The 144,179-nt window shown below is 36.2% G+C and overlaps 5 protein-coding genes across 11 annotated transcripts in view; 2 read left to right on the top strand and 3 right to left on the bottom strand.

The window, feature by feature from the left end:
• The first annotated feature begins 34,058 nt into the window (after positions 1 to 34,058).
• Positions 34,059 to 62,017, top strand: CALB1 (calbindin 1). Its single transcript, XM_026705994.2, has 11 exons — positions 34,059 to 34,298; positions 34,905 to 34,981; positions 44,379 to 44,453; positions 48,247 to 48,330; positions 48,435 to 48,491; positions 50,941 to 51,018; positions 56,027 to 56,082; positions 56,965 to 57,004; positions 57,094 to 57,147; positions 57,279 to 57,350; positions 59,089 to 62,017. Exons 1-11 carry the CDS (start codon positions 34,217 to 34,219, stop codon positions 59,200 to 59,202), a joined length of 789 nt encoding a protein of 262 aa, XP_026561779.2. The 5' UTR covers positions 34,059 to 34,216; the 3' UTR covers positions 59,203 to 62,017.
• A 2,031-nt stretch (positions 62,018 to 64,048) lies between these two features.
• Positions 64,049 to 88,281, bottom strand: DECR1 (2,4-dienoyl-CoA reductase 1). Its single transcript, XM_026705993.2, has 10 exons — positions 87,687 to 88,281; positions 70,591 to 70,790; positions 70,003 to 70,060; positions 69,790 to 69,876; positions 67,756 to 67,903; positions 65,822 to 65,921; positions 65,529 to 65,601; positions 64,993 to 65,139; positions 64,607 to 64,669; positions 64,049 to 64,189 (listed from the first exon to the last, which is right to left on the bottom strand). The coding sequence occupies exons 1-10, from the start codon at positions 87,870 to 87,872 to the stop codon at positions 64,130 to 64,132; spliced, it is 1,122 nt and encodes a 373-aa protein (XP_026561778.2). The 5' UTR covers positions 87,873 to 88,281; the 3' UTR covers positions 64,049 to 64,129.
• A 58-nt stretch (positions 88,282 to 88,339) lies between these two features.
• Positions 88,340 to 118,176, top strand: NBN (nibrin). Its single transcript, XM_026705996.2, has 16 exons — positions 88,340 to 88,668; positions 93,644 to 93,777; positions 96,143 to 96,291; positions 98,710 to 98,869; positions 100,587 to 100,690; positions 104,036 to 104,153; positions 104,659 to 104,852; positions 105,823 to 105,920; positions 107,596 to 107,734; positions 108,699 to 108,953; positions 109,278 to 109,737; positions 111,278 to 111,346; positions 112,343 to 112,495; positions 114,242 to 114,355; positions 115,576 to 115,625; positions 116,910 to 118,176. Exons 1-16 carry the CDS (start codon positions 88,632 to 88,634, stop codon positions 116,935 to 116,937), a joined length of 2,262 nt encoding a protein of 753 aa, XP_026561781.1. The 5' UTR covers positions 88,340 to 88,631; the 3' UTR covers positions 116,938 to 118,176.
• Positions 118,177 to 124,569: 6,393 nt separating this feature from the next.
• OSGIN2 (oxidative stress induced growth inhibitor family member 2) lies at positions 124,570 to 134,980 on the bottom strand. The gene is made up of 6 exons (XM_026705999.2): positions 134,823 to 134,980; positions 133,800 to 133,954; positions 130,522 to 130,658; positions 127,866 to 128,057; positions 127,026 to 127,117; positions 124,570 to 126,759 (listed from the first exon to the last, which is right to left on the bottom strand). Exons 1-6 carry the CDS (start codon positions 134,864 to 134,866, stop codon positions 125,745 to 125,747), a joined length of 1,635 nt encoding a protein of 544 aa, XP_026561784.1. The 5' UTR covers positions 134,867 to 134,980; the 3' UTR covers positions 124,570 to 125,744.
• Positions 134,981 to 143,257: 8,277 nt separating this feature from the next.
• Positions 143,258 to 144,179, bottom strand: part of LOC113439926 (Y+L amino acid transporter 2-like) — a 23,421-nt gene continuing 22,499 nt past the window's right edge. For all 7 annotated transcript variants that reach the window (XM_087931490.1, XM_026706003.2, XM_087931488.1 and 4 more), the window contains one exon: positions 143,258 to 144,179. This exon is cut by the window's right edge and continues 103 nt beyond it. The gene's annotated coding sequence lies outside the window, so the exon portion shown is untranslated.

Below are 144,179 nucleotides of genomic sequence, written 5' to 3'. Positions count from 1 at the left end.
AGGGGAACCTTTACCTTTACCTTATCATTAGACAATGTGAGATGATTCCTCAGGCAGTTAATTTTTTGTTGTTATGGAAAGGATCAAATTATTGGCTATTTATTATTAGTTTTTTAAATTGTAGAGATGTCAACCTATGAGTTTATGGCATATCAAAATAACTTGGCTTCCCAAAATAACTTCCCCTTGCAGCAACCAATGTGCTTGCCTGCAGCGAGCCTCATTTCCTATTCAGTCTATGTCAGAAAATACCTTGAGCTGGCCCTGCATCAAATTGATCAACATGACAATGATATATGTTGTGTCACCAGGTAAGAGATAATAGAGAAAAGTTCACAATTCCATATTTATGTTATTGTGCCCTGTTGGCTGCCAGAAGAGCTAGCAGCAGAGTCAGACAAGGAATTGGTTGAGGGAGAGCCTGGGCCAGCTTTGGAGCCTTTAGAAGGCTCTGATAAGGAAACAGCATCAGAGACAGAGGTAGAGCCAGGGCCTTCTGTCCTCCTCCAAGTGGAGAGGCAGCTGTCTTCAGGGCCTGAGCTGAGTGAGGGGGAGGAACAGATGTGGCCCATTCCAGATGCGCGTATGTGCAGAGAGGAAAGGAGAGGAGAGCAAAGGAAAGCAATAAGCCAGCTCTCAGGGAAAAACAGATATAGATGCCAGCCAGCCTGGCTGGGAAATAAATAGTAGGGGTGTGGGAGTGGGCAGTTGTCACAGACAACCGTTCGCTTTTAGGATGTAGCAAGCAATTTGATTTCTTGGCCAGGTCTGTTGGGACTAATTATGTTTGATTTTTGTTTATCCATATAAATAATGTTTGAAAAGGAGTTTGTTTTTACTCACAAGTAAGCAGCTTATCATTACATGCTAAGGCTGGATCAGAACATATGTATAGCAAGATGTCCTATGTATTCTTCAGATTAATGCTTCAAATCAAAAAAGTCTTCCTATCAGGCCTCTACCTTCAGTTACATTCCTAGGGCAAGGTTGTTGTACAAGAAAAATCAGAATATATCCAGAAACTCTCCCAAATATGAAGACTTAATGATACAGCTAATGATACACATCATTTGGATAAGGGTTTGCAAATGGCATGTAACTTATCAGTTTATTTTTCTTCTTTTCTCCTCGAATCTATTAGTTAAAAGTCAAGTTGATTACCCTTCAGGATTATAATTAAATTATAAGCTAGCCAATCTATCCATGATACTTTATATGTTTCAATAAGGTGACACCCTTAACTCTTTGAAGCTGAAGAATTCTTACAAGTATCCAGCAGGCAGAGCTTTATATTCTTTTCCTCAACATTATGTTGAATTATGTTCCCATAGACAAATTTTGACTCATACTGTAAATGGGTAAGGAATACTTACCTAACTTTAAAATAAATACACTAGCAGAAGAATGTTTGATTAATCTGCTCTTCGTTAATTTGCATGGAAATCATCAACATCAGACCCAGCTGCATTTTATTGAATCGAGAGTTGTGACAACATTTAATTATCCTCTTACAAATGCTCCTTGTTTGTTTATATTTACCCACCTACTTTAGGCCAAACATGATAATTGCTATACATATGTGCAGTCCTTAGAGAATGTGCAACTTGATGAAAAGAGCTTGCCAAAGCTAAAGCCAAGATTAATACCGTAGTTATTGGGTGAAAGTTGAAAGTTTGACCAACTTCACAATATAAAACAAGCATCTGACTTTATGGATATCTCTCTATTATAATGGAGATGCAGAAAGTTGGGAATAGCCCCAGCTTCACAACCAATAGAGAATGTTCAGAATGAAACCAAAAACAGATAAAACCAAGTTTTGATGGGTCAGTGTTACTGAAACCCCTAAGAAGTCAAACTGTAGAATGTGTGTGCTGAATAATTTTTACAAGAGGAATTTATTATTTCAAATCCATTTGATTTACTTCTGGATAATTAACAGTTCAAAATCTAGAATTTAATAATCGAAAGTTTTAAATTTTTCTCTGGGGCTAGAAATTTTCTTTGATTCACCTCCAACTAGATAGAATTCCTACTGGAAAGGTTAACAATTAATTTATCTCTATTTGGAACCAGCTTTTTCTAGAGTTTATGACAGCTGTCCTAAATTTGAAGTTCATTAGATTTGTGGACTACACTTCACAAAATTTCCAGTCGGTAGAAGCAAGTTGAAAGTAATGATCCAGTACATCTGAAAGGAAACAGATTGGGAAAGGCTGCTTTATGTACTATGGGCAGATACACACACACACACACACACACACACACACACACACACAAAAACACCCATACCGAGAGAGAGAGAGAGAGAGAGAGAGAATATGCGTGTATGTGTATGTATGTATCAGGTTGGATATAAATAATTTAGTTTTCTGAATCAAATTGTTAAATAAATGTTGAACTGGATCAGGAAAAAAAACCTTTCTAAAGATATATGTGTGTAAAAATGATTGAATCATTGGCTTGATTTATAAGCTAATTAAGTCTGTCTAAACCAATTATATGCTTAAGGAAGTCAACTAATTTTGGAGATTTCTGCACACTTCTTTTGAATCAAATGCCCTAGTAACTATCATCAAACTATTCCAGCAAAAGCAACAGAGAAATGTGTGGTTTCTTAAATATACACCAAAATTTATTCCCCAAATGGATAAACTCTGAAATGTTTCCACTTTCTAAGAAGTTTATTAAAAAAAAAGAATTCATGTATTTCACACAAATTTCACTGTATATTAAATGCAAACTCAGATCATTATTTATTTCTATGTATGTGCCAATAAGTGTGCTCATATGTGTGATATGCTCAATGATAAACTTATCTGATGGAGGTTCGAATTAATTCATATGAACTATAAAGCTATTCCTATGGATTACAAGTATTCATATTAGACAGGTTATATGGGCCACACAATGCAGCTAAAACTGAGCATTTTAAAGTGCAGCAATAGTGATAATGGTGTCAGTCTAATATTTCACTCAGAGCTCAAAATATATATTGCATATGGGTAAAGAATTTGTTATTGGGGTTCTAGTAGTGTTTAGAAAGAAAGAGGCCTCAAGTGTTTAGTTTTACAATTTGAGCTCATATTCTAGGCAGATTCATTTTGCATCAAACCTGTTCTGATCTGTTTCCATTGTTCGACTCTGAAAAACTTGTTTTACTTCTGAATTCAATGAGGTCTGGAAAGTTCTGAACAACCAAGGCTCAATTAAATCATTCCGAAACATCCGGATACAACTGAATTAAAAGAAAAATGTTTCATCAGTTGAACTTAAAGTTTGTGACATGAATGAGTTCATACCCATGCTTTATGCAAACTTTAGTTCTGAGGCTAATTAAGAATGAGCTTTGTGCTATGTGCATACACAGGCACTCAAATTATTCTGTTCAGAGCTGCTATACTTGCTATGAGACCAGCAAGAGATAAGGAAGCTTATGAGTTTATGAGGAAGACCGAAATTGCTGGATTGAATTGGTAGCTTATACATAAAATGCAATTCTAGCAACCCATATACAAACTGCTATTTCGTGGAGCAGGTAGCAACGGTTTCTCTTATGATGTAGCTCAGAAACATGCACAAATGAAGAGTTTCCATAGCAATGCCCTGTAGAGTGTGGCATTAAGCTCCATGTGCCAATCATGTTTATTACTGGCAAGCCAAATGTTGCAAATGCAGGACTCTTGCACAAATGGCAGAAATAATGTTTTGATATATTATCCTACTGAGGCTGTGTCCTAAATCGCAGGTGAAATAATATAAAATCAGATGATACTATACTGCTACCACTGTGAGTACCTGCAACAAGTAAATAAAATAGATGAATTTTGTACCAGTCTACATATGCGCGCGTGCGCGCGCGCGCACACACACACACAGCATGCACAGATGCATACATTTGCTAAACCCAGCTGAATGGTGTGCTTTAATTATCATCTAATCTTTCAAAGCTAGGTGGCTTTATGGTAGACACTACCTAGGACTATGGCAATAAAAATTGCATCTCTGTATGGTTTGCCAATTGCACAATGGTAGACAGGACAGCATTCCAGAGGACTAACTTCATTGCCCAGAAGATCATGGGTTGCTCTTTCCCTTCTCTGGAAGAGCTTTATAGCTCCCAGTGCCTTAAGAAAGTTCAAACCATTCTCAAAGGTCCATCTCATCCTGGGAACCCTTTTTTTGAACTATTACCATCTGGCTGACAGTACAGAGTAATAAAAACACGGACAAATAGGCTGAAAAACAGCTTCTATCCCAGGGCAGTAGCTCTGTTGAATTCTACTGAATAGTGCAATGTTGATGTGGTGTTAGGGTTTTCAATTCAATGTGTGGAGTGTGAAGGATATGTGCTTGTGTTTATTTTCATGGTCATGGTCATGATGTGCACTGAAGATGGTGTGTGATTTCATTGTATGAGGTGCAATGACAATAAAGTAAAGTAGTCCCATGGTATGGTTAGAGATTCTACTGAGCATTTTGCAAAATAAAATAATACAAGGGCTGCTTCCCAATATACCAAGAGGGCAAATTTTGTTAAAAATATTAAGAAACTTGCATTTTCCCTTTACTCCTAATTAGTGGCCCTTTTTTTGGCAGTGCCAGGATGCATGGATTACTATGTTGGAATAAAAATATTGGATGTCCATAAATATTGCTATTGTATGATTTGTTGGATTTTTGTATATTAGATATATGAATCAACCATTGTGGGTTTGTAAACTATGGCTCTTGGCTTGGTGTGATGCAGAACCAGGCCACGATGGCTTGCCCCATAAATTAGGGTTAACAGAAGCATGAATTAGGATAGTGGTGGGAACTGTTTTAGCTATCAGAAGGCACATTCACCTGTACAATCTAGAAGGCTCTCTTAAGGCTGCCAAATGCAAAATGGAAATAGAGGCCATATTTGCCTCATGGCATGCAAGTTGCCCATCCCTTGGAAAGTGTGGTATCCAAACTTTGGTTTTCATCAAATCTTCTACTTATTCCAAGGCCAAACATGTCAAACAAAGTAGCAATCTAATACATTCAAACTATCTATCTTCTCTCTGAAAAATACTACAATTAACTCATTTAATTTAGAGAAGTAGTTTCATCTTTTATTTATTATAAGGACAAGATCCTTACATATACTCTGAAGATTGTCAATGTCTCTTTTGTAACATATATCATATTCTAATGAGGAGTAACTCTTTAAGATCCTGTGAAGGAGAAAGGTTTATCCACAGTGAACTTTGAAACTATGTCACATGGAAAGTGATCCTTCAAGATCCTTATCTGCAAATGATGGGATATTTTTCCATTGTGCGTCATAAGGATAAAACCAATCTAAAGTTTCAAGTTACCCATTGGCATAGGATAAAACCTATAAAGTTGAGGAAAGAGTTTATTGGGTCATAAAAAATAAACAAGGATGCCATTCCCCGCTAGTTAGAGCAGGAAAATGCTTTTAAATGAAAACTGATAGACAGGTTAAAATCTACCTAATGTACTTTAGTTCTTTTAACATAAGCACTACTTGATATCAGGCACTGGTGCATTATGTATCATCAACATTCACATGATATATATTAAAAAGTATTTCAACTAAATTCAATTTTCTCTGTGAGGTACATAAATTAACTTTATTTAATTTTAATTAAATGTAAATTAAATGTGATATAGTAAAACATCTTGAAGCTACATATTTATTCTCATTTTGCACTCACAAGAACAGCTATGGTTTAACTCAGAAAGATTAAAGATGTCCCAAACATGCCAATAGTTGGTCTACAAAAACTGAATCAGAAGGTCAGAAATGTAATTGGGCCAATGTTACCATATGCATATGTTCTTGATCATAATGACATCAAAATGGCAAAATGTACATTGTGACATCACATTGCAAACTCCAGCCTTTCATACCTATATGAGAATGGCATACATAAGGTGAAATATTTGTGTTGCCTACATTTTATCACTCCCTCCAGCCCATGGCTACAAGCTTTCAACTCCCTCAAAGGACAAACTGAATTCCATTCACTAGAATTCGTAAGACTGTCACGACTGGGGTAAAACTAGGCTCATCAGCTAAATTTGACCCGTAGCCAGAAATGATGAGATTGTTACCATGAATCAATAATCCAGGCCTAATGAAGATAAGGCATGATCCAGAGGGCATCCATGGACTGTATTAACTATCCTATTACAATCTGCAGTTCAACATTCATTTGATAATTCAGCTGCAGACCTAAAGCAATATTCAGCCTTGCCAGTGAATATGATTGGCCTTCAGAATAAAATTAATTCTCCCTGTGTTGATAGGAAAGAATTAATTTTGCCTTACAAAGGAAAGAGACAAGGTGTAACTATATGGAGAGCCACCAGTGCTCTCTGTGACAATTTTTTGCTTAAAAGTTCAGAATTATAATGAGATGGTGATGGTCGTTTTTTTTTTGTTGTTGTTCCTTCTGTTCAGTTGTGTCCATTTCTGGGAGACAAGTTCCTCCAGTTTTCTTGGAAAATTTTTCAGAAGTGGTTTGTTATTACCTGTTTCCTGGGACTGAGAGAGACTGACTGACTCAAGGTCATCCAGCTAGCTTTGTGTCTAAGGCAGGACTAGAATTCACAGTTTCCCAGTTTCTATCTTGATGCTTTAAACACTATATCCAAATGGCTATCTAAAATGAAAATAAGCATGCATAAATTTTGTACATTTAATATGAAGTGTGATAACATCTTATACCACAATGATTTACAGTGAAACAGATGCACTTGCAAAACATTGCTATGAGGGTAATAGGTTGAAATTTTGCTTGATGGGGATAACCCTAATCATAATAGGAATGCATATTTAGATTTCATGCTTGAATAATTTGTAGGCAGTGAAGAGCAACTGGTGTTAACCAGCCTGCTGGTATATTGCCTACAGGACTACTAACTTGTTAATCAAGAGTTAAAAATAGATCTTGCACAGTAAGTGAAGTGAACTGTATCTGATCTGGCTAGCTAGATCCATTTATTTTTGCTTTTAATACAAAATAGCACAGAATGCTGCAGATGGTCTCAGTTTGATTAAAAAGGAATAATTTCATGCAGATATGGAAAGAGAGATAGAAACACAGAACACATGTATTTTATTTATTTATACTTCTCTGCTGCTCCAGGCCATCAGAATTATAGCTGAAAGTGATTCTGGAGATAATTTAGCCTGGCTTCCCAGCTTCACATAATGTGAAGGTTGATAACTTGAATTAGTATATATTTGCATAGACCCCCCCATAGAAACCCTCAAGTATGGGTCTCAAAAGCTTTTTGCTATCAAATTGTAATTTTAGTTAACAGGGAAATATTACTTGCACAGCTGGAAAGTAAACAACTTTGTTATATTTAATCCAGCATAAATGAAATCAATCAGTTTAAATGTTTTGTCCCAACCTCACTACCATTTTGGGGGGAAGTGGTCTGCAGTACATCCTAAAAAGATATGTGCAGCATTCAGTTCAGAAAAAATGTTTGCCCTATGAATAATCATATTCTTGTAGAAAAGTGAATTTGTCCTGGAAAATTTCAGTACAAGATTGGTAATTCTTCATAAATTAGCCTGTAGAATTTGCAACTCACCAATTCAGAGAAATAACTACAGCCCATCATTTGTGGCATTGGTGGCCCATCATTTGCTTTTGTGGTCTCAGGCAAGTATCAAGAGTGACATTTGCTGGATTTTAGATTACATTATGATGCTTGTTGTCTGATTTGGTTAAAAGATTGGATAACTTAAAAAAAATCAAGGTTGTTAGACCTCAATGGTTCTGATTTGAGATTTTGGGTGGCATACCTATTTGTGGCATGACAAAGTAAAAATTAACCCTGGTTTTAAAATTCACACTATTAGGCAATCAGTTGGGTATGTATGGTGGAAGTACAAAAGTACCACTGTGATTATCATCTCATGAAGCACTACATAGAACAAAGATGGTATTGCAATGTAAATGGATGACATATCTGGACTTATTGATAGTTGAAAAAGAGGGATTCACGATAAAGACAAGAGAACAATTAGTAAATGAAGGCTTTGTTTATGATGGGTTTAATTATTATTGAATTTTTGAAAGATTTAAATTTGATAAAAAAGTTTTATTTTCTCAGGAACTACAACTGAACAGGATGTTCTGGAGATGACCACTTGATTGCTAAAGTATATAAAATGTTACCCAAGATGAATCTGGAAGACAAATATGTCACAGATTGTATGGTAGAATCAGAAAAATACTTTGGGTATAACATAATGCTAAATAAGTGGGAGAATGTATGGATTAATGGACTAAAATTTATATTGAATTATATCTTGAAATAAAATTTCTATAAATTGATGTATCATTGATATCTGATCCCAGATAGACTACTGAAACAATATAAAGGGACTTCAAATAAATGCTGGCAATGTAACCAAAATCCAGGTTCATTTTATCATATGTGTGAAACATATAATAATATAATATGTTTATCATATGCCTTGAAAATGTGTGAAAACATTCTGTATAAATATAATAATGATAACACAGAAAATATTTAAGATAGAAATATTAATAAAACCGGAATCTTTTCTTTTAGGTATTGTCCAATTGAAAAATAATTCCTTCACATGGTAACTGCTTGCGAGGATTGTACTTGCACCGAAAAGAAAAGAAATGTTAATTGTTGAAGAGGGGTTTTAAATTGACTGAATTATCAGAGATAGTAAAATGAACTGCTTTGATCAGACATAATAGACTCATAACAGTTTTACATGAGACTGGAAGCTGTTTGTGGACTTTCCACGTGTTAAAAACAGTAACAGATGGTTAATAGAGGGATTTGAAGATTTGTGTAATATTTACTTTAACCTGTTGACTGTTCTATATATATAGTAATAGTGAACAATATATATATATGTGTGTGTGTGTGTGTGTGTGTGTGTGTGTGTGTGCGTGTATGTATGTATGTATGTATGTATGTATGTATGTATGAATGTTTTCTGAGGTTCTCGCGGGTATTTGTATGTGGATCTTTGGTTATTCAGGTTTTCTCCCGTGTAAAATTGGAAGTATTTAGGCAACGTTGCCTAAATACTTCCAATTTTACACGGGAGAAAACCTGAATAACCAAAGATCCATATATGTGTGTGTGTATATATGTATATGTATGTATGTATGTATGTATGTATGTGTATGTGTATATCTATATCTATATCTATATCTATATCTATATCTATATCTATATCTATATCTATATCTATATCTATATCTATATCTATCTATCTATCTATCTATCTATCTATCTATCTATCTATCTATCTATCTATCTATATATATATATTCAAAGGGAGGAAAATTTATTGTTTTTCTTCTTTTCAGCACCCAGACATGGTGGATTCTATATGGTTAATGTTAAATTAATTTATTTGATTTGATATTTGGATCACCTTTTCTCTTTTTTTGTACACCAATCTTCTTCCTTTTTTGTTGTTAGTGCTAGGTGTATGTTTTTTGTTTGTTTGTTTTTCTGTTTTGTATTTTATCTTTTATGATAAAACAAAATAAATATATTTAAACAAGAGTGAAGTTTATTGGCATTGTACTGAGTATTTCCCATGTACAGTCGGTGGACTACATTTAGCTAGTAAGAAGAAATGGTGATTATATCTGCATTAAAGAAATGAAATACTATAATCTTTGGGGGAATTATTCATAAAATATGCTGTGCTAGTTTAATAACCTGCATCTGTCTGTGTATGGATGTCTGCAAAACTACAATAAATTTAAATTAAAAACCAGCTGTCTGAAATATAGCATTTCTATTGCACACTTGCACAATCTGTGGCCTACCAAGCTTCAGGTAGTGTTGTCTTAAGGTTAACAAAGATAACGTGTTTGATCTTCCCCTCAGTGTCCAGGTTTTCAAACTTTTTCAGATAAAAGAATTTATTAGTTAAAATTAAAAAATAAAAATCTCAGAACCTTGATCAAGAGGCTGTCTTCAAAATTTAAAAATCTATTTAATCATAATATTCTTCAGCAGAACTCATCAAGCTCTTGTGAAACACTAGATTTTCATAGAACATAGTTTAAAAATCCACGACCCAGCTTACATAGTGATTTTTTAAAAATATATAAGTTATAAATGATCATGATTTTTTAAATTTTTTACTCCTGCATGATTTCTATTTTTCGTGCTTGCAGAGTGAAACCTAGAGGTATTTATTAAATTGTAACCCAGGAGCCCTTGATGTCAATGTATCAGGAATTACATGGAAATATTTGATAAAAGACTATTAAGTGCATAAACATACCTACTGTTTAAACTCATCCTCTCTTATGTTGGCTTGATTATAAACCAGTTTAAGAAAATGTGGCTGAAAGTGAGACATTTTAGCAACAGTATGCAAGGTTTGCAATCTGCCCAGAAGGCTCTAGTATCCTATCAGAGAACAACAACCTTGGTTCTGTGCCTTTCTACTTTTCAATCTATTTTTATGGAAAGTGATAAAATATAATATCAGTGGATTTAAATTTGCACACAAGCATACACATAGGGAAAAGTGAAAATCTCAGGGAAAGAAAAATAGTATTTTTTAAAAAAACTGGTCAACTTTTCAAAAGAACAATATTTATTTGCAAAGAAAGTGATTATTGGGACACTGGGTATCATACCAAAAAGTCTTGGACAGCACTTATAAAATGTGAGCATTAATGAAATCTCCATTTTTTGATTACAAAACTGCTTGGATTCACACATATACTACACCAGCATATTATGACAACCTAGGGTCTTGGGAGGAACCTGATGCACATGAGAATCGACACCAGCTAAAGAAGTGGCAATTGGGATTTCACATTGCTGTACTGTAAATAATAATGATCATGATCATGATCATGATCATGATCATAATCATAATCATTGTTGTTATAATAATTGTTGTTATTATTATTGTTGTTGTTATTTATCAGACTTGAATACCCTGATTCTACAAAAAAACACCCTATTTAGAACAGCTTATATCCTCCGACGCTATCTTAACAGTTCCTAGGTCCTTGGTTAGGACTCAAGCTGTTAAGTTACCAACCAGCCCCAAAGGCTGTGAATCTCACCAAATATTAACATCAACAACAATAATAGTAATACAACAAAATAAAAGACCTACAAATAGAAATAGAACAACTACGGCAAAGACAAGCAAGGGTAGCACCAATAGTAATAGGCACGTTGGGTGCAGTCCCAAAACAATTGGAATACCACTTGAACACCATAGGCATTGACAAATTTGCCATCAGTCAATTGCAGAAGGCAGCTTTACTTGGAACAGCTTCCATCCTGCGGCGATATCTGTAAACACCATCAAACATCCAGATTTGCCTATTTCCAGCTCTTCGGTAAGGACTTGATATGTAAACAAAAATGCCAAACATTTTTGTCTGAACATCTGGCCAATTGTGCGATGAATAATAACAATAACAACAACAACAACTTAATAGGTGGATAGAAATGCCATTCTGTCTAAATATCTGGTTGATTGTGCAACCAGCAACAACAACAATCATAATACCAAAGAGATAAAATTGGACTACCAAAAAGAACAAATGAAGAATGGAAATGAGACACGGTAAGGCAAAGAATTACATGGCCAAAAATAGCAAGCAAAGCAGATAAGAACAAGACTTGGCAATGGTTAAGAGCAGAAAAAATGATAAATAAACAGAGGGACTAATTTTGGCTGCACAAAACTAAGCCTTAAGAGCAAATGCATACAGAGCCAGAACTGGGAAGACAGAAGCAGGCAGCAAATACAAGAAATACCATGGCCTGCAAGCATGTAGTGGTAGGTAACAGAAAATGAAGAAACCAAAGTGCCCTGGACTTTGGAATTCAAGCAGACAAGCACTTGCCAGACTTCACATTTGTTGATAAGAAAGATAAAATAATCTGGATAGTGGATGTTGCATTACCTAGAGACAACAGAAAAAAATGAGAAAGAATGGAAGAAAACCACAAAATACAAAGACTTGCAAATCAAAGTAGACCGATTGTGGCAAAAGAAAAGAAAGATAATACCAACGGTAATAGGCACCTTGGCTACAATCATGAAACATCTTGAACACCATTGGCACTGACATAATTCCCATCAATTAATTGCAAAATGCAGCTTTACCTGGAACAACTTTCATCCAGCGATGATTTCTTTAACACCATCAAACAACACCATTTCCCAGGTCCTTAGGAAGGATTGGATAGGTGGATAAAAATGTCAAGTACACTCTAAACATCTGGCTGACTGTGCAACAAAGCAGAATAATAATAATAATGTACTTTGGAAGTGGGGCAGAAAAATATATCCTGAGATGTGGGGTTTCGTAGTGGCAGGGGGATTAAAAGCGGGTCACACTATCTGTTTCTGTTCTGCAGAAATGGTTGTCTGTCTGTTCTACTGATGGGGCAACACTGCAGTGCAGATAAGTTTTATTTTTTATTTATTTTGATTTGTCAATCGCTTACAAGATAATGGGTATAAATATAAACATAAGTAAGAATACAGGAAATAGGTAGAAATAAATGGGGACAATAGGACAGGGCGGGATGACTTAGTCATTTCTTTGCCTGGGAAATGATATGAAACCGCAGATCATTTCTGTTTATTTCTCATTTTTAGTGTTACCTCTTGGTAACACTGTACATTGTTCTAATATTTTTCCTAATGCTTATAACTGTTTATTTTTTTATTTTTTTTGTAAATTTTATCTGAGTTTTCACAAAGAGAAAAAAAATACAAATAAAACATCTTTTTTGAAATCAGCATAATCCCGGGTTACATTTCTTCGTACAGACACAAATTCAGGTTCATGCTCATTTTTATATTCTATTCCATATCTTATTACTATTTTACATTTTCTGCATAGCTTCTCCCCTCTTTTAATTTTCTCAATTTTATTTTAATTATCTCATCTCAATTCAAATGATTGTATTTATATTTTTTGTCTGTCCTGTTTCAATTATCTATTATCTTTTCTCATTAAACAAAATTTCTCCTGTAGTTACTGATTGGAGTATGACACCTTTATATCTTTTCCCTAAAGTTGTAACATTCAATACAATACATAACTTCCATTCGGATTCTGCTTGGTACATTCTTAAAATACACACTGTATTCTTAAAAAAAGAAAAAAATTATAAATGTATATAATTAAAACAACATTCCATTCCAATTCAATTCTATCATTAATATTAATATTCATTAAAGTCTTAACATCTTTAACATTACTTTTCAATTAAATATCATACTTCTATGGGAACAATTATAAGCTTTCCATAGTTAATTCCCCCTTCACTTATATTTTATAAAACATTAACTAATTAAAATGTTCCCGTTCCTTCCTAATTCAATTTTCTCATTTATTTTATTTCACTTATTTTATTCACAAACATTTCACTAAATTACACTATTTTATCCCTCATTTTAATCATACATTATTTCCAATTTTCTAAAGTTATTTCTATTACTAATATAACAATACAATCTTATGTACCTTTACACAATCCCTTTTTCAGTTAGATTTTCACCCATTATCTCTAAATAGGTCCTGTTTCTCTATATCTTGCTCCGGTCCTTTGTAACTTCTTTTCCTTTCCTTCTTCCCTCTCTTCTTCTCTCTCCCCTTTTTACCCCTTGTCTCTCTACCTCTATTTCTCTCTTCTGTATTCCCCCTTTCTGTTGCTTTCCAGTATTATACTTATTTTTCAAATTATTTTTCTTTTCTTTGGTTGTTTTTTTAAGTCTTAAATTCTCCATTCTCTTTTCCCCCTTTCCTTTTTCTTCCCCACATAAAATTACTTGTTCATTAAAGATGGCTTCTTCTTTGTTCCAGTCTTCTTGTTTTACAGTCTTTTCTTGTTATTTCTCATAGTTCCAAATCTCCATTTCTAAGAATTGAAAAACGAAGCCAGAAGAACCCTTCCCTTCTTGTGCATCTTCTTTGTACTTTTTAAGTTCCATTTTCAATTCATCCAGAAGTGGTGCCATTGAATAAATTTTTAAACAACCACCCGATTGATTTTAGTCATTCAAATATAATAACCAAAAATCCAAAGATCACCAAATAATCCAAATCCACATAAGCTATTTCTTTTTTGCTCTTTTTTTTTTCACTTTCTCTTCCTGGGGTTACTATTTAGTTGCAAAGTTTCAGTTAAAATGTATCTTTTAGAAGTCTTGTTGAAGTTTTACTTTAGATTCTTTTTAATTCCAGGCAGTCTTCTCCCTCTTCCAGATCCTGCCCTTATTCTTTTTCTCTCACTTCCTGCTTATGAAAAAGAAAAAATTTTAATGTCCAGAAATATTTATTATCCTTTGGCATTTTGTTTTATTTTCAGCCTAATTGCCTATTGATATCAAAGCAGATTTTTCCGATTTCTTATTTAAGTCTCTTAGTTGTCAGTATAGGGAAGGAGAGAGAAGAAAAAAAAGCCAAACCTTTCCCTTTTCACTTTCCTTCGCTGCTTCCGACTCTTCTTTAGGAGCGATGTTATTTTTTGTAAGTTTAAATTCCAGGCTACCTTGGTTGTTGCTTTTACAATTTAACCCAGTCAGCCAAAACTTTCACTTCTTATCTTCCTCCTGCACATTCTTTTCCGGTCGAGTTCTTCTTTGTGGTAGTCATTTCTGACTACCGCTGCAACCGCCTTTGGGAAAGGGAGTAATGGCCAGCTGAGGAGGAGAGATGCAGCTCTCCTCGACCCTGCTGGCAGTCTCCCCCCTCTTCACCACCTCTATGGGGTGGCTTAGCCCCAAAACCAGCTGGCTTGGGGCACTCCAGTGGCGAGCCCAGACAGAAACTACGCACGATCATGGATTTCTGTCTGTTGCCAAAGCCCTTCAAACTGGAAGTCCCCAATTACTGTTTATTTTATTGATGTTAGTATCTTCTAATTAATTTAAGTTTGAATCCACCCAGATAACTGTTTATTGGATGGATTAAGACTACAATAAATAAGTAAATCATAGAGTGATTTGAATATATCTTCATTTAATTAAAACTTAATACATAAATCCAAGTCCATAACTTGTGAAAATCAGCTGCTGGAGGATAAACAACAGAGGAGGTAGATTTCTTGGAGAAGAGTTCCTGTAGTTTTTTTAAAGAGTGTAACAGAACTATTTGTTAATTATAGCCGCAATCCCCTTTCTTGGTGGACCGGCAACAGGGAGAGGGGAGAGAGGATGGTTTGGGGCGACCAGCAGGTGCCTGCATGAGCATATGCAACTCCATTTGCACCAATGGCGGACACAGGCAATGTTTCCAAATGGGTCATGACCCAGTGGTGGGCCACGGCCTGGGGGTTGGGGACCCCTGGTTTATAGATTGTCCTTTTATAGACATTTTCAGATATAGGCTGGATGATTATCTATAATGTCTATAGAGATTATGCAACTGGGATTACATTATAATGATTCTTTCATGTCTCTGAAGAGAGTAGCTGAGAAACCTTCCAGAACTGTGATTGTATTACAGGTAGTCCTTGACTTGCAACAGTTCATTTAGTGACCATTCAAAATTATAACAGCACTGAAAAATGCAGCTTATGATCATTTTTCACAGTTATGATGATTGTAGCATCCCCCTGGTCACCTGATCAAAATTCAGGTGCTTGGCATTTATGTCCCAAGGCAGAGATGGTATTCATCAGGTTCTGACCAGTTCTGGAGAACCGGTAGCGGACATTTTGAGTAGTTCAGAGAACCAGCAAATACCACCTCTAACAGGCCCTGCCCCCATCTATTTTCTGCCTCCTGAGTCCCAGCTGATTGGCTGGGTCTTCTTTTGTTGCCCTGCACAGGAAAACGGAGCTGGAAAGCAGGTTAGTCTGGTGGGGAGGGAATGGGATTTTGCAGTAACTTTCCCCCAGGAGTGGGCAGGGAGTGGGGATTTTGCAGTATCCTTCCCCTGCCACACCCACCAAGCCATGCCCACCAAGCCACACCACGGCCACCAAGCCATGCCCACAGAACTGGTTGTAAAAAATTTTTAACCCCACCACTGTTCCACGGTCATGTGATCACCTTTTGCAACCTTTTGACAAGCAAAGTCAATGGGGAAGCCAGATTCACTTAACAACTGTGTTACTAGCATAACAATTGTAGTGATTCACTTAACAACGGTGGCAAGAAAGATAATAAAATCAGGCAAAATTCACTGAACAACTGTTTTACTTAGCAACAGAAATTTGGGGCTCAATTGTGGTTGTGAGTCAAAGACTTTCTGAATTTGTTTGGATTCCTGCTATTGAAAATGAAACATGACTTGTTCTATTTTCTTAGAAACTTTTTCTATCATTTTGAATGTTCTCCTCTCTCCGTGTAATACCCTCCCCTTCTTTAAATAAGCTTAGAGTTTAGACTCTGATTTAATTAATGTACCTCAAGCTTTATGAAATAGGGTGAGATCTGCACACAATGTTTTAAGACTGATTATGAGATATTGCCCCATACCTGGCACCAGCTTTTTGGTAGATTGAAGCAAGGAAGTACGCACGTATGTAGATGGAACCATGCCTGAAACATTCCCATTCCATAATTCAAAATACTGTACCAATAAGTGCAGGGCAATTAACTCTGAGCCACGACGAATATAAGGACTTTAAATGCTGCACTATATGTATCCTGATATAATGAACAATAAAGATAACTTTCTTTATGACTCCTGAATATTGAGTCTAAGATATTACAGCAGGATAAAGATAATAACTGCACACTGTAACGTTGCAAAAAAATACTAGATCCTCTTGTTCTAACGTGTTGAAATTTTCTGTGTCAATAATGTTTGTACACAGCATTTATTTCCATTACTGCACTGGATGCATCCTGATATTTGCTTGCAAAGAGTTCATTTCTGCCATTCATTTCCTCCCCTTTATTTCATATACATATTGGGGATGGGTACTTAATTTATCTGCTCCAAGAAACACATTAAACTTTGGAGCAAAGTATCAAAAAGATTAACCAGTTCAGATTGGAAAATGAAATGAATATATTGTAATCTTTACAGTCCCATTGTACAGCTATATCTATGAAGAAATAAATTCTTTGGAATAAAATTGTCCTTTTTTCTGGTATAATGTAATAATTTAAACAACCACTGCATGAGACTACCAGAAAAGCAAATATGATAAATACGATAAATTTTAATATGATAAATGCAATAGAATATAAGCAACTTTTGGGGGGAAATCAATTATTTGCATATTTGTCTTAATAATAGTAAATAGAATTACAATCAGGTTAATATTAGATTCATCATTTGCTGTTGATGTCATATTCTTGGAGGGTCTGGATGGACAACAGCATGGTTCTACTGAACCCTGGCAAGACTGATTGGCTTTGGTTTTTAGAGTCCCACAAATCTGGGGCTTTACTATCTTTGGTACTGGTTGGAATGGCACTACCCTAAACAGACCTAGTGCACAACTTGGAGGTCTTCTTGGAGTCATGGCTCCTGCTTGAAAAGCAGGTAGCGATCATGGCCAAGGGGGCCTTTGCATAACTTTATGTTGTGTAATAGTTGAACCTATTCTTGGATTGTGAGGCTCTACTCACAGTTACTCATGCCGAGATCATCTCCCCAATGGATTATAATGCACTCTACATGGGCCTGCCCTTGAAGAATATCCAGAAGTTCCAGATGGTACAAAATGCAGTGGCCTAGGCAATTATCTGTGCATCTTCAAGGACACATGTTACATTTCTGTTCCAGGGCCTGCATTGTTTACCACTTGCTTCCATGTCTAATTCAAGCTTAAAGCACTGCATGGCATGGGGGCAGGTTATCTGAAGGACCACCTTGTCAGCTATGGAATTCATTCCTGCCACATAGTTGGAGAAAGTGGGAGGGGGGTGATATTTATTGAGTAGCTCTTAGTAGACAAAATATATTATTTTGATAGTTCAAGATTACAGAGTGTGGCACAGAAAGAATTAGAACTGTGATGTGGTGATGAGGGAAAAGGGATGGTTTGTAGGTTGGGACTTTGTGGGGAAGCCGGGAAGATTTAGTTCCAGTTTTCCACGGTATGTGCCAGGTACTATTCTAATAAAAGTACTTTGAGATGACATGTGTCTTGGAGTTATTGACAGGAATGGATTTTCCCTGGAACGCTTGACACACCTCTCCCCAATTACATCTGTTTAACCCATCAGGTCTTGGAAGATAGGCATGTTGCAGGTCCCAACCACTAAAGAATTTGGTTTGACAAGACCCAGCAGACAAATCTTTTCTGCTGCAACACCTGTCCTTTAGAACATTATCACCCCTCCTCCCCAAGATGAGATTATTCCAACCCTTATGATCTTCTAGAAAGCTCTCAAAACATGTTTTTTTCATCAGGCCTGGGGATTACCTGATAGCAAGGAGCTGTACAGTGGCTGCATCGTGCTTAATGTTCTAATTTTGCCCGCCTCATCAACTTGGTTTTAATAATTAATTTCTTGGGTTATATAATATGTGTACATTTTGGTTTTGTGATATGCCACGCATAAGCACCTTATCTGAGATGGACAGTAATCTGAATTTGATTAAACAAATAAATACCTTATATCATCATATTTTCTTATCTGCAAGTTACTAAACTAATCAGTTGATTAGTTTGTCAAATAATCTAAGCCATTAACTATGTTTTACAAGCCCCAATATCTTGATTCACATAATTTAAAACTAAATAGCAACATCATAATTTAACAGAATGGGCAAACCCAGCCTGGATCAATCATCTTTGTGTGGCATTCTATCAATATTTTATGCAAAAATTATCATCATGCAGGTCAAAAAAAAAAAAAAAAAGAAATGTGTCATTAATAATGCTGTAAGATTTGGGAAGAGATCAAACAGTACAATAAAATATTTTTCAGTTGTGTGATTCTGTGGGGTAGAATTAAATGTTAGATTGTGAAAGATAAATCTTAATAAAATGTGAATACATTGTCCAAAATGACAGTGGGCAGAAAGTATTTTACAAAGAAATACATTATAGAGAACAAGCCAAATCTTTCTATTCATTTCCGCTGTTTTGGAGTCACAATGTTATGTTTATAACATGTTTTTGACATTTGACAACTTTAAGATGTGTGAACTTCAACTCTTAGACATAAATTGATGTACCTGACATGAATCATTATGAAGGATACAAAATTTTAGATATAGCTGCTTCATACAGATTACTTCAGATAATCATCTGATTGCTTATTGAATCAAGTTTTCACCTTATTTGTAATGCAAATAAAATAAATTACACTCAGCCTACAGAAAATTACTGATCTTTGGAGCAAAGAGTATGTAATGTATAACATAAATAATAATAATGTCTCATATTAAAGAGTTTGCATCATTTGTAGCAAACCCAGATCCTTTGCTTTCAAAAACTGTTGGTACTGATGATCACATAATGGTAGTAGCAGAGAATATCAGTACCTTAGGTTTTTTCCATCGGTAGTTTGTGGTAACAGCTAATCAGATTTGGATGGAAGAGAACAAATAATGTCCAGTGAGAATGGATCAAGAGGCCCAGATATTGCCCATAAATATGAATAAGCAGGTCTTCTGCTTCTCTGACATGAGTCTTCTCCCCAGTGGAATGAAATAGTTACCTCTCTCTTTCAAAAACAAAGCTATCTGTAGGATTGGGAGGCAAAAATAGGAAATTATGAAATAATAACCAACTCATATAGAGAGAAATTGAACATTTTTCTCTCTGTGTATATGTTGATACCAATACTGTTTTTTTCTAGGAGACCATACAGTTGAAAATACATATAAAATAGAATTCTGCAATAATATAATTCTAAGGCAGTGCACAATTGATAAAAAGGAGTAAAACCTGGGAGCAACAAATTACTGCTTTCCAAAAATATTAGATTACAATTTCCATCATATCCTGGCAGATTGGCTGAAGGCATCTCCCTAGTTACCATCAATTAAATGTCAGGAAGGAGCTGAAGATCTTGATCCATGTCAAAGCACAGCCTTTCATGTACCTGGACCAAGGTGACACAGAGGGATTTAAAACAAGCCTCGCAGGGGATTTATGCCTTGAAATGGAGTATCAGCTTTTGCTGCTATTTCAAATCCAGGAAGATGAAGCATTCTTTAAAGTATTTATATGTTTTCTGTTCTAATATTCCAAGATGACTGAAAATAAAATTTAAAACTAAACTATCAGAATACAAGAAGCCATTAACACAGAATTAAAAACCTCTTTTCCATTCTTTGAAAACAGAGCATTCAGCCAATGAGCTTTAAAATACCATCTGAACATGATGCCTGAAAATTCAATTTTCTTAAGGATGGTTCCACTTATTAACTGAGCAACTACCTTGTGAACTGATTGAAGTGTTTGAAAAATCTTCAAAGCGACGTCATATAGCAGATGGTATTAATCTAATCTGCAGGATACCAAGGCAGATACGAAAGTGATCAAATCATTTCTGCCTAACAAGAGGGAGTATTCAGTCTTGGTACCTTTCCAGAAATATACAGGTAGTCCTCGGCTTAAGACCACAATTGAGCCCAAACTGAGGCATTTGTTAAGTGAATTTTGTCACATTTTATGAACCATTGACACAATTGTTAAGTGAATCATTGCAGTTGTTCAGTTACTAACATGGTTGTTAAGTGAACCTGGCTTCCCCATTGATTTTGCTTGTCAGAAAGTCGCAAAAACTGATCATGTAACTCTTGGAACACTGCAATCGTCATACATATGAACCAGTTGCCAAGGATCCAAATTTTGATCATATGACCAAAGAGATGCTGCAACAGTTGTTAGTATGAAAAACGGTCATAAGTCCTTTTTTTAGTGCTGTTGTAACATTAAACAGTCACTAAATGAACTGTTGTAAATCAAGGATTATCTGTATTTTGGATTGCAAATTTTAAAAAGGGATGATTGTATTTAGGGGAACTCATTATGTTCTCCTTTTCATCACTTCAGATGCAAATTGTTTTTTTGCTCTCAATCACTGATGCGTTCTCCTTGATTGTTAGGAATGGGGAGAAGAAAGATGATTAAATTCCATCCACCATTTGAAAGACATTAGGAGCCGTAGTGGTGCAGTGCCTAGAATGTAGTATTGCAGGCTAATTCAGTTAATTGCCAAGAGTTCAATCCTCACTGGCTCAAGGTTGACTCAGCCTTCCATCTTTCCAAGGTCAATAAAATGAGGACCCAGATTGTTGGGAGCAATATGCTGACTCTGTAAACTGCTTGGAGAGGGCTGTAAAGCATTGTAAAGTGGTATATAAGCTTAAGTGCTATTGCTATTACTGTTGAGACAATGATCACATTTTTCTGACAGCTTTTAGGCCTTAAGCACTATTGTTCCAAGACAATTTACAGAAATGTAGAGTCAAGAATTCAGGTCAAGATTGTGGAAACATCTTGACCAGCCCCTGAACCTGTAACTATGTCAATGCCCCTAAGCTGAGTTTTCTAAATATATTTTTAAACATTCAAATAAAAAAGTACCTTATCCCTGTAAATCTTTGCCCAACTGACTGCTTAAATGCCTCACAACTTTATAAAGGGTGCTTTAAAGCAATCATATAAATTTCCATCTCTACAAGTAATCCAGTTTTGCTGAGAATTTGCACTTTGTGTAACAAGAGATTTTTATTATACCAGCACTTACGACATTGTGCTGAATAAGAGGTAAGTTCAGTGAGTGTTACAAGATAAACCTATTCACCCATGCAGTCTGTTTGCTATAGTTATTGGTTTTTCCATATTATGCTTTATTCAGACTTTAGTCAGGTAATTATGTTGTTTTTATGTCACACAAGTTGACCTGTAATAAAAGTATTTGGCTGAAATAATACACTTTTTCCATTATTCTACCGGGGGTGGGAAATATCTATTAAAATATCTCAGCATACTCTATAATTCTACTTGAATGGATGACTTCTCAGTCAATGTAGTAATAAAGTAGATTCTTACAGTGTAGATTGTCCTGGACTGTACTGGCAAGAGTACAAAAAAAAAAAAAGGATAAAATTCAATAGGTTACAACTGTTACAATGGAAACATATTTATAAGGTAATAAATTTTATTTTATTACTCTGTAGCAACAGTCTTACGTTATTGATAAATTTTATTCCTGGGAAGTGATAATCATTAGTATTAGCTAAGACAATTCGATACATATTTTCTAAGTCTGGTTTTAATCAATCTGCCATCTAGAATTCTCTGTGTAGACTACATATTCTTCTTTACAGTTAAGTTCCACCGTGATCAGTGGGATTTATGCTCTAGTAAGTGAGTTTAATAGTTTTACTAGAATATATATGTTCCATTGCCATACAAAAAACCCAACAGCTTCCAGGTGTTAGCATATGTCAAACTCAATTGTATCATGGGACAGATCGTGGTGTATCGTGACATTTTTTGCCTTTGCAGAACTGGGATGGGTGTGGCCTGTGCACGACATGTCCGGTCGACAGGATAAGCCTAGATACCATAGCTTGATTTTTTTTAGAAGCTGAAGTTACATGGCCATTTTTTCAAATATGCAGATTTGATATAAGGGAAGCCCAAATTGAGTGGCTGCTATAAACTGTTAAAAAGAATTTCAGAAAGGCGTAGAAAGACAGTCAACCTGCAATACCTCATGAAAAAAGAACAATGGTTAGATATTTGTGTATTGCTCACACTGACATTAAAATGCTATTGATTCATGAGCAGCTTTAGCTTTAGCTTTTAGCTCCCCTGGTTACAGATATTTTATTCTTAAACTGGTCTTAGGTTGCATATCTCTGTTTGGAGAATTGGACATCCCTCATCTGCAGTTGCAGCTCATCTAGATGTTTTGTAATGAAAGAGGCGGAAAACCTTCATGTAACAGGATATCTTAGAAGATGTTTGTAAAAGGGTGAGGAAGCTGATTGGCCCATCTCCATTTTGAAATTTCACATTGACCACATTAATCTAATATAGCTGTTCAGTAGAATTAACTGTGTCCCTTCCAGTTTGCGCTGGCTGGAAAATAACACTCAATCAATACACTCTAGAAGTCTTTATTTATTAATTTATAGGACTCATAAATCTGAGTGCTCTCTCCCCAGATGAGGAACACTCAAATGTCCACATATACAAAGCAATTATAAATCATTACAGTAGGTAGGATTCAGATTTTTGAAACTCTAGCAGATTTTCACCCAAAGAATACTCTTCCTAATTTTGTCCTGAGATTCTGTGTTCAGAGAAGGTGCTTTAAACTTCAGGTATAATTATGTATGTACTGATAGTGTATTAGCAAATATACCTTCAGTTCAATTTGATCCTTGGTCACAGCTACCCAGTTTTCTTGGAAACAGTATAGAAGTAATTTTCCATTGTTGCCTCTGGAAATTGTTTTAAGCTTTTGATAAAAACCTTGGAATGTCATATGATCTCCCATTCAAGTACATTCAAGGCCTCATCCTACTTACCTTATAACACCAGGTAGCCTTTTTAGAATACAGAATATCAGTTGGAAGGGACTTGGGAGGTCCTCTAATCCAGCCCCTTACTCAAGCAGGAGACCCTATGTCATTCTGGACAAATGGCTATCCAAACTCTTCTTTAAAGCCTCCAGTGATGGAACAACTTATGGAGACAAGCTATTCCACTGTTCTCATTGTTAGGAAATTTTTCCTTAGTTCTAGGTTGCATCTCTTCTTGTTTAGTTTCCATCTGTTATTTCTTATCAAGCCTCTCTTCTCTATGACAGCCACTCAAATATTGAAGGTTGCTATCATTCCATTCTTAGTCCATCTCTTTGTTCCTCTTTGTCTCTAGACAGTTCCTGCAACTGTTCATCATACATGTTAGCCTCCAGACTCCTAATTATCTTTGTTGCCCAGCAGGCTCCTTTGAGCACTGTAGTCCTAGTGGTTCTAAAAGCATACATATTTATCTACATGCTAGGTACCACTTCGGTGGGAAAGTAACAGTTCCGTGTTCCATGCACCTTGACATATAGTCTATGACTACGGAAATGTCTTCGGTCAATTCTGGTTCCCTCAGCTATGCAACAGAGATGAGCACTGCCACTTAGAGATGTACACAACTGGATTACCTTTACCTTTAGGTTGGACTATACTGGCATACTATATAGCAAATCATTTGGCCTTTTTATACGTCTTGTTAACCAAATGTATACAGATAGTTCGCTACTTACAACTGTTTGTTCAGTGACTGTTCGAAGTTAAAACGGCACTGAAAAAAGTGACTTGTGATCATTTTTCACATTTCTGACCATTGCAGCATGGCTATGGTCATGTGATTTACATACAGAGGCTTGACAACTGGTTCATATTTATGATGGCTGCAGTGCCTCGGGGTCATGTGATCACTTTTTGCAACCTTCTGACAAGCAAACTCAATGGGGAACCCAGATTTACTTAACAATCATGTTACTAATTTAATAACTGTAGTGATTCACTTAACAAATATGGCAAGAAAAGTGGTGAAATAGGGCAAAACTCACTCAACAACTTTCCCATTTAGTTTAGTTTAGTTTACTTTATTGTCATTGCACCTCAGGGGATGAAATCAAATACTGTCTTCAGTGCACACCATAACCATGACCATGAAAATAAACACAAACACACATCCTTTACTCTCCACACATTGAACTGAAAACCCCCTATCCCACACCAACACTGCACTATACAGTAGAATTCAACAGAGCTACTGCCCTGGGATAGAAGCTGTTTTTCAGCCTATTTGTCCTTGTTTTTATTATTCTGTACCATCTGCCAGATGGTAACAGTTCAAAAAAAGAGTGCCCAGGATGAGATGGAACTTTGAGAATGTTTTGAGCTTTCTTAAGGCAGTGGGAGCTATAAAGCTCTTCCAAAGAGAGGAGAGGACAACCCATGATCTTCTGGGCTATGACGTTAACCCTCTGGAGTGCTTTCCTATCTGCCACTGTGCAATTGGCAAACCATAAATAATAGCAACATAACTGTTGGGCTCAATTGTGGTCATAAGTCGAGGACTACCTGTAAATATGCTTACATAGAAAATCATTGCTCAAATAAAAGGAAATATGAATCAGAAATAATGACTAGCTTATTTTTCTTTATGTATTCCACATAGAAATGTTGGCTGTATTCATGAATCAAAGGAACCTTGAAGGTACCCACGGAGGAAATAAAAATGCAGATTAAAAATGCATCTATTATTTCTGCCTTTAGTAGATGAGTGTCAGGGCAGAGTTATCTGAAAAGAAGAGCTTGTATGGAGCACTTTGATGGATTTTTGTCTGAGCTGGGACTCGCATTTGGGATTCCTAATTAGAATTCTTATTTAGAATTCTTAATTCTTATTTAGCAAAAGCATTTTATAGTTATGCTCACCAGATCTCTACTATACTAAAGCAGAATGATCAACAGTCCTTCCTCTTCTTTCCCCTTTCTTATATGTAACCATTCCTGAATCTATGGAAACTTAACCTATGTGTTAATTTTCTAGTATATGAGTTTAAAAAGGAAAGTTAACTTTGGCTATTGCCGAGACTGAATTTAGAATGCCAAGTGAAATATATGTCCCTAAAGATCAGTTTTCTTGCTGGGGAAATATAGGAGTTAAAGTCCACGCATCTTAATATGGCCAAGTTTTAGAAATACTGGTCTAGAGATTACTGAACTATATTTCCCAGACATTCCAATTGCCATAATCACTGATAAGGAATGCTGGGAAATGAAGTTCAGTAATATCATTAATGCCACGGGGGTAATTTGTGGGAAAAAATAGGTAAATGGGTTAAGAATACTAACTAGTGTTTTTTTATTTAAAAAAATTCTCTGTTTTCAAACCATAGGATGATATGACAGACATATATCCCCCACAATAGCTTTGCTGGCTGGGGAATTCTGGGAGTTGAAGTCCTCCAGGCTTAAAGTTGCCAAGGTTGGAGACCCCTGCCCCACAACACTCCTGAGATAAAATTAGGCTAAAGAATTCTGTATGCCCCCTAGTCATCTGGCAAGACTGATGGCTCTCCATGCTTTGTAGTTTGGGTCTCTAAAATCTGTGCTTCGTATTTTAACCCTAATGCCACACACTCTTCATTTTATTTTAACCACAGAATAACCTCAAAGATGGAACAGAAAGATAATACAATTTCCCCAGAAGGGATCTCTGATTTGTTACTGTTGTCTTAAAAGGAAAAGCATTGTTGCAGCTGCAATGCAAAACTCACAAGAGACTAGCAGAATCATGGAAGTGGGTTAATCTATCCCCTATTTTGTTTCACAGAGGGCCTTTTAGCTGCTTTTGGAAAGTTCACTTGTAGGGCACTGTGCTCTCCAGCAACTGATGCTGCAGGGCTTTTAATCCTAGATACAGAATAGCCTTCCTTTCATATCCAACATCTTTAAAAAAAAGTGCATTTTAATCCAAGGTAGGACAAGAAATAGCATCTGTGTAAAAACAGAACCATGTATATTGAAGATCCAGACTTCTGACACAGAAGCTGTGACATCTGTTACTGCTGTGGGATGTTTTATCTCAGATAAACATTCCTATGCCGATTTGCAACAAAACAATAGATGTATATGCTAATATTGGAAAAGAAATGAAAATTAGTATCAGGTCAGTCAACAGCTTTATCTCAGGTAGTCATATTCTTGGTATACTTCAAGTCCAGTCTGCACTCCTCTTTAATCCCCAGAAGAAAAGCCAAGCTACAGTTGCCTGGCAACCACAGGATAGATTCCTGTTCATTTATTAGAAACTTTATTGTACAGATGAAATGCCTTCTCCCCAAAAATACAAATAGCAATCTTTTTATCAAAAATTTATTATAGCTCCCCTTCGTCTGATATCCCCCAAATGCGTTAGACCAAAAGTAAAGTTAATGATGTCCGGATGATTTCTTGGATTTGTTATATGCATGTGTTTTTCTTGGCAAGACTATAGAAGAGAATTTTTATTGTCTTCTAAAATGTTTTTAGAATATTTCTTGTGTAGCCTATAGCCAGTTCAACCCCTGATCAAACTGAACCCTGTTTAGCTTTTTGAGATCAGTCATGATCAGCCAAGATCTGCTGTGGCTACTACTTCCATAAATTGACCATGAATTATAAAAATTGCAATTTAACATTTCAGGAAGACATTACATAAGATCAGTATGTTGCATTTAGTAACGTCAAGAGATTCATGGAAGTGAATGCATGGAATTGAAAAACAGAAAAAATGTAAATAGTTGTATAGTACACTTCTCCACTGAAATGAATCACAGTGTTATGTAAATTCTTCATATTCATGCACTAGTATGGGTTGAAATTATTTCAAGAAAACCAACTTTTTTGCCAAATCAGGTGATGATATTTCTCTTTGCATTTCAAAACTTATTTCAAGATTTATTGGAAAACTTACAGCACAAGTAATTTATTTATTCCAGAGAGTTTATTCTGGAAAATTTATTCCCGCAGGTAGCTTTGAAACCAAACTTCAGTTCTACAGATGTTTTATGTACATGTTCAACTTCAATTTCTTTTTAAAAAAATCTAGAATAAAATCAATAAAGCTATTCAAAGAAAAAAAATCAAGCTTTGATGAAAATTAACGTCTTTTCCCTCATGTCCTTGAAATTTACTACCCAATTTAAAAATAAAAAATACCTGAATAACTTCTGAAATATTTTCTATAATCAATTCTATGCCTCCCTAAGTATATTTATATGATCCCTATACTACGAAATTGGAACCAATTATATATATTTATTTTAAATAAAGATATCCTGCTACTTTAATGTTGCATAATATGTTACCCTACAGAGGTTAAGGTAACCTGCACACAGAAATTAAGGTTCACTGCACACAGAAATTTGCCTCTAGTATATGGAAAAAAAGGGATATAGAGTAACCCATAACTGAACCATTAATAGTTCTGCAAAAATTTGGTGTATGTTAATTGTTTTCTAAAAATAGATTTGCTGCTTTCTGATAATCCTTGCTCTCAGGGACAGATCTCGTGTTTTTAGATGCCAAAAGAGATATTTTTAACATGAATTCTAATTACTTTTTCCATTGTGAAAGGTAGGTATGATTACCTAGAAATATCTATATCTTCATATTAAATATCCATATCTATATATTAAAACTCTGAGTTTAATTAGTTATTTGCTGAAATTCAGTTTGTTAATAAAATGTTTAAGGAATGATTTTCAGTCCTCAGAAGTTTTCTTTGCAAGAAAGGTTATTAAGTTTATATAAACCTTGCTGAATGCTCTAAGCTAACAGTGGGCATTTTTCTATCTCATGTTTAAAAAGTCCAGTTTCTGATAGCATGGGCAATTTCAGAGAGGGAAGGATCTGTGATCTACAACTTCTAAAGGATTTCAGAGTGCCAAACCTTGCACTGAGTTTCAATTAATAATGGAATACTCGAATACAGTTCATCAGTCTGGAACCCACATTACGTATCTGATATTAACACAGTTGAGGAAGTCCAGAAATATTTCACAAGAAGAGTTCTCCACTCTACTTGTTGCAGAATACTTTATGCCACCAGACTCGAAATTCTAGACCTAGAAAACCTAGAACTACGCCGCCTTTGGTCCGATCTAAGTATAGTATATAAAATCATACATTGCACTGTCCTACCTGTCAATGAATACTTCAGCTTTAACCATAACAACACAAGAGCAAACAATAGATACAAACTCAAGGTTAATCACACTAAACTTGATTTCAGGAAATACGACTTCAGCAACAGAGTGGTCAATGTCTGGAATACTCTACCTAACTCTGTGGTTTTTTTCCCCAAACCCCCAAAACTTTAACTGCTTAAACTACTTTAACTACTATTGACCTCACCCCTTTCCTAAGAGGTCTGTAGGGGGTGTGCATAGTGCACCAACATGCCTACCGTCCCCATCCTATTGTTTCTTTTATTTTTTTATTTTTCTTATATGTATCCATGTATTCATAACTATGTTTTTACTTATACCTATTATCTTGTAAGCAATTGACAAAAATAAATAAATAAATAAAATTCTAAAGCTTATTATGTGTTGTGCAAAGATATACTTGTCACCTGTTGTCCTTATATTAATAGTACTTATTTTTGTTGGATGAGTCCTTGCCCCAAGTTGTAGAGTTATCTAATGTAAGCCTATGCTGACATTAGATAATAGCCACAATGTTGCCTTTTTATCAGCTTCACTGGGCATTTATAAACAGCCAGTAGACTGAAAAATATGATGGAATTTGTGGTTTCATTTATTTGCTATTATCAATTATGCTGATTTTATAGATATCCAGTCTTTCATGTTTTAGTCTTTGCTACTGTAATCTTATTATTATTATTTGCCTGGGAAAATATTTTGTTGAAGGGTGGAGTGCAGTGTGGAGACAATAAAAAATTGTCATACAATTGACCTCAAAGTATGATAAATTGGTTGCACAATTAAGTTATAGAAACAAAGTAATATAACAGGGTTTTCAATCTGTATTGAATAATAGGTCTTTTTTGGCTCTATGTGCGAAGTTTTGAACATTGATACGTTTTGTTAAAAACAAAATAATATGACAGATCATTCCTATGAACATTGAATCAACAGCTGTGAGTTATCAGGATGAGATATTTGTGGGCATCTCTACATGAGAAATTTTGTTTGATTAACTCTTTCTGATAATATTCTATTATTTTGCAAAGAGATATAACTACTGGCATAACTAAGATTTGTGGGAAGGCAGCTTGCATAGTTCTTTGTTTTTTTTAAATTGTTTTAGGATGGATAGTATAATGGACAGGGTTGAAGTGTGGTGTTGATTGTGTTGCTTTTGTTGAAATTTTGTATTTTTGGTCAACTGGAAACTAAAGATAGCTGACTATGAAGAACTATGTTCTTAACATTTTGAGAGTGGCAGGAAAAAAACATTATGACTATGATCAGTGCCAGTTATTTTGGAGTGACTGGGAGATAGAAATCATAGTAACAGGAAGTGCCATTGATACTAATGTAATTACACATTGGCCATGTATATGCATTAAACTTTCTTTAGCCAGCTTTCCCTCAAAGTGGAACACTAGCTGCGAAATACAAAAATGAGATGGAATTGGAAATAGGTTAATGGTTGGCACAAACATGAAGGAAATCTATGTGAAGACAATATGAAATATAATGTTATGGATTATTTCTCCTCACTGGTATTGTTCTAAAGTGTTTGTTCTCCTTCTCTCAATCAATCACATTTTTGAGGGATTTTGAAGAACACCTTTATCAAGTGCTTGCAAATTTTTCCTGGATAGTTTGGATGCTTGGATGTTCAATGGTCATAATGAAAGTGGAACCATTCTCCATGGAAACATGACTATAGATTAGTTTAGTCCATGGAAACAGATAACACTGAGCTTTTGCTATTCGTAGAGGATAATTATTTCACTGTATGGTACTTTGCTCTCTCTCTTGCTAGCTAGAAAATGAATGAAAGATTGTTACTGAAAAGAGGAATAAACAAGCTCAAGAAGGTACACTATTCAATTATAGATCATACACGAAGAAATATACCACCCCTCAGCGATTTATTCTAGATTCAATGATGAAGAATAATTGCTACATCCATGTTCCAAATTTATGATTCCTAATGAAGCTTAAAGTAACACAACCAACTTCTAATATATAGTTTTTCCTATAAAAATAGTAATGATATGGAAATAATAACCAATGATGCTTTATCTTTCTGTTTGCCCTCTATTGCTCATAAATCTTTTATGCCTAATGTGATTTCTTTTGGGGAAGTCGCGTATAAGAAAAGATTTAGCCATGTCTTAATCCTGTTCCATACTGGAGCTTACATTTTGTTCCTTTTTGTCCTCATGTTTGCAGCAATTGTGTTTAAACATTAAGATTTAGTTTGTTCTCAGAATATTTGAAATCAGTTCATTTTGGGATCTGTCCATATATGTTTTTATTTATCTTTCATGCTTGCTTAATGTGCTTACTCCTAAAATACAGTACAAGTTAAATTTGCAGCTTTCCAAATAATATGGTTTCTCTCTAAGGATATTAAAAGTTATTTCAATGGTGATTTGGAACTCAAATAATCATTTCTCCCGTGTAACTGTCTGGTTCCTTTATGTCCATGAACAAAATTAGTTTTAATAGACCAACATAACCTGGTTCATCTCTTTATATGGCTCTACAAGGAACATAAACTTGATTTATTTACACAGCAATGAGAGTGTGCCCTGTACAGAAGAGTTCAAGAGTTGTGGTTCCTACAATATAAGAGAACTGGTATAAATTCATTTTCATATGCATAAATGCAGACATTTGCTGCATCATTATCCCTAACACCCCAGATGGATTAAGTGTAATTTGTATTTCCCACACAGAACTTTTCAAGGTACAAATGAGCTGTAGTCAAACTCATATGTAGATGGTTTGTTCGGTCAGACTGATATACAATTTGATTTTCATAGCTGCAACACTTCTGTTTTAGTTTATTACACAGGACATTCCATAAATGAATATGTCTATTTTTGTGGAAAATACCCAACTATTTTAAACTGTTAATGCTGAACTGTTAATAAAAAATTAATTCAGAGAAGCTGTCTTAATATATTATTTTCCATTTCTTCCTGTACTTTCATGATAGAAATAAAATAATTAAAAAAATAAACAAAAGCCTAAATCTATTAGCATTTACCAATAAACATTGGGCTCAACAGGCTAATTGACTATAATTTGGGCTGATTAATGTAACAATTAAACTAAGAGTTCTACTGCAGATCAATCAAGTACATAAACTGTAAAACTGCATTTTATTCACACATGAAAGGGAAAAGAACACTAAAATACGTGAATTCTGTGGGAAACACTACCACAGTTAGTTATTACCTATAACAAATTATCTCATTCTGAAAAGGGTTCACTGTTCAGTATAGGTATAATTAAGAATAATTGATCTGAACTCATCCAGCTTTCCCTGAATAAAGGATCAGAGAGAGACCAATGGAAGACAATGCATGCCCTGTGTTCACCCTGCACTGCCGGTAGCTACTACCAATATCAACAAAAGGAAGATGACAATGGAAACTGATTCAGCCTTGAATTTCTACTAAGATTGCTGCTACAAGATGAACGTTTGCACTGCACTAAGAAGTTTAACTTACTTGACAGATATAAAAGGTCGTCATACTGGAAAGGTCCTCATCATCCAGTACCATCTTTTAGCCCTCTAACTTTCTCTTTCAGGCACATTGATTGGTCTCAGAAAGCCTTCTGACAAACATCTTTTCATTATCCACTGAGAGTACTTCTCTCTTAGGCATTGCTGCCTCAACTGGCAGCTAATTCCCTGCCATTTCTGTGCCTCTGTGGGAACCAATATGCCTTTTAATCAGCAAAAACATGTTGAAAAGTTTTTAAAAGTGTCTATGGATTTAAACATTTGTTGGCCATCAATTTCCTTTGCTTTTTCTTAATCAGGTATCAGAAATTCTCCTGGGAAAGTTTCTATGTTGGGAAAAGTGTTGGGATGTATGAAAATACCTATTTAGTAGCACTCTGCACAGCTGGGATGATTGTTAAATATAACACAAATAGATTTACTTGATGGTTTTTGAAGATTTCAACTCAGAATGATTTCCAATTACTTCTTTTAATCATACGTGGCAAATGTTGTGGAATACATATGTGTCAGCCGTAAATTCCTATGGTTTGTAAATTATCTGAGACTGCACAAACATCTTCATGCCATTTATTCTGAATTCATCACTGTGGAATAATTATTTCTTCCTGCTTTCTCACAATGAATTAGTGTTTTACAAATAATGATTTGGAAGGACAAGGTCAGAAAAAGGTTTTTTTCTTTTTCTTTTAATGAGCTATAAGTAATCCTTATTTACCAACCATTTGTTTAGCGTCCATTTGAAGTTTGAACTGTGCTGTACTGTACTGTACTGAAAAATTTGTGATCTGTCATCCAGTTTCTGACTGTCACAGCATCGCCAAACTCATGTGATGTTAATTCAGGTGCTTGGCAACCATCATACATTTATGATGGTCACAGCATCCTGCAGTTATGTGATCACCATTTGCAACCAGCAAAATCAATGGGGAAGCTGGAGGATAGGAACAAGGCCAGCAAGGACACTGAGCTGGCCAAGGATAATGGCAGCTGAAATCCAACTCATTTGGATAACACCTGATTGGGAATAAGATAAATGACATAACTCTTAAAGAGAAATATATCCACAGTTATTACCAAATTATTTGGTGGGAAACTCCATTTTAAATTCTTGGCTCACTGAAGCTGGAATAAACAAGGTTTATATTTTCTTATTGCCAGACAAATAAATTGTCCTGTGTTTTCATTTGGTTTGCAGAAAAAGAATCTGCTTTAGATTGTATTTCAAAGAAGCAGAAAATTTTGGGAAAAAACTTCACGGGTGGAAGGTAGAGTTCTTTATGTGGCTAAGCATGTGTGATATTGCAAATTAAATACTGAGGAACAATGTCCTGATGGAACTTCTTGTCTTTTTCAGTTACAACGTTGTTATCACCTCTAGTGGAAAATTCTGCAATCAAGACAACTTGCTAGAGGAATTATTTTACTCTTGGTGGAAAATACTCAGATAAATTGCCTGCTGAATTCCTCTATCCACTCAATTCCCTCTGTCCACTGCCTGGGTGAAAAACTTTAACAGACCTGTTATTCCAGAAGCATGGTCAATGGGTGTATTTGAATGCACCCCAAGCTGCCCACAGACATGGAGGTCACATTCTCTCACATTTGGAGAGCACCAAGTTGAAGAAATGTTGGGCCACATGGACCTTTGGACTGTTTTCATTTATTTAAGGTGAAAAATGTGGTTCTGTAGGGAGGAAGGTGGAAAGACTCCTAAATTGGGAATCTTCATTACTTTTTTTTTTTATAGCAGTAAAGATGTACCTGCTGTGGTTGAACCTTTTGGATTAGCTGGGGAGAGAGGGGAGAGAGAGAGAGAGAGAGAGAGGGGGGAGAGACGGGGGGGAAGGGAGGAGTGCTCCAAGGGCGGAGCTCGAAGGCAAAGAAGTGGATAAATAGGGAGTCCTCGGCTGAGAACGAGGAGAACTTCTCCGGGCAGAGAGCCGGTCAGCACCGCGGACAGAGGCACCCAGCAACCGCGCCATTGACCTCCCTGCTTCGCTTGCGCCCGCCGCTTGCCCAAGACTCGCGCCATGACCGCGGAGGCTTACCTGCAAGAAGCGATGGTCTCGGCAAGCCAGTTTTTCGCGATCTGGCGCCATTACGACGCTGATGGTGATTAATTGCAGCATTGTCCCATTCTCCTAACTCCGTCAAGCTCGGAACTGAAGGGGGAGGGAGAGAAAGAGGGGCGTGGGTGGGGGGGTGGGGGGTGGGGTGAAAACACTCAACTTCAAAGCTCGGCGAGGGACTTGGCGACGGCGTCCTCCTCCTCCTCCTCCTCGTTGCTCTACCTGTAAGCAGGAAACTTTGTCGGGCGCAAGTTGCAACTTTTACTTCTTTCCATCTGAAACGAGGGGACGTTTGAGAAAACCGACATTTTCGGAAGGACGAGGGGCGGACCAGCCTCCGAGCGGTCGGTCGCTCCGATGGCGTTAGGACTTCTAGCTCTTTACCCTTCGTTCGGCAGCTGAAAGCCTCTAAAAGTCCGAAGCGCCTCCGGTTAAAACACAGTCGCGTAATCTAGAAGGAAACGGGGCGTTCTTCTTGGGGAGGCTGAAACCAAGACTGCAACCCGTAATAAGTATTTCCCGAAGTCTGGTTGCACTCAGTGGGACTTTTGATCTAAACACGGGATTGCTCTGTTAATTTGCACGCAGGGAGGAAAGAGAGAAACCACTTAGAGCTGTAACCATTGTGTTCTCTCTCTTGGTGTTACAGGCAATGGATACATGGATGGAAACGAACTGCAAGGTTTTATCCAAGAACTGCAGCAGGCACGACAGAAAGCTGGCTTGGTAGGTTAAGATGGGCCTTTTCTTCTTCTTCTTCTTTTGTAAATGTTATAGGAATAGGAAAATGCCCGGAGTAGCTGGGAGTTAGGTGGCATATAAATTTAATAAAAATAAAAATAATATTTAATTCCAATAACCATGCTCCAGTAATGGATGACGATGACCATGTACATAGTTTGGTCATGCACATATCAGCTTAAATGCAATTGGATAAAAGGAGAAGTTGTGGCTGGGAAATATGGAATCCAGATAAAAAGCAAAACCTTGTGAATCAACCTCTCAACTGGATCATTCCAACTCTGGGTTAATATTAAACAGCATTTGAAAAGGAAGACAGAGAGACTTTATTCCAGTTATTGCCAATAAAAAGACAATCAATGAAATGAACAAGACAATGCTATTCCCCTAACAACAAAAACCATTAGCAACCATTTGTAGGTAAACCTTATACATATTTTTGCAACTTGAGAAAGAAGTTTATTATTTAACATGTATGCAGATAAAAGCTATCAGAATCCCTTGCAATTTGAATAAAACAGGTGTGATCAACTTTCTGTGAACATCCCTGTAGAACTGGCACTATAGAAGAACATGGGCTGTGGTTTCTATAGCACCCACATCACAGGACCAATATTGGGTTTCATATGGTTTTCCTATACTTCTCTTGCAGGATAGCTGTGGGGAGAATATTAAATGGAGCTAAGGATAAAACCATTCTAAATTGGAGAGCTGTGATATGATATAAATATGAAACTGGTTAATATTTGAATTTCCAGTTATGTTGTGAGAAAAAGACCTTCTGCATCTAAGATCCTTGGCTTTAGTATTGACCTGGCTTGATCTAACTTTAGGATGGCATCACTGGAGAACCATAGAGGCTCACCTAAAGGTGCTTTTTCAGGAGGCAACTGGACTTTCTTGGTTTTTTTCTTTTCTTTTGAAGATGTTTCGCTTCTCATCCAAGAAGCTCCTTCAGCCCTGACAGGATAGTGGGGAATGGAAGGATTTATATTTCTTGTAGACAGCTGGTAATTTGCATCCTTTTAGAGGGTTATTGAAGCACTTGGAGGTTTATCTGGTATGTCCGAGCTGAAGAAACTTCCTGGATGAGAAGCGAAACATCTTCAAAAGAAAAAACAAGAAAGCCCAGTTGCCTCTTGAAAAAACACCTATGGGACAACCATGACTTGGATGACCGAGAATCTCTACAGACCCATAGAAGCTTCCTTTGGGTCGCTATTTCTCAGGAATATATGTAATTGTCTGTCAATATTAAATGGGTCAGTATGCTAGAATGGTGAAGTATCTTCAATCAGTAGGTAAAGATATTTATCCAGAGATTAGCTTTGAATTTATTGACTCCTGCTTCCTGTCGAAGTGCTGCATTTGAAATGCAGCAGGTAACCTGGAAGATGCTTCTTAGAAATTTTGTTTGAATCTTTCCTAATGATCATACTGTTCTGTGGTCTTAATTGAGCCCTGTATAGCAATTGTGCTTGGGCTTTAGCTTCAAAAACTTAATTGCAGCAGAAATAAACTGTGGTCCTCTGGAAAAATAATAAGTTGATGCACAACTCTGTCCATTGTGGGAAATATAATCCAGGTGATCATTTCTGCTTCCTGAGGCTTGAAAATTAAATTGGTATTAATTAATTAATTTAATGGGCATAAATTAATTAAATTGGCATAAATTTAAAAAACTACCACAAATGACAAATGTCTATTCCTGCTGATCATCAAAATGCGTGAGAAAACTGATAAGACTGATGGTTAAATGCAGTAATAGATATCTAAAAATCTTAACCACCTCAATGGATTGCCCACCTTAACCTGCTCAATGGATTGCTTCTCTATTTTGGGCATTTAGAGAAAGTAAGGATCTTGGTCTTAGCATAATTTATTATTAGTTCCTCCTCAGTGCAGTGATGATAAGTGATCTCGGAGCTCTTTTAAGGCCAATGGAGGTTAATAACAGGATTATCACATCATTGGCATACAAAAGTAAACTGGTATGTCTTTGGGCTAATTTAGGGGAATGGAAGGTAGGGCTACTTAGGTGAACCATTAATGAGTTTACATAATAGCTGAATAAATCTGGAACCAATACACAGTCTGGTCTATTTCCCCTCCTTACAGGTATTTCTTTTGTGACGCATCCTGTATTACTACACTTGACCATCAGTCTGATCAGTTTTCTCATGCATTTGGATGAGCAGCAAGAATAGACATTTGTCATTTGTGGTAGTTTTTAAATTAATGCCAATTTAATTAATTAATGCCAATTTAATTAACTAATGCCAATTTAATTAATTAATGCCAATTTAATTAATTAATTAATGCCAATTTAATTAATGCCAATTTAATTAATTAATTAATGTCAATTTAATTAATGCCAATTTAATTAATTAATTAAACTCCATATATTAATCTAAACTAAATCTAGATAGATCTAAACTGACCTGAAATCAATAAATGCTGAATCGATAAAGGGCTGTCTTGAGTTGTGCTATTGCAGCACCGGCTCTAATGTTGAGTGTCCTGTTCTAAACCCAGCCTCTTCATCCCTAAGGATATTCTTAGAATCAAGTCCGTCAATTAGTTTTGCCTCCTGCAGATATTTGTCATACATTTTGCTAATCTGTCTTAGCAAACTGATTGGGCGGTAGTTAGCTGGATCATCCCTTTTGCCCTTCTTGGTATTATACTAGTCAAGCCCCAATCCTTTGGTATCATGGCCAAATGACCTACTGCTGTGAAAAGTGAAGCTAGCACTGGCATCCATCATTCCAAGTTATTTTTTTTATTATTCATACATAATAAATTCTGAACCTGGAGCCTTTTATACCTAGTTTAATATTTCTGATCTCTGAATATGTGGTGGGCTCAGTGGGAAAAGAGAGGTCATACCCAAGTCCATCAGGGAATTCTGTTTTCCCACATAGGGCAACAACATGGTATGCAATGAATAGATATTAAGTTATTGGAAAAGGATGGAATTACCATTCCCCAAAAGATGGCAGGATTTTTTTTTGCACTGGCAACCACAATCAAAAGTTATCAAATACTCACATTGCATTCCCCTCTTTTTTTAATACATCAACAGTACTGCTGTATTTTTAATTTCACTAGGTCAATTTTGTTTGTTTCAAAATAATTTTAGGTGACAATTTAGAAAATTGCAACCTTGGATCATGCCTAACTGCAATAAGTTGGGGGAGGGCAGTTAACAATGATTGAAATAATTTTGTTAGGTTATTGAAGCTAGCCAGAACAATTACAGTTAACTTGCTATCCACTATGGCTGAGTAAAGAGATTTGGTTGACTTCCCTCAAAGAAAGTTGGTGATTAATGCTGCATGCTGAGGTGTCCATTCATCATGAATAGAGCAAAGGTCATGGGCCACACTTGCATTTGGTAAAAGGGTAAAAACAACCTGTCAAAAAATTTCAGGTGCAAAGTAACAAAGATAGATAGGGAATTAAGCTTTGGAACATCCAGCATAGTCTAATAGGAAAGTATTGCTACAGGACCAGTGGGTAAACATAACTGGATAATCATCACTGGTGGTTCCGTTTAATACTACCAGATGGTTTTGTAAAAGTTTGAAATGAGACAAAATCCTCTACGGTCACTGAATACAATACATCCTTAGATTGGCAGAGTAAAATAGATGTTATTCCAGGAAACAATGGCTGGCAATGGAGTTTAGCAAAGAGTGATTTATTGTTGGCTCCAGTTCTTGCGTTAAAGTCATCACTAGTATTAAGTGATACTAGTGGGAATGCAATCCTTAAATCTCCCACATACGTATATATTTTATCCCTTGTTTCATCTGTAATCATATTTGCCGGGGTGGAATATACTCATTAATGACTGAGGAGTTGGCTCTTCCTGAATTGCAGGAAAGCTGCCAATGCATATCGGTCTGCTAGTTGTAAACTAGTTATTTGAGCTTGTAATGAGGCAGATGTTAGAATGCCTAAGCCCCCACAAAGCCTTCCATGTCTTATGCTAGGCACAGCTTCCAATGTAATTGTCTTAAGCCCTTTGACTAACAGTTTAGCCACATACAATGTTTCCTGGAAAAAAAATTATGTCATAACTAGAGATATATGCCAGAAAAGATGGGTCTCTACTCCTGGATTTCCATCCTGTGATGTTCCAGGAAATAAAAGACAGGGGACTAAATATTAGTTGGATGTCATTCAGTTGGGCTAGGAAAAGTTATTGATGTAGGCATTTCCTGAGAAACACTGAGATAGGGAGTTATATATCCCACGATTCCTGCACTGTCAACTGCAGCATTGGAGCAGTATATATCCGATATCCAGGTGCCCTTTAATGAGGCTGAGAAACCTGTAAGTGCTGATCTGCAAATTCAGATATATGTGGGTCTATGTTTGCAGCTCCTGGTGGTATGTTGGGGTTCTTCAATGACACAAGCTAGTTGTTTGTCTCTCTTTGATGAACATTGGAGATAAGTTCATATTAATAGCACTTTTGAACCTTCTGCATGGGGCAAGAAACCAAATCAATGGGGCAATTGTCTTGTCCGCTGTGGATTAAGTTTGTGTAAGGTCCTCTAACTTCTCTACTAAGTCCTCCTCTTTGTAACCTGGAAAAGTTCCAAAGGTTTCAATTATTTCTGCTTCCAGAGGTTCAGCTGCAATTTGTCCTTCTCTCTCTGCCTGAAGTTACTTATCTAAATAAGCTTCTCCCAAGAATAGGGCTGGTTTGTTATCTTTGTAACTGGGGCAACAACATCCATTCCTGATTTCTCAAAATTAAAGTATGGTAGTATCTTGATGTAATCACTCAATGAATGAGTAGATATGTGCCTCAAAAAGATTTAGTGGAAATATGAGGAAAGTGGTCAGCATGGATTTAATTTTGAAAAGCATACTTGGGATTATAGACTGCTTGAATGTCAGCAAAATTTGTTGCTAGGCAGCCATTTCGCCCTATATAAATCAATCACACAATTATGACATAGAAGTAGCTGACTTAGGGAGTAATGTATTGCTTTCTTCAATCTCACCATCTACTGCTGAGACTATTAAAGCTGATTTGTAAGTAAATCTGATTAGTTTGCAACATGAGGTTGTTTTGATCTTGATCCTCAGCCTTCCTATGCCTCAAAGTTTGGAGGGCAGATTTATTTGGCGTTTGTTCCCTTTTCTCCATCAGTTCATGGTATAAAGTTTGTATTTAGGGTTACAGTCACTTGAGCATTTTTGGATTACAGTTTCCTGCTTCAACAAGGTGAGTCAATTTATTGCGGAAGGTTTGGGAAAATGCATCAAGGGACTCTTTCAGTGAATCCACGTTCAATTTTGTTTCTGTTAAATAGTAAAAAATTAGTACTGCGGTCTGTGCAATCGATGAACTTTGCTTAGATATGAGTTCTGTAGTCTCATTTTTAGAAATCTCTTCCTGGAAGTCTTTTTTTAAAAAAAATAGGAGATGCTGCAGTTGAGCATGAAGCTGCCTCAGGAGAATAGACTGTTATATCTAAAAGGTCTAGGGAACTTGGTTCCCCCATGTTAGAAGTCCTCTGCACTATCATCTTGTTAAGTACCAATTCATATCTGTTTGAAGTATGTCCAGGGGTTTAGTGATAATGCTGTTGTAGGTGCTGTCATTACTTACATTTTGGTTTTCAGGCACCTGCTTTTAAAATTCCATTATGTCATCTGTTTTGCTGCTTAGATGATTTGAGCAATATCTGTGAGACAGAATTCATTCTTTGTCATTTCTTCCTCCTTCCCATGCGTTAATCTCTTGGTGGTAATGTGTACACAGTTCTTCTCAGCTAGTTGTTTGGAGATTAGTCAAATATGGTTATGGTTCCGGAACCAGTAATTTAAAAAGTGGATTAGCCTGATATTATAAGATAAAAATAGAAAATTACCGTGCACTCTGATCGCTAGATGCTTTTACTTCACCATCTTGGTTTTTTCCTCTATTGAAATGTTTAATTGCACTGTGGATTTTTTTAGTGTGAATAAAGGAATTTCTTTTAGAGTAAGAACATAACCTTGCTATATAGGTTGAAATATGTTTCTGCCCCTTTGTGGCCACGAAACAGCTCTGCACGCAGTATACAAAAATACACAGATTCAAAAACGCACACTCTCACACACTGAATGGTGGACAATTAGAAATTAATTAGGAATTAATTAATTTCATTAGGAATTAATGTGTCTAACGTAGATGTTTGAAAATGCTTTCTTGAAAGAAAAATAAAATAGAAATAAATTGATGTGTGACTTGACATTTTTAAAAGTTGTTGAAGTTGTTGGCACTCATAGCATACAATACATATTTTTTCTGAATATTGATGAGAACTATTTTTTACTGGTTTCTGGGCAAGGCTTATCTGCAACAGCTGTCTTCATACTCAGACATTCTAGATATGATTTAGGACTACAACTGGTAGGATGAATATCTTAGCTGGCATATTTTTTTTGTTCACTGTCATCTAGTTAGATGACGTTAGTTTAAGGAAGATGACTTATTGAGCGTTTGATTTCTGTTGAATTTTATATCTAATTAATAAGTGCCCAGTAAAATGATCACAGTATGAACATAGCTTGGTACTAACATTTAATCATTAGCTAGTTGCACAGCCACATTTAGTTGCAGAGTCAATTTCATTCATGCCACAGTTAATTGCCTTAAGTTCTGGATGCTTTTGTCCCATTTCAGATTTGCTTTAATTATAGGGAGAATGGAAAAAAATCTCCCTTCACCTCTTTTTCTTTTTGTTTGATTTTCCAATACAAGGTTTGCCAAAAAAGCTAAGTCTCTGATAATTCCAGGTGCTCACCATTGCATTGATAAATAATTATAAGTGATTATACTTGTTATGCCTTCCAATAGTTTCTCTTCAGGATCTATGAGAATCCTATGTCATTATTCTACATGTCACATTGAAACCATGATACTTTAGTTTTAATGAGTATGGATTGTTGATTGAAAAGTTAATAATTGTATTATTTTTATTTATTGGCTGTCTTATGTATTTCTGCATAGGACTGTAAACAGTTTACAGATAAGAAGCGCAATAAAAACAGTGACATAATATGGTAACATGCACCAAACAACATAAAATAATAATAACAGATTTAACAATTGTTGAGAAGAAGAAAAATGTGTGGATACAGGACATTGAAGAATCTGAAGACAGCAGAATAGAAAAGAGTGAACTGGAGAAAACTACAAAATAAAAGATATGCAGCTAGGAGTAAAATAACTATGGTAAAAGACAGCAAAGATTGTACCAATCATAATAGATGCCTTGTTGGGTATGATACCAAAAGAACTGGTGCATCACTTGACACCATGGGCATTGACAAAATACCCATCAGTCAATTGCAAAAGATAGCTATTTGAAACAGCTTACATACCATTAAACATCATTTGCCTATCCCAGGTCATTAGATGGATAAATGCAGACTAAACATCTGGTTATGAGATCAAGTATAATAATAACAATAATGTTAGAAGTGAAGGCATCATTTGACTGAAAAAGATCATAAGATCCAAACAATACTATCAAGGCAATTAACACCTGTTTAATTCCAGTCATTAGATATACATCTGGAATGTGTATCTATTCCAATATTTGCTGGACTCAAGCGAAACAAAAGCTTCTGGATAGGATGTCCAGAAAGATAATGACAACGAATTGTGTCTATTGTCCAAGTATCAATGTTGACAGACTCTACTTACCAATGAGCATAGGAGGGCATGAAAGTTGCAAGTTAAAGAAGAATATCTGAAGGACATTGAATAGGATGTGCTGAAGTTGGTACACCATGAAGACTTACTCAATGTTATTGAATAACTTACTGAAGGCTTACTGAATAACAGAGAAACCAAACTGTCCTATAAGAAAAACCAAATGAACAATAGAAGAGAGACATGGCAAGGCAAAGTATTTCATAGCCTGAACGGAGGAGGGGGAGGAAGAAGAGGAGGAGGAGGAGGAGGAGGAGGAGGAGGAGGAGGAGGAGGAGGAGGAGGAGGAGGAGGAGGAGGAGGAGGAGGAGGAGGAGGAGGAGGAGGAGAACTCTAGCAGGCAAAGCAGATAACAAGACATGGCAATGGCTATGTGCTAGAAGTAGAACAACTAGGGCAAAAGAAAGCAAAAATAGTACCAATAGTAATAGGCACCTTAGATGCACTCCCAAAACACCACGTGAACATTATCAGCGTTGACAAATTACCATCAGTCAATTGCAAAAGTCAGCTTTATTTCGATCAGATTTCATTGTAAAGTGATGCTCTTAAAACCATCATAGAACAACATCTGGCTATTTGCATTCATATATTTCGAATATTCAGTACTGTGTAACTGAATTCTCTTTGTCTGAGAATTGTCAGCATTCACGTGCAACATAACGTGCTCATTGGTAATAATGTATACTGTAACTATATGTCAGATCCAAACATAGTTATGCCTAGAGCAAATCTACTAAAAATCATAGGGAATACCAACTAGCTTAATGTAGCATAGCATAATATAGATTCATTCCAAGGCAGAAAACGAGCTTTTACAGTGTACCAGCCAAACTGAGTGCAGCTTGAACCTGCCCACTGATCCCATTCTCAGCAGAAAGGGAAAAAATGTTTTCCCAAGAAACTCGGCAATCACTTCTGATTATGTTTGCTGTGCTGATGGTTTCATGGTTCTCTTGTGCCAATCTTTAGTCATAGGCATGATTAGTTTATGTAAAAAAGAGAGTTATTTGGCAATGGGCTGACCCACTCTCCCTGGATTACTGTGTTGCTGCGTGCATTTAGACGTACGTCTGAATGGATATTGTCACCCATCTTCTGCATACTCCTGGTTGAGTACATACGATGGAAGGAGTAGATTATCACTGTTTATTGAACACTAAGTGTAAAAGAGTATAAAACTCCCTTTCTGGAACGCTATTCACATACTTTGTCAAGAGGAAAAATAGTTCTTTTAAAGGGAACACCCTGAAATTGTGAGAATGGCAAGAATACATAGTAGTGACTAATATTCATTATAGCTAGATAGAACAAGAATTTTGAGTTTAAGTCATAGATTTCTTTATATATTTAAATCATAATCTGAAATGTAATCAAAATTGAACACAGATTTTTCATTTTATAATTTTATTTTTCAGCCATCCATGAACTTTATTTTATTTACCAAGATACCTCTTAATCTTAATGCTAATATCTTAATGAATTAAGGCTGTATCTTTTCTTTTTTAACGAGGTTGGCCTCTGTCTGGAGGCCAGCCTCCATCTACTCTGCAGTGCAAACTTTGGAATTTGGCTAAACTTTCTGGGAAGGAGTGTGATTTTGCTTCCTTTTTGTTTTTGCCTAAAAAAAGTAATCAACATGCATTATATTTACAGGACTTAACCCCAGAAATGAAAACTTTTGTGGACCATTTTTCAAAGAGTTCTGATGGAAAAATAGGAATTGTAGAGGTAAGATTGCTTTTTATTCTGCATTAATTTACATGCTGTACAGTCATAGCTGTGCAGAGACACAAAATATGATATTTATTTATATTTCATATTTCTAAACCACCCATCTCCTGAAAAGAGGGTACTGTACAATATAATATAATCAATAATAATGTATAAAAGTTAACATTAGAAATTAAAAATTAAATTAGGGTTAAAAATTTCAAAAGCATAGAATAATGCAATCAAAAGGGAGGAATCTTAAGATGATCACTTAGAATAGAATTCTTTATTGGCCAAGTGTGATTGGACACACAAGGAATTTGTCTTGGTGCAAATGCTCTCAGTGTACACAAAAGAAAAGATACATTTGTCAAGAGTCAAGAATCATAAGGTACAACACTTAATAATAGTCATAGGGTACAATAAGCAATCAAATCAGACTAGAAAACAGTCAATATAAATCATAAGGATACAAGCAACAAAGTTACAGTTATACAGTCACAAATGGGAGGGGATGGGTGATAAGGAATGATGAGAAGATTAATAGTGATAATAGTGCAGACTTTGTAAATAGACAATGTTGAGGGAATTATTTGTTTCGCAAAGTGATGGCATTTGGAGGAAAACTAAACTTATGAAACATAAATTGTTTCAACTCCTTCCCTCAAAATGATGCTATAGAGCACTGCACACTAGAACAACTAGACACAAGTTGTTCTAGTGTGCAGTGCTCTATAGCATCATTTTGAGGGAAGGAGTTGAAACAATTTATGTCCGGGATGTGAGGGGTCTTTAAATATTTTCACAGCCCTCTTTTTGACTCGTGCAATATACAGGTCCTCAATGGAAGGCAGATTGGTAGTAATTGTTTTTTCTGCAGTCCTAATTACTCTCTGGCGTCTGTGTCTTTCCTGTTGGGTTGCAGAACCAAACCAGACAGTTATAGAGGTGCAGATGACAGATTCAATAATTCCTCTGTAGATCTGTATCAGCATCTTCTTGGGCAGTTTGAGCTTCCTGAGTTGATGCATTGGATTATTACAGGTGGGGGAAGCTCTCAAGGGGCCATAGTTGTGGAAGGGCAAGAGATTGAGGGACTTTCCTTACCTCTGGGAGCAAGATGTTCCACAAAGCAGGGGGAAGCGGCAGAGAAGTCTCTTTTCCTAGACCTCACCAGTCAAAATTCTTTGACTGACGTGGTCTGTAGTATATCATCCATGCTTGATCAAGTGAGACTGGATCCTGAGATTGGGCAAAGCCGGTTCGAGAGGGAACCTGGTCTTGTGCCATGTAGGACTTTATAGATGATAACCAACACCTTGAAATGGACCTGGAAGTAAATTGGTATCCAGGGCAGTTCACGGAGTAAGGGCATTATATGTGACATGCATATACTATAATACATGTATATTTTATTAATACTAAGGTATAAGATTATACAGCCATCTTTTGTCTTATGGCCCAGTCAGATTATAGTTCTCTAGTCTGAGGAATGGAAGGGGTACAATTTATATCATTTATTTTTCTCCTATCTGGATGTTCTCATTTTGAAGGGAACTCATTTGTTATTTGCATGTCATCTTGAGATGATTTTATAAAATAGTAGTGGGGTGGCAGTAGATTGAATTTGTCCTGATATATACTCAATCAATACCTCTGAGCAAACTCTGTGAACTCTTAGCTGTGCTGCCTCTACTTGCCATTCATGCAACTTAGCCAAGACATTACTAATATTTCATCATAAACTAAAAGAGGATAGATTGATACCATTTATTCCCTTTCAAAATATTAGTGTAACTGAAGCTTTTATCATACCTTGATCAGCCTAAATTTAAATCTGTGCTCCTTAGTCAAGTACAACAGACAGATCCCAATTGTTTTGGGATTTGCTTTGTTCAAGCAAAAACAGAAAATTGTGTCCTTTAAAGAAATCTAGAGGAGAGTATTTAAGAGGATTAGAATTATTTTCTGATAAACCATGGAAAGATGTAAGACCATTTTTGCTAGATGTGTATCCCGGTTGCAGCAATAATCATGATATATGATATTCTCAAGACCACAAGATGGTTCAAAACAGATCATCTTACAAAGTTTGTGTCCCTTTTGTGGGATCTGTTTCAGATGGTGCAATTTCATCTTTTGCTCTGAAAAAAAATTCCTCTGAAAGAAAAATAAGCGTCTGGTCCCTGCCATACAATTAGTGATCAAGGGTTGGCCAGGTATTCCATGATATTTCTGGAAATCAACTCCTGAAAAAAAAATCCAGATTCACTATGGGAGGTATTTTCCAAAGTCACTCTCACTCTCAAAAATGACATTTGTTACAGAAAATATTCACAATATTGAAATAGTGTCAATGGATGATTTGTTCTAGACCTGAAGCCAACAGTTCTCAGGGCAGGGATTGTAACTGCTTGATTTCAAGGCCATCAAGCATTATGTCAAGAATCTGTTAATTCATGGGAAGTGCAGGAGGTAGAAGTGAATTGAAGCCACAGTGTGTATAAGAGTCATTTATACATTCTTACTGCCATAAATTAACTATTGTAGACTATCATGTTAACTTCATGATAGTCTACAATACAATATTTCTCTAACGTCACTGATACGGAGTCTTCTACCAGATGAAGCCTAGCAGTTGACCTAAATCATAAAATATCAAAAGATTGGTGATCTCCTGCTGAGTCCTGGAGATGGCCAGGGACTTTTAAGATTCTAAGATGCTCATTAGCAGAATGTTCATTCATTCTGTTGCCTACCTTTCTTCTCATTATATCTTATGTTAGTGTAATATTTTTTATTGGAGGGGCCATCATTTTTGTCCACTGAGGTCAGCGGCTTAGTAACTTCAATATGGGGGAAAGCTCAAAGTATTAACATTATTCTTCAAATTTTATTTTGACTTTGTTTTCTTTCTTGAATTGAAATAATTGATACATCTCATCATTTTGAAAGTAGAGCACTTCCTTGGATGGCACTACAAGAAAATAAGCCAAAGGCAAATACTCCTCTGAAAAGGTCTTGAATGCACTATTTCTCTCTTCTCGGACTCCTGTTACTAATTTTCTAGATGATGTTAACTTTAGCCTTTCCTCATTTTCCACTGTTAAAAAAACGTTGATTTCTTGTTTCTTCCTCCCACTGTTTTTTATGAAACTGTACTTCATCCCTTAAATGGTATAATTTAAAGGAAATTGTGGAATACAATGTAGAACCTATCATTCCTCCTTCCCTCTTTATCTGAAGCTGATTGAAATTTGAAAATATTAGTGGAAAAGACTGCAACTTTTAAAAACAAAAATTATCTAGGTAGTTGGAAGATCCTTTTCTCATCTCCAAATCCATATTAAAAGTTATTTTGCTTCTCTTAACAATGAAACATCACTACAACATTAAGATTTCATTAGCATATAATAATCAGCCATTTGAAAATTGGAGAAAGTTAGTAACCCAGGTTACTGATTTAAATATCATAGAAATGTGCAGGTTGGATCAACAAACGGAAGACTCTTGGCTAGCTCACATATCACTACTAGCCACTTATAAAATGTAAAAGCAAATATTGCACCAAGCTAAAACAAAATTAATCAGATTAGGACTCGTGTCATTTTATATTTCTGGTTTAGTGATGTCATAGTTCAGTATATTGGATACAGAAGAAATTATTCATGGATTGTACCTGGTATTTACAAACCACTAAACAATTGTGTGAAAATGCTTCTTATTTCCTTCTTGAAACATAGTGCAGTAATCTGTACTTTATTCTACTTGGAAGAACAATTCTAAAGTGAAGTTAATTTTTTTCTTTCAGCTTGCTCAGATACTGCCAACAGAAGAAAATTTCCTATTATTCTTTAGATGCCAGCAGCTAAAATCTAGTGAAGATTTCATGCAGGTAATCCACATAAATTTTGTCTTGTGAAAAATTGCATTGATAAGGTGTAAAATTTTGTATATAGATTTATACAATTTTTTGAGTTGCTATTTTCTGAATTCCAGACATGGCGAAAGTATGATAGTGACCATAGTGGATATATTGATGCCGAAGAGCTTAAGGTAAGAAAATCTCTATAATAATTTCTTAAATATTTGGGGCATTCTATATCAAAAGAATTTGCAGAAAGAAGTTGTGGGGGAAAAAAGTCTTTAAAAGTAGAGGCAGTACAACATAGCTGTACCAAACTAAGAGTTTACTGCGCTATTTCTGTCCTAAATATATGATACCAGCAACATTTAAAAATTATAATTACAAATGAATGCCGACAGACTGTTTCTGGATTGTACCATTGTTCTGATGGGATTGAAGGAATAAACAATGGATGGGAAAACAGAAAGCTAAATACCAGGGAGATGGGCCCTAGCTTATATTTCTTTAAAAATACTTCTTTCTCTGTGAAGGTAAGGTATTCATCTATGTAGTTATATCTTCTAAGAGTACAGCCTAGGAATTGGTTTATTTTTTTACTAAAGGTATTTTGCCCTTCAGCCAGATTTAAAACAACAAATATATAATCAAATACTGATAAAGATATAAAATTAACAAATAAAACCAGATATAACTACATATAGCATAGAACTTCTTAATGTCCTAAGCCAGATAATGCCAAGAGATATAGCCAGGTTTTTAATGTGTCAACTGGCATAAACTTCTTCAACAATGGATGACTATTGTACTAAGAAGGCCTACCACAAAATTGTTTTTCTGAGGATAGACACACAAGTAGCATCAGATCCCATGAGATCCAACAGAAGAGGTATGTTATGGATCCTGTCTGCTAGGGAACTGCACTTGGCAAGATTTATGGAAGTCCCTTAAAATCAGGTTATCCTATCAGGCCAGGATATCCCAGGGGATGAATGAAGTACTGAGGAAGTTCCATTGTAGTTGACATCTGCTGCCATCAATTTAATTGCATTTTTTCCTGGATATTTTTAAACGCGTATACTTTTATTGTATGCCACCCCAAGTCACTTTTTTGTGAGAGGGGCAGCTATATAAATTTGATGAATAAATAAACAGGCAATTGACAGCTGATAGCATAAGTGGACAGATTATGTTTTTAAACACTATCAGAGCCAATCTAAGGAAACACACACAGATTATGTGCCCTATCTGATCTTAAGACCTTTCATAGTTTTCTCAGATAGAATAACCAAATTATTCTGGGCTTCTGCTTAGCTAGAATATGAGCAACCTAGAATAGACCAACTGAATTATCTATACATTTTCCCACTTGTGCCCATTCCTATTAAAAGCAAAAATAATACCAAGAAAAAAATTTAGAACAAGCATATGTGGGTTTTTTTGTGATAGGCATTCATAATTCCCCAGCTCTCAAAACTTCTAGCTTAATAAAGAATTTTATCATGTCACTAAAGTAGGGCAACTGGCTGCCCATCTGGGAAACAAAGTTTTCTTGCAAGGTCAGGAAAGCAACTTTGGCTCTGCTAACTAATTATGGAACCTGCATTTAAAAGAACAGGCATTGCCAGAACTGAGTGATCAGGAATGGAAAGCCTGTAACCTTGGGGTCATGCATAGTCTGTGATCTAATTTGAAATTACTTTTGGGAAGGGCCAAGGGTTTTCCTAAGGGCTTAAGGTCCCTTTCCCCCAGCCTGTTGCTTGGAAGAAGCTGGTATCAGAGAAAATCATGAGTGTTTGATGAGAAATTACCTTAACCAAATTAGTTCTGACCTATTGCATGTGTCAGGCATGCTCAGCATACAGCTACCCAAAGGGAGTCTCGTTCTTACATAAAGCTCTGTACAGGATATGAAACTCATTCAAATGATGACATTTAGAACTCTAAGAAGAACTGTGTTTAGGAAACAAAATTCTAACTTCAACTTGAGGACTAGTTGATGGGGAAATGCTAAAGCAGTACTACTTAATGGATCATGTACCCCCTTTCCCTAATGTTTGATTTCTCTCCTCGTTAAAAAAAAAGGCAAGCTGTTTGTATTCTTACCTCCAATCATCTTCAAGTAGCCCCAGACCACAAAATAACCAACATTCATGAAGTCAGGGCTACCACTTGGCCAGAGGAATGAGCTGCAGCTCCCAACTATGTGACATTTGTAACATAAACTGGAATAGAAGCATTCCTTATGCCTGCTAGCTGGGTGGAGAATTATTCTGTAATATAATGCTAATAATTAGATTTACATTATAGTATAATGCAAGCTAATCTACCTGATCATCCCCATTGAGAGGACTAGGCACCTGGAATGTAGAAGACAGATTAAGTTTCCAATTGTTATGAGTATTATTCACTATAGTTCTGTCCTTTGCATTTCAAAGATGCATTCTTCTACTTAGAAAGAAAATCTATTAAGGTCAATGATTCTTATCCCCAAGCATGTACGAATTAGGATAATAGCCTTTATATTTTAACAGAGGGAAAATGTTATTTCTCTATCCATAATTAACTAGAAGAAAAATATTTTATTCTGTAAGTAGATTAGACAAAGTATTGCTTTTTGATATATTAATTTTGTTTCAGAACTTTTTGAAAGATTTACTTCAGAAAGCAAACAAACAGATTGATGATTCAAAACTATCAGAATACACAGATATTATGGTAAGACCTATAACTGCTATTTCTTCATTGGAATTAATTGCTCTACCTCATTTTAAGATACCCACACAGAACCTAAAATAATGTATCATAACTCTATTTAGACTCTGTTGGACTTTGAGTTACAATTCAGTTGACAAATGATAGCAATTTAGTTGGCTTCTTAGGGTTCATAAACAATGGAGAATAAAAAACTATGAAATTATAACTGAAGAAATCCAGCAGGTTCATCTATGTGTGTATAAGAATAGTCTGCAATCATCTTTGTGCATTTGTGTTGCATGGATTTCATTTACAGAATTGTCTGCAATGGCCATCCCAGTGGAGAAATTTGGGAGTTGAGGACATCATATTAGGAAAATCTGTTTTCAAAATATTTTGGAGATAATCACTTGAAACTCAAGGGAGTTTTGGAAATGTCATGCACTGCATATTCATAACATTATTTCAGCTATATTAATGTTTTAGTGAACTGCCATTGCCTTGGGAAATTTTTTGGCATAATCAGCCTCAAAAGGTGGGATTTGGAGAGGTGGGGTGGGATAAATAATAATTTTAGTTTCCACCATTTTAAGTCCCACATTTGTAAAGCACTTTACATTAATTTTGATCCAGCTTTCCTTTGTGAACGTACACTTAGTGTAGGTTCTACACTCAGAATCTTTAATCAAAGTGGGGGCTTCCAGTGGTGTTTCCGTCGAAGAAGGATCAGAGACCACAATCCTGCGCGGCTTTGATCCGTGCTTGCCCTGTTGGAGGGGTCCCTGAGGAACTGAACCATCTGACCCAACTGTAGGGGTGGGGGAAGAGGGGGAGACCAGCAGATGGGTCGAGGGGAACTGCATCTCCCCTCCCTGGCTTGGTACTTACTCCCCTAGAAGACAGGGAGAAGCAGCAGTTTACTGGCTGCCCTGAAGATAGGAGGTCGCTGGGACTTTAAATTTTGTGCTGGGGAGTGGAAGTGGTGAGTGGCGTGTAACTGGATAAAAGACTTTGAATACTTTTTTTTGAAAACCCAAAAAAGTGGAAAGAAAGACTCCGCATTTGGAAGAATGGTAGCGGTGAACTGGGAATAATAGGAAAATATAAGGTAAAGGAAAAACCATAAATAAAATAATTATATGAAATTAGAGATTAAATTTGGACTAATATAGAGAATTGGACATTAATTAGGCATTGGATAAAATGCTGGACTTATTTGGAATGGATAAAATGTAACATTAATACTACAGAAAAGAGAATTAAAAATGAGAGAATTTTGAAAAGAAAGTGATAAAGAGCACCACCTAATGGTTAAAGATTTTCCTCTTTTATGTTTTTATGGAAAATTACTGGTTACAGAAATATTTGAAAGAGAGAAGAAATGGAATAAAAGATTATTAATACAACAAAAAACCTGGAAGTTTTTTTAAAAAAAGAGGGGACTACAGTAAAATATAAAGGAATACAATATTTTGGGACCACTGGAGGTTGATTGTAACAAGAAAATAGAAGAAAGAGAAATATATGAGAGAAATGGAGGCTTTTGGCAGGGACTACAATAGAAAAAAATTGATCTTTAATAAAGAAATGGAAGAAATAAGTAAAGAATTTAAGTCAGAGCTGCAAACTGTGAGAGATACGTTAAAAGAAAGAATGAAATTGCTGGACACATTGATTAGTAAAGTAATGGAGTTGCAGCTTGTAGAAGACAAAGAAAGCCCAGAGATGACAAGTCGGAAGAGGGAAACAACAGCCCAGATGAATATGGAGAACAAGGACTATTGCCAAAGGATATAAAAGGATTTTAAAAAGAGACATTGACAACAGAGACAATAAATAAAAGAGATAAGGCTCCCAAAACTAAGAAGAAGGAATTATATAAGAAGAAATCCCAAAAAAGAGAACTGGAAAGGGTGGGGGAAAGCATGGCTGACAGGCAGAAGGGAATAAAAATAATACCAGAAGGAAAAAAGACCAGGCAAACTTTGAAAAGGGAAAGCTGGCTAAAATTAAAAGAAATAATAAAGCAAAAAAAATTAGAGATAAGGGTTAGGGATTTTATAAGGGGAATACCACATTGGTATTTAGTTTAAAACTTGCTGGGAAATATTTTAGAATTATATAACTGTATGTATGTATATATATATGTGTGTGTGTGTGTGTGTGTGTGTGTGTGTGTGTGTGTGTGTATTTTCTTAAGTTTTCACGGGTACTTACATGTAAGGTATTCAGCTTTGTTCGGGTATTTTCCCACATCATTATAGTTGTGCTTTTAAAGTTGTAGCAGCGTTTCAGCAGAATCTCATCTGCCATCATCAGGCTTCTGTATTGTGTTCGTCTGTGAGTCAGGTCCCCACAGTTGTTTCAGTTTTAAATTTGGTGCTAGCCTACTGCTGTGTTAGAATGGCTTTTTCTTCATCCTGATTGGTTGGGAGTCTTGGTCTGTGTTTATTGGTCTTGGAGTTTGCTGTGTTCTGCTTGATTGGTGTTTTTAATATCTTCTGTCTGTTTTGTAGCTTTTTTTTGTTTTGATTGGCTGATAACATTGCGTTTCTTGTATTGGAGGCTTTTAGTGTGGCTTGGCTTCGAGTATCATTTATTAGGAAGCTAGGTTTCATCTGGGTGCCTGGTTGGGTTGTTTGAGCTGAAGGTATCAGGGGGGATCTGTTTGTGCCCAGGTGTTTGCCTGGCTTGTGGTATGGAGATTTTTTTGTTTGTGAGTGCAGGCTTCCAAATAATTGACAGTCTGGTGGAGTCATCTCTTCTATTCATGCTTTCAGGTCTTTTTTTCAATCTCTATGGCTTCTCTGATAATTCTGTAGCTGGGGTTTTCTACAGTGGCTAGGGTTTTGGTGCCATTGAAGTCATGTGTTGGACTGGTGAGGAAGTGTGCTCCAGCTTTTTTACTGGATTTTTGTGTTCATCCAGGCGGGTACTTATTCTTCTATTGGTCTGTCCAGTGTATATGGCAGGGCACGATGCACAGGGGACTTCATATATGCCTTGGTTTTCCAGGTCAATTTTATCTTTGGGGTTTCTTAGGATGGCTGCTATTTTTCTGTCTGTTTTGAAGGCAGTCTTGATGTGATGCCTATGTAGTATCTTACTGGTTTTGTCTGTAGTACCTCTTATGTAGGGCAGGACAGCTGTTCCATAGGTCTGTTCATTTTCTAGGTCTCCATTATGACTCAGTGTGTTTTTGTGGATCAGGCAAGTGATTTTGCTTTTGTGGAAGCCATTGGCTGTCAGTACTTTAGTCAGGGTGCATAGTTCAGTCTTTATGTGTGTTTTGTCTGCCAGGCATTTGGTTCTGGCAATTAGTGTTTTGGCCACAGACCCCCCCCCCCCCATACCTCCAGCTCAAACAAACCCCAACCAGGCACCCAGATGAAACCTAGCTTCCTAGTAAATGATAGCTGTCCATTTACTTGAAGCCAAGCCGCACTAAAAGCCTCCAATACAGGAAACACAATGTTGCCAGCCAATCAAGACAAAAAAAAAAGCTACAAAAGAGACAGAAGATATTAGAAACACCAATCAAGCAGAACACAGCAAACTCCAAGACCAATAAACACAGACCAAGACTCCCAACCAATCAGGATGAAGAAAAAGCCATTCTAACACAGCAGTAGGCTAGCACCAAATTTAAAACTGAAACAACTGTGGGGACCTGACTCACAGACGAACACAATACAGAAGCCTGATGATGGCAGATGAGATTCTGCCGAAACGCTGCTACAACTTTAAAAGCACAACTATAATGATGTGGGAAAATACCCGAACAAAGCTGAATATCATACATATAAATACCCATGAAAACTTAAGAAATATATATGTATACACACACACACACACACACACACACACACACACACATACACACAAATTATGTATGAATTGTGCTGTTATAAACCCTTTCTTTAGAGGATTAAAAACAGGGGAATGGAAATGAATTAAAATATATAGATAAACTTTGGCAAAGGGGAAAGGAAGAAAAATATGATTATTAATGATTATAAGTAAGGTGAAGATAAAATGAGATATATTAAGAAGTTATCTTAGCGATTTACTGGGGGGATTCTTTAAAATACATTTTAAAATATACAGTTGATTATTTAATGGATATTAGAAGTGTACAATAAGAGTATTTTATTACGATTAAAGTAGGAGAATGAAAAATACCATGTGGATCCTAAATATATTGGCTTTATTTTACTTTTATTCTTTTTAGATTGTTTATTATATAATGGCTTAGAGAAAATTAAGGATAATAATGATGTGTAATGTAAAATAAAATAGGTGGTAAGCTGAAAATGGAAATAATAGGGGATAAAGAATTGAAAACCCATGTGTGGATGAAATGATATTGATATTGAATTAATGACTTGAAATATGAAATGCAAATTTATTTAAAGATGAGTGAAATGCATAATGATATGATATTATATAAGATTAATGGAAATGAAAATTTGGCTATGTACAAGTGTTATAATCTGGAATCATGTTGCCCACGTGAAGAGATGTGTAAAAATTAAAAAAATTAAAAACTTTTTATATATAAAAAAAGAATCTTTAATCAGTATGAAAAACATCTTAGAAAATCAGTCTAAAAGACTGCATTGTCGGGTATTTTTCTATATAAAGAATGGTTTGATAGCTTTTAGAGAAGAATATAACAACCAGCAATTCTCTCTGCATAACCTTTTCCAGAGTACCATGGAGATACTCCACGCTTTTAGAAATGAACCCTAATTGCAGAACTTAATGCCAGGATTTGGGATCCAACCTGATCAAAACAAAATGTAACAGCAGATATAAAAGCTGTTGAAGAATATGATGTAATAAAGTACATATGATTAAAAGTCAAAACATTTGCAGAGGCGACAATGACTTCATGAGAGGCTACTGGGTTTCACTGAGTTAAGCATATTTTCCAGACATGAGAGGACTTCAAAGTCAAACTTTTCCCATTCTGACTGATTTTTTTTTTAAAAAAAACTTATTATAGTCTATAACTTAATCTTTTCAGCTCAAGATGTTTGATGAAAACAATGATGGAAAGCTGGAACTGACAGAAATGGCCCGGTAAGAGGAAAAAAAAAGTAGAAAATTTCATCAATTGGTTGTGGAACATGACACAATGCAGGCGGGCAAAGGGAATGCTGGTAATTAGTGCAAAGCCAGTGCTATACAGTAGGATGTATTGGACTCGTTCCTCCAAGGATAAACTTAGCAGTTCATCCTTGGGTGGAAAAGGTCAACCCAAGCAAGCAATTGTCCAAATGTCTACATGCGCTGTTTTTTGACATTGGGAAGGAAATGAGGGTTTCCAAGAAACATTAGCACTTCTAAGCCCAGCTAGCAATATCCTCTTCTACTGCCAACAATTTGTTTGTTTCTTTGTATCCCTTTATTATTATTATAAATAACTTAAGGCAGTGAACATATCCAACACACCTTCCTCCTCCTATTGCCCCCGCAACCATCTTGGGACGTGAGCTGGGTGGAGAGTGTGATTGGCCCAAGATCACCTACTTGCCTAATTCCAGGCTTCAAATAAATACACATTTTTTTTTAAAAAAATGTCTTCTCAAAGAGTTTGTCTACAAAACACAGGAGATTTCAGCTCATCTGACTTTCTCAGCATCTGTTAATCTTTAAAGGGATTGAAATGCATGCGTGCAAAGTGTTTTGAAGCCAAAGTATTTTGACCTAGAAAGAGTTTCAATTTGAAATGCTCGATTTTGAGTTCAACCAGCTGTTCATTGAAGAAGTAGTGTGAGCGGGAAATAATTTCCAGTGGAAAACACCTGCAATGAAACATTAATGTTTTCAACTTGAAATAACTCTTAACAAACTTCTGTTTCAAGCTCAAAGCATTCCAAAATTGAAATGATTTGCTTCCTCTGTTCTCTGCTTCTTTATTTACTATGGAATTGTTCTAAATTCCTCTTGTTTTCTTCCAAGGTTATTGCCAGTGCAGGAAAACTTTCTCCTTAAGTTTCAGGTATGCCTGTTTAAAAGTGTTTTGTATTTTCATATACTGAAATCTTGATTCGTTTCTGTTCTAATATTTTCCCTTCTTTTGAATATTAGGGTATTAAAATGTGTGGAAAGGAATTTAATAAAGTTTTCGATACATTTGATTCAGTAAGTAGAATTCTTTTTTAAAAAACAACTGTGGATCAAAGTTTTCAATTTATTTCTAAGCTGCAACAAGTCAATGAAAGCAGCAGGAATGAATAATAGGAAAACTCAAGTACTATTTTTTTTCTTTTCAGGATGGGAATGGCTACATAGATGAACAGGAATTAGATGCTTTGCTAAAAGACCTCTGTGAAAAGAACAAAAAGGTAATTCTAAGATTTCCATTTAACTTGTACTTAATGGGGCTTTTTCTCTTCCCAAGTCTAGACAGTTCGAGAAGTTCTTTTGAAATGCTCTATATTTAGAATTCTGGATACAAAATGAATGAAATCCTATATGTAATATCAGGTAGCTCAGTTTACTCCTACATTAATCTATTCGCATCACCGGTTTAGTAAAACAGCCGCCATTTCTCTTAGATGTGTCCCCAGGCTGGAAGTATAGTAGGTGTCTTCCTTCTTTGAACTCGGTATCTATTAACAATGAATTGAAAAGGACCACACAATGCTCTGGCTTAACAAAGACAAAAATAGCTGCTCTTTTCTCAAACCCCTTTCCACTGTTTTCTTTCAAGCAGGCCTCAGGAAGCAGCAATTAACCATATTCCCTTAGAGACCATAAATGTCAAACAAGCAGTCCATATCTAGCAACACTGCTGGTAGTTAATTCATAGTAAAATGGCAGAGAACATGCACTTAAGTGACAAAAGAATGGAAACACAGTTGTTGGTATGGTACAATGTCACTCCTGGGGCAGGGTTCATGTAGATTGCTAAGGTGAGGTTTAGCATCCCAGTCAATAGGCTGTAAGTGGCTTCCCAAACCAAAATTCTGTAGTAAAATAATGTGGGGTTTTTTTTTTTTTGCTCTTTGCTCGTATAACAGTATTTTCTTTTGCATATTTTGCAAAAACAAATTTGAAAATGTGTGCATGAAGCCTTATTAGGTTTAATACAATGTTTTGATTTGATTGTCCCAGCCCAGAAATTCAACCTTTCCATTTGGTGGCACCACATCACTGGCTGAGCCCACTGTGAGAGACAAATAAGTAATCAAATACATACATAAATAATCCTCACCTGGCAAAAGACTATTATGCTATTCAGTAGGCTTTTTTAGCTCTTGAAAGTTTTTAATAACCCAGTTAACTGGGTTATACAAGTAGTCCTCAACTTACAACCACAATTGAGCCCAACCTTTATGTTGTTAAGTGAAGAGAAATTTGTTAAGTGAATTTTGCCCCATCTTTCAACTTTTTTGCCATGTTTGTGAAGTGAATCACTGCAGTTGTTAAATTAGTAACACTGTTGTTAGGTGGATTTGGCAAAATATGACTTAGTTGTCAAGCATCTGAATGAAAATCACATAACCATGGGGATGCTACAGTGGTCATGAGTGTGAAAAATGGTCATAAGTCATTTTTTCAGTGCCATTGTAACTTTGGTCACTAAACGAAAATGATATGGCATGTCAAATTTTTTAACTTTCAAACATTATGGGTGTTTAAAAGTTGTGACTTGCCTTGGGGATGGTAAAGGTATTTTGATTACTTTAATATCATTTAGATGTGCCTGGTAAGTAACTACATAAATATCGTAACTTTTTAATATTTTGTTTGTTTCATTTGTAAGTTAAGGACTGTCTGCCTATTGCACTAAAGCAGGGGTTATAATCTGCAACAGTTGAATTCATAACAACTGCAAAAACAAACAAACAGTAGTTTAGCACAACACATGCACACAATCCCAGAAATACATAATGCTTCTCACACTGGCAAACATTTCTCAACCGACTCCTTTCAAACAGCTTTGAATTAACAACTGCTTCCCTTCCCAATCACTCCAGTGTAAATGTGAGAAATGCAATTCAACACTACTGGAGGATGTCAAGTTGAGAGGAATGATATCTAGTGGCTTTAAAATACGTTTTCTTTTTTTAAAAACAGGAATTAGATATCAATAACCTTGCAACCTACAAGAAGAACATTATGGCCTTGTCTGATGGAGGAAAACTTTACAGAACAGAACTTGCTCTCATCCTCTGCGCTGGGGAAAATTAAAAGTCCATCTCTCATTTCCACTCCAACTAGTAATATATTGTTATCTTTAAAAAACACCACAAAAAACAAAAACAAAATTAACTGTGCATTATAAGAGAGTAGGCTTTATTTCTTTTATATTTTTAAATTGAAAATCGCATACAGATAATTAGCCATGTTATGTGGCACATTCTTTTCAGCTTGTTTCTATTATGTTCGTAATGTACAGCTTTTGTAACTAAAGAGGATGTCATAAATTACCATGGGCCAGTCTGTCAATGCATTTACCAATAGCTTTGTTTTTGTGAGATATGGGAGAAGGTTTCAAGAGCGCAGCTGAGATTGGTATTAGCTAGGTCTCCATTAAGCAAATAGGTTTTCAAACAATATCAGAAAGAAACACACATTCAAAATCAGTTTAGGATGATGGTGGATTTCTTCTTTTACTTTTTCTTTCTTGTAAAAGAATGTAGGGCTGTAGAGGCTGTTGGGATCCACCAGAATTGTTTGGCGGCATCATCTTCTAGAAAGTGATGGTCAGCCTTTTTGTCAAGTGTACTATATCTCAATCAGTCCAAAAAGACTAGTCATCTCTTTCTAGGACATGGGTGTCAAACTTATGGCAACATGTTGCTGTCACGGGACTTTTTTCCTCCTTCTTGGAGCTGGGGTAGGCATGGCCTGTGCGAGATGCATCCAGCCCACAGGCTGCCAGTTTGACACCCATGTTCTAGGAGATATCCCATATCTAAATATACCTGAAACCACTGAGAAATGTTTTAAGAAGTTCATTATTAGCAAACCAGTTTCAGTCGAGAAAGGATTTGGGCATAGAAACATCAGCAGTGCATTCATTTACTATGATCAAGTCAACTTCCAATATATTATAAACGTCTTGCTCTTCAGCTTCCTTAAATTCACTACCAAGGTCAACAGAGGCTCTGGATGTGAAGGTGCTGAACTTCCTGAGGAGTTGTTAAGCTTCCTTGTTGCCTGGCAAGAACAACATTGTATTTTTACTGGACAAATGGCATACTTCTAATCAGTTAAAAATCAACACACCAATTTGCCTCATATTTTACTTTCAAACTTTAGCATTTGTAAATGCTGTTATGTCAGAGAATGTCAGTCCATTTTTCTAAAACTATTTCCACATTTTGCATACCACAACTCTTTCAAACTGCTGTTTTTACATCATTCTGTGTAATCTATAATTAAATTTAATATGCTAATATACTAGTACACAATTTGTTTGATATTCTGTTCTATCACAGATAATAATAAAGGCTACACAATCACACAGGTCAATTAACAACCCAGCTAATTTTCTAAATCTAGAAAATCCTCTAATTTCAACAAGAAATAGTCAATTTATCTCCTAATTTTTATAAGTGGTTGAAGCATATTCAGTGCAGATAAAATTGCTTTATCATCCATGTACTGTACCTAACCTGGAAATGACTCAAGGAGCACAGAAAACCATGTGTCTGACTCCATACATACCTACATCACAAATTCCATTTAATTATTTTGAGTAGGATTTTGTCATTTAGTTGTAACAATCCAATAAAAGTACACTGTACTACCGGTTTACCGCAAAAGGAAGCTATAGAGGCTGACTCTCTGTCATATCAATTCAAATGACAGTATATAAAACATTTTAAATATTGTTTACCAAATCGTTGTACATTCATTTAATGGGTTTTGAGAAACTGTATTTCACTGGGCTGAAATGTATTCCCTGCATCCAATCAGATCTACATAACTTTCTAACAAATGTGATAATATTCCCAAGTCTGTATTTATGTTGATTTAACTTGTGATGCATCTACTGTATGCTTTCTTGATCAATCTTCCTTTAAATGTATTTTAAGAGTTATTTAATATAGGGCTGTATTTTTTCCTACCATATGACTAGTACATTTCACCGATACAAATGAGATCCAATTAGCAAGTGCTCATATGGGTGTTTTTTTTTAAATGTGTACTACCTTTATGAGTGTTTCTTCATCAGAAAGGTTACTACATCAAGGTTACTGCTTAATCAGGTCAGAAGGCTCTTGTTTGAATTCCACTTCAAGTATTAACCATTTAAACACTGGTTATTGTTGTATGGGCTGTTGCATGTTCAAAAGATTTGTATACTATTTCAGCAGTAGGCATCTTCATATGGTTATGGGACTGTTTAATTATTAGCATTTAGGAATACCGTGAAGAGATAAAGCTACAGTGAAATCATTTAGCTAACTTGAAATTATACAAGGCATCAGTTAAGTCAGTTGATATATAATTATAGCTTTTGAAAAAGCTTGTCTTACAGGATATTCCTTTTATTTACCATGGTAGATAGTTATTCATACAGGATTAATACTCCTATTGATCAAAATATCAATCTTGTGACTCAAATATTACTTAAGATGAGCCTATAATTAAGCATCTAAATATACATGCCCTAATTTTTGTTAATACTGTGTAGCTACAAAGCCCACTGGCATTTAATAAGAGCAGCTGCTGTGAATCTTCAGAAATTAGGCCAACGAATATTAATTACCAATTCATATTAGTATATTTTATTATAAATTAAAGCACAAGGGCGTATGATATATTTTGCTGGATGTTCCCTCCCAACTCTTTACATGAAAGAAAATCTTTATTCTATGAAGGTGATCAGCTCAAAGTGGAGTTGAAAACCTAAAGGTAACAGTGATACATTGTATACCAGGAGATTTGCTATCATCATCTCTCTAGCCTTTTTCAACTGTATTGCTTTTCTTGGGTGTCAAATGAAAACATTATCATATTTATAAAAGAAAATAAATTATGTTCTTAAGAATGATCCCAGCACCATTAGTTTTCCTTTATGTCAACGTCGTCTAAGGAAAACACAGTACAGCTTAATGATAGAAGTCATTTTCAAACAAATTTTCAAAATCTATATAGGGCATTAGCAGGTAGGGCTCAGAAAGAATCCTGACTGAAACCTGGACACCTGTTTAGAATAAAGGAGATACATCGGTGCTCTTTAAACATTTTTTTAATCTCTATTTCTGGCCATGATGACTACAAGTAAGCAAAACTGCCATATGACAACACAAGAAAGGCCACATTTCTCCCTTATTTAGACAGTGCCAAGGTAGACAAAACAAGTCTGCTCGGAGGCTGGATTTTCCCATATTTGGATTACAGAATTGATCTTTCTGGCTTTATGCAGTATAGGCTTATTAAATCATGACACCCCACCCCACAATCAAGTGGATTAGCACAAGTCAATAAACTATAGCAATCCGACTAAAGAGAATGTGAAAATGCCACTCCCAAGTGACCTTAAGAACGTGGTCCAAATTCAAGCAGTGTTTAATAGTTTCAGATTTCTTTTACGGATTATTAAGTGTCAATTATTGAGAACTGAATCTTGTCTCACCTGCCCAACCAAGTTCTGTTTTTAGAAGTCTTTGACAAAATTAGAATTCAGCAGTTATGCATTAAGCAGACACCCAAGAACACATCAGATTTCAGGGGCATCCAGTTTATCCCCATGTTCTAAATGCCAAACTGGAATGAAGGGAACTGTCACTCCTATAACTTCCAAAAAGGTGATCATATTGTTTCTGACAACATTTGCATTTTTTTTTCCCAATTCAAGGATGCATTCCAAAAACTGTCAGCATAAAAAAACCCGGAACGGCATCAACTCAAGATGCCATGTGAATTTAATTCATTGCATCAGTGATGTCTGCTGGTGATTTCAAATGAAGGAATATATGATACCAACTGTCAAATATTTTCAGGCTTTTGTAACTATTGTGTTATGGTTCCCTCTAGTGGACACTGCTCCTTACAATATTGTCAACATAAGATGAAGAATATGATTAGAAGTTTCAATTTCTATACTAAACGTAGAAGTATTCAGATTTAACCCCTGCCTCTTCTTCAATTCCTTTATTAAATGGCACAATTTCTCCTAGACTGCAGCATGCTGTTTCCTATAGCCCAAGCAAACACATCTTTATTTATTTCATCATAGAAAGTATGTTTTACAGTGTAGGTTTTTAAAATATTTTCTTACCAATCCCAAAATAAAATTATTGCAGCTATAGGATTGGTAAGAAAACATTTGGTAACATTGGTAAAATTATATATTATCCTTGTAATTCAAATGCAGTTCCTTCGGAATTATGGATACCTGTCTGATTTTCACTTAATATGAATGTAGATTGAAAAGATAGTGCCCTATCTAACATGCCTATTATTCAATAGTAATATTTGTTACACCAAACTGCCCAATACAGAGGCAATTCCTATCTTCAGATTCTAGACTATTCAAACAAGCGAGAAATCCACTTGTTATTCAAGATAGACTACTGACCATAAACAATAATACAGTCTTCAACTTACGACTGTTCATTTAACAATGTTTCAAAGTTATGGAAGTTTGGATGACCTATACTCAGATTTACAATTGTTGTACCACTCCTGCAATCACATGACTGCAATACAGGCATTTATGATCAGTTGCAGCATCCTGTAGTCCTGTGAACAAGATTTGCAACTGTTTTTGATGATTTCTAGCAAAACAAAAAACAAAACAAAAAACCCACCAACCCTTTGGGAAAGCTGGATTTGTTTAACAACAAGGGGATTAGTTTAATGCCTGTCTAAAAGTTGTCATAAAATCCGATCCAGCTTGACTTACAACCTCGACAACTTATAATAGAAATTCTGGACCCAATTGTGGTTAAGTTGAGGACTTCTCGTACACAAAAAGAAACATTTAATAATTTATGTATGTCTGTTAAAATATTGCCTACAAAGAATGCAACATTGGACTTTGTGAATGTAAAATGAATACACATGGACATACAGATAATTATCAGCCATGGTCATTTTATTGCTAGAATACAGAAAATTTTAGAAAGCAGCTATATAAAAAGTCACATAAAAATGTATGTTATGAGCCTTTTGTTTTTCGTATCATTTGTTCCATGATATTCCACTGGTCATTGGTGACCTAGCATAGAAAAGAAAACACTTTCGTTGAGATGCTGATTTTTTAACTATCATCATGTAGTGTGTTGATATAATGGCATGACCCTGTCAGGTATAATGTTCTTAAATCGCATTCAGTTTTCCAAGTGAAATCAATGGGACTTAAGCTTAGTACTCAAATCAAAAATATATAGTAATACATTAAAATTTTAAGAGGAAAAATAACTCTTAAAAGTGATGGATAGAGGCGGCAATAACCTTATAAGGCATGGATGTTTTTTTTTTTTAACCAAGCATCCAAAGCTGACATTGGGAGGAAAAAGAGAAATACGATGGGAACTATAGCAGAATGGAGGGCAGGATTAACTGATTAGAACACCTGATAGGAATTTTCCATTTTGCAGCCTTTTGTTACAAAGTTTTCCTTGTAAATTATTACCTTACGTAATTCATTGAATTCTCCAGCCATAGACACGTATTCACCACCATCCATTCTAATGACCTGTTAGATTGATGCAGAGGTTGTTTCATTAAGGTATTCAAATTATCAGCTGAATTAGTTTACTTCAGTAGAACTTTTGTACAAGAAGTTCTCAACTTCTGTGACTTACTGAACTGTACTAAATTTGCCCATAAAGCATTCTTTCCACTAGCCATAGGTAGTTTCTAAAAAGTTAAAGAGTGATTCATAAAGCATTCTCTTCAACCCACCGAGCTCCGTGAAAATGCTGCAATTAAACGCCTTCAAGGAATCAGGTGACACTTGTGCGTAATTACACTTTTCTAACAGCAGCAGTGAGCTTCGTGCACAAAGGATCAACTTACTGCTCCATTAACCCAATTCGCGTAATCACTGCAGAGGTAGGTGGCAAGGTTGGCGATCTCTTCCACAGTTCCCAGGCGACCACAAGGAATTCTCTGGATCATTTCTTTCTCAAAGATCCCAGTGGGGTCCAGGCGGCTAAAGGCTCCCTGGGAAAAAAAAAACAGGGAAAAAATTGATGGTTGTAGAAAAAAGATTCATGGCTTGCAAAAAAAAAAAAAAAAAGGAAAAGAAAAAATCACAAGGAAGCACTGCTCCACTCCAAAGTACTCCCATTTCTAAAAGGTGACTCATAATTACAGGAACTCCTTGAGTTATAACACACAGATAGTTGTAAATCGGGTTACACTTCTGAGCGACCCGATTTTATGACCTTTTTGTGATATTTTTGTGGCCTTTGTGGTTCATCAAATTCGCAATTGTTAAGCAAACCAGTGGCTTGCTATGGGCACAGTTTTGCCATACCCAACCCTGTGTGGGACAGTGCTTCTGGTCGCTGCAAAGAACTCAGTTAATTTCTTAAAGAGTAATAATATACCTTTGTTTTTATTGGGCCTGGTTGAATCACATTGAATCTCATGCCGTATCTACCCCACTCAGCTGCAAGAGACCTAGAAATCAACGGAGATTAATTAAATATTCTGCATCCAGAGATTAATATAGCTGCAAAATGTAAGGCTGCAAAATGAGCACAGACTACAGTTTTGTGAAAAATATAGACAGATCTAAAACAAAGATTTACAGAAGAAGCAGGAAAACAGCTAAATTGATCTCTCAAGGAGAGAATCAAAGGTATCAAGAAAAAGTAATGCATTTTTAAGTAGTACTTACTTGCACAGGGCATCTACACCTGCTTTGGCAGAAGCACTTGGTACTACAAACCCAGATCCACTTTCTGCATAGACTGTTGTAATGGCCAGAAATGCTGCCCCTGAAAAATTCAGGAAAAGAAATGTGGGACGTAAGTTATAACTTTGACATGACACTTGACTGAGTTTTTCTTATATTTCTTGTAGAAATCATGACATGTCATTCAAGAGCGAAACACTAGCATTTATATTTAAACCTTTATGGACATGCATGTATCTGTGTATCTGTATCTATTCATGCACGTAATGTAATAATTTACATTTTCTGTTTGTAGACTTTAAAAGCATCCATTTCAAAAAGAATAAGAAATATTATTATAATTTTAAACAAGAAATTCATACCCATATTTACAGCACTATTTTGGTAACAGAAAGAGATGATAAATACTTAATAATTACAAAAATTATTATTTGTACTATTTGTGATTTGCAAATAAGCCACCATCCATTAGACAATTAAACAGATTATTATAATTTTTTTTGTAGCTCAGTTTCAAAGGTTTCAGTTTTGTTGACCAACTGTTAATAAAACAGAAAGGGAGCATATATTTGACCATATGTACTTAAGCAATAAGTACGTACACTTCATGTTGAACATATTACTGGCAATATGAAGTTAAAGAGAAAGTAGCATTAGCAATAGCACTTAGACAATATATAACTTCACAGTGCTTTTACAGACCTCTCTAAGCAGTTTACAGAGTCAGCATATTACCCCCAACGATCTGGGTCCTAATTTTACCCACCTAGGAAAAATGGAGGGCTGAGTCAATTGTCAGGGTTCCCCATTCCAATTAAAAACTACGAGAAAGGCATTTTCTCAAAGTCTCCTTTTTATTAGAGTAGGTATACTGGCACATCTGGGAAAACCCAAATCTGAGAGTTCCGGGTTTTCCCTTAGTAATTGAAAAGTTAAAACCCAACCCCTACACCCATCAGTCCATCACATGGTCCAATCACCAACCGTCCCAACTAGAGACATCCCTTCAACCACTCCTCCTCCAGGTGCAGGAATAACATGATCTTGACTGAAAAGAAGAATGCTATTATATCTAACTACCAACACTCTAAAATCCCCCCCTCCTACTTTCCCAGGCACAGGAATGTGGCCGCGTGGAAGCTTCTAGTTCTAATATGGCTTCCAAAGCTGACATCAACTTTGAGCCTGATGAAATTTGAACTGCCAAATTGCAATCAGCTGGCAGTCAACAGAAATAGCCTGCAGTACTGCACTCTAACCACTGCACCACCGTGGCTCAGTATTTATGTATTTAACTATATGACATATCATTATATTTCAGATAATATTTAGCATAATTAATAATGATCTTATTTTCTTTAAAAAGTGCTTTACAAATGGTAGCAATTGCAAAATAATGTTTAAATAGTCGTATAAAAGTGATGTAGATATTTCCTTTGTTTTGTTTGGCATATGTAGTATCAAGCGAGACAAAGCCAAGATGCTTTGTAAGAGTCAGATAATGATAAAAGTGGTAGTCATTTTCAATAACCATGTTACGAGGGTTTTGTGAAAAGTGTCTAACATTCCATAAAACGACTACATCGCTTGCATAATTTATATCCACAAGCAAAATTTGCTGTATCTGTAATGTATAGTAATGGCAAGAGCTGAACCGTTAGACAGGCTAACAGCAGCTCTTCCTTTGGTACCTGATGACTGTAAAGTAGCTCTTTTTTTTCCTCCAGAAGGTGGACAGGTAATAAAAGTTGCCTCATCTTTCCAAAAGGGTTTGCTATTAACTAACAAAGTATGAGGCCTATTTTCAGAATAATACTATACTAAAAACTTAAATTTCCAGACATCTGCAAGGAAATAAACATAGATGTCACTTGCATTCAGTGATAAAAAGGTGATGTCGATCAATTTGAGTTTACCTTTCTGGGCTTTAATCAATTCTTTTCCAATTTGCAAAGTTACAAAAGCAGTACCATTCAAAACAATGTCAGTGATAGCCTTCCATGCATTTGCAGAAAGACGTTCAGAAGGAGAAATAAAATTTCCAGCAGCATTATTTATTATTACCTGAAATAAAGAAAAATACATTAGATCTGTATTAAATTTGATCTACAGTTTACTGGAAATAACAAATAAGCAGCTACCAATTTCTACACAAACAGAAGACTAGCAATCAAAACTTGTCATTTAAAAGCTTTGTAGACAATATGTGACTATTTCAATATAGTCATGAGAAAAACATGTCTGAGGGGTATACATGGTACTACCCCTCTGACAGAAATTTCAAATACTTATTCCTTATAATTTTCTACCAGACTCTAACATTAGCAGGAATTGTTCCCCACCTCTCAATGGGGATTTGTTTTTAGCAGTGAGATTCTAAGATTTCTTCTTTCAGTCTAGGTGTGATACCACCCTCATCAACAATGAAGAATAAATTAAACTAAATGTCTGAAGTTTAAATAATGCAGTGTCCTCCCAGATCCTCTCTAATGATGTTCGAATCCTGTGGACCTGACCTGATGTACCTGATTCTAATTTTAGATATTTTAGATAGTGATGAATAGAGGAAGGTACTTATGTTTTCCACATGAAAAATCTGCATTGAGGTTTACTTAAAATTACTCAATGGACTATAAAATGCAAATGTGCATGATATTTGTTATATCTATCAGTATTGTTGTATATGAAATAGGTTAATAAAAAAAAGTCAATGGTGTGTACTTCTCCAATGACTATGTCTAAATTTGCTAACTGGCAAGTAAAACCATGCTAATAGTAAAATAATATTTACAAGTCAACCACTATTGCTTATTCCAGTGTTTCTCAACCTTGATATGATGGGATGTGCAGCTGGAGAAGGAGGGGAAGGGAATGCTGGCAATAGCACTATAGCTTCCCAGGGAAGAGGCACAACATTCCACAGAGGACCCCCAAACAGAAGACTGCAAAGTCCTGAAGTAGATGGGGAAGGGAGGAAAAGGTTCAGGGTAGCCACACGCTACAATCTCTCAGAATATATCTACTAAGTTGGGAGGTTATATTTAGCTTGGCAAGATTTAGTCTATTAGATGTAAGGAAAGAAACAAGTGGATTTTATCAGATCTCACTGCTTCATCTTTGGATTTGAGCCTGACACTCAGCAACTTTTAGATGGATTTCAATTTCCAGAATTTTTCAGCCAGCTTAGATAATTGTATTTCCAGTTTTTTGTTTATGCATGCTTACGTAAGTGAAATTTTATATTTAAAAAAGCCTTGACATATGTGGCTGGCTGTATATCAGAGGGTAAATAAGCTGTTGTATTATGATACAATGCAATCTATTAAGAATGGATCACAAAGATGTCCCAAATTCTTACTAAAATGTAAGCATTAACATGTCAAAATGAGATCAAGAAATATTAGATAATTTAATAGAAATGAAATCGATCAAAATTAGTTTTTGTCATTAGACATGTCACTCCAAGATCATGACTTTCATTCCAGAAATTAAACCTTGATATAAACAAACCATACTAGGACTTTGCCCAAAACAGTTTGCAGAAAATTATATCAATATGGAAAATGCTATATATTAGAAGGTATGCTCACAATACAAGTCAAAATTTCTATTGGAGATACGTTTAATTAAGAGAGAAGGAACAAATCTTTGAATCTTCTTGACTAGTTTTCTAATAAATTATTTTTCATGAGATTCTGATTTGCTGACCTTATGTCATATTATGGCTGTTGCACTGGATGGGGCTTTATGGGTACTATCAATTAGTATACACTGGCATACAATTATCAATTAGTATACATATGACAGTTATTATTATTATTATTGAAATTACAATAAAAGGCAACTTATATTCTCTTTTGTTTGATTATTTTACCTGTATGACATTCTTTTTTGTTACATCGTACACTATTTTTCCAGGAAATAATAAATTAAACTTTTCAATTACTTACATCAGGATGCCCAGCCACTTCAATTAATCGATTGACTGCATTGGTAACAGACTCTGGATCTTTCACATCACACTGAACTGCATGAACCTGGTAATAAAGTAAAATAATTACATAAGCAGCAGCAGCAAAAAAAAAGTTTAAAGAAATTTAAAAAATAGCTTTGCATACTAGATTCAGATATGGTGCACAGATCTCAATAACAATTTTAAATACCTTATTTCCAGTTTTAGAAGATATTTCTTCTGCTGTTTGATTCAATACATCAAGTTTCCTGCAAATAGTTATGTGAGTTCTTATTGTTTACATAATAAATATTCCATATTTATGACCCTATAATCCTTAATTTGGGATAGAGTTGGGAGTGACTGGATGGAGCTACGTTTACTGGCTGTCTGTCCTATCTGATGCCATGCGGAGTGTTATAATGTATATAATGTTATATACTTTAGAAAATGCAGTTACAGATTTTTCATATTGTTCCTTATATAATGGTTACTCTGTGCTAATTCATAGCAGATTCATGTACCAAAGGAACTCAGATCACAGTCTTGGGATTTATAGGAGACTACCTTAGGTTCTCCGAGAATTTATGGCTTTCGTCAGAGAATGAAGAGGCAAACATGCTTTTGGGAATTTCTCTGAATTTCTCTTATAGTAAAAGTCTATCACTGTTGTGCCTCATCTAGTACAAAACATTAAACAAAACAAACAGGAGTTTATCGAGCAAGGAACAATTTATCATCTGACTAGGACGAATGGGAAATAAAGAGAACATGGAGATGTAATAAGTTTTGTTTTTACCGGCTTGCTATGACACATTCTGCTCCCAGATTAGAGAGCGCACTTGTCATCCCTTTTCCAAGGCCCGTACCACCACCTGTGATAAAGGCCACTTTCCCATGAAAAGCATCTGGTGGCAGCATCGCTTTCTGAAGTGGTGAAAAGAAAGTGCCCTGACCACTCTTCGTTTGATATAGTACGTTTGTTCCATGGGTGAAATGCTGGGGGGGAAAAAAGAAGGACCATTTTAACATCACACTAAGGTAACTGCTACTGTCAATAATAAATGATAATGTTTTCAAGCATTCTGCTTTACATGTCTTGATGTAGCCTTACAAAAACATTTTATGTAAAGTCTGTGACTAAGTTCACTCATTACTTTAAGACATGATTTGCTTAACTTAGTAAATAAATTAGTATTGGTTTATGAAAGAATATGTTTTATAAAACAAAACTGGATTCACACAATAACTAAACAAACATTGCTGGGCAAAGTAAAAGTTCAGCTCATAATTGATCCAACGCTCCTGAAATCAATAACATGTACCAAAACAATATCTTTTCATTGTTTTCTGTTTAGATGATATTATTCTGACAATGTGAACTGCCTGAAATATTATGCTCCAGAGGAAGTTCACATGGTCTGCAGAGGGACAAGGATGCTCTCTCTTCCATTCCTAAATTGATGATCCTTAATTTGAATGTTTATTTACATACTCCACATATTTCTGGAAGATGCTCTGTACCACTACCATTAAAACAAAATCACAATGCTCTCATTTTAAGACCCTTTTCCTATTTTAATGAGTTGTTGCTTCTACCATGTTTCTCCAACAATACGCCCCTCCCAATAGGAAGGCCCAGCACTGTTTTATAGGCATGAGGTGAAATTAAGCCCCGCTGCAAAATTTGGGCCTATTTAAACCATGCATTCCCCGCCATTTCTCACACCGCTTGAACTACACAAGGTGAAGAGAAATGGGGGGAAGGACGGGGGGGGGAACTTGCTTTCAGGAGTGCCCCACAGGTAGCCTCGGCTAGAGCACCCCGTGGGCAGATTCGCCTCTATCGGCCGATAGAAGCACCCGCGGGCAGAATCACCTCACCACCAGCTGCTTTTATCGGTCGATAGAAGCTGCCCGAGGGCAGAGTCACCAGCCGCTTCCACCAGCCAATAGAAGCAGTTGATGGCGAAGCATGGCTATGCATAGGGTTCCCAACGGCAAACTCAATTGCGTAAGTATATTATTGTCAGAGTAAATATCAGACAACCCCAAGATTCCCACTGCATTTCTGCTTTCCGAGCCAGCCGCTCTTCTTCATTCCCTCAGATAGCCCTAATTCCCCCCCACCCCATTTCCCACTGCAACCACTTGGACGGAGTCCCAGGAGTGTCACGGGACGACGCAATCCAGACACTGTCTCTTCTGCTTAGGCTGCCAACTAAGGAAACTTGAACTTTACTCAATTGCTTGGTTTGAAAGAGAGGTCGGAAGGATCTTTGTGCCCCTTGCCATCCACTAGCATCTTTGAGGGGGAAGGTATGCTTCGAGGGGGAACACGGAGATTGCTGTCTGTAAAAATGTAAGCAAAACAGCCTGCCTTTCTCCTACCTTCTTTTCAAGGTTTTGCTTGCAGCCTGACCACTGACAGGGGGTGAGTCTGGCTTCAGCTCTCCCTTGTGTGGTTGCTGGGGTATGCTGGCATCTCTTTTTCAGATAGTACAAGGGAGAGGGTAATCCACAAATATAGTTTTGGCTTCTGCACAGACATTGTAGTGTGCAGTGTGGTTTGCACAAATATGGTACCTACCTCGCCCCGTTCCTGTAGTTTGCCAGTAGAATAAGACAATATACATCTCTTAAATCTCCCATTCCTAGATATTCCAGGACATTAAAATAACTTAAATATTACAATATTCATAGACAAAGGGGGGGGGGGTTGCATGTGTGTTACTTTTCCCCAGAATCCAAATAATCGCAAGTCCAATATTTATTTGCATTTTATTCTACCCTTCCTCCAAAGGGGTTGGGGGGTGGGGTGGGTACTGCATTCTTCTTTAATTAATAATTTTCAAACAAAAAGTAAGATAAAATAGTGCATGGATCAAAATCATTCAAGAGACTTTGTGGCCAAGCACAAAGTTGAACTATTAGCTGTCCCTGATCTAGTGACAAGATTGCTCATCCCATATTTAGGCCTGTGTATATATTTCATTCCTATTGCATGCCTGGTTAGATCCTTTTAAAAAAAGAGTGGCTAATGCTGCCAGTCAGAAACACACTGCAGTTATTTCACCTATTATTTTTCAATAGATTTTTGTCATTGTAGAAAAAACGGAGAAGCAGAAAATATAGACTGATGAGTTGAGTACGATGAAATCTAGATATTCACTTAAATGACAGAATAATTGCACAACAAATGACTGGAAATATCATTGAATTTTATTCCTGTGCTTACACAGCACACCTAGCTGTGTTATGGAATTATTGTACTGTAATCTATTTTCTTCGATTGTTCAATACATCAAATTATAAGTTAATTAAGAAGTCAACTAAGTTGCCTAACAGGATAAATAAGAAGAAGAAGCAAAATCAAAACATTAAACTTTGTACATTGTGCAAATGCAAGCATTAAACTGACAGTTAAATGTTATGGAAATTCAATTCATAAACCCATTTCATATTTAACATCAAACACAGTTCATCAGTCTGTTTGTAAACTGCTCTGCAGCATTTTAGAATAACTCAATAACTCTATTGGTTTCTTGGATAATTACAGGTACCGGTACTCATTGACTGTTGTGTTCATTTAGTGACTGAAGTTACAATAGCACTGAAAAAAGTGAGCTATAACCTTTTCTCACGCATAAGATTGTTGCAACATCCCCATGGTCACATGTTCAAAATTCAGGTGTTTGGCAATTGGTTTATACTTATGACGGTTGCTGTGTCCCATGATCATGTGATCACCTTTGGCAACCTGACAAGCCAAGTCAAGCGGGGAAGCCGGATTCACTTAACGACCGTGGGATTGACTGATCAACTGCAGGGATTCGCTTAACAAAAACTGGCAAGGTTGTAAAAATGGGGCAATATTCCTTTAATAAATGCCTTGATGAGTGGCAGAAAGTTTGGGCTGAATTGTGGCCATTAAGTAAAAGACAACCTGCACCACATTTGGGGAATTGGAACAGAATTAGGAACTTCACAGAAATTTCTCCCTCCTGCTGTCTTCTCCTGTCCTGCTCTTTTAAACTTCTCTCCAGCCTTGGAAATCCTCTCCTGGGGACCCCATCCAATAGGGGACCCCCCACCCCCCCAGATAAATTACACCAACAAAAGAGAGGTGGTGAAGGAGCAGGGACTTTCAGGTTCAGAAACTCTTGGTTAAGCGCAAACTCGGCCGATAGAAGCAGCCTTGTGGCGATGTGAATGCACATGGGGCGCTCTAGGTGGGGGTGCGTGTTAGGAATGTGAGTCAACTAACAGCTATTTGGGATGGAAATATATAAACCAAGATAGACATTTTAATACTGTCTCTTTAAGAGAATCATAAAAGTGAAATTGGGTGCGGTTTCTCAAACGGCCATAAGATGGAGCCAGAAACCTGGGTTGTCTTAGTCTTAGTCTCAGAAGAGAGTGTGTCTGAGTGAGTCTCTCTGTTTTCCTTCTGTTGGAGAGTTTTGCTGTTCTTCCTAATTGACTGATATTCCTGGATTTGATGTAAGTCTGATACTGAACTGTTTTTGACACTGGACTTTGTTATTGGATTATCCCTGGACTGAAAACTGACTGACTAACCTGAGAATGATTTTGGACTGATTGTTTTGAACTTTGCTTAAACCTTTATTGAAAGTAAAAAAAACCATACATTTACTGTACAGTGTATCTGTGTGCTGTGTGTGTATTATTCAAACACTACTCTCAAATATGTCTCCCTGTATGCGCTCATTCTCCTAACGGGGAATTACCTCAACAGTGCGCATGGGGGGAAATTAAGTCACCCCCAAAAAGACAGCCTAGCCATTTTTGGGGGGCTAAAAATCAATAAGGTCCAGCCTTATTTTATGAGAAACACAGTAGAAAAGGATGGTCTTATAGTTCCTTTATAGATGGCACACAGTAACTATATGGCAATAGCAATAGCATTTAGACTTATATACCACTTCACAGTGCTTTACAGCTCTCTATAAGAGGTTTACAGAGTCAGCATATTGCCCCAATAATCTGGGTCCTCATTTTATTGACCTTGGAAGGATGGAAGGATGAGTCAACCTCGAGCCTGGTGAGATTTGAACTGCCAAATTGCAGTCAGCTGGCAGTCAGCAGAAGTAGTCTGCAGTACAACCTTTTAATCACTGCGCCACCATGGCTCATATGCTTCAGAACTTCAAGGTTGATCTGAAATTTGTCCTGCCCTGAATTTTTTTAAGGAAGCTGAGAATAGCTCTTTGACCGGAACTAGTTTTTTTTCATGTTCTTCAATACATAAACTCTTTCAATAAATGTATCATTAATACAGTTAATCACTATTTCTACCAAATAATAAATGCTGGCCTTCAATCCTCAATTCATTTATTTCCCCCCCCTCAATTTTGAAATAAATATTGAATCATTTTTTCATTCTCTTAGTTCCTGCTTTAGCTACACCTAAAATTGATCATCACCAGTTCAAGTCCAATTAATTTCAACTGATCTGTTATGCTTCATTGTATCAAATAGCTGCTTTTAAAATGGTTAAAGGTCAAATTATTTTTAACACACACACGCACTTCCAAATCTAGTTCTTAAGAGTTTTTAAAGATCTTTAAACAATATTATGAATCTAGATAGTCATGCAGGACAGCTATTTAGCTTTGAAGTGGAAAAGATGTTTCACTATTCTTTAAAGAAGCCATGCTTTTTTTTTGAGCTCATACAGTCACTTTACAGTTCAGGTTCCTTTGTGAGCAAAAAATGGCAGGATCTTCAGACAGTGAGAACAGTTTCCTATGTCTAAAGCAGACTCTTGAAATTTCCATTGTTTATAACTGAAGAAGTAGAAGAATAAGAGCCCAGAGCATAGGACACTAAAATTTACTATGTAGATCTACCTAGGTAGGGAAGACCTGTACACAGTCATTCATACTTTCTGTTCAAAAGTATCAACAAAGATGTTAGCATGAATAAGGCTAAAATAATGGTAGAAATTTCTGGAACATTAATGATTATTAATTGCTGGTTAGCGCATTATCTGCAGAATCAAATAATTTAATCAAGCTACAGCTATGTTTTGCCAAAAGTTCATGAAACAGATTTAATTATGTGCCATTTTGCATGGCCTAAATGTTAAACCAGAGGTGTCAAATTTGATTTCATTGAGGGCTGTATCAGGATAGTGTTTGACCTCGTGGGAGCCGTGGCCAGGGTGGACGTGGTCAGCTCAATGTCACTCATGTTGGGGGCGCCTGTGACAGCCAAAGTGCTCTGCCAGCTCTGATCTCCATTTTCGACTGTGATGGCCTCCTGCAAACCTCTGCCAGCGAAAACAGAGCATGCGGCCCTCCCAAGCTCCGTTTTCGCTGCCAGAGGGTTGCAGGAGGCTGTGGTAGCTGAAAACAGAGCTTGGGAGCCCATTTGTCTAGCAAAAGCACCATAGGCCAGTCCTTCGCTATTTCCAGAAGCCATTAACAACAGCAATTCACTATTTCCAGAAGCAAAAAAATATTTTTGCTTCTAATCTAATAATAAATTTGAGGCCAACAAATATAATTTAGTATATGTCTTATCCAGTCTAATCTGTATGCTTTTAACATCTTCTTAGATTGTTTTAACTCTGTTGCTAATAATTTGAACTTTTTCAAATTATTAACTCTTTCTTTGTATAGATATAAAAACTTCCCCTTTTATGGCCAGTTGTTAAAAGCAAGAAACAGACAGAGATGCACAGTTCTTTTTCAAGGCCAGGGAAAGTAAATATTTCAAAAGCAAGGCAGCTGCAAAGGATGATAATTATGATCTCCCAGATAAGGTGGGAGGGAAAGGGGAGGGGAGTTCTATCCTCTTAAACTACAAAAGACAGAGAGATATATTTATTTATTTTATTTATGTATTTATTTTGTCAAGCAATTATAAGATAACAGGTATAAGTTTTGAATACATGAAAGATACATATAAGAAAAATAAAAAACAATAGGCATGTTGGTGCGCTTATGCACGCCCCCTACAGACCTCTTAGGAAAGGGGTGAGGTCAATAGTAGACAGTTTAAGGTTACAATTTTGGGGGTTTACAGAATCAAGTAGAGTATTCTAGACACTGACCACTCTGTTGCTGAAGTCATATTTCCTGTAATCAAGTTTGGTGTGGTTTACCTTGAGTTTGTATCTATTGAGTTTGTATCTCTTGTATTGTTATAGTTGAAGCTGAAGTATTCACTGACAGGTAGGATATTGCAATATATAATTTTATACACTATACTTAGATCAGACCGAAGGCGGCATAGTTCTAAGTTCTCTAGGTCTAGAATTTCGAGTCTGGTGATATAAGGTATTCTGCAATGGGTAAAGGAGTGGAGAACTCTTCTTGTGAAATATTTCTGGACTTTCTCAATTGTATTAATCTCAGATACATAATGTGGGTTCCAAACTGATGAGCTGTATTCAAGTATTGGTCTAGCAAATGTTTTTTTTTATAATTTTTTTTTTATTTTAACAACAAGACAACATAAACATACCACAAAAAACATAAAAATATCATCCTTCTTCATGAATTTACATACAGTGCATCGATTGGTTTACCACTTTTTTGTGTGGATCCATTTCCTAATCACTAATATAATTATATTACATAATAGCTCATATTATCAATCAGTAATTGTATAACCTAATATCATCACTAAAAAAATCATTTATCTATAATTTTGTTAATTCATATTTTAACGAGATAACTATAGTTTACTTAGTTTATTTTGCAATAAATCATAAGATCATACCAAATCTATCTTGATAATGTTTTATAAAGATAATATCAAGAAAAAAAAATTTATGCTAAATCTAAATATTCTATTATTATGTTTTATTATCTAACCATTGATAAAAAAGATCCCAAACTTCATAAAATTGTTTATCTTCTTGTTCTCTGATTTCAAATGTCAATTTACTCATTTCAGCACAATCCAATATTTTCTTAATAATTTCTTCCTCTGATGGAGTTTTCTCACTCTTCCAGTTTTTAGCAAATACAATCCTAGCCGCTGTTAATTCATGTTTTTGTTATTGGAACAGATGGGCTTTGCTAGAAAATTTATTCAAGCAATAGAAGCCATATATGATAAACAAACGGCAAGAGTGATGATAGAGGGAGATCTTACAGATTCTATTAATATAAGAAAAGGCACAAGACAAGGTTGCCTGTTATCACCTTTGTTATTTGTATTGACTTTGGAAGTGCTGAATAGAAATATTAGAGAGGATCCAAATATAAAAGGAATGAAAATTAAGAAGGAGGAATTTAAATTGCAAGCCTTTGTGGATGATTTGGTTTTTATTTTGGAAGATCCTCTAGGAACATCTTTAAAGTTACTGGAAAAGATAGAGATCTATGGTGAGATGGCGGGCTTGAAAATAAACAAAGATAAAACAAAGATCTTGACAAAGAATATGTTATTAAAACAAAGAGATGAATTGGCAGATTTATTGAAAATTCAAGTTACGAATAAGGTTAAATATTTGGGGATACATTTGACGTCAAGATGTACTACATTGAAAGAGAATAACTATATTAAACTTAAACAACAGATAGCATCTGATTTGAAGAAATGGGAAAATTTACAATTGTCATTGATAGGTAGAATTTCAACAATCAAGATGAATATTTTACCCAGAATTTTATATTTGTTCCAAACCATACCAATCAGGCTTGGTAAAGATTACTTTGAAGAATTAAATAAAATTGTGTTGAAGTTTATATGGCAAGGTAAGAAAGCCAGAATAAAATTAAAACTTCTACAAGATGCTAGAATTAGAGGAGGTTTCGGCCTTCCGAATTGGGAGTTATACTACCAAGCTGCAAATTTAATGTGGGTTAAAGATTGGATAACATTAAGAAAGACTAGATTGTTGACACTAGAAGGGCATGATTTATTACTGGGATAGCATGCTTTTCTGTGGTATAAGGGAACCAAATCGCAGGGCTATTTTAGAAGGCATTATATAAGGGAGTCTTTATGGTTGAATTGGGAGAAAATTAAGAGAAAATGTTATTTGAAAATCCCAGTCTGGTTATCAACCATTGAAGCTTTTTCTTATCCTATAATATATGAGAAGGAACAAACAGTTAGATATGGGGAAATATTGGATGAAAAGAGTGAACTTAAAACAATGCAAAAACTAGAAGAGGCATAAAGATGAATTGGTTTTCATATGCGCAAATACATTCAAGGTATCTTATAGATTCTAAAGCGGAGGGATTTTATGATAAATTGACTGATTTAGATAGGATCTTGACAGGTACTGATGAAAAAGTGATTAAAAAATTATACAGTTATTTGTTGGAAATTTTATTAGAGGAGGAACAAGTTAAAGAAACGATGATTGTTTGGGTGAAGAATTTTGGATGTGGGATTGATTTGGAGAAATGGGAAAAATTGTGGTCTCAAAATTATAAAATGACAATGTCAACAGCTTATAAAGAAAACTTGTATAAGATGTTTTACAGGTGGCATTTTCCCCCGACAAGAATTGCAAGAATGTTTAAGAATAAATCTGAAAAGTGCTGGAAATGTCATCAGATACCTGGCTCATACTACCATATGTGGTGGACTTATGAGGACGCTAGAAAATATTGGACTAAGATTCGCATATGGTTGGAAAAAATGACAAAGACACATATAGACTTGAAACCAGAGATTTTTTTATTGGGAATCTTACCTGATATATATAATAAAAATTTGAAGTATTTGATTGTAAATATATTAACAGCGGTCTAGCAAATGTTTTGTATGCTCTAGTTCAGGGGCCGCCAACCTTTTGGACCTCAGCGGCAACCAAACTCATAATTTTAGATCCCAGGGACCACTAACCAGTTCTGTGGGCGTGGCCTAATTTGTAGGTGTGGCTTGGTGGTCATGTGACTGGCTGGGCATAGCTTGTATGTAAATATTATAAATATTTATATATTGAATTTTTTATAAAAGAGTAACTTTTACCCAAAATCAGGCAAAGCAGGCAGATTGAGTTGCTCACAGAATCACAGATTCATTCAGAGATCTATCTATCTGCCCTTGACTAGCTCAATCTGTCACATAAAATTTGCTTGCAAGCAAACACATAAAATTTACTAGCAAGCAAACTCACAAAATTAACCCACAACACACCATGCATGTAAATATTGAATTTTTTATAAAAAAGAGCAACTTTTACCCCAAATCAGGCAAAACAGGCAGATTGAGTTGCTCACAGAATCATTCAGTGATCTATCTGCCATCAGCTAGCTCAGTCTCTCAAATATGCTTGCCGCGAGTCTGCACTGAATTTGCTTGCTAGCAAACCTTCAGTCCTAAGGGAGGTTCGGCTGTGCTGAGCCGAAGATCTAAAGACTAGCTAGAAGCAAGAAATCCAACCATTTCCTGCTTCCTAGCTAATCTAAATCTCCTGGCATAGCAGAACAGATGATAGTTGGAAAAAGGAAAAACAGGAATTTAGCAGGCAAGTTTATCGGGTAAGGAGTGAGTGGGTGGGGAGGGTTCCTGTGGGCCATGTGGGTGGCGCAGCCTTGTGTTTCTGTGCAGCCTGGATTAATTGCTTTGTGGGGGTGTTCTGGGGATGAGATTTCTCTGCAGCCCACCAAAATTTTCTCACTACTCTAGTTAGTAGTGTGATATCACCAGAGAAAAAGTTATGTAGGATTAGGTTAACAATTCTTAATGCCTTTTTGGCTATGTAGTTACAGTGGGCTCTAGCACTTAGATCATTAGAGATGAGTACTCCAAGGTCCTTGACAGAGTTTGGATCATCAACAGGGTCTTGACTATTCAGCTTGTATTTTATTTTCTGATTTTTTTTTGCCAGTATGTAAGACAGAACATTTATTTGTTGAGATTTGAAGTTGCCATTTGTTTGACCATTCTGATATAGTCGAGGTCTTTTTGAAGGGTAGCAGTATTGTCAGTGGTGTTGAATAGCTTTATATCATCAGTGAAGACAACGCAGTTGCTCTTAATATGATCACAGAGGTTATTTATGTAGAGTATGAAGAGAGATGGTCCTAGAACACTGCCTTGGGGGACACCACTGCTGTCAGGTACAGAATTTGATAGGACGCTCCCAATTTTGACCATTTGTTTGACAGGAATGTTTCTATCCAGTTATGAAGGTGTCCAGAGAAACCATAAGATTTTAGCTTTAGGAGTAGTTTGTCGTGTACCACTGAATCAAAGGCTTTACAGAAGTCTATGTAGATTGTATCTATTGCTTTGCCCTGATTGAGTTGTGTAGTCCATATGTTTTTGCAGTGTAAGAGTTGCAGATTATAGGATAGTTTTGTTCTGAAACCAAATTGTTTATTAGAGAGTAGGTTGTTTGTCTCTAAGTGGAGGATAATGGATTGGTTAATAATTGATTCCATGACTTTACAGGTGATGCAGCATAAAGAGATTGGTCTGTAATTTTCAACTAGGCTGGGGTCTCCCTTTTTGAAGATGGGGATGACTGTGGCTAGTGACCATAGGTTTGGCAAGAAGCTGGTCCTGAAAGATTTTTCAAAGATTATGTTTAGAGGTTCGGCTATGGCAGTGGATAGCTTTTTTAAAGAAGTAGGCACATATTCCATCTGGTCCAATAGATAGATATGGTTTTAGATTGCGTAGTGCTTTTTCAACATTGTCTTCTGTAAAATCAATATGTATTAGATCATTGTAGTTGTCTGTGATTCGACTAGGAAATACTGGGCATGATCCATTGCTGTTTACAAATACTGAGCCAAAGAATGTGTTAAAGAGGTTGGTTTTAATGGTGTCATTGCTGCAGTCTTTACCATTAGGTCCTTTCAATGGTGAGATGGACCTTGAATCTTTTAGTTTGTTGTTTACAAAATCGTAGAAAGCGCGGGTGGAATTGGTGCGTAGGTGGTTTTCCTCTTGTTTAATGTGGTAATTGGTGCATTCAGCTTTTATCTGGTGGCATAATTTTTGTATCGGCTTTTGAAATTGGCAACATGAGCAGATTTGTTTTTCCGCCAAAGTGATTTCTTTTTGAATTTCTTTTTATTCAAAGCTTATTTGAATAAGCTTCCTTACTGTTATGAGTAATTCGTTTTTTTCTGGTTTTGGGAGTTGTTGGATGAGTTGGATGAGGTAGGGTAGGATACGGAGTTGTGGGTTGTGTGACTTACTTTTGATACAATCAGTATGGTTGTCAATGTACAGGTCTTTCTCTCCATTCTTTAGATGTCTTTTGAGTTCTGTGCGGAGTTCACGGAAGTGGATTCTTTGCAGTATGGATAAGTCTGGTCTTGAGCAAAGTTTTTTATGGTTGGGATTGGTTATACAAAGATACAGTGAAAATACAATAAAAGTATAAAGTCCTTTCAAGTTGGTAATATACACAGTATTTTAGTGAAAGTTCAGTGTAAATAAATTACTTTCCCAACAAGTAAAAAGATTACTAATTGTCTTCTTTCCTCAGGGGAGGGGGAGACATTGCATTTCACTTCCCAAGGCAATGTTAAACTCAATGGTAACTCACTTCCCAAGGCAATCCAACAGAAGGTGGGAATGTCCACTTTACAGCACACAATCAGCAATTAACATAAAAATATTATTTAAAAAAAAACCTTTACAGAGTGGAGTTAAAAGCAAAGGCATCCTCTGAGAACAAAGGCTGGACAGAAAAGATGGATAACTTGTCACTCTGGCTGAGCTTACCAAAAAGGTAGAAGTCCACTGAGGAGTTTCCCTCCCTGGCTAATCACAACCATCGAAGGAGCTTCTGGGATGATTCCAAACTGCTTCATTTTCTTTCCCTTCCTTTCCAAATCCAGGAGAGTGCTGCTACAGAAGCCAGCTTCTAGCAGCAAAAACAACCATTTGTCAGCAGGGTAAAAGAAAGCCCAGCTGATCAGGATGCCACGATGGAAGGTGGTGGAAAAAGAAAAAGCTAAGTTTTTTAAACATTTGTCTGAACAGTTACTTTCCTATTCTTTTCAGTATTGAAAAGTACTTTGGGATTAGAATGGGGTAATAATCCCACAGTTGGACAGATCTACTGATATAAGAACTAAAGAAACAGAAGGGAAACTGCCCCAAACCATTTTTGACCTCACTGATATTTTAGGTTTGATTGCTATAAGGAGATGTAAAAAGACTGGTGCAAGATTATACTTTATTTTCAAAGAGACATAAATCTTTTTCTAGAATTTATATGATATGGATTACAAAAAAATTGCTCTACAAAACAACTATAGTGAATATTCTTCCAAAATCTTTTTTCTGATCATAACTCACTTTAAATTTGGACCCAGTCTTTTAAATTGAGATTAAATGAGTCTAGTTTTGCAGAGATCGCAATTTGTTAAAGATTGCAAACAACTATTCCAAGATTATTTTAATAATATTCTAGGCAAGGAAATTAACTTGACAACAATTTAGGATGATTGTAAACCTGTGATACGAGGATATTACATACAATATAATACATTAAGAAAATGGATGGAAAAATCCAAAAATAGTTAGATGAAATCAAATTGAAGAAAGAAAACTTCAAAAATTGCTAGATCTTAACGTTCTTAACCAATTAAAATTATCGCAATCAGGATAGATAAAAAAATTAAAAAATCAGACTTTTTAAAACATTTTTTTTATTTTTATCAAATTTATTTTAATAAAATGTTTTTTGGAGTATAAATTTATCTAAAGATAGTTTTCTATTTAAGATACATTAATAATTTAGTTTATTCAGCATGAAATGGAACTTAGTTATATAGCATGAGGCTGTATGTTTTGCAATATTGGGAGTGTTGGCCAGTCAAAGCATGTCAGAAGAGAAGCTGCTGCAAGACAGACAGTTGCTCTTTAAAATATATGATTTAAATCAATTTGATTTAAATCAAATGCACCCTGATAGCAGCAAAAAAATTGTTGACTGCTTCAGATACAATACCACCACTTTTTTGAAAATAAATCAGGGGGATGGCTGGTGAAAAAATTAAGAAACCATACAGAAAAGATGATAATTAAGCTTGAAGAACGGAATAAAACTTACATGGATAACAAAAATATTCAAAGACTCTTTCAGAACTAGTATACTAATTTATGTAAGAAACATGAAGTTACATTAAAACGTATTGATGTTTACATTTTAACTGCAAATCTATTGGAAAATTACAAGCAAAATTTGAACAGTCTAATAACAACTTTGGAAATAGCAGCAATTAACAGCTAATTTAGGTAAAGCACTGAGATTGGATGGTTTATCAAGTGGTTTCTATAAAACATTTGAAGACCAATTACTTATTCCAATGAAAGATTTAATGAACTCTATTCTACAAACAAATTCTATGTCTGATTCATGGGAAAATGCCTACATTTCTTTGATACCGAAGTATGGACTTCTGTGAAAAAGTACAGATCAATTTCTCTTAACTATGATTATAAACTGTTTACATCCATATTATCTGAAAGATTTTAAAAAGTTTTTTGAGATTACAAACATGATTATATACATGAAGTAGTTTTCTATCCAGAAGCCAATTAAAAGACAATGTGAGAGTAATCTTCCTTTAACTGAACATTTACAACATTATAGTGACTAACAGGTTGCCTGTTTTAATCTTCTAATCTAATCTTCTTAGATGGAGAAAAAGCTCTGATAATTTGAATTGGAACTTTATATTTAAAGTAGTCAAAAAGATGGACTTTGGATTGGGTTTTTTTTAAAGGATTGAAGTCCATTTAAAAACTCCAATAACCATGGATTATGATGGAGATTTGACAAAACCATGTGAAATCCGGAAAGAACAAGACGGGGGTATCTTTTATCCCCCTTATTATTTATCCTCGTACTGGAACTGCTAAACAGGGACATTAGATAAGATGACAGAGTAAAAGGATTACAAAGTAAAGCACATAAGTATAAACTTTGTGCTTTTGCTGATGACTTGGTTTTGATTTTGCAAGATTTGTTAGACATTGAATATGTTATAAGGAAGATTAAAATATTTGGAGAAATGGCAGGTTTAAAAATAAATAAATTAAAGATAATATTGACTAAGAATATAAAAGTGAAAGAGCAAAGGAAATGGAATTTAAAATTGGATTAAACTAATGAAACAGGTAAAGTATTTGAGGATGATTCTCATTAATGTAAATTCTAATTCAAAAGATATAGATCTGAGTGAAGGATTTATAAAATGTTATTTAAGATAAATCTGGAAGACTAATTTTGTATGGTAAAATGGGCGAAAAACTTTGGCTACAATATAATGCTAGACTGATGGGCGAATATATGAACTAATGGTTTAAAATTTACTTTGAATTGCAGTTTTTTTAAAAAAATAAGATGATGTACCGTTAGTATTTGAGCCCCTGGACTCAATATGTATAGAGAGATTTCCAACAACTTTTGGAAATGCAACCAAAATCCAGGCACATTCTATTTATGTGGTGGTCTTGGAAATATGCTAAATCATTCTGTATAAACATAATATTGATAATGCAGAAAATATTTAGAATACAAATATTAATGAAACCTGAAGCTTTTCATCTAGGTATTATGCATAAAACAATTGAAAAAGAGTTTGGAATGTTATTTCTTTTCAGAGGGACACCAACTGTTGAAGAGTGGGATTGATTGAATTAGCACAGATGGCAAAATTAACTGTTCTGATTAGAGACAACAGATGAGACAAATTTATAAGAGACTGGAAGCCATTTGTGGATTTTCTACGGGTTAAATACAATGACAGATGGTTAACAGAAGGATTTGAAGATTAGCTTTTAACTTTGGGGTAACCTGTTGACTATTGATGTTGGGTCAATTTGATTATTAGATAGATTTTCATATTAGGGATATTTGTTTATGTAATAGCATTTTTTGTTAAACACAATGGAAATGTTTATAAGTATTTGTAGATTCATTGTATAAGGGGAAGAGAATATATTAGACTTTTTGTATCTTTCAGCATTCAGCTGGGGTGGATTTTTTATGTTTAATGTAGATGGATTTGATATTTGGGCTATTTTTCTTTTTTGCACCCAAGTTTTTTTTCTTTTTGTTGCTTGTACCGGACGTTTGTTAGTTTGTTTCTTTTTTCCTTTGCTTTGTATTTTATATTTGATGATAAAATAACATTTTTTTAAAAAAGAAGTAGCTTCTGATAAAAATAAGCATTGCAGCAAATTATATTCTACTTCAGTGTTAAATTTGAAGTAAATAAGAAAAAATCTCAGTGTTAAAAAAAGGCTGGTATAGGTGATACATGTACAAAAAACTGGATAGTTTTAGCAAACTACAATTTGAAAGTATGAACATTGTGCATGTTGGCCCAACTATGCTGCTCTTCATGAAATCATAAAATTGAGAAAAATGGGTAAAGGTAGGTTAAAACTATTATTGATATTAAGAGGGGATTATGGTGGGTAAATTATAATATCCTTATAAATAAATTATAGCTCATCTAAAAATTAGGTAAATCATCCACATGTTAAATACACACAATTTACACAGGAGCTTTAAATTATTAGCAAGCTACTTCTTTTACCCATAATTTGAGCTGTGTTTACAGACAAAATTCACAGAAAAACATCTCCACATAATATTTTCCTTTTTTCTATTAAGTGATTCATTAACATAACACATGTATTACTATTTGATTTATTTTCACTCTTGTAATCAAAAGGCATTTGTTAGTATTGCCATATCTGTATCTGTATTTATTGATTACTTGTACAACTTAAGTGCAACATAAGCATAAATAGTAGACTGACAAAACCAATCATAAAGTTGTAAACAAAAACAAAAAAAACCTGTATGAGAAATGGAGTCAATTGGGAAACAAAGATTCTAGACTGCTAAGAGCTCTCTAGGGTAAAGGTTATCCACAAGTTAAAAAAAAAAGTAAGTTACTAACCTTTTAAGTGATGGAAAAGAGGGGTGAAGACCAGCAGGAGCTAACCTGAGCAATAGCAGCAAATATTTTTTTAACTAGTGCCCAGCCAAAGTTCATACCTTTCAATAATCCACCAAATGTTAATAATTTGTTATAGGTGTATTAGTAAGAAACAATTACTAAAACGTTTCAGAAAATTCGGTTTTAATAAGCTTAGGTGTTGGCCTTACATTAGAATGATTCAGTACCTCACTCAAACTTAATTCTGTGCACTACTCAACTATAGCATTTTAGGCAATCTATAGTATTATAATCCATATATTATACTCTATAGTACAGTAAAGAAAAGTCAGCCAGATCTTCCCTTACAACATGAGGCAGGCTCCTGCTTATACATACATACATATAATATACACATACATACATACAACATATGATGTAATACACTAAATTAAGATAAAGCCTGAACAAAATCACTATAATATGCAGCCACAGAATTTCAATGGGAAAGATATGAGGCATATATGGACCATATACCCCTTATAAAGATGGGATACGGAATATAGACTACCTCCAACCTTGGGCAACTTTCTGTCTTAATAGAGCGGCTAAAAGTCTATACATACGGCGACCGAACTAGATATTGCCTTCTCCAGGTCAAAAATTGGCAGCAGTTAAGAACTCACTGACAAAAAGGACTATTATTATATATAGAGAGAAGACTGAAGTGACGTACTGAACGCTTCCTTGAAAGCCAGGAGTGAGTTAGTAGATAATAGTTAAACTTTTGGGTTTAATTATTACTACTTACTCGTTTCGGGGGGGCGAATCCTAACTTGTTTATTATTCCACATCTGTCCAGAAACGGCGTATCTTTAGCTGCACTTCCAGGGGTCTTTTTGGGCGGGGGGCAAAATGAACGCTCAAGGGGCCGTTTTGGGACTCCCTATACACGGCAATTGTAAAACCACCGCCTTCCTGAAGAGAGCTGGAACGGTGCCCGAAGGAGAAGAGGAGATTTTGAGCTTCTCACCCGCACAGCCGCCGAATAAAGCCGCGGAGCAAATAAAGTCCGCGACCCAAACCGAGCGAACACAGCCATCTTTCCCTCAGCAGCTGCGCTTCGGAAACGCCTCCAAGCTCCTCGGTCTAAAAGACCCCGGGCATGAGACCGGGGGGCGGGGCTTCGTAGGAAGCCCCACCCTCCCCGCACGCCCATCTTTTGCGGAGAACAGCAAGTCACGCCCTTCCCGCAAGGCAAAGGTGCTCCCACAGAAGCTAATCCTTCGCTTAACTTTGACTGCAGATTTACCGCCGCGCTGAGCCAAGTCCCCGCCTATCGTCGAGAGATATTTTGTAAAACTTCGCGTGCAGATTCGCCTTCTCAGCACTGAGATAAAGGCCGGTTTACAATGGTTAAAGTATTTAAACAGCAAAATCGATTAAAAAACCCAGCCCGGAATAAACTAACCCCAAAATCAATACATATAAAAATAGTAAAATAATAAACACAAAATAATAATAAAGTAACCAAAAAATAATAATAAGCTTCCTCGAGTCTACTTCGACTCCTGATTCCTACAAAGCAAGGGTCTTCAAACTTGCCAAGTTTAAGACTTGTGGACTTCAACTCCCAGAATTCCTGTGCTAACAAGACTGGAGGAGGAATTCTGGGAGTTGAAGTCCACAAGACACAAGCTGTCAAGTTTGAAGACATCGGCGTAGGAGTTAACTTTTTCACCGCTCGCCTTTCTTTCCGGGAAAACCTTTTTTTAACCAATGACGAGTCACGTTCCTGGCACGGTGAGAAACCTTTCCCTCTCGCTGCCCGTAGAGGGCGCTAATCGCTCTTTCCGGGTTTCTCCAACTCAGAGATGAACTGCGCGCAGGCGCACTCTTCTGCCTCCTGGGCTGAAGAGGTGGGGCCCCTTATCTTGACTCGGGGAAGTGGCACCCTCTATCCTTCTCTGGGGCTAAGATGTGGAAACTGTGCCCGTCCGATGAGGCCGCAGGAGGTAAGTAAGAACTGAAGCGGGTTGTGGGGAGGGAAAGGTAGGGTTGCAACACTCCGGACCATCCTCGCGTGGCAGGACAAGAGAGAGTGTGGTGAGTGCTTTTGGTGCCATTTAATGGGTCAGCCAAGACTTTTGCGAGTCGGATCGAGAAATAATCTAGATCTAATGGTCACTCAGAAGTGGAGAGTATGATATAGAGGGCCTTACATTGTTGGAGTAGTTAGCCAAGCAAGAAATTTCAATTTAAATTGTGCGACATTGGATTATGATTCATTCCCCAGTGAAATAACTATAAGCATTATATGGCAGTGCAAAGTAAACTTTCAGTGATTGCCACTTTGAAGATAGGAACAGAGAATTTGGGGCACATGAAATGTATCCCCACTGATATTACTATTACTAGATTTGTCTTTTATGTATTGGTTAATGTTGAGTATGACATTTCCTAAAATCTGTCCTGTAATCCATCCATTACTTTTAAGAGAAATAGGCTGAGCTTGCAGATAGTGCTAGGCTCAAGTATGGTTGCTAGGCAGCAGCATCTACATGCTTGACCGGCAAATATCCTTGATAGAGCCTTAGTGACGGCTTCTGAAGTTGTGGTGGTCATCAAGGTCAGCTCTATCCATTTAGAAAAAGAATCAACCATCACCAGGAATGTATGCCCATGAAAGGGGCCAGCCAGATCAATTTGCACCCGGGATCAAGGGGTCCCAGAATCTTCCCACCTGCCTGGAGTGGATGTGGGTGGAGCAGGTCTGGTAACTTGTCATGGCTGACAAGCATTCACCCAACTTGTAATCTGAGCATCCATGCCCGGCCACCATACATAATTGTGAGCTAGGGCTTTCATTCTGACAATGCTGGGATGCCCTTCATGCAGGACCTTTAAAACTGAGGCTTGCAATTTGGAAGGGATAACTACCCTAGTTCCCCAAAGTAAACAGCCTTGCAAAGAAGACAGTTCTTGCTGGCGAGTTTTGAAAGGCACAAATTCAGGGGCATAAGGAATTGCAGGCCACCCTCTTCCCACCCAGTCAAGGACTTGGGCGATTACCTTGGCCCTAGGTACCTGGCAGAGTGGGCAGCGATATCAAGGGTGGTGATGGGAAGTTTGAGATTGTTGATCAGGAACACAGCATTAGTTGGTGCAGGATCCTCCATAGGAACAGGCAGGGGGCAGCGACTAAGAGCATCAGCGTGGCACAGACTCTTGCCAGCTCGATGAACCAGTGTATAGGAATAGGCAGCCAGAAATAAAATCCACCTGGTCATCCTTGGAGCCAAAATCTGAGGAGTTTGTCTATCGCCTGACAGAAGGCCTAACAGAGGCTTGTGATCTGTAACCAACTCGAAATAGTGTCCATATAGAAACTCATGGAATTTTTTTGACAGAAGCAACTTCAGCCAAAGCCTCCTTGTCAATTTGGCTGTAGTTGCGCTTAGCGGGGGTGGGGTGGGGGGGAAGTTCTGGAGAAAAAGGCAGTGGGTGCCTCAGAACCATTAGGCAGTCTATGACTTAAAACAGCACCTATGCCAAAAGGAGAAGCATTTGCTACTAAAACTAAAGGTAAATGCTCATTAAATTGGATCAGAACAGCATCGGATGTGAGCAATGATTTGACTGCATTGAAAGAATGGGCTTCCTTAGGTCCCCAGTGCCAGGGGAATTGCTTATTCAAGAGTCTGTGCAGAGGCTTTGCAGCGGAAGCTTTATGTGGCAAAAATGAAGCATAAAGGTTAAGAAGTCCTAAAAAGGCCTGGAGCTCAGTTTTGTTAGTTTGTGTGGGTGCCTCTTGAATAGCCCTTACTTTGGATTCGATTGGGTGAATACCAGAAGCATCAATTCTGTATCCCCAAAATTCTACCTGTGGGGTGGCAATAGTGCACTTCTCTTTTTTTAACTTAAGAATGCTTCCTGAAACGATCGAGGACTCCTCTGACTATTTGCAGTAATCAAGACTTGTCAGGGGCAGATATTAAAATGTCGTCAAAATATGGAATTACACCTGGTAATCCTTGAAGTCTTTCCATTAAAGATTGGAAAATCCCTAGGGCCACACTTACGCCAAATTGGAGGCGCCTACATTTAAAAGCACCCCTGTGCGTTACAATAGTTTGTAGTTCAGCGGCTGTGTCATCAACAGGGAACTGTTGATAGGCCTGTGACATGTCTAATTTCGCAAAAATGGTTCCTGGCTCAAAAGAATGTAATAGGGTGCTGGATAACGGACTGGATAAGCACTGATTTGTAAATATTTATTCAATGACATCTTGTAATCTGCGCAGATTCTTACGCTACCATCTTTCTTCAGGGATGTCACTATTGGGGTTTCCCATTTTCCCTGTTTAATTAATTTGTCAAGCTCCATGTCTAATTTGGGGCAGATTGCAAAAGGTACCCTTTGAGATTTTAAATGGATTGGTACTGCCTGAGGGTCCAAGTTGAAAGATATTGGGGTTCCTGAATAACAGCCCAGACCCTCGCTGAACACATCAGTATAGTCATTAAACAAGGTGTCCACTTCAGCATTTGTAATAGAATGGATTCCGCTTATATGGAGGCCAAGGGCAGGGAATCAGTCTAACCCCAACAGGCTAGGGAGGGCACCATCCACTACCACTAAAGGCAAGTGACCTTTAAAATTTTGAAATTGAACAAAAAAACTTGCCTTTTCCGATGACTGGGATGGTTCTGCCTTGGTAGTCACGTAGGGTTAACTGTCAGCTGTGAAGCTTCTTCTTAGCCATTCTGGGAAGTAGTTTGTTTCAAGGTGCTCCATGAGATGATGGATAGTGCTGAGCCTGTGTCAACCTCCATCCTGCAAGGTTTCCCTTCTATAGAAACAAAAACACTGATTTTGTTAGAGCCTTTGTTAGTCAGCTTGGCTTGATAGCAGGTAAAACAGTCTTCAACTTGTTTTTGGAAATGTTGGGTTGCCTGAGGCTTTTGGGCAAAAGTCTTTCCTGCTTGACAGATCCTGGCTAAATAACCCTTCCTCTGGCATTTTAGACAAATGGCATTCCTGAACTTGCAGGATGCCCTGTGGTGGTTTCCCCCACAGCTTAGACAAATGGGCTGAGGCCGTGGAGGTAGATTGGGGGTTGGCCTGTTCTCCCTTTGACTGGTTTTTTGCTGCCTGAGGCGATTTACATCATTAGCCTCTTCATAGCCTTCTTCTGTGGAGGCTTCATCGTAATGGATGGCTGAGCTGCTCTGGCTAAGTGGATTTCCCTGAATTTCTGCTGCTGAAAGTGCTGATAGTTCAGCAGCTTGAGACTCTTCAATTGCTAATTTAAGGGTTAAATCCCCTTTAGCCAATAGACGCCTTTGTAGCCTTAAATCCCTGACTCCCCAAACTAGTTGGTCTAATAACATGTTCTCCATATAGCCTCTAAACCCACAATGCAAGGCATCTGTTCATAGGGCAGCCATGTACCCACTAATAGTCTCTCCCTCAGCCTGAATCTGTCTCCTAAAAGCATGACGCCTGGCAATTCGGGATGGCTTAGGGGAATAGTGGTTGGAAAGAATTTCCTGCAAATCTTCCCAAAGAACAGTCTTAATTGAATGTGGAGCCAATAATGCAGTAGCAGTATCAAACACTGTGGCTCTGCAAAAACTTAAAAAGTAGGACTTTTTCCTATGGTTGGAAATGTCAGCGAGGTCTATGGCATCTAGGAAACAGTCCCATGTTTCTGCTGTCCGTCTTAAAGGTGGGAGGGTTTCGAAGGGGTTCGAAGTCATCTCAACTCAGCGGTACCGGATCTTCCGAGGAAATATGAAATTTGCACTCGCGAATAGTGACAGTAAGCTCTTAAAGTGACATACAGCTCGGTAGTGACTTCGGCTCTTTTTGTAGTGACTTCGGTCAACGATTCTTTGCCCGGTTGCCTCTTATATGTATCCCGCCCTCGTCACCAGTGTTGTAGAGCAGCGGAATAACCTGAGGTGAACATGGAGCGAACTTCAGCTTTTACTTTATTGTAACAATAAAGGGTTGCCGCGGCTGCCGTGCTAACAAGACAGCCAGCTGGCGGACAATAGCTGATGCCGTTTGAAAGCTCCCTTTTATAGCCGACTGTCAAATGGCATCAGCCAATAGGAACGGTCTGTGTTCCCGCTGGAAACACGGACCGGAGTGAAGACTTCAGCTCAGTCTTTTCCGAACACCACACTTGGCATATAGGTGAATTAGTCTGTTGTATACAGAACCAATTTGCTCTTCTTTTTGTATAAGTGGGGAAAGAAAGTAGGAAACTACCCTTAGCTCTGTACAGTAAATAAGTTAAGCCAAGCTTGACTCTGGTAACTTTATGGACAAGTCCATGCTTTGGGAAATAATATGGAAGTGATTTTTCACTAATGTCTGGGCTTGGTGGTGGGGATTTCCCAGTTTATCTTTCAACCCAGGGATCACCTACTGATCTTCCATCCAAGTACCAAGTAAATACTTATCATTTTCAGATCAGTCAGGTTCATTTAGGTGCTGCTGCCTTGCTGGGTGATCCAGTCAGTGAATGCTACCTGGCAGCTGCTTGCAGGGATACCTTCCATATCTACACCTGTGTTCTGGAATGTTCTCCCCTCTGAGATGTTTCCTATGTCATCTTTATCTCCATTTTTAAATGAATGTGTTACATTTGTTTTTAAGTTTTAAGATATATTTAATTAGGCACAGTTTATTATTGTATGTTTCAAAATGGCTTGGCATGGTAGAAAATAAACATTATATAAAACAATTTAGATACAACAGTTTCAAAAACTGAACCTTTCATTACAGTCTTGTTCCATGAGATCTCAAACTGTAGTTCATAAATAGATGCATATTCAGTGACACTCTAAAATTTGGCTTCCCTATTTATTTAGTTTCAGTCTTTTAGTAATTTCATATCGTGCATTCTTACAATGAATGGTTAATGTTTTTGTTGCTTATGACCATTCTTAAAACTAACATTTTTTCTTTAATTTCAGGACCGTTGTATCGGCTTCTAGTTGGTGTTGAGTATGTTGTTGGACGAAAGAATTGTGGAATTTTAATTCAGAATGATCAGTCAATCAGCCGAAGTCATGCAGTTCTTTCAGTTAAACATCCCCAAATGAATCTTGTAAGTATCACATTCATAAATATTCTGCCAACTGTCTCCTGGGCCACTATATAAAAGTATGTTTTTTTAAAAAAATTAACATTTGTTGACTTACAAATAGTATCAAATAGTATCAAATTCATCCTGATGGCATTATAGAAAATATACAAATTATGTAATTTGGATCTGAAACCAGTGACAGAAATTATGTAATTTGTGTCATTTAGGTAACAATATATGTCATTAGATAACAATATTCTAGCTTGTTGCAGATGAATATGATTTATTATACCTCTTCAGTCAAGCTGCGTTACTCAAAAGTTTTTTTTACTGAACCTCTTCGTATAAAACTGGACATAAAATATAAGCTTTCATATTGGCTTTATGATTATAAGTCTTTATTTTTAAATCAATTATCTTTTATTCCCGATGAACTGGTTGGTCAAAACAAATCCATTTCAAGCCAATATTTAATATCCTGGTTTGTTTGGCAAATACAGGTTGTCCTCAACTTAACAACAATTCATTTAGTGACAGTTCAAAGTTCAAAAAAGTGACTTATGACCATTTTTCATACTTACAATCATTGCAGCATTCTCATGGTCATGTGATCAAAATTCAGATGCTTAGCAACTGGTTCATATTTATGACAGTTGCAGTGTCTGGGAGTCATGTGATGAGCTTTTGTGCCCTGACAAGCAAAGTCAATGGGAAGCTAAATTCACTTAACAATCATGTTACTAATTTAACAACTGCAGTGATTCACTTAGCCACTATGGCATGAAAAGTCATAAAATGGGGCAAACTCACTTAACAAATGTGAGTTTGTTAGTAACATAAATTTTGGCCTCAATTGTCATAAGTTGAGGACTACCGGTACCATAACTATACCTAAGCATTCAGTTTAAGCACTACAATAATTTATTAATTGAAGGCAGGGCCGGATTGAGCCATTTTTAGCAGCTGAACATAGAGAACTCGAGCTAAGCCGTTAAAATAGTTTTTAGAGGTTCATCCAAACCATCCTTTTAGTTGATTATACTTAAATTTCAAATATATTCCTTAACTTTTATATATTAGAGATTAACACGGCTGCCAAGATAAGACCCCCTCTTATACCAGCAAAGAGAAAGAAATTTGATCCGGAATAATGTCAGGTTTCCAAGTGATGAAACCCATTCAAAAAGAAATAAGCAAAATCCATCTTCCAAAACAAATTTCTTTCTCTTTGCTGGTATAAGTGGGGAGGGTTTTGGACTCAGCACATTCTTAAGGTCAGAGGAGTAGTTAGATAGTGAGGATTGTTTTGGCTAGATGACTTTCCTTCCAGTGGGAACAGAAGCTGTCCCTGCCGAGACCTGGAGGTAGAGATTGAAGACATCAAGCAATGTTGATTTATTTCTATTGAGAAATGTGACTTTTGTGGGTTGTTTCCAATTTACAATATGTGGTATAATTCAGGTTTGTGTAAGATGCAGAATTACAACAGACTTTGCCAATTTGATGATTACCTAAATAAAAGAAATTTGTTTTAGAAGATGGATTTTGCTTATTTCTTTTTGAATGGGTTTCATCACTTGGAAACCCGACACTGTTAATACTAGAAGCAGATAAGATTAATTGTGCTTGCCTTATTTCTGATGTAAAGTATTGTACTGATTAATTGTTAAAGGAAAAAAGTGTTCCTATTCATCATCTACCTATTTTCAAGAAAAAAATATCCATTTTAGGTGAAGTAAAACTAAATTTTGATTAACTTGGATGATTTGCTTGTTTTTTTGTGTAATTTTTGTATTGTGTATTGTGTCATTTTCAAGTACTATTAAAGCAATTGAGATACTTGGGGTCCTTGGTGCTCTTTGAGCTTGGTTGTGTGGTTTTTTTTTCACACTGATAATGTTTCATAATTTGGAAATGAAATGTCTACAAGAAAAAAAACAAGCTCAAAGAATACCAAGGACTCCCCCACAAAAATAGTATTTTAATGACAATGAAATTGTAATATATATGTAGAACTTTTTTTTTCTTTCATTCAGTTGTGTTAAATTCTTGAAGACTGCCTGGACAAATTCCTGCAGTTTGGTTGGCAAGACTTTTGGAAGTGTTTTGTCAATGCCTTCTTCCTAGGGCTAACAAAAAATTACTGGCCCAAGATCACCCAGATGGCAGAACTAGAAGCGATTCTCCCAGTTTTTAGCCTGATGCCTTTAACCACTACACCAAACTGGCTCTTGTATGAAAACCAATAAATACAAACCACATTAATGTGTAGTTTGAAGTTTTAATGATGTAAGGATTTTTTAAAATAGGAGGGGGTATAGCTAGTACAGTGAATAGGCTTGCTGTCTTTGAACTTTAAATGCTGTGAGCTTTTTTGTATTTTCAGAGTCAATCTTCATCATTTCCTGAATTAAGTTTAAAAGACACTTCAAAATATGGTACCTTTGTTAATGGAGAAAAGCTACAGAATGGCAATACTGTAACATTAAATACTGGTGACAGAATCACTTTTGGAGTCTTTGAAAGCAAATACAGGTATGATAGATTTGTGCTAACCTTGAAACAGTTAAAGGGAAATGTATGCGTTTGCTGTGTATTTCACACATGATAGATTATGGTCATGGATGAAATAAATGTATAACACAAAATGTTGTTCATGACTTTGAAGCTTATAGAGGACTGAAATTAATTGATAAAAAGAAACATTCAGTATTCCAATTCATTTAACTTAGATAAAAAATTGTAACCCTACATAGTTTATCGTATTTTTCGGACTATAAAATGCACTTTTTCCACCCCTGAAGGTGGGTGGAAATGTCTGTGCATCTTATACAGTGAATATTGCTGAAGCCCTGCCCACCCACCGGCCCCTACCCTTTGGCCTCTGCCTCCCAGCAATTTGCTCCTTGTAGCAAAGAGCAAACAGCCTGGTCAGCTTCAGCACAGCCTGATTAGCGCAAGCAGCTGATTGTTGGTTGGATTGGCCTCCCGATGATCAGCTGTTTCAGGCTACAGGGATTACCTCCGCGTGCCCCATTTTTGGTCTCTGCACCCTGTTTTCAGCCTCCACACATCCCATTTTTCACCCGATCCGATCTCCCCTACCAGGAATAGGCCGAAAATGGGGCAAACGGAGGCCGAAAATGGGGTGTGTGGAGGCTGAAAATGGGATGTGGATGCTGAAAATGGGCTGTGTGGAGGCGGCAATAGGCTATGGCAATCCCTGCAGCCAGAAACAGCTGATCACCGGGAGCCAGATCCAACCAACAATCAGCTGCTTGTGCTTATCAGGCTGTGCTGAGGCTGAAAAAGGGTTTTGGCTGTTTGCTGCAAGAAAGCAAATTGCAGGGGGGCATAGTCAGAGGCAGATTTTTTTTTCTTGTTTTCCTCCAAAAGCTAGGTGTGCCTTATACTTTGGAGTGTCTTATACTCCAAAAAATATGAGTTAGAAGCATATGTACAGATTCAGCATATCTTATTGCCAAATAAGCGTTAAAGCTTTAGTTTAGTAGAAATTGTGTCTCAGTGAATTCAAGAAATCAATGAATTTGGCTGTTTTGAACAAGTTTACATTTGTCTCTAATCTTCCTTTTAAGGTTATATTATGGAGGAAGTGGAGACTTCCAACTGCAGACAGTCTTAGAGGAAGTATATTAGGATTGTCAAGCTCACACTGTCATGGCGTCATCACGTGACATATCGGGAGTTTTTTCCCCTTATTAAACTGGGTGGGCATGGGGCCAGCATGTGATGCATGTGGCAGCCAGGCCATGAGTTAGATATCCCTGAAATAAATGGCTTGGGCCTTTGGCAGTCAGGGTTCAAGCTGGGATACACCACATTATGTTGGTCACTGTTGAGGATGACTTATGGAGTGACCAGTATGGGGAGAGTGCAGCTCTGTTGATCCTTCTTGAGCTCTCAGCAGATTTCAACACTATTAATCCTAGTATCCTCTTGGAGTGTCTCCAAGGGATTGGAGTGGTTGGCACTGTCTTACAGTGGTTCTCCTCCTTTCTGAAGGGGTGATTTCAGCTTGTATTGAGGGAGGAGAAATCTGCCCTGAAACATCTATCTTGTGAGTGCTTCTATCTTCTATCCACTTCTTTTTAATATTAGGGGAGGTCATTTGCCAGCACAAAGTTAGATTTCAAGCTATACGTCACACCTCAAAGGCAACAGAGCCATAATTGAAGTGCTGGACAAGTGCCTAGAGAATGTCAGGGTTCGGTTGAGGAAGAGCATATTCCAATTGAATCCTTCAGAGGCAGAGTGACTTTAGGTTTGTGTACTTAACAGTTCCATGATTGACTCTGAAAGGTTTCTATTCCCTTGTTCAGAAATGGTCCACAATTTAGGAGTTCTCCTAGAACCGTGATGGCGAACCTATGGCACGCATGCCAGAGATGCCACACACAGCCCTCTGGGCATGCGAGCCGTTGCCCCAGCTCAGCCCCACGTGTGTGCGCGCCTCCTGCCAGCCAGCTAGTCTTTGATTCTCTTCTGCAGTTGTGTGGGGCGCCTGTGTGGGGAGCAGAACGCATATGTGGGGGATGCACACCTGTTGCATTTTGACAGTGCGCGCATTCCTGTTTTAATTATTGTGACTTATACATGTGTCTGCCCTGAAGAGCATTCAGAAACTACAGTTACATAGCATGTATCATCCTAGGCTATGATGGATGAATCTTGATATTCTTGGATTAGCCCACAGCTTTGGGAGCTGCGTTGATTATCACTTGACTTAAGTGTTCTATTTAAGCTATTGATTGTCACCTTTAAGGCCATATCTGATTCTGTATGTGGACCACCGTCTCCTTGTTTCATTTTCTTGTCCAATCACATGAAACAGGGTCAACTCCTTTAGGTCCTAAGACTCCCACTACTGTGCTAAGAAATGGTGAGCTGTTTGGCATTATTCATAATCATATTCTGTTTTATTGTATTTTGCAGAGTAGAATATGAACCACTGGTAGTGTGTTCTTCCTGCTTAGATGTTTTGCAGAAAAATATTTTAAATACAAATATTCTTCAGCTGGGTGGCCATGTAGTGAATGAGTGGAACGAAGACTGTACCCATCTTGTTATGGTTCTAGTTAAAGTTACTGTGAAGGTGAGTAACTAAATGGAAGCATCCCAGCAATGGGCACCGGAAGGATAGATGCGGGGAAATGTTTTATTTCCACTCTTACACAAGGTTTTTTAGGAAGTAAGTCCCATTAGTCCATTTGTTTACAGGAGTATAGGCTTGGATGTGTTTTAATACATTTACTTACTTACTTACTTACTTCCTTACCTACTTACAGTATATGGCTAGTAATACAGCAAGGAAAAGAAAAGGAATATAATATTTATGGCGACAGTACAGCTGTCATTCTTCCTTATTTAATAAATGATTTCTTTGGGTGAATAATATTAAGATATATTGATATTTCAATATTAAAAATATAATTAACAATATAAACCTTTCCAATGAAGAAATCATAGAGAAGGTCAGATTATATTGGATCAGCCAAGAGAAATGCACAGGGTATAAGGCAGTGAGTGATTCATACATATGTAGAAGTTGAAGTGATTGGGATAAGATCGTTAACAGAGTTGCACAGAAACATCTGGGGGGTAGGGAGTGTCAACATTTTCAATTAATTTCAACTAATAATTTCAATCAACTAGAGATATAACCAAGAACTATGTGTATTCTAATTCAGGGGTCGCCAACCTTTTGGACCTCCGGGACCACCAAACTCATAATTTTAAATCCCGCAGACCACTAATATGGATTTTGACTGATGACGTCTTGCTAACATTGATGGGAAAGTCGGTCCCATATTCCAGAGCTGCAGTAGTCACAGGACTGGCCCTTTAGTCATCCCAGAACAGCTGCTCCTCCACCCGGGTGCACCAGCCTGCCATGGACTGGAGGAGCTGCTTCGGGATGACCAAACGGCCAGTCCTCTGACTACTGCAGCTCTGGAATATGGGACTGACTTTCCCACCAATGTCAGCAAGCCACTCCGGGGTGGATTTCCCTCCCACACCATTGGTCTTATCTTCCAGTTCCAGCTCATGTGGCTCTACTCAAGGTAAGGTTTGCGCTTGGCCGAAAGGTGGGGGCCAGCAGGTTGGCAGGCCACGTGGGCAGCGCAGCCTTGTGTTCCCGTGCAGTCTGGATTAATTACGGGCCACCAAAATTTTCTCGCGGCCCATCAGTGGTCCCTGGCCCACCAGTTGGCGACCACTGTTCTAATTCGAATCATACTTGTTTGCATAAAAATGTTTTCCAGAATTTTTTTGGAAAATGTTCCAATTCAAATTTTTCCAGAAAACCCACATATTTAATAGTCACAACTGAAAGTATAGGTAGTCCTTGTTTAAACAACAGCCTAGTTTAGCAACTATTTGCTGTTATGATGTTGCAAAAAACCCTGTAAAGCAAAGAAACTCTGAACTAAGATCTTAAACCAGTGGCGATTCCAAGCAACGCTTTGTTTAATGACTGAGTTGCCAGTCTCAATTATGGTTGCTAAACAAAGACTACTTTATATTAATGGGAATCCTTTTGTAGAAGGATTAGTTGCTATATATTGTAAAAATAAGATACTGACTGGAAGAAATAATAAAACAATGCAAACTGTTGTACAGTGATTATAGAATTTTATTATAGGACTTCTGTTCCTTTTGTAAGGAAATCTCAGTTTGAAATAAAATCAGTGAATAAGTTTACAAACAGAATGGTTTGTACTAGGCTGAGGAACCTGAATTAAGATCCCAGAGACTACATGTTTTGTATCACTATGAATTATTATTATAATTTCCCACTTTTGTTGTAGACAATATGTGCGCTGATTTGTGGTCGACCAATTATGAAGCCGGAATATTTTGATGAATTAATCAAAGCCATTCAAGCAAAGCAACAGTTACCACTGCCTGAAAGGTAAAAAGTTCTAAGATATATCCCCATTTTTAAAAAGTGTTAATGTTTCATTTTATAATAATCTACCAATTAACAATTGCTGACGTTACATTCGCTTTCTAAACTACTGAAGTATGCCTTGATTAAATGTAATTATCCAAGATACATTAATCATGTGCTATAAATGCTACTTCTATTATTATTTCATGAGAAAATACCTTGCGTTCTCCTTTTGTTTATTTATGGCCTTGTGCTACTGAATGGCATTCTTTCTGCAATTCAGTATCTAGGCAAGGAATAATAATGCATAAAAGTACTAATTTAAACAATAGGTGGATCAATAATGAGACAATGGTATCCAGCTCCATATGTATCCTAGTATCTTTTAAGGATTAAAAGTCCAACAAGCCCAGTTTCTTATATCAATGAAACTCTGGATTTGATAAACCTCAGATGATGAAAGTTCTACAAATCTAGGGTTAGCGAACGATATGATCTTAATGGTGATGGAAGATGAACTTATCACAGGTTTTTGTTTCTGGGTTTTGCCAAAGCAAAGAAATATTTCGATCTTGTAGACCCAATTTTAGTCTGGATTATCCTAATGAATGAATTAAATTGGGAGATAAGCAAGGACGACAGCAAGTTCTTACTTGTCTTGATTTTTAAGCAAGTTTTAATACCACTGAGAATTATATATTTTTGGACTGTCCTTAAATTTGAGGTAGACAACATAAGAATAGGGTGGATTTACTTCTATATTTCATTTTCATTCCAGAAAATACTTTTGTAAATTGAGGATTGACCAGTTGTCTGGCATACGTATGTTCTGCAGAGTTTCATCCTGATTTTAAAGAAACAGATTTAAAAAAAAAAAAAAAATCTCCAAAACAGACCACATCAATGAAAAAAGATAGGCTCTGCTCTCAATTTAGAACCTAAGTATATCCTTTGATGAACGTCCTCTTTTAATTGACATTATTGAAAGCAATATCCAGATCTACAGACATGTAATTTTAATCTATTATATCTGAAAGCACTACAAAATTCTTAGCGTGTAGGGTGTAAACATATCTCCAGGGGGCACAATAAAAATAGCTTTGAGTTGCCTGGATTGTATTTTAGTGTGTTCATACTAGCCTGCCCTATTACAGATTTCAAAATGTTACTAGGCTATTATACTCAATTCCAACAGAAAAAAAGGCTGAATATCATCTATTTATTAATAACAGTTCTTTCTATAACTCCCAGTCAGTACTTCATGGAAACAGAAAGATTCCTCATATTACATGCTATAATTGTCCACTGAGAAAGTAACAGTACCTGCAAAACAATTTGATTGATATTCTTGAATGTTGTGAGAAGTCAAAAGACACAGCTTGTACTATCATTCTCTTTCTGGGTGAAGGTTATTGAACAAAGGGTGCATAATGTTTGATGACTAAATATTATGCTTTCCTTCCTACAATCTCTTTTAAAGTGCTCTGAAAAAGACTGTTCTACTAGTAATTGAAATGGTCTGATCTGGAAAAGGACTGTTACAGTATAAACTACTTTTACAGTTAAAACTATGTTTCAAAGTTGGATCAATTAAACAGAATTATCCATTCGGATGAGAGAATGCTTCCAATGAGGTTGGAATGGCTGAAGATGGGTTCATGGGATTTAAAAGTTACAACATTTGACTTTGCAAACTTCCACTTATCAGGCAGCCTCAGATGACAGCATCTGGCTGATCTTGTCTGGACTTAAAAGCAAAATAGGATTAACCCTGGTTAGACTGGTATGGAAGATAAGCAGATAATAACAGGCTAGACTGGAAAATCAAAGAATGTCCTGGAAAAATGCAATGGCAAAACATTTTTGCATTGCTGCCAAGAGTAATCATCGGGAGTCTAGATCAATCATAGAACATGATTAACTATTCCACAGAAAGATGATCACAATTGTTTCTGTCTTAAATCTTTACAGGACTTCCATAAAATAGTCATCTATACCTATATTCTCCCATTTTTTCTTTATGAGGACCATTACATAATTAAAACATTTTTCCTGGCCATTACATAAACCACATTAGAAATATATATTTCCTTTGTCATTTGCACTCATTTCTTCTTAAAGGCTGGATACAACTCATCTTAATATAGAATTTAATTTGCAGTGTATATTACATTTATGATACAGGGCTATGTGAACTTCTGGGAGGCAACCAGGTCTTTTCAGTTATTATAAGAATATCATTGACTTAATTTCATCAAGTTGTTATAGACGTCTCTATGGTAATATCTTCAAGATAGTGTAAGCCTTAGAGATAGCTACACTAACAAAGACTTTAAATACTACTTTATAATTTTTTGTGTGGAGTAAATAATATTCTCTAAAATACAAATTTCAATATATATTAACCAATATATTATCAGCAGAAAAACATCTCTGAATTTAAACGTTACAGTTTGGTCAGATTTGATAATTAAAATTGAAATGAATATTATCACTACAGAGGAATTCATATTTAACATTTCAACATCACATACCTTTTTTGGATCCATCAACTTTTCCTCTGATAAATGGTATGCTGTGGTCAAATCAAATCCCTAATAGTATAACGATGAAGACATTGACTTCTAGTTCACCATTAGCCATAGAAAAATCCTGGATAATTTTTGAGACAATCACATTCTCCCAGTCTAACCTATCTCAGAATGTTTTAATTGGAGAAAAACTGAGCTCCTGGAGAAAAGTGGGATACAAAGTAGTCCTCATGTTATGACTGTAGTTGAGTTCGAAATTACCATCTTATGTTGTACCGGTGGTTAAATAGGTCACCACATGACTTTGCCTGATTTTTATGACCTTTTTAATGACGTAAATGAATCACCGCAGTCACCTCAAGTCACTCAGTGGTGAGATGGATGGCATACAAATTTAATAAATAATAAATATGCAAATATCATGGTGGTTATGCAAATCCATTGTATTCAATTGGTATTCTTTGCTGGGAACTGGAAGTAATCGGAGGATTACTTCATAACTGAGTCATAAGTAATCCTGGGAAGATTCATTGTAACTTGGAACAGTGACTAAATAACAGGTCATAAATCAAGGAATACTGTGAATCTAATAAATACTTTTGGATATACAAATACCTGATGGGGAGTAATAATCTTTGTGTTCATCCAAGGCTTGCTTTAAGAACGCGCCCAAGACAAAGGACGGTGCTAAATAAAATCTCAGTCTGGAATGTGATACATCCTTCTGAGATAGTAAAAAGAAAATGTGTTCTAAGGGAAAAGCTATTTCATTTTAAAGAAAATCTTTCTTTATAAATAAGTTATGAAATTTTATAAGAGTTTCCTTTGTTTTTAGATTTTTTCCAAAAGTTGATGAACCAAGTATTGAGAATGAAAATATAGATCTCATCAAATGTCCTAGAAGAAGAACTATTTTCAGAGGAAAAAAATTTATGTTTCTAACAGCAAAGCAGGTAAAAATTTCTGTTGCTAAATGAGACAATTGTTAAGTGAGATTTGTTCCACTTTACAACCTTTCTGGTCACACTTGTTAAATAAATCACTGCTGTTGTTAATTTAGTATTAAGTGATTATTAAGTCAATCTGGCTTCCCCATTGACTTTGCTTGTCAGAAAGTTGCAAACGGTGATAACATGACCCTGGGAACACTGCAGGGGTCATAAACATAAACCAGTTGCCAACCATCCAAATTTTGATCATGTGACCATAGGGCTGCTACACTCATTGTAAATGTGAAAACAATTGCAAGTCACTTTTTTTAGTGCCGTTGTAACTTCGATTGTTCACTAGATGAATAATCAGACATTGAGCACTTAACTATACTTAACATTTGTTTATTGCAACTTAGGAAGGCCTCTTTGTTGTTCTGTTTAATTTTTGAAATGACTGGTGTATTTATATAGATTTAAAAATTACACATTAATACCAGCTCAGTTCTTTAATTTAATTTCATTCTAGCATGCAAAATTGAGTTCAGCAATTAAGCTTGGAGGAGGAGAAGCAAGACTGTTGACTGACAAAACAGAAGCTGCTGCTGCTGCTTTAATAACATCTAACACTTGTGTCATTGAAGTAGGATCTACAAACTCCCAACCATCAGTTTCTACCTTGGACAAAAAATGGATTGATAATATCACAGCTGTCTTGCAAAGGTGTAGCTTACTGTTTATAATTTAAACAGATCTGCTGAGTCATCACCATTTTGCAATATGATGCAAAATTGAAAACATAAAGGAGATATTCATCTTACAGCATAGTTTATTGTGCAAGAAAGTACTATTTGAATTTGATTTAGAGTTTTTTTTTATTATTTCATCACATAATTTGCTCCAAGGATTCTAGATTAACTTTTGCTGTACTTAGTAGGAATTCTGAAAGTTTTTGCTATGTAATCTACCATCAGTTGTAGAGTGAAATATATTTTTACAGAATAAAATTTTGGAATATTTTAAAATAAACTTTCAATATGACACATAGGCTTGACATTGTAAGGTTCCATGTAACATACCAAGGTTCCTGTAGCTTCCAAAACCTGAACATATGTATTCATTTACTATCAAGGCTTTGGATATAATTGTCCAATGTGAAATAGTAAAAAAAAAAACATAATTGGTTGATTAAAAGAAAAAACCATGGTGGCGCAATGGTTAGAATGTAGTCCTGCAGGACTAACTCATTGCTTACTCTAGGAGTTCAATTCTGATCCACTCAAGGTTGACTCAGCCTTCCATCCTTCCAAGGTCGGTAAAATGAGGACCCAGATTCATTGTGGGGGCTGACTCTAAACCACTTAGAGAAGGATGTAAAGCACTATGAAGCGGTATGTAAGTCTAAGTGCTATTGTTGTTAAGGGATTGACCAATTATAGGAAATCATGTTTAATTTTTTCAAGAGAATCCTTAGGTACTAAAAACTGGCACAGTTGTGGATTGTAGACTTAAAACTAAACATTTAAAAAAATGAATTGATTCCCTGTATTTTAAAGAGTAGGGAAAAGATCTAGCAACCTACTTGAATATTTTTGTGCTACCCTGGATTCTGTGTGGAAGTCTGTTTTTAAATGTTTTTCTGGATATTTTAGATGAATGATACTTTTTTGATAACACATTTTATTTCTGTTAGGAAGAATTATAGAACAATCTCAGAGGCAGAAATTGGTTTAGCAGTTATTTTTGCATCTACAGAAAAATACTGTAATCCTCAAATTTCACCCAGTGGAGGTAACAAAAGTACTTTTTTCCATGTTTTTTCTTTTCTTAAGTCTTTTGTTTAAGCAATTGATATTTAGTCAATAGCACTAGGATAACTGTTTACCTGTATTATTCAATTGCAGCTTGGTTTTATTTTTAAATAATGTATGAAAGTAATTTTCCTCCCCCCCCCAAAAAAAATATATTGTCTTTTTCTCTTCTAATTTTTTTCATTAATTTACTCAACAAACTATGCCTAAGCAAACTATGCCTAGTCTAATTTATATAAACAATAATTGTGGATCCAATCTTTTCATACATTTGCATTTTATTTCTAGAATGTAATCAGAAAACCTTTTTGTTCTTTGTTTATGCATTGTGTAATCCTCTCCAATTACTTATGGGAACAGCACACTGAAATTCACTATATATAGCAAAAAGTGAGCTTTAAATTACCAAAACCCATCAGCATTGACTAACCTCAGAGAGAATTTCTGAAATAATTTCTAATTTCCTTCCATATAGATTTCATCTTTTTGTTACATCTTTTTGTTTAGCGTTAGATGAAACTTGAACTTTTTTCAAAGACTCAGGACGCCCAACAACAGTTATAATCTCAATACATTTAAGTCATTTGAGCAAAAAAGAGAAAAAAAGTTCATATATAACTTCCTTGTTATACAGTAAAAGTAATTATTTGCTTTTTTTTAATAAAAAAATTCAGAAGAGGGATAATGTTAAAAGTTGACGTTACAAAGAATTTTTTAATTAATAGTTTCCTAATAAAAGATGTTGATGTTGATGAATGAAGCCTATTAGCCCAAGATTTAATTCCAGCTCAGATATATTTATATAGCAGCAGCCACTCCTACTATTCATGTTATTGTACCAGTAATTCTCTAAGTTTCAATAGATACCTTGGATATCTAATCAAAGATAATTAATATATTTTATGAACAAGTGGTGCTTTGAATACAGACCTTCATGTGGAATGCTAGCAAATAACACTGTCATTGTAAATTTACATTCTGAAATTTATAATTTTCCTTTCTTTTTCCAAAATATGTTTGTCTTTCTCTCTCCTAAATTTTTTTTTCACAAAAAATGCAGAATTAAGTGTGTGCCTTTTGATTGGCAGCACTAATCAGTGCCCATCTTTTTAAACACCATTTAGTCCAATGCAAATTATCACATTTACTATGAGCCCATTATTTGCCTGTGTTTAAGGTCATAAAACCATGGACTAAATCATACCTGCATTATCTAAATACCTCCTGGTATTACTATTAACGGTTACATTGTACTGGTGCAGACATGAAGCTTGCTATGATTTGCAGTAATAATAGTGGACTTTATTATTGATGTTTTGATTTATGTTGGGAACTGCCATGAGGTTGTGGGTTGCAAATACCATAATTTGTTAGATTTATAATCTGCCTTTCCTTCAGGAACTCAAGGCAGCATTAAGACTAAGATACACTTCACATATAGAATGAAAACATCACTAGGAATAGTAGGAATAACATATTTAATATTTTTTACTTAATAACATGTTAGCCATAGATATTCTGTATTCTGTAGAGTGTAAGTATTGTAACATAATACTGTATATAAAAATAAACATAAAACACCAGAATTATATGAATTTAATTTACATAACTCTGATAAAATAGTTGTTCATTTTATCTTCATATCTAAATTGCAGATATAAAAACTGCTACTGTCCCTGAACAAAGTCAATCTCAGAGTGTAGCAGTGGAGGAAACAACAATGCCTTCCAGCCAAGAGGACATCAGTGCATTTGTAGATGATACAGAAATGGATGAAGTGATGGACACATTACTGTACATTATCGTTCCAATTTTTTTAGTTGATTCCAAAACTATAATTTCTTACCTCTTCAGTGATTGGTGAAATTGGGGACATCTTATATAGTGTGTGAATTAGTGTAGAAACTTCTGTGACTGGACTGGAGAATAGGATAAGATAGGATAGGATAGGGGGAGGAGGGACCTCCATTTCTGGACCTTAGAGATCTTCTAGTCCAACCCTGTGCTCAGGCAGGAAACCCTATACCATTTTAGACAAATGGTTGCCCAATCACTTCTTAAAAACTTCCAGTGTTGGAGCATTCACAACTTCTGGAGGCTATTTCAAATGATTGTTTTAACAATTTAGTTGCTTGTTAAGGAGAATCTAGTTGCATGGTTCATTCAACTCAGAATCACTTGGCTGAGATGGGCAGTTATAGAAAATGAGTAAATAAATCATCAGTCAATTGTGGATGGACATCTAAGTATACAGTATATACTATACATGCATAGGAATTAGTTGTTGAAGTTAGTTATTAGCAGCAAACAAGTTTTTTTTTTATTTTACAAAATAGCAACCTACACTTAGTATGTCAAGTATGCAATTTTAATTGCAATGGAATATTAATTGGGTTATATTTAAATACATGTATTTTACTCTGTATTTTTATATAGCCATTACACTCTAGGCAATTAAAAGTTTTAATTGTTTTGATATATCCCATCTTCTTTGAAATAGCATGCAAACTTACAATCTTAAATAATAGCCTTTTTCTCATATTAGATAATAGGAAAAGATTAAAATCATTGAGGGTCAGTAAGGAGGCAAATTTTGATAGGGATAAGACTTCAAAATACCACACAGTTTTGTATTGTGTTAACATTTTCTTAGATGTCAAGACAATGTAGAATTCTTCAGTTATTTCCAGGACTCCGTGGAGGAGTGTGCTTATCTCAGTTTTGATTAATATTTTTTCTAATCTGTTTGCCTTTATAGTGTGGAATTATCGCAAGAGAAAACAAAGCCTGAAATTCAGTCACAGGATATAATTACTGTTAGGGAGACTCCAGAAGGAACAGGCAGGTTAAACAGAGAGAGAATCCTGCCCCAGTTAAAGAAGACACATGGAGCTGACTTCACCAATTCAGCATGTTTACCTTCTGAAATTTCAAGTCATAGCAGGAACAGGGAGAAAGATTCTCAGCAACTCAATTTGATTAAAAATTACTTTCAGCCCACTGTTAAAAAAAGGTACATTAATTCTTTTTTTCTGAATTGAGTCTTAAAGGTTAAAAAAAAAAGTTCCCTTAAGCTTTATTTTTATGTTAGCGAACATAGTTTCTAACATCTTACAGGGAATTGTTATTTGATATTTATTCCAATAATGGTTATTACAGGGTGATTGAGCTTGGTAGAATTTAGAATTGGTCTTGCTTATGAAACAGGATTAAATGTAAACACCTTCTTGTTGAAATATCCATAGGCCTTCTAACTTTACCCGTCCAACTGTCTATTGTTGACTAGAAAGGTATTTCAAAGTAAAGCCAACTCTCAGTCTCTTTCTTCTATTTTAAGAGAAAGGAATGAGGAATTAGAAACACCATTATCAAAACATGCAAAGATGAATAAGAAGTCATCACAGGTTTCCCATCAAACACTATCTGTACCTTTTTTGCTACGGGAAAATAATGTGGATTCTCAAAAAGGACAGTGTGCAGCAACACAAGGAGTAAGTGACTCAAACATGGTCTCAAGAAAAACTTTAATATTGGAAAATAACAAGTTAAAGCAAATAGGAATGGAAACTATCCCTGATGAAACACCTGCATCAAAAAAGAGAAAGAAAATAGAGGACCCTGTGGAAGATGAAGCTTCTTTAGAACTTGTATTTGCAAGCCAAGAGTTGTACCCAGAAGAGAATATAGGAGATCAGGATGAGAAAAACTCTCAGAATGCAAAGAAGAAAGTGAAACTGGATCTTACAGAAACCACTGTAAGAAACAAAGAAACAAAAATAGAATCTACTAAATTTTGGGTAAGACCTGCTTTTCCTCATGAGATCTATTCACATATTAGGTCCTTCAAATTGCAGACATTTTACTATATTAATCAGTTAGCATTTAAATAATTTCCTTTCATATATCTATTCTTGCATGTAATACCTTAATTTTGTTCCACAATGTAAATGTAACTAGCAAGTACATATTTACATTCCAGAAAAGCACACAAATGCACATACACAAAATATCACATTTGGTAATTGCCGAATAAATCTAAGCATCTTAAATTACAGTAGTACAGTCACGTGCAATATTTCAAATATTTTTTTCTTGCATTCATGAGCTTAAGTGTCAGCTAATTTATGATTTTCTATCTTAAAATGGTTCTGGACTTTTTAACAAAATAATTGACTATTTAAAATAGGAAGGGTTCTTTTTATTTTTCAATAGAATAGTTCAAGATTCTGGAACCTCATGAGATTAGTGATGGTCAAAATACGGGCAGTTTTAGAAGGGTGCATTTAGAATTGAGAATGCATTCATGGACTATACTAATGGCATCAATGGTTGCACTTGAATTGTTTCTACTACTGGGATCAGTGAATTCTGGGCTAGTAAAGGGAGGACGCTGTTGCACTCTTAAGTCTTCTAGTGGGTTTAATGAAAGCAAATGCCTGGTTATTAAAAGAAAAGATTGGGGATATATCTGCCAGGCCTGAATAAGCATGACTGTATTCACGTTAATGATATAGTTGCAACTGCAGCAACTTTAAGTCAAGTTGCTAATGAATGAAAGCTAACTTTTTTATATTCTTTAAAAATCCAAAAGTACCTTGTCTGTAAAATGAAGAAGAGCTCCAGAAAGGGAGGAGGGAAAATGATAGTTATACTGAGTTACATGAAAGGAATCCTTTTGGGAGTATAGAGTGATGACTTACACATTAGAGAAGAGCTGGGGAACCCTAGGTTAAGTTATATCTATTGTTGGTTGTACAAAGTCACTGCTTTTAGCCAGTTGTTTTAGCTCAACCTACCCCTAGGATTAGGTGTGGACAAAATGGAGGAGAGAGTACTATTCATACCTGCTGTGAGCTTTTGATGGAAAGGTGAGTTATAAACCTGATAACCCTAGGCCTAACACAGATTTTGTACAAACATATACAAATAGTCCTCGACTTACAACAGTTTGTTTAGTGATTGTTTAAAGTTACAACGGCACTGAAAAAAGTGACTTATGACCATTTTTCACTCTTATGACCATTGCAGCCTCCCTGTCGCCAAGTAACATTTGTTACTTGACGATTGACTCACATTTATGACAGTTGCAGTGTCCCAGGGTCTTGTGATCCTCTTTGTGACCTTCTGATAAGCAAAGTCAGTGGGGAAGCCAGGTTCACTTAACAACCATGTGACTAATTTAACAATGGCAGTGGATTCACTTAACAACAAGAAGAAAAGTTGTCAAATGAGGCAAAACTCACTTAACAAATTTCTCACTTAGCAATATAAATTCTGGGCTCAGTTGTGTTCGTAAGTCAAGGGTCACCTGTACAAATATATCTTTTTGTTAAACAGGAAAAAAATGAGGAATCCCTTCCAGCAGAAAGCCAGAAAGAAGAAATCAAAGAGGAACCACCAAAACCTGTAAGAAGTGACTCAGATCTAAGGGATATTTTCATGTTTATTTCAAACTACTTCACAGGGTTATTGTGAAAATAAAATGGCACAGCTGTGTGTATTTGGAGGAAGGTGGGATGTAAATACAAGAAATAATTTAGTAAAAGGTGAATATAGAAGGAACAAATATTTTAAAATTAAAAAAATGCTTAAAATGTTAAGCAAATCTTTTTAAATAACTATTTCTTATCCAAAACAATATTGGCGGTAGCATTAAGAAAATATGTCATGTGCCTTCTGCCTCTTTTCCTCTTTCTTGCTATTAATTGAGAGCAAACCCCAATCCTTACTAGCATTGATGATGTTTCCTAGTTTGGGAATGAAATATCTGCAAGAAAACAACCTAACTTAGAGAACATCCAAAAAAAAACCCCACTTCATTTCAACCCTGAGCTACAAATATTCTCCTTTTTTTTGGTTCTTGCTATTATTTGTCAGGAGGTCAAACAGTAATTATTCCATTTGAGAATTAGGAGTATAAAAGGAGATCCATTTTGTTTTATTTTTCATAGGGACTGTTGGGAGATTTAAAAAGAGAATGTCTGTTAGAAAAAAAGCTTGAGATTATTAGATCAGAGGTGAAAGGATGCATGTAGTTTCCCAAATCAGAAAGAGTCCCTAACTTGTACCAACTTTGATGGTTGCTTCTGTTATTGCATCTAAAATATGTAATATTTTTTATCTTCCCAATTGTCCAAAAGATCAAGAATTGTCAGTGTCTGTCACATAATGCTGATTTTTTTAAGGGAACCTCCCCTAACAACTAGCACATGATTCTTGTATGAGTTCACATTGTTTGAATTTTTTAAGATAAAATGGGTTTAATTATAAAATTTGGGGAAATATTGACTTGGGATATAATCCCTAGAGTAGGGGGAGGGAATATTTCTGGTAATCTCATTAATGATAGAAAAGTTGGATTAGTGCCTTTACTAATTGTTCTTCCTTTCTCTCCCTAAATAGAATCCAGGTAAATGTGGAAATGATTCAAGTTATCTCCCTAGTAAAGTTTTGCTAATGGAATTTAAATCATTGGTTGTTACCCAACCAAAGAAAATCCTTCCTCCAGCAAATTCAGACTACGGGCATCTAAACAACTTTAAAAAATTTAAAAAGGTTTGTATACTGTAACAAAGGAACCTTGTTCAGAATATTAAATTTCAAGAATGTTTGTTTAACTCTGTTTTATTCCTCTCTTGTTTTTGCATATGTACAGTTATTAACTTTTATAAAGTATTTGCCTCCTTTTGAATTTTCTGAATGTTTGCATATGCAAAAGAGTTTTAAGAGGTTGCTGTGCATACTGCTGATATAGACAGGAGCTTTAGTGAACAAACAACATCAAAAATTGGTGTTTGTTTCTTTTATTTCATAAACATAACAATCCAACAAGATCATTAGAAAATCAAGGCTGAAATGATTCAAGATGGAGCTATATTGATCCCACAAACATTTGTTTTCTTCATCACAGTCAAGTTCTCTCACCATAACAATTGTAGAGGCTTCAGGCAAAAGAAATTTCAGGAGTTTTCTTTTTTAAAAGAAGCATTGTATTGCCTACAGTGCAGAATAATCTTTTGGACTCACCTGATGTATTGCCAGAGACACAGTCTTGGGATGAAGAAAATTTGAAACAATAATAAATCTTCATAGATGGTTTTGTCCAAATTTCTCCAAGGGCACAGCATAAAGTCATCCTGGAAGTCATTAAAAAAAAAATCCTGTAGAAATTTTCTGGTCATTGTTGCCTTGACTAAAATCTGTAATGTTACCACCAAAAGAAAATTACAGGTAAAAATGGGATTCGCAGAAGATTATTAGGGTGGAAACCTCTGTTCACTAAGAAAATTACCGAAGAGCATTTTGGCAGCTATCAGGATGAATGGATAATTTGTTTAAAAAGTGTAACTTTTGATTAATGTTATTATATCTGGCAGAAACCAAGCACTGCCTACTAAAACAAGAACCTAATATAAGTAGTCCTTGACTTAAAACCATTCATTTAGCAGCTGTTCAAAGTTACCACACCACTGAAAATATTGATTTATGATCATTTTTCATGACTGTTACAGCATCCCCAAGGTCATGTGATCAAAATTGCAATGTCCCAGAGTCATGTGATTAACTTTTGCAACCTACTGACAAGCAAAGTCAATGGGGAAGCCAGATTCACTGAACAACCATGATACTAATTTAGCAGCTGCAGTTGATTCACTTAATGACTGTGGCAAGATCGGTTGTAAAATGGAACAACATTCACTTAACAATTATCTTGCTTAGCAACAGAAATTTTGGGCTCAGTTGTGGTTGTTAAATCAAGGATTACCTGTACCATTTATTACTCTTGGAAGGTTTTTTTCTGATGCAGGAAGTGTTTGTGATATGTGGGAATCCTGGCTTAGAAAACTCCTGACTCAGAACCTGGATGATTTACCATAACAAAAGAAAGCTTTGTCTCAGAATTTTACTAGAGAGTATTGGCCTATCTGAAGCTGAAATATAAGTGAGTAATTCAGCAAGACAATGATCCCAAACTTCCAGGCAAGTCTACAAGTGTTTTGAAAGTTAAGTCCAGGCCTAAATCTCATAGAAATTTGTGGTAGGACCAGGAGTTGAGCAATTTGTATTAGAAAATCTTGAAATATTATTGCTTGAAACGATTCAGCATGGAGTAATGGTCCCAAATTCATACATGAGGGCTGGTGGGGTGATTAATTTTTAATCCTGGCATATGTTGTATTGAATTACTTTGTTTAAGAAATAAATGAAGCAAGGTCCAAATTTGCATTTATTTTCTTCTGCTTTGCAACCATTGGCAGTAATTAATATGATATGCTGATATGCTTTTTTATTCCTGGACAGATTCCTTATCCTGGGGTAGGGAGGCTCCCAAATATTATTGGAGGATCAGATCTGATTGCTCATCATGCTAGAAGAAACCCTGACATGGAAAATTGGTTGAGACAAGAAATGGAGGTAGGAAACACAAACATTTTTTTTAATCTAATATAAACACCACTGACATTGTTAGTGCTTAAAATGTTTTGCAAAAAAGGTTGTTTAGCTTTATAAATGGATATGACTTTGTAGCATGTCTGTATAGAATATTGATTTCTTACTTTGAGTTTTTCACCTTCTGTATTATAGAGAACTTACAAGCCCTAGGCTCTGTGACTCAGTGAGACTTAAAACAAAGCTCTAATAAAGGATCACTTTTTAAAATTATTGATACTTTTGTTGAACAGAAATGTTAGGAATATGTATTTTGGTTCAGTGAAGGCTTAGACCAGTGGTGGCTAACCTTTTTGGACTCCTATGCCAAAAATTGTGCATTTGCTGGAGCATACATGCTCACATGCCAGCACCCCAGAAGGCAATGCACCTCCACCTGCGCATGCGCACGCAATACCAACATCGCCGCCACCCCCTTATCTGCACTGCACCTACACCTGATTTTCGGCTGGTTTGAAGCCTTTTTCAGCCTCCCGGAGGCTTGAAAAAAGCCTCTGCAGGCTTTGCAGGACAAAAAATAGGCCTGTTTCATCACTTCCAGTATTACAGGAAGTGATGAAACGGGCCTATTATTTGGTCTGCAAAGCCTGCAGAGGCTTTTTTCAATCCTCCGGGAGGCTGAAAAAGGCCTCAAACCAGCTGAAAGTCAGCTGTGAGGCGCACGCATGCACAGTGAGGTAAATTTGCCTGCGGCTTGCGTGCAGGCACAAATGGCTCTGCATGCTACCTGTGGCATACATGCCATAGGTTCGCCATCATGGGCTTGGCTACAATAAAACTCTATGTTATGTATGTACGTATGTATTTTGTAAGCCAAGAATGTGAATGCCTATAGAGAATTTTGTTTTTATTAAACCCTTATTTTTTCTAAATACAGCAGAACATTGAGTGCAATTATTAGAGTCTTTCATGTACACAACATGCAAGGATGGCATGTTGGCATAGAAGAAGGGGTATTGTGAAAATCAGAGGGAGGTTATATGATGCTTCCCTACGCCCACTCCGTTCCTCAACCTCAAGAAAGGCTTGATATTGCCCACGTTTGCAGTAGGAAGGAAAGATTGTGAACAGAAATAGCCTTGTGTTTGTACAGCATAGGATATTATTTATGAATGTCTCTATTTAAAATTGATATTAAAAATCCTTGCTACTCGTTCTTAAAGAAACATTCATTTTTTTTCTAGGAGCAGAATTGTCAAACAAGAGAAGAATCACTTGCAGATGATCTGTTCCGGTAAGGAACTTATTTTTGATAGTGGAGTCAGTGGCACTTTTCTTTTGAGCAGTTTAGTGAAATGGCACCTGATTCCTGTATTCTGTCATGACAAATAAATAATGATCAGCATTATGTAAGTAAGTTTGCCTATGAAAATAAATACATGAAATGTGTAGCTGTTTCTTCAAACCAATGGTCATGTATGCTTTTAGAAGGAAACTCTTGATTTTTTTCCTGATTGTCCCTTAATTTTCGGTATCCATTTTGTTCTGCATTAAGTGACTTGGGGCTTTAAACCTGAATAACTATTCAAATATCAGAAAAGGAGATGTGTGTGATAAAGATAAAGTCTTATATGTCAGTTGACTGGCCAGCTAGGTGGGATTCCACCCCATTCCAGAATATTAAAACCATCATAATAAATCATTTTTTGTTCTGTTTGGAATTTTACATGTTCCTGGAGAATGTATGGAGACCTGTACTTTGGAAAATTAATGTTAAATTATATTATTATGCTGAAATTATGAAGGATATAATATATGAAAATTGGAATCTCACATGTTAGATTCAGTGGAAAGGAAGACTGTGGTCTTAATGTACCTGTAGGAGAAGGAATGACAGAACCTGGAGGTGGGGTAAAAAGAGGGATCAACTTGGAGTCCATACATAGCCACAAGTGAACTAAGTCCAACCCTCCTTCAGTGCTGTTGACCCTTATCTAACTCTAAGCAGTTAGAGCAGATTAGTCTCGACCATTAGTTGAGAAGACTCTTGTGCAGAGGCTATAACAATACATCAGTTTAATTGAACTTTCATATGTAGACCTGGTATTTTTGTTCTGTGGCGCCTGAGAGCACCCAACGTGATCAGTCTGCATGGTTTCATCATGTTGGTCAAATAAATATTTCAGGAGAAATATTGATAAACTTCCAATGCTTGTTTACTGCCATTGTATTCAAGCTTCTTTTTAATGATCTCAGATTCCTCCAGGCTTCCTGTTGTGACCTGGCGATAACTTTGTAAGATTAGTTAGGCCATACATTTATGGTAGGACTGAAGTCACCCAGAATCCTTCATGGCTTATATAGGAATTTTAATAAGTAACTTGTTCTAATGTAGTCAGATTTCCTAACTGTTACATTACTTTATCTCATTTAATATTTTTGTAGGGTTTCTGGTTACTTTATTGCTTCATAATTGTCTAATCTGTTAGTAAATTTAAAGTTCCATTTATTAAACACAAAATAAGTTTTAAAGGTTTCTTAAGTAATCTGTATTTACATACTTTTTCTTAATTTACAGGTATGAGCCACGAATAAAAAGAAGATAATTGTACCTCTAATTGCTTGCTAGTAATAAACTGTAGTATCCAAGAGTTACTTTATAATCTATCACATCTGCTGAAAATGCGACTATCAGAAACAGAACTTGTGGATCCAAAACTAGCCAATTTTCTCGTAGCCTTTGAAATATTAACGTAAAGGAAAATATTCAACATCTAGTCTGAGCAGGAGAGGAATTTTAAGCTTCCTGCATTTGCATAATTTTCAAGCCTCTTCCAACCTTGTTACTATTTACTGAAATTCTCCCACCTACGTTTGTGCTGCAGGTCGGGTACAAGGAATTGTGGGAAATGTGGTTTTCCCAGCCTAGAAAACCCATTGAGTAGCACTGAGAATCTTGCTTTCCATATTTCCATTAAATACACAGTTGTAGCATGTGATGAAAACGAGTGGATGAGGGAGTATCCAGACAGTTGTTCTTGGAGTAGCTAGAAGATTTAGCGAGAGAGGCACAGAAAGAGGCAGGTGATTCTGAAAGTTGCCATGCACCTGTAGGATCATGGGAGCAAGATATTGTGCTGATATTAGAGATTTTGTCTGAACAATCTTGGAACCAATCTTGAAAACACCAAGCTTTTAATAGCATTCCAACATAGGAAAGTTGTGGTTTTGGAGTTTTTGCTGACCAGGAGTTTGTTCATTGTCAGATACTGAACTTAATACGTTTTATGTCTTTAGAATTCCATTTCAAGCCATGCTTTAAGAACTTTCTATGAAAGCCTTCGTTTTTATAAAAAAGAAATGGAGGTACCACATTTTTAAAAGGTAACTTTGAAGTTTGTGTTTAATTTATGCATTGCAGCAGTTTCTATTTATAAAAGATGGCCCTTTTAATAAGTCACACTTATGAAACATAAGTGTAAATCAGATGTTACAGACTACTCCCTGTAATATTTAACTCTCTTAACCAGTTCTAAGAAAAAGATCCTGATCAGGGAATTAGAAGTAGGATGTGCTTCAAATTCCTTTCACAATGGATTTTCGGGGAGTTTCTGCCTCCTCAAATATGCTATAAAAAGGTCTTTTTTTAGTATCATATTTTAAATTTAGGAATTTTCACTGTCAATTTGAATCACTCCAGTATAGATTTGCACTACATATTATGCTGGATAAATGAATATTTTGTTGGTTTAGCTGAGTTATTTTCAATTGGAGAATCATACTACAAAGCAGCCATTTGTATAAACTAACCAATAAATGTTTTCTGTGAGGAAATGTGCCTTTTTCCTAAAGTGTCCTGTTTATATTGTTTTCTAATCTGAAGAAGGAAAAGAAATAATTTTCAGATGTTGATGACTTCGCCTTAACATATACCATCTTCTAAATAGTAAAAATGAATAAATGCTAAAGCAAAGATTGAGAAAGCCTCCATTGCTTTTAGTGCAATAATTGTTTGATTTGCAGAAAATTTAGCAACATGGTAAGGGTAGAACCAAACATTGAATGATTATATGTTATTTTAAACAGCACCATCCTGAAGAAGTATACTGAGCTAGCAGTGCAAAATATTAATCAATTTCCCATGAGGATATGAAAACCTTTCCTAAGCTGGTAGTAATAATTCAATTGATTTTCAAAGCATTTCTCTTTCATCATTCTCATTTATCCATTACATTTATCCAATCTGTGCAGTAACTCAACATTATTTAACATGTGTTGAGAATATAATTGTCTAAAACCTAGATATAGAAACCATGGACTTTTGAAACTGCTGGATATGTATTGTTTTATTTCTAGAGAATCACATTTTTGCCTATCCCCACCCCCCAAGTCCCTCTTTATTCCTTTAAAATAACTGAGAAAGAGAGTGCTATTTTATCCTGATACCCTGTGCTTGAGTCTGATAATAAACTTCAAGTAAAAGAAACCCCATTGCAAAAAAGTAAGGGCTGAAGCAGCTGTAAAGCAAATAGACAGTTTGGAAACTATTCAAAGAGAAGGCAAGTCCCAAATTGCTGTTTTCTTAAGGAAGTGATGGAGTTGACCCTATTTGGTCTTCTGCTAGCTGCAACTTGTGGAGATGAAAATGGATTGACTCTTCTGAGAGAGGCTAGGTCTGTTGAGTCAGCTTTCGAGCAGAATTAATAGTCCTCTTGCTATAAAAGATTGATGCAATAGTTTGCTCAATATCAAGTATTATTTTCTAATAGCTTTCCTTTCAAACACGATCTTTTTTTTTTACAGCTATTTTTATTTTTAATTTATCCTGACCATAACTTAGCCTGAGTAAATGCTGGTGAAATTTTAATGATAATTTTTTTAGGGGAGGAGAGGAAAGGAACACTGAGAATATTACAATTTCCGGGTTTTGGCATATAGACAACAGAAGTTGAACTGTGTGATTATTAATGTAATTCTCAGATCAAAGTTATAAGCAAACAAGAAAATGGAAAAGTATTATTTTCTAGTGAAAAGCAAAGTTTTTAAAATCTAGTTTTCTGTTGATTTCTTTTTATTGGAATTATTCATAAGACACATGGAGGTAAGATTTATGGCAGGGGTCCCCAAACTTGGCAACTTTAAGACTTTAAGCGATGCTGGCTGAAGAATTCTGGGAGTTGAAGTCCACAAGTCTTAAAGTTGCCAAGTTTGGAGGCCTGATTTATGGTTTCTTGGCTGCTTTCACACAGCACAGTATGCTACAAACAAATAAAATTGCCTTAATGTGTTGTGAGATTGTTATACCCTCCTTTTAGCAAAAATTAACTAGTGAGACAAATCCATACAATTTCTAGCCTGTGTATCCTTTCAAAATATTTCTGTCTCCAGGAATCAACATATAGACTCTTTTTATTTAAACTTTTGAGGAGAAGGAAGCTCAGCTTCCATTGTGGACAGATCATTTAGGTTCTTGACAGTTCTGACCCTAACAGGAAGAAGAGCTTGTTTTCACATAACTCCAGTGAACCAGAACATCTAAAATTACTACCTGCTTTTTACTTTCTGAAACTATTAGAATCCTTAAATATCATTCTCATTCCAAAATATAGGCAGGACTTAGGCAAAATATAAGTTAGATTTAATGACATTTCTTGTCTTTCCAGATACTTTTGGTACAGTATCAAAATTTAAAACCTCAGCATCAGAGGAATTGTATCCACCAATAAAAGAATGGAGTTATTCACAGCTCAGGAAGTTAAATTTTGGAAATAGCTTACTGGTTCCCAAATGCCCTTATTAATCCAACCCAACTTCTGCCATGTTGGAATGTCCTATTAACTTAGTCTGAAACTTCACATTCCTTATTCTCTGAGCGAGCAGTTGTTTGGCTTGGTCATATCCTAAAGAAATTAGGAATCGTATAGAAAGCCTTATAACACCAAAGTCTGCTCTTCAGCTTTTTTCAGGAAGAAGAAAAATTGTCTGTTAAAATTTGAGGGGTCAATCCAACTGAAAAGAACTGGATTTTCAAGCAGTGCCTTATCATCCTCCAAGCCCTCCTAACCTGGATTGCATTTTGGTGCTCCGCTGTCTTGCACAAAAATACACTCCTCCCTCTTCACGGCCTTTCTGGATTTTAACATGCCTTTGACTCTCCTTGAAGATGGTGTGTTTCTCATCCAAGAAGCTTCTTCAGGTCTTCTTTGGGACAACCATGACCTGGATGACTGAGAGTCTCCAGAGATGCTTTTGACTCAATTTCCAGGAATGCCCTTTGTAGAAAAATTAGAAGCCATAACTTTTGACAGGCACCCCCCCCCCTTTCTGATACAGAAATTGTTTTCCATCATCACCTTAACAACAAGGTGCAATATCTAAGTGTCCTCTAGCACAATAAGTGTTCAGAAAGGAGTGTGCAAGATTTGCATCTCAGTTCAGTGGTGGACTTTCTTCATAATCCAGATTTCCATGCATCTAAACCATCAGAGTACAAAACCACTATACTACTTTTTTTACTGATCATAAACTCATAGTGCTAAAAAGAGCAATGAGAGCATTATTTTGGTATTGGAGACAAAGTTGCCCGCTTCTGAATTTTGAAAAGTCTAAAATTAAAAATAGCCATCCAACTATTTTGGAGAATGGAACAAATTCTAAATTTGAATATCTTAGGGTATTTTTCCACTCTAAAGACACTTGGAACCTGCATGAGAACCACATAGTGAAGTTAGCATTTAAGTCTAGAGATGCTATTAAACACTTTTTTTACACAAGTGGAGAACAATTAATCTCTGCAGCATTAAAACTTTTTAAGGCCAAACCATTGGCCCAAATCCCTTATTGTGTACAAATAGAAATTTATGCAAAGAAGAATGAAGTAGAAGCAGTGCCAACAAAATTTTTGAAATCAACGCTCCCTGCTCCCAATGGAACAACAAACACACAGTAAAGGCACAAGATGGGAAAGCCTGCAATCCAGGTAAAGGAGAAGGAGGATAAACTACTAGCAGATTAAATTTGCAAGAATCTGTAAAATGCCCCATAATATTGTATGAATGCCATGTAAAGTTGTATATAATTGAAGAAAAAATGCATATCACGCCTTACCTGATAACATTTGCAGCTGAAAAGCCACAAATGAGTTTCTTAGTCAAGCCGAATGAGATGTGAATATATATTTTGCCTGCTTAGTAGAAACCAGAAAACAAAGTTGTGGTTTTGGATTGTTGGCAGTCTCTCACATTTAACCCAGTGGTGGGATTCAAGTTTTTTTACTACCAGTTCTGTGGGTGTGGTTTGGTGGGCATGGCAGGGGAAGGAGACTAAAATCTCGTCAGAGGCGGGATCTGCCGGTTCTCCGAACTACTCAAAATTTCCACTACCAGTTCCTCAGAACTGGTCAGATCCTGCTGAATACCATCTCTGATTTAAACCCTCTTCTGAGCTAATCAAAGTGCAAACATATTCTGACAGGCAGAGCCTGAATATGTAATCATGTCTACATTTAAAGCAACCCCTTACAACTAAGCTTACCATGATGTGTGAACCCTCATTTGCGTGTAATGTTGCTATTACATTGTGGTTGGCATACCCAATGTGCATTTATGTTTAGGTAGAGTAGGACTTTATGAAGTTACAAAGAGAGATGAACTTTATATGGAGGAAGGGGAGAGAGAACATCTAATTATTGTGGTCAATTGTTTTGCAATACTTTAAGAAACTTAAACAGCCAACTCACATGACTTTCATCAACCTTCTACAAAGGAAGTTTTCAGTCTTGAATCTGAGTATGACTTAAACCTTTCTTAAACCATAACTGAAATTCACTATGCTATTATTGAATATTCAATACGAATCTAAAGAAGTTGAAGAAATATTGAAACTAGACTTGTTTTCCACTTACTGAAACTTGGGCCAAGAATTTATGCAGTGATTTAACATAAATGAACATTAAATTGATTTTTTTTAAAAAAAGCCATTAATTGCATAGAGTATTTTTGGAAAGATATGGAATTTCAAAGTAATGTTCTTTATTCTAATTGCTGTTAACTCCTTAGAGGCAAGCCTGATACATTAATTTAAATTACAATAATAAAACTGTGTGTCTAGAGACTCAAGTATACCTGAAGGAAAAAATGACATCATTAAACTGCACAGACCTAAGAACAGTAGAAAGATTAGCTACTTTCCTATAGCAGCAATTATGTTACCCATATATTTCTTTCAACATAATTACTTAAAATAATCTAATTTAGAGCATGATGCATTTGAACACTAGTGTCCAATTTGCTTGAAAATAGCATTTTTCAAAGTTATCAACAAAAACGTCTTACCAAGGCAGATATTCCAAAACTCCATTAACTGAGCAAACCTACCCGTGACCATGTGACAAGGGATCAAAATAATTTCACATGCATTGTTATAAATTCTACAGGAAAATCAGATCTGCTTATATTCTGCTTCTGGTACATAAATTTCCAGGAAGGCCAGACAATTTCTAAATCACTTGTTCAGTAGATATGCTAGCTGTTTTAGGTGTGTGTGTATACACATACACTTCATGGATTGTAGTATCTTAGATTCAACACACGCACATGCAATCAATACACCATTGTAGTAACGTACAGTATGTTACGTATTTATCTGTTTTATCTTTGCTATACTAGTATTTTATCAAATTTGGCTAGTCATTTACCAAATAAACAGCATTGCTTTCTTTGATTTGCTAGTATATATGATTGTGAGAGGGGGGTTTATATATCTTTCAGATTCATGTAACTGGCTCTCTCGATAATGTGACCATGCAGTATACAACAAAACAATTATATCAAGCCTTAAATAATCATTAAAAAAAATAAACCAATAAAAAATAATTGAATGTAAATACCATATAAAAAAGATCATTGGAGAATGCTCCAAAATCTCACACAATACAGCCATTTCGCAGCTTCCGTTTCCATGGGATCCCTAAACCTATCATAAATATAGCACCTAATATTGCAGTATATGATTTTGATACCTTGGCTCTAAGTTTCCAGTTAACAATATGACTTCCAATAGTACCAAACCTATGGGGAAAAAAGCCACAAATACTGTGGTTCTTTTTCTGATTTTACTGGAAGAAAATCATAAATTTTCTGCATTAATCTTAATGTTATTATAAGAGTATTAAGAAATAAACTTAGATCCCTTGCATGGCTAGTTTTTAATTTTTCCATATCCTTGAATTCTATTCTGGCTTTTCCAGTATACCAAGTTGGCATAGTCTGTAAATACAAAAAATAATTTGAACTCCCCCACCCTTTATCTAGGGATAATACTAGATTAATTGATAACCTCAAGGTAAGTGAATTGGAAATTAATTCCAATGCTTTCCATTAAATACCAGATTTGCTTCTGCTGATCCCAAGCTTTTTTGTACTAAGTTGAGGACAGTACACTAAAAGGCATGAAATAGATGTCTTAAGTACCTGCAAGGATTAAGACACGCACACAAATAAATAAATAAATAAATAAATAAATAAATATAGGACCAAAAAATCTTATCCCCCCCATCTTGGGCATGGGGGGATTAGCATTAAAAGGATATTTCCCTTATATGTCAAATTGCATGAAAACATTGAAAAAAGAGTTTTGGCATGCAAGCGCTTCTGAGTTAAGTGCTATTCTGGTTTATGATCATTTCATAATAATCCAATAACAACCATTAATTTAGGGAGGTCCTTCATAATGAAAATACCAAAAATACCAAAAATAGTATTCCAACAAAGCAACCCAACCACATTCAAATTCATTTGTTGCTTCCAACCAAATTGATTTTCTATTATATTGAAAGGTTGTCCATTAAAATATTTAGAAAAGTTAATAATTAAAAAACTGCAAGAATGTAGTGATTTAGAGTCAAATTTGGACAGGTAGTATTCTTTAAGTCTTTGTAGGAATTGGGTTGCTAAAAATTAGTTTGTTACCCTGATTTGCTATGTAAATGATACAGACTTAAAAAGTCAACAACTGATTTGAAGGGGCCCTCTTTAAAAATATTAAAATAGTTTAACAAATCTAGACACAGTGTCTTTATTGGGTGTTTTAAAATGAATTTAACTTGTCCGTCTCCAACACTGAGGCTATTAAATCTGAGTTTACAACAGTTCTGATTCAAATTGACAGAGACAAAGTGTAAAAGACAGAGGATGAGTTTTAAAAAAGTTTATGTAAGAGAGAGAAAAGACAAATATTTTGAATGCCATGCTTTTATTTAAAATTATTGGCAACCCTGAACTTTATCCCTACAATGAAAAATAGGCAGTCTTTAAATATTGGACATTCATTTAATCCTACACGCAATTTAATTCAGAATTACTGTTACATACTCCATAATATACACAAGGATAAAGTCAATTAAAAGTAAATGCCTTTTATTCTTGCTAATTTTTATATTTAAATATAATTGGTTACCAATTCCAGTTCCACATATTTTATATATTAGCATAAATTACATTTCATTTTTCCTCTTTATCTTATCAAATAGTAAAAATACCCCAGGTTTAAATGGGCAGGAGCATAACTGACAAAAAAATTGGAGATTAGGAAACTAATTTGCTACACATGCATTTTGATGTCTATAGGGATTGCTGCCAATGAACATAATCAAAGTTTAGGAGTCTAAAAAATAAAACATTCATAATTTATAAAAAATGAAATACAAATAGAACCACTGGTTACCCTTGTGGTTTCTATAGCAATAATTCCCATAATTAACAGGCTATTTTGCCTGTTAGATATATTGTGGATGTATTATAATGGAAACTACATTAAATATGGGCAAATTCTCCCATCTCCACATGCTTTTCTAGAACATGACTTCTGTGTAAATGTCAGATTTAGCTGGATTGTACTGCATGTTTTAGATTAATGATTGGTGCCTTCATCAGACTCAAGCCCTAAATCTGATTTAGATGTAAGAGATTAGGCACATCTCAAATTTGTAGCTCATTTGAGATTCAGAATATGCAACATTCTCAGGTTGCCTTTATAAAAAACTTTGCTGCAAGTAACTGGCTGAAAATTTGCCTTAATCTGTGTTAAGGAGAAAATTCTATTCTTGAATACTCATCTAGTTTTGTATAGCAAAACAATTAGCTTATGAGTAAAAACTTTTTATTGTATATATCTTTCTAAGCTTTGAAACCAAAGCAAATTAGCATGCATTGTTATCCATTACAGAAAAACTGCCAATTTTTTTTTTGCATTTTGCAAGGCTGCAATACTGTTGTAGCATCTTCCTCTATGAGGCAATGCAAGCACAAAAAACTGGTATGTATAACAAAACCAAGACTAATCACTTAGTTATTAATGGTCAGATCAGTTATTACCATGTCTGCAGATCCTCAGGTTATGTCTTTGTCTATTTGCTTTAGGGGACTCCATCTGCACCTCTTTCAACTATAAATTGATGTTTCTTCTGTTTTGCAACTAAATGCCGTGTAATTCCCAATGCTCCTCCTTTTAAAAAGCGTACAAAATTGTCTCCAACCAATGGACCAAGTGCAAAAAGATTGGGTTCTTTTATACACTCATACGTATATGGATCAATTTCAATAGGGTTGCCCTTGCAAGTAACTGGTTCATTTGGATTATGGCATATGCTCTGGCCTTGATCCTTTAGGAAACATAAGTTAGGATGTGAACCTATTAAGACTACTGCTAAAGAGAATTTTAAGATCTTCTTTAATCCCGAAGAATTCTGTAAGATACACTTCATATCGGGCTGAAAAGAAAGAACTTGGTGTTCAGGTAAACTGGTATAAGCAGGATGCACATTGTAATCCAGAGTAACTGACTGAGTACACATCATATGGTAGACTTTATGATATTCTGGATAAAGTTTTTTTGGTAGCTGTTTGAAAATTAAACTTGGGTCAGTGACCCTCCTACGGAATGCATGAATAACAGGCACACTGTTATTATAAGCGTATAGAACTGCATCTGCTGCTGTGAGTCCACCACCTATAATTAAAACTGGATCTGTTTTCCCATGCAATATTCCTTTATCTATGGCAGCTCCAAAATCAGATATGGTATGGAGCACAAAAGGAAAGTCTTCTCCTTCAACTTGCAATCGGCCAGGAGCATCAAAAGTTCCAGTGGCAAGAGCCACATTTTCAGCAAACAAACAGAACGGCATATGAGAGCCATCTGCTGATCTCTGATAACCTCTAATTTCCCAGTTTCTTTTGATCAGTGTAGTCTGCCCATCTTCTTCTATCTGCAAAGGGCTTTCGCTTTCACAATCCTGATCACGATAAAACTTTGACACAGATGTTATATATGCATTTTCTCTGAAGTTTTTCTGTAAGCCCATGATTTTAACATAGTGCTTGTAATAATTTGCAACTTCCTCTGGCAGAACTCTGTCACACTTCATATTTCTGAAAGAAGATCAGATCAGAAAATTATTTACTTTTAATTGATATATTTGAAGCATACAATCACAACAGAAACACTTCTCAACTCTAAATATGATTGTACTATTCCTTTAAAAAAAAAGAGGGGGGGAATTGTTTTATTTTAAGTACATTTATTTTTTACTATCTTAAAATTTTCCACTAGGTGGAAACCTACAATATAATCTCTACATCCAAGCATCAGTTCTTTCTTTCTACAACAATCAGTATAAAAATGTTACCAAGCTCACCTTCGTTTAGTAGCAGCCCAATCTTTAAATGCATATCCAGGTAATTCCATCCAGTTTCCGAAACTGATAGTGAGCATAGAACTTTCCATAGACTATGGGAAAATAAAATAATCTTTATCCAAAATATAATATTGCCTTTCTATAAAAATAGCATTACATTTTGAAGATTAATTTTAAAAAACACTGAAATATATTATGTACCAAGACCAATTAATTTATTATATTATTTGTTTGGTAGATTTCCACAGTGACTCTTACTGAAAGCGTACTAATTGAGTCAAATAACAAAAATTAGGATTAGGATAAAAAAAAATAGACAACCTTCCACATTCTAAACCTGTGAAAATGAGAACAGAAAATCTGCTTAACAAACTGCTAAGCGATCAGATTTAATGTTATTTTTATGGATCATTAAAAATATTGGGTTATTCATGGAATGCTGGGAGCACAATGGTTAGAACAATCTGCCAACCCACGTTTGGGACCTGAGTGCTGTTATGTGGCAGGGTGAACTCCCATAATTTGCGCCATCTCCTGCTGATCTAGCAGTTTGAAAGTGTGCAAACATGAGTAGATAAATAGCTACCACTTTGGTGGGCTCATTAATGGGGACATGAAAGAAGCCTCCAATGGATGTCTCCTGGGCAACAGTGATGTCACCGGTTAATCCTTTCAACCCAGAAGTGTCTCAGGGCTTCCAACATGAATACGATGATAGGATGCTATATATGATAGAACTCAAAAAATATAAATGAGCATTTGCTATAGAAGCCACAACCAATCAGAAGTTTTATATGGTAAGTGCACTTAGCTGTTAAGGAAGTTAAAAGTTCTTCTTACATGCCAAGCACCACCAGGTGGTCCTTTGCCAAGTACTATATGAGGAATATATTGATGTGGTTCAAATTTCCATTGAAGAACCGGTGGGTACTTAAATCCAAAATCAGCTTCAGGATGAAGCAAAGTATCAAACAGAATTGCAACGGGATTTGAAGAGCGTCCTTCCAGGCCTTCAGCCAAGTACTCTAATTCCTGATTTGAAAAAATAAGATTTAAATGGTCATTCAACTTTTCCTCAGAGTACAACATAATAGGTAGTGAAAAAACCCTTTTGCTTTCCTTACACATCAGTTATATGCATCTTCTTACAAATTCTTTGAACCTACAATTTATTTCCTGCCTGCAAATTTTTATCAAGACTGATTTATCCTTTGTTTTTAATTAACTTGGAAGGGTTTTTTGGGGGGTGGGGAGGAGAGAATAACCCCAGAATATCTAGAGGGCATGACATTGGAAAAGTCTCTCCTAAATGGTATAGAATTGACTAATTTGCATTGGGAGTACATTAGAGTCAAGATTTAGCTGTATATATAGCTAAATATGGAGAATGTTCTATTAAATGTATTATAATTGAACAATTTCTTTTGGAAGCGTTTTTTTTAAGCTTATATCCATTTTAATGACATTGTGATGTCTATGACACACCACAAAATAGTTTGCTGAGTCCTACTATTTAGTTCACATTACATTAATGGGTCACAGGTTTATTAATAGACACTAGTCATGATATCTAAAATGTACCACCTTTTAGAAATAAGTATTTAGGAAGCTTCCAAAAGCCATAGATATACTAGTGTGGTAATACAGCGAAAACCTAGTTTGATCTTTGGGAAATATTTATGTATTTATTGCAAGATACATGTCTGGTATCTTGTATTTCAAGTGTACTTTATGCTAACAGCAATAGTAAGAAAGAATAAAAACTATTAGCAGCTTACAACACAAATAGAACCAATATTTTTGAGGCTGGATATATAATATGCAATTAAATATGACATAAAATTAAATGCATGTTTCATAGTTAAAATACACTGCTCAAAAAAATAAAGGGTACACAAAAATAAGACATCCTAGATCTGAATGAATGAAATATTCTTATTATATACTTTGTTCATTACATAGTTGAATGTGCTGACAACAAAATCACACAAAAATTATCAATGGAAATCAAATTTAGCAACCCATGGAGGTCTGGATTTGGAGTTACATTCAAAATTAAAGTGGAAAAAAACATTACAGGCTGATCCAACTTTGATGTAATGTCCTTAAAACAAGTCAAAATGAGGCTCAGTAGTGTGTGTGGCCTCCACATGCCTGTATGACCTCCCTAAAATGCCTGGGCATGCTTCTGATGAGGTGGCAGATGGTCCCCTGAGGGATCTCCTCCCATACCTGGACTAAAGCATCCCCCAACTCCTGGACAGTCTGTGGTGCAACATGGTGTTGGATGGAGTGAGACATGATGTCCCAGATGTGCTCAATTGGATTCAGGTTTGGGGAATGGGCGGGCCAGTCCATAGCATCAATGCCTTCGTCTTGCAGGAACTGCTGACACACTCCAGCTACATGAGGTCTAGCATTGTCTTGCATTAGGAGGAATCCAGGGCCAACCGCACCAGCATATGATCTCACGAGGGGTCTGAGGATCTCATCTCAGTACCTAATGGCAGTCAGGCTACCTCTGGCGAGCACATGGAGGGCTGTGCAGTCGCCTAAAGAAATGCCACTCCACACCATTACTGACCCACTGCCAAACCAGTCATCCTGGAGGATGTTGCAGGCAGGAGAACGTTCTCCACGGTTTCTCCAGACCCTGTCACTTCTGTCACATGTGCTCAGTGTGAACCTGCTTTCATCTGTGAAGAGCACAGGACACCAGTGGCGAATTTGTCAATCTTGGTGTTCTCTGGCAAATGCCGAACGTCCTGCACGGTGTTGGGCTGTAAGCACAACCCCCACCTGTGGACGTCGGGCCCTCATACCACCCTCATGGAGTCTGTTTCTGACCATTTGAGCAGCCACATCCACATTTGTGCCCCCCGGAGGTCATTTTGCAGGGCTCTGGCAGTGCTCCTCCTGTCCCTCCTTGCACAAAGGCAGAGGTAGCGGTCCTGATGCTGGGTTGTTGCCCTCCTATGGCCTCCTCCACGTCTCCTGATGTACTTGGTCTGTCTCCTGGTAGCGCCTCCATTCTCTGGACACTACACTGGCAGACACAGCAAACCTTGCCACAGCTCGCATTGATGTGCCATCCTGGATGAGCTGCACTATCTTGAGCCACTTGTATGGGTTGTAGCCTCTGTCTCATGCTACCACTAGAGTGAAAGCACCGCCAGCATTCAAAAGTGACCAAACCATCAGCCAGAAAGCATAGGAACTGAGAAGTGGTCTGTGGTCACGACCTGCAGAACCACTCCTTTATTGGGGATGTCTTGCTAACAGCCTATGCTTTCCACCTGTTGTCTATTCCATTTGCACAACAGCCTGTGAAATTGATTGTCAATCAGTGTTGCTACCTAAGTGGACAGTTTTGATTTCACAGAAGTGTGATTGACTTGGAGTTACTGTGTTGTTTAAGTGTTCCCTTTATTTTTTTGAGCAGTGTATATGTTTTTGATTAATAAGCATATAAACATAAGATTAGTGTTTACTGTACCTGATCAACAATAGAAAGATGAATAGCTTCTTTTAACTTATTGTACAAAATAAGATTTGGATGTTCAGCTTCGGGGGATAAATATGGTCTATATCCAGATAACATGTAAGAGAGGCATATTCCGGAAGGTCCATTGCCTGTTTGTTTTTGAAAAAAAAGTAAAAATATATTTATTAAATTAAAAGAAAGTCCATATTACATCAAAATTAAACATTTTTAAATCTACTGATTTAGAAGTAAATGCTTTTCATTTACAATTCCTTCCATAGAAATTTGGATAAAAACCTGGAATTTTCAAAATCTTAGACTTATCACTAGACTGATATTCAACTTTCACATTTTAGACATTGTTTTAATAATTTTTAAGTTATGAAAATATGCAAGTGAAGTGCCATTTTATAACAAATTATGTTTATTATTTTGTACTAAACAATAACTGGAACTAATTAGTAATCCAACTAGATCTCATTTTATAGATGATCTTGAAAAGCTAAGAAAGAGCAGATCAGCTTAATTCAAATCAACAAGAAATACAGAAAGTGTAAAGATTGAAAATTGAAAAATCAAAACAAAGGAGATGTAATGAAAAACAGCTTCCACAAAAATTACATTGTGTCACCAGGAATCAAATTTTATCTGTATTTTATTAGTATTCTAGACAAATGTAATTACTCCTTATCCCTTACGGGTATTTTTTGACTTATGACCGTAATGAAGCCTGCCCATCATGGTCCTAAGTTATGACTGTTGTAAAACAGGGTCATTCATTTGATCCACCCAATTTTACAACTTTTCGATGATTGTTAAGTGAATGTGTTAAGGAAAACAATGGTTCACTATACTGCATTTTTTTCTGAAAAAAAAAAGTAAATGCTGGTTTTCTGCAAAGCTGTCATATGGCCACATGACTAAGGACACTGCAAACAACCATAAATGCTGAGTGCCTGAAGGTCAGTTACATGACCATGGAGGGGAGAGAACTTCGAGTGTGGGTTGAAATTATTACCCAGATAAGTTTGTCATAACTTTGACCAACCACTAAATGTCAAGAGCTACCTATATAACTATACAAAGAGTTATTTCAAACTATTTCAAACTTGTCATTCTGAAGGTATCTTTAAGATGGGTTAACAAACAATTTCAAAAAGTGATTAGAAAGTGAGGCTTATGAATTTAGTATCCTTTAAACAGCTCTACCATGATTACAAGCAAGATGGCTAATCTCCTATTCTTTTGGTGCCTCAGCCCACAGGATATCTCTACCATTATTCTCTTCACAAGAAACAACTATTAATAGCACATGTGGACAATCTCTGTCTTCTCCTTATTCAGAGAGGTTCTGAAGAACCCGTTTACTTACCAGTACTTTGGTCTTTGTCACAATTATCAGCTCTGCTTTCATGGAGATGTCTTCAGTTCACTATACCTTCCCCAGAAGTCCCACCCGGTATCAAGTTTTATGACAGCCTCAACTTCACTAATCAATAATGGTATTTGACATTCCTCAAATTATTGACAATTCAAATAACTTTTGCTTCCATATTAATGGAGATATACTAAATTTTCTTAAGCATCATTTGCAAGAAGGATCTTGGAAGTATTGTTCAGATATACAACTTCTCATGAAAGAAGGCAACTAAAAACAAATACAAAAACCCAAAGAGTTGACCATTACAATCAATTAGTACACGTCCTGTGTCTGACCCATTTCTTTTTAAAAATGTTCTCCTCTCACAGAGTGAAGAGATTGTTTAAATAAGCAATCCCTTCTGTATCTGACCCTTTTTCTCCTCCTCTCCTTGCAGAATGGAGAGATTAGAGAGGAAGAAATCACAAGAGACCAATGAGGCACATAGCTGGCACTAGTACATTCCTTTGTGTATTCTTCATTGCGTGCCTACTTACTCTCTAGTAATCCCTTCCTCTTGAATGTAAATGCAAACATTAATTCCCTTTCTGCTAATTACCCGAAAGATGAGGTGAACATTCCAAAGGGCAGGGGAGTGGGAGGGAAAAGGAAGCAGAAATAAATTGTAAACAGTTACAATCATGTGACTTTCCCCTTAGCAACTGTGTCATTTAAAAATAAATAACTAGTCCCAACACTGGTCACTAAATGAGGATTACTTGTATCTAAAGCCAGGAGGGCAGAAAGTGGGTATGGATGGATGATCTGAAATGAAGAAGTATTGAACAGAGAAAATACTTCTTACATCCATTCCAAATTCTGCACTATAAAGCAATTTTTAAAATCTAAAAAGGGAATTAATTGTCTGAGTTCAACTACATGGATAAAAATGTTTTTGTGGTTAATTTTTAAAATCTGCTCTGGAATCCTTGAAGATGTTTTAAAAAGTATTACATATCAACATTATCCATAATCTTAGTATCTTGTAGATACAATTCAAAAGGAAATGGGGCTAAGGGGTAGAATATAGAATAATAGGCTGGAAGGGACCTCAAATGTCTTCTAGCCCAACCCCTTGCTCAAGGCAAAATAATTTATATCATCCCAGGTGAATAGTTGTCCAGTCTCTTTTTAAAATCTCTTTTAAAACCAATGCTGGAACACCCACAACTCAAGCTATTCCATTGATTAATTATTCTCATTATCAGAAAAATTCTCATTTTTTCTAGTTTGAATGTCTATGGAGATTCTTAATCATGCAGGACATGATTTCCCCAAAGGTGTTTTTCAAAGGGACTGTCTTTGTTTTTCCCTGAAGAAGTTCCAAGAAGCCTTTTCAGTTCTTCAGCAGTTCTTGCCTTTGAAAAAAAACAGCTCTAAATTCTAGGTTGAATCTCTCCGTAACAAGCTTCCATCCATTACTTCTTATCCTGGCCGCTGGTGCTTTGGAAAAGAAGTCAATCCCCTCTTCTCTGTGACAGAAAATAATCATCATATTCCCCCAATCCTTTTCTTTGAAAGTTCCCTCAAAGGCAAAGTCAATGTTGGGTCCACAGGTAGTGTACTTTCATCATAAGATTTAGCTTTCAGATCCTTTATCATCTTTGTTGCTCTTCTCTGCACACTTTCCAGGGCCTCAGTAACTTTTCTGTATTATGATCGCCAGAACTATTTGTGGTATACTGGCAAAAAATAATTTCAGCTACAAAATCTTTTTCAATATCATCTGATAATTATATGTCAGATTAGGTTTACGAGCTAATAAGGATACACATAAGTCAAATTGATTAAGGCAGCAATTGTTTCTATATAGTTTAATAATGGAAATCCATTATGAGCTAAGCATGAAACGTATTTGAGAATAACTCACCGATTATTACTATAGGCAAAGTCAATGTTGGGTCCACAGCTAGCGTACTTTCTTGTAGTAATGGCATAGTTTTAGCGTTGGTCCCAAGATTGTCACCAAAATACTGCACTAAGGAATCCAAAAAACATCCTTCAGTTTCTGGACTACTGTAATTTCTATTTAAAAGGAAATGAAACAAATCATTATTATAAAACATCCTTCACTGTAAATACTTCTTTAACTCAAACTGTTTGTAAACATAGTATTTTAGCCACATGTAAGTTATTTTTTCTTCAAGAAACATATGAACAGTAAGGGTGACAGATTGTTGAGATTTTAACCTTGAACAGGTTGGTGAATGGTCATTTTTAAAATTAGTGAATACCAAACTATACATCAAAATATCTATCAACATAATCCTTGCTTAAAGGATTCTTTCGGGTTTTTAAATAAATAACATACCTAGATCCACAAACAAAGAGAAAAGAGGGGAGTGGGGGCGATTTCACCAATTCAATCTGGACCTGTTTCTTCCCTCTCCCTTCCCATTTGAGGGGCAAGTATAATAGAAATGTCTTTTTTTTTAAAAAAGGCATTTGAATGCATAGCTTCGAAGCATAAATTTTTAAACGGATATGTTACACACATGCGCGTGCCGAAAAGAGGGAAGTGACAGAATGAAATACGATTTATACGATTTGTCTTATGCCTTTTCAACCGATAGACAAAACGCAAACACAACGCACCGCAACACAACACAAACACACACGTTTCCGAGCGCGTGCAGCCGAGGCCGCCGCTTCTCTGCCTCAGCCGCCCATACCTCCCCCCATCCCCACCACCTCGTGTGCGGCCGGCCTCCGCCAGGATGCTCCGGGGCGCCTCGCCTCCTCTCGCCTCCCATCTCTCGGCTTATTTTCCCCGGCCAGCTTCGCCGGGTTTGGATGCCCCTCGGTTGCCAGGGCGGGAAGAGTGGGAAGCCGGTGTGTAGCCGGGGCGCCACGCTCGGTAGCCGAGAACCCGACTGCGGCTCGAACCGCTTACCTGAAGCGGCTGGTTAAGGAGCAGCGGCAGCACCACACTGTCATGAGGGACTGAGGAAAAAGGACGTCGAGAGATGGAGATGCGGCGGCGGCCGCTGCGGTTCCCGCCGCCTCCGCCTCCTTCCTTTCTTCTGCCGCTGCGCTGGGGGCCTCTGTCGGTTGTCGCTGCCTCCTCCCACTCGCATCTCGCCTCGCGAGCGGCGCTGTGCCACAGGAGCTGGGGGGGGGGGGGGGGGGGGAGCTTCGTTTGGACCAGGCCCGGCGGGGGGGTGGGGGTGGAAAGCTGTGCCGGATGGGAGGGGGGGGGGCACGTAAGACGACGCTTATGGGCAACAGCCTGGCGTCGCTTCTCCCGCGAGCATCTATCTGTGAAAGGCGGTGAAAAGCAGTGAGGCCACACAGCGAAGGTTGGCAGGGCAGCGAGCAATCGGGCTTCTCTAAGCCAAGTGCCTCAGCGGTCCTGCCCGGGTTCTTCTTGGGGACGAGCTACAGGTCTGGGTGTCCCAGTTCTGTACCAAATGTGCCTTTAAAGATATCATCAGCCTCAGCATCCTCTCTCGGATGTTCTTTCTACTACAGTGCGCCCAGTGACGAAAGAAAAAGAAATGGAAGGAGAGAAACGAAGCTGCCCCAGGATGCCTGTTTCCTCTACTCAGCCCTCCCCAAAACAAAACAAAACCCGTGGGCTTGATCAGACAACCGCTGCAACGGTGGAGCTTCCTTGCTCTCTTTGCAGCGCTGTTTTTGAATCAGAATTTAGAATTACCAAAGCTGTTGATAAAACAGTTAGGAAAATACCATACTATATTTTGGGCTTTTTGATTAGGTTCAAGTGTTGATCTATTTAAAAGGGAAATTTAGTAAAGTTGTTTCGATTAAAACAAGGTATTCCATCTTCTTATTCCACTTTCCTTGCAAATGACACACTGTACCTGTCTCCATAATATTTTTCAGCTGTCTCTCAAAGGATTCAAAACTTTTTCCAATAATAATCTAAGAATCTTACATACTAATGAAAAATACTGTGATATAATAAATATTAGCCTTTAACTGCAACAAAGTTCAGATTTGATATTTCTGCTCCAAATTGCTTAGTTTAAAAAATGTTTCTTCTGCATTTCTCAAAATAGTGATATCTCAAGTATATATTTTTTTAAGGAAATGGGGGATAAAATTTCCTTTCTATCCAAACATGAATGGCAGATTTTATTGCAGGAAGTACAATTGCCTTGAGGGCAAATCGAAGTCTAGACAATTCCAAAATGCTGAAATCAACCCACATTACAGTACATTTCAATTTCATGCTTATGGCAGGGCATTGTTTCAAATTATACACTTGAAATGGTTCCAGACTGAATGTTTTGCATACCCTATACTTGAGATTATATACACTGCTCAAAAAAATAAAGGGAACATAAAAAGACATCCTAGATCTGAATGAATGAAATATTCTTATTAAATACTTTGTTCATTACATAGTTGAATGTGCTGACAACAAAATCACACAAAAATTATCAATGGAAATCAAATTTAGCAACCCATGGAGGTCTGGATTTGGAGTTACACTCAAAGTGGAAAAAAAGACTACAGGCTGGTACAACTTTGATGTAATGTCCTTAAAATAAGTCAATATGAGGCTCAGCAGTGTTTGTGGTCTCCACGTGCCTGAATGACCTCCCTACAATGCCTGGGCATGCTCCTGATGAGGTGGCGGATGGTCTCCTGAGGGATCTCCCACACCTGGACTAAAGCATCCCCCAACTCCTGGACAGTCTGTGGTACAACGAAGCATTGCTGAATGGAGCGAGACATGATGTCCCAGATGGGCTCAATTTGATTCAGGTCTGGGGAACAGGCAGACCAGTCCATAGCATCAATGCCTTTGTTTTGCAGGAACTACTGACACACTCTAGCCACATGAGGTCTAGCATTGTCTTGCATTAGGAGGAACCCAGGGCCAACTGCACCAGCATATGGTCTCACAAGGGGTCTGAGGATCTCATCTCGGTGCCTAATGGCAGTCAGGCTACCTCTGGCGAGCACATGGAGGGCTGTGCGGCACCCCACACCATTATTGACCCACTGGCAAACCATTCATGCTGGAGGATGTTGCAAGCAGCAGAAAGTTCTCCATGGCATCTCCAGACCCTGTCACATCTGTCACATGTGCTCAGTGTGAACCTGCTTTCATCTGTGAAGAGCACAGGACACCAGTAGCGAATTTGCCAATCTTGGTGTTCTCTGGCAAATGCCAAACGTCCTGCACGGTGTTGGGCTGTAAGCACAACCCCCACCTGTGGACATCGGGCCTTCCTAACCACTCTCATGGAGTCTGTTTCTGACCATTTGAGCAGCCACATGCACATTTGTGGCCTCCTGGAGGTCATTTTGCAGGGCTCTGGCAGTGGTCCTCCTGTCCCTCCTTGCACAAAGGCAGAGGTAGCGATCCTGATGCTGGGTTGTTGCCCTCCTACGGCCTCCTCCATGTCTCCTGATGTACTGGTCTGTCTCCTGGTAGCGCCTCCATGCTCTGGACACTATACTGACAGACACAGCAAACCTTGCCACAGCTCACATTGATGTGCCATTCTGGATGAGCTGCACTACCTGAGCCGCTTGTGTGGGTTGTAGACTCTGTCTCATGCTACCACTAGAGCGACAGTACCGCCAGCATTCAAAAGTGACCAAACCATCAGCCAGAAAGCATAGGAACTGAGAAGTAGTCTGTGGTCACCACCTGCAGAACCACTCCTTTATTGGGGATGTCTTGCTAACTGCCTATGCTTTCCACCTGTTGTCTATTCCATTTGCACAACAGCCTGTGAAATTGATTGTCAATCAGTGTTGCTACCTATGTAGACAGTTTGATTTCACAGAAGTGTGATTGACTTGGAGTTACATTGTGTTGTTTAAGTGTTCCCTTTAATTTTTTGAGCAGTGTATTATATCTCATTGAATGTAAGCTAATTGTTTTAAATACTGAAACTTTGGATGGTGTTAGTTTTGACATTGTTTATGTTAGCACAAAATAAGCTGTGTTTACTGCAAGAATTATTCAACGTTTCATTAACAAAGATGGTTGGGTTGTAGGTTTATTTAATCCAATATAAGAAATGATTGAGCTTTTAGCTGTCCTTGAGGTTGTGGCCCTTCCATATGTTGTTAAATTGTAATTCAATTTAACACATGCATTATGAATATAGTAGTTTGGATCTGTTGATATATTTTTCCATTCTGGATGGATTTTGCCATAAAGTATTGTATTCTTGAGAAGTGTCAGAGTTAAAATTTTAAATTGTTACGTTTTGTTTACTAGTTTGGACATTTGAAAATTTTCATCTTGTATGTGATGATTTTGGGAAATTAAGTATCCAATAGCTAATACGTTGTGCCTGTATGTCTACTTTTATCAGACTATATTTAGAATGATAAAATAAAATAAGTCATGCGAATTTAAGTCCTCGTCTAGTGACAAAATGTTCCACTATACATTATAATACGGTTTATCTTTTCTTCTAAAAATCTCTTCTGTATTTAATTTCCTGGCACATGTGCAAAAGGATTATTAGCTTTAGAATCCGATTGTGTCTTTCCTAATGCTTTAAACAAACAGCAACATTTTAGTTTGCCATGCAAATTCCTGTCAGTTATGCTGTGTTCAGTAAATTCCTCTGTGTTAATGTTTATATCTCAATGAATGTAAAAGACAAAGCAATAGGAGTTTTATTAATTAAGTATTAATGTTTATGGAAACATTTCAAAAGTATATAAAAAACTTGAAACTGATCTATTGTTAGTGTTCAATTAAATATACAATCCATTCTTGCTAGCGTAATGTTCTTTAAAAACTAAATCTATTAACTGTAAGCAGCCCAGAATCATGGTCTTGTAAAATGGGAGCCATACAAATACAATAGCTTAAAAAAATAAAAACACAAAAAACTATTGTTCTTGAAATTATTATTTTTAAAAAAAATTAAAGAGATTTATTTTAATTCACAACATGCACTATTTGTTTGAAAAGAGCAGAATTTCAATGAAAGCACCATAAAAATTGTTTATTTTCCTGTTGTTTTCTATTGCAATATAAAGTGAATTGGATTTCTTTTAAGTTTCATATATCACTTGCTGTATCTTGTTCTGCAACAGAAAACTACATTATAGAATACTCATATACAGCTGGCAAAGCTCCATTTCAAAATACTCTCCTGATTATTATGTTACTTTCAAGGTCATGAACCAAAGTTTTTTTGTCTGTGAATGCCATCGTGATGGTGGTGATGATGATGATTTAAAAAAAAATTTTCCTTGCAAATCTACTAGAAATACCCTTCATATATGTGGATGGGATTCTTTTGACATTTGGAGAATAAGTTCTATCTCAGCAGAGAGGTGTCCAAGAAGGAATGTTTTAATAACATCACTGCATCTATGAGATTCATCAAATGAATATCTGAATAACCTAAAAAAGCTTTGTTTTTATTTAGGTGTTTGTGATAGTGTGGCCATTTCTTTTTTTTACAGCCTTGCCCCTTAGTTGGAGGCTGGCAAGGGACATTTCTCTGTTAGAAAGTGTTTTCTGGAGAAGCATCTTCTCTTTTCCACTCTACATCTTATTGAAGGACTGTAAAGGAAAAGAAAAGAGGGTGAAGTTGCTTATCAGTGAACCCCTGAACAGCAAGCACATTGATTTATCTTCCCTATTTTGATGAGATCTATTGAATATCTATATTATACAATATTTGTTCCTACATATCGTGCCCTCTTTTGTGGCCAGGCATCTCTGCTTTTTTGGGCGCTTCCATGTATATCCTGCACTAATTCATTGATTGGAATGGGAATTGTTAATAGACTTAGGGAACTGGGATCAATGGTCTAAAAATGTCCAATCTTCCTTATTAACTATACAGCTGGGACATTAGAATAATTACTATATAATGATATTTTGACAGGCTTTTCTAATTTACCATTTTGAATTGAAGATCAGCCTTCAGGCTAAAGATTACATTTGGACTATTTCATCAATGATAAAAGCTCAGTAAGACAAATGCTATCAAAGGGAAGGTGCGTCATGTCCCATAAGATATGGCATATTTATGTCTTATGGCAAAATTGTTTCATTGAAGGGTTATTATTGTTTAAAAAGCAGCTGAACAAATCACCCTTTACATGAAACAGTCTGAGCTGATGTAGAATTGAGCACCCTCATTCTATAAACAAATTCCTTCCACCACAGATGAGACATTTTCTAGCTTCATCCATGGCTGCCTTCATTCAATAACTGTAGAAAGATCAAACAATTGTTGGGATTATTTGGATTGGAGCAGTTGGGGAAGGAGGTTTTAACACTTTGTCATTGTTCCAGTTCCCTGACAATTGATCTCTGATTAACTGTTCACTCTACATACCGTGCAAAGCTCTTTTTGTCCTGTTGAGAAGCAAAATTATGGATATAGCTAAACTACCAATCTTGCAACCCAGCTGGTTCCTGCACACCACAGTTGAAATCTAGGTGCTAATTTTGCGCTTTCTGTCTCTTTCTTTACACACACAAACACTTACAGAATAAAATATAAAATAAAAATTAATAATAATAATAATAATAATAATAATAATAATAATAATAATAAGAAGAAGAAGAAGAAGAAGAAGAAGAAGAAGAAGAAGAAGAAGAAGAAGAAGAAGAAGAAGTTGTTATTTGAGCCTGTTGTTTCTCTGCAAAACCTGGAAGTCTTTAGTGTAGTCAGAAGACAAATCAAAATCTGTAAGCAAGGTAAAATATACTTACACATTTTGGAGGTCCTTGATGCTCTCTGAGCTTGGCTATTTTCTTGCAGACATTTCATTACAACTAGGTAACATAATCAGTGCTAAAAGGGAGTGGGGCTTGCTCTCATATACTAGGGAATTTGCCCCACTGAGTTGGATGTGGACATGCTTCCGATTCCTTCCTTTAAACATTCCTATCTAATGGGACCTAGGAAGTGCATCTTCTCTACAGCTGCCCCTGCCCTGGGGAAAGACAACATTCAAGCTATTCTTAATTTTACCCTTATGGCAATATTCTTCTGGGGTTGACATAGCCCAACATTACCAAATATAGATTTTAATCTGGATCTTCTTAGTCATATCCAACACTAGCACAGAACAACCCCAAGGGGATACATTTCCATTTTTGAATATAATACATGAATCACTATTACTGCTAAAGAGGAATCAGGAATCAGATTTATACAGATATACCTATGCACAAAAACAATGATCTATCAAAGTAGAAATATACAATCAGAGTTATATTACTGTGCAAATACATATAGACATTTGTACATAATCCTTTTCTGAAATTCCTTTCTTGCAGTAAAATAACTTTTCTGTTCCATCATATAATGTGTGACAAATTTGTTATCATAGGACCATTCTGTATATGCTTTTATCTGCCAATTTTGGTCTTTCATTTCTTTCCAGAAGGCTACTTTTCTTTTATTACAAAGAAAACATTACACCCATTTCTCAAAAGTTACTCAGTGTTCTCATAACCTTAATAGGAATCTGGCAACAAATGAACTTTTCAACAGTATTATTAATGATAAGATTTCTCCCACTGTATAATATTTTGTGTTTGATAAAGAACTCATTATTTATCTAGATATAACATATAGTATTCTATGTTTGAGGATTTAGAACCAATGATTCTGGGTCAATTTCACTCTTCCTTTCTTCCTTTCTCTTTCAGTCCAACTGTGCAGCTGAGTGAGCAAAGAACACCTTCAAGGGCTAAAAACAGACAGGATGGACTAAAAGATATTCCATAGTTAATTACAATACTGATATATAGTTTGACTATAATAGGGGTGTCAAACATCATATGATGTATCACAACTTTTCCCCCTTCGCTTAAACTGGGCATGGGCGTGGCCAGCGCATGACAGCCCTGGGCTATAAGATCATTTAACTACTTTGCAATAAGACTGGCTACACATCTTACCTATTTAAAAAAGAAATACTAATCCATAGAAGAGAAAAGAATAGATCAGAAAAAAGAGAGGAAAAGAGGAATGTCAGAAATATACTTTCAAGAGTGAAAATGAATGCCTTTAAGTTTGGTTGAATGACTAGATTGTTTTAGCATTACCTACCATTGTTCATTTCTGTCCCAATCACTGTGAGAAACATCCTTTAAAACATTTTTAAAAAGCCCAATCAAATTGTGAGATTAGTAGGAAGAAATACTTAGTACTTATTTGATTTGTCATTGGCTTACAAGATACAGGTATAAGAATAAACATAGTTTTGAATACATGAGATAGATAGTTATAAGAAGAAGAAAAAGAAACAATAGGACAGGGACAGTAGGCACGATTGGTGTGCTTATGCACACCCCTTACAGGCCTCTTAGGAAGGGGATGAGGTCAATAGTACACAGTCTAAGGTTAAAATTTTTGGGGTTTGGAGAAGAAACCACAGAGTCAGGTAGAGTATTCCAAACATTGACCACTCTGTTGCTGAAGTCGTATTTTCTGCAGTCAAGTTTGGTGCAGTTAACCTTGAGTTTGTATCTGTTGTTTGCTCTTGTGTTGTTATGGTTGAAGCTGAAGTATTCATTGACAGGTAGGACATTACAATGTATGATTTTATATACTATATTTAGATCGGACCAGAGGCGGCATAGTTCTAGGTTTTCTAGGTCTAGAGTTTCAAGTCTGGTGGCATAAGCTATTCTGCAATGAGTAGAGGAGCGGAAAACTCTTCTTGTGAAATATTTCTGGACTTTTTCAATTGTGTTAATATCAGATACATGATATGGGTTCCAGACTGATGAGCTGTATTCAAGTATAGGTCTAGCAAATGTTTTGTATGCTTCAGTTAGTAGTGTGATATCACCAGAGAAGAAGCTACGTAGGATTAGATTAACAACTCTTAATGCCTTTTTGGCTATGTAGTTACAGTGGGCTCTAGCACTTACATCATTAGAGATGAGTACTCCAAGGTCCTTGACAGACTTTGGATCCTCAACAAGGTCTTGACTATTTAGCTTGTATTTTATTTTCTGATTTTTTTAATACCTAAATACCTAAATGGAACTCCACAGATTCTTTCATTCTCCAGAAAAAGATTTTGCATTGAAGTATAGCATTTTACAAATTGGTGTAAAACTATCATAGTATCATTTTTTTTCATGAGTTTATCTAAAAAGTAAATTATTTTAGTGGTCTAGAGGAAATAAGAATAAAGCATATTTTAAGTCCAGCAGAATGTGATATTTTATAAATGTGCATATGTTGAACAAACATCCCTGTATAAATTTCAGATACAGAATTTTATAGGGACTCTTTTGAATTTAATTCATTTTAGTACTGTTCCAGAAAAAGCTTTACACACTCACAAATTCTGGGAATTTTGATTCTTCAGTTATGTGTACAATGGCACATAAAGCAATTATTTAAAACTCAGGTTTATTCAAAACTGAAGTAAGTTTGACAGTCATCTATCAATAGAGCATGCATTTTTTAAAAATATATAAAACATTTGGACTGAATGAAAATAAAAATGTTGATTGATGCATGCAGATACAGTATTTTACAATATTGCAGAAAATTGAAGATTTAGAAGAAAATATGATAGTGTGGCATACATAGTTCTCACTGATAGCCTGGTACTGGTGTCATAACTGTTATTTACAGAATCACGACTAGAACTCCTGATATGTCAACAGCTCTCATTCCTCTTCTGAAGATGCTGCTAACAGCAAGGTTCTTTACTAATTATATTTTTTCATAATATATTAATCTTGCAAGGGAAAAGGCACACTGTGGTATAACAGTGACAGTAACATTTGATGTTTCAATATTGTGTCTAAACATTAGGCACCAGTACAAAGACATACAGTGTCTCCACTGGTACCCTTCATGGATTTGACTCAGTGGCACAAGATGAACTCCACTGATGCAGACTAATTATATTCATCCACCAAATAAATTGGACACCTTCCATCTGTAAAAGAGAATGCCTTAGAATTTCCAAGGATGAACCTGAAATTTGATGTCTTTAAGTTTGACTTCCTGCCATTATTTTAACTTTTCCTTTCTATTTGGTTGCTATCTATGTCATATTTCTGGGAAACTCTAAATCCCTAGCATTTGCTTTGATACAATGGACTGCTTATTTTAAAAACAATCCATGGGGGATATAAACAAAAATCTCTTAAATTGATAACAACATAGAAAAGGTGGATAAAGTAAAATAGTCTGGGGGAAAAAATCCAGCAAAATGTTGCACAGTACAGCCATACATTTCTTGGTTTGTTCTACAGCACAAAGGAGTATTTCCAGCTGTCTGGATGTGTAAAGTCTAGTGATTG

The sequence above is a fragment of the Pseudonaja textilis genome, chromosome 3 (genome assembly GCF_049901715.1).
Source record: "Pseudonaja textilis isolate UNSWEBS1 chromosome 3, rPseTex1.2, whole genome shotgun sequence".
Classification (NCBI taxonomy): domain Eukaryota; kingdom Metazoa; phylum Chordata; class Lepidosauria; order Squamata; family Elapidae; genus Pseudonaja; species Pseudonaja textilis.
This window is presented reverse-complemented; position numbering and strand designations above follow the sequence as displayed.

Coding starts and splice junctions, on each gene's coding strand:
- DECR1 (XM_026705993.2), bottom strand. CDS start 87,872: ATGGGCGTGCGGGGAGGGTGGGGCTTCCTACGAAGCCCCGCCCCCCGG. Junction 70,791..87,686: donor TTTATTCGGCGGCTGTGCGG/GTGAGAAGCTCA, acceptor TTTCCCCCCCAG/CATTTCACCCATGGAACAAA. Junction 64,670..64,992: donor CGAATTGGGTTAATGGAGCA/GTAAGTTGATCC, acceptor TCAATCTAACAG/GTCATTAGAATGGATGGTGG.
- CALB1 (XM_026705994.2), top strand. CDS start 34,217: ATGACCGCGGAGGCTTACCTGCAAGAAGCGATGGTCTCGGCAAGCCAG. Junction 34,982..44,378: donor CACGACAGAAAGCTGGCTTG/GTAGGTTAAGAT, acceptor TTATATTTACAG/GACTTAACCCCAGAAATGAA. Junction 44,454..48,246: donor GAAAAATAGGAATTGTAGAG/GTAAGATTGCTT, acceptor TTTTTCTTTCAG/CTTGCTCAGATACTGCCAAC.
- NBN (XM_026705996.2), top strand. CDS start 88,632: ATGTGGAAACTGTGCCCGTCCGATGAGGCCGCAGGAG. Junction 96,292..98,709: donor GTCTTTGAAAGCAAATACAG/GTATGATAGATT, acceptor TGTATTTTGCAG/AGTAGAATATGAACCACTGG. Junction 108,954..109,277: donor CAGCCCACTGTTAAAAAAAG/GTACATTAATTC, acceptor TTCTATTTTAAG/AGAAAGGAATGAGGAATTAG.
- OSGIN2 (XM_026705999.2), bottom strand. CDS start 134,866: ATGACAGTGTGGTGCTGCCGCTGCTCCTTAACCAGCCGCTTCAG. Junction 133,955..134,822: donor TCCTTAACCAGCCGCTTCAG/GTAAGCGGTTCG, acceptor CCTTTTAAATAG/AAATTACAGTAGTCCAGAAA. Junction 130,659..133,799: donor TTTGCCTATAGTAATAATCG/GTGAGTTATTCT, acceptor AAAAACAAACAG/GCAATGGACCTTCCGGAATA.